Consider the following 124398-nt stretch of genomic DNA (forward strand, 5'->3'; position numbering starts at 1 on the left):
ATATTTTGTATTTTATATTATAATATATATTTTATATTAATAACTGATTTTTATAATTGATTTTAGTATACATTTAATATAATTGTTCCAAAACAGTATAATTCTATTTTTTTTATAAATTAGAACTCGAATATTTTTTATTTCAATAAAATTTTTATGCTTTTGAAAGTGTATCTTCTAGAACATATTACTCCACTATATAAACCCCTGATTGGTTGTGTATTTTAACACGAAAAAAAAAAAGAGAATGATTAACTTTGTATCCAGAGAGATGATCATTCAAGAGCCCTTCCAATATTATGTTGTGTTTCGTGGAAGAGTTCCAGGGATGTATAATTCATGGGAAGAAGCTAGTAACCAGGTGATTGAGTATCCTGGTTATTCATACAAAGGATTCAATAACTGGTTTGACGCTCATAATGAATGGATGAATCACTTAATTAGGAAAATACGTGAGAGACACCACCATGGAAGTCCTATTAGTGTGGTTGCTGTACCATCTATGCATCCCAATGGCGGTGGTAAGAAAAGGATTGTTTTGAAACTAGTACAAATGGAGTGTGAACTGTGTACGCTTGAGAAACAAAATGAAGCTCTTCACCAACTTGTTGATGGTCTCAGGGATTGTCTTGTGAAGCACAATTTAGCGTACAAGTTGGATGATTAGTAGTAGGAGGATGGTGGGGTTTAGTTTATGTCATTTATTTGTCTGTCTTTGTTTTTTCTTTTAATTTGAATTACTTTTCATGTTTTGTGTTTGTGATCTTGTTTTCTTGTCAAAAGTCTTGTCTTCTTAGTGAGTTTTGGGTCATTTATGTCATATCTCTTGTTTGAGTATTTGCATTTGATAATGAATTATTGAATTTAGATTTAGAAGAATTGACTCTCTAATAGTAATTTATAACAATTGATATGATAGTTATAAAATTGAGAGGATTTAAAAAATATAACTAAAAAAATTATATTATTTGACAATTTTTTAATTTAATAACATTGTTTATTATCATTTCATATTTTCACTCTTTTTCATTTTGTCTCATCTCTAATGAGATGAGATCTGCAACAATCTTCGTGACAACACTCTATTTTTATTTATGAGTATTTATGGATCAGATCATTTCAATTTATAAATTTGTAATATTTATCTGTATTCGATCTGTAATTTGCAGATATAATCCAATTCACATGATAATCAAATTTGATCCAATCGATACTCTAATAATATCAAATCGCGAATATCATAGTTGTATTTATAGATCAATTCTCAAATTTATGGATCAAATCATTTCAATTTGTAAATTTGCAGTATTTATCTGTATTCGATCTGTAATTCGCATATATAATCCAATTCACATGATAATCAGATTTGATTCAATTCACACTCTAATAATATCAAATTGCGAATATCACAGTTGTATTTATAAATCAATTCTCAAATTTGCACTTAATAAACAATATATATATATATATATATATATATATATATATATATATATATATATATATATATATAGTTTTACAAACATTAATTTCTCACTTCTTTTTCATACAATGAAGCCTTTCATTCTCATCCAAACAAAGTCATGCCACTCCTATCCTTGGATAAACATTGATGTTTAATTTTGGAGTGAATTATCAATTCAATCTGATCTCTGTTTATTTTTCAGATTGATAATCCGATTCCTCAAAATAAACGTTTTACTTTAGTCTCTATCCTTTATTCCGTGACACAACGCGGTCTATGTAGGTGTTTTTCCGTTAAGTCCTAACAGAAAATAATAATGTGTCAGGTTATATGGTTGAGCTATTACATCATACTTGCTCAGGTGGTCCTTATATGTCAAGGTGGACAATCAGAAATGAACAGAGACCTACTTGTCTCTAAATTTAAATTGGTTACCGATTTATTTGTCATTATTCTTTAAACAATATTTTTTTTCAAATTATTTTTATATTCGTTATATTAATATTCTTTTTTCAATAAATTATTCAAATTTAAAAATATCATTTATTATGAAACTAAATAAATAATTCTTAAATATAATTTTTAAATATATAAATAATAACATTAAAATACAGTTAATACATTAATAATAATAATCCTATGATATACTATTAGTATTATAATCTAGATAATTTTCACAATAAAATAGAAACTAATAATTACATTACTTGATATATAGTAAAAGTTTTTGGAGTAACAACAAACTTAACTTTTTATCTCTTTAAACTATATTAATAATTTCATTTGATATCTTTGCACTAAAATACATTATCAGCAGGCTACTATTACTAAATGAAATAAAACATAATAAATAGAGAGAGAAAGAGAGAGAGAGAATATTTATAAACTCAACAAATTCAAAGCATCAAATAATATTATTAATTTATTAATAATACATATTGTCATAAGGTTACAGATCTATGACGATTTATCAATATAAGAATAATGTAAATTAATTAAAATTTTGCGTATATTAAAACTCAATTACTTACATAGTATAACTAATAATTAAAATTATTTATTTAGTTTCATAATAAATGCTATTTTTTAATTTGAATATTTAGTTTGTACATATTATACCATATATTCAATAATTTATTAAAAAAAATTAATATAATGAATAAAAAATAATTAGCAAAAGATATTGTTTAAAGAATAAGGACGAATAAATTTCTAACTAATTTGAATTTAGAGACAATTAGGCGCCTACCCATTTTTTATTGTCCACGTTGGCACTTAAGGACTACCTCAGCAAGCATGGCGTGACAGCTCAACCATGTAACCTGACAAGTCATTGTTTTCTGTCAGGACTTAACGAAAAAATACTCACAGGGTCCGCGTTGTTTCACGAAAATAGAAAACAAGGGCCGAAGTGAAATGTTTTTATTTTAAAGGATCACGTTGTCATTCTGAAAAATGAACAGGATCGGATTGGTGGTTCACTCTTTAATTTTGTTTGAGGATTCTAATTTTGAGATTTTTTTTCCAATTTTATTGATTTATTTTTCATCATTTTTAATTTATTTTATTAATGTCAAAGTCGACTACCAATCCGATTCGATTCAAAAATTGTCAAATCGTATTGAATCCTAAGATAAAAAAAATCTCAATATCCGATCTGATCCGATTTGTAAACTTAAGTGCAGATCAAATTGCGAATTTACCTAAATCCAACCTAATTCAATCCATGAATACCCCTTCTTCCATTATAAACTTCATCTTCCTCTCATTTCAATGTGTATCAGTATACTCTACACATTTACACCTCCTTTACTCTACCACCACCACTGTCATCACCACCACCACCTTTTTCACCTCTACCTCCACTCTTCACCTTCACCGTCACCTTACTATACCACTATTCACTCTACTTCCATTATCTCATTGTCACGACCTACCTTAGCCTTTACCTCCATTTATGTCTTTGTAATTGCACGCCTTTGTCCTCATTATTGCTTAACTAATGGAGCATAATAAACAAGCAAGGCCTTCACCCTTTCCATATTTGGGGTTTGCCCATTTATGCATATTTCCTCCAAACTATGTCATTCATCTTCTCTTCCATTGTTATCGTTGGAGCCATCTCCCATTGAATCGAAATCCCGAGTCATTATTGTCGTTAGTGATGCAATGGCTAATGTGGCTGTAACTTTAACTATGGTTGTGGTTCTGGTTTGCAAGTTGGGTAATCGAATCAAATTTATTAGCTATGGTGGCAAAAGAGTGAAGGTCATGGGTTTGACAAATGTTGGATTTATTTTTTTATTTTTTTATGTGTATTTTATAAATATGAGGGAGTACATTATTGTAGAGATTGGTAAATTTGAGGATTGCAAAGGGAAGCAATGCAAACGATAGTGGTGATTGTAATTTTGGTTTTGTTATGGTTATGAATGATGGATTGTTATTAAGAGTGAGGGTGATGAGGAGAAAGTGGAAGTAGAGATGAAGCAGGGCCGAGTTGGGGCAAGAGTGGTTGTTGTGGACAGTGTATGCTCGTATCAAGATCCAACAAGGAGGTCCAAGGCCTTTTTCGTTGTTAAGGCTGCGTTTGTTTGTAAGTACAACATTGAAATAAGGATAAACATAAAATTGTGTTTAGTAGATGAGATGTGGATAGAAATATTATGTTCAGAAACATGAATTAGTATATTTTGTGTCTATTCTAACAAAAAAGACATAAAGACATTAACAAGAGACACAATTTATTTTTTATTTTTTATTAAAAATATGATAATAAATTAAAACTTTCATAATTTATTTTATTTTATTACGAAACAAAATACAAGACTACTAATTTTTTTATTTCTATCTTTTGTCTTATTTTCAGTATTTTGTCTTATCTTATTCGTATAATCAAATGCAACATAGGGTCTATTGCTTCTTTTAAGAGAATTCTGACATGGAGAGGCTCAATAAAAACCCGAGAGGTGTCTGGATGACTTAGACTCAGATAGTCCTAGTGGCCCAATCCACATGAACCAAGTATGCTCCTAAAGCTATTGTCCTATTACCTGACCCTATTTGAAAAGCATACTAGAGGCTGATAGGGTGGAACTCAGAGATAATAAGAAGAGGAAGAAATGTGGTATGCATTTATATTTAATTGAAGAAATTTACAAGTAATTGATAAGTGAAGAGCATATACGAGAGTCATGAGTAGAAATGAGAAATAAAAGAAATAGTGTCGCAGAATGATGCAAAAGGGTATAGTAACTCCTCAATTACTCCAAGCATACGCAGTACCTGAAGAATTGAAAAAAAACTATAGATGAGAAAGGGAACAGAGGGAAAAGAAAATTATACCAGCAATCACTGTTTCTCATAACCAACCAGCCTCTTGCTATTAATTCTCTCTCTAGTGCTCCTTCTTGGGCCCATATCATGCTGATTAAATGCCAACTGTCTTTCTACTGTAACAATATTTCTTTCTGAGGTTGCAAGTTTTTCAATTACATGCTCTTCCTCATTCATGTGCCTAACATTACTCTCCCCATCAAGAGCAAGCTTGTCCTCAAGGTTGAATTTGGGAAAGAGCTTGAGAAATTGATCAACATCTTCCCAACTCGTTTCTGTGACAGCACCGTATCCCCACTGAATTTTCCAATGCAAAGCTTCCTTGTCACCATGCAAGATAGAGTGTTGGGATAAAATCTGAGAAGGCTCTAAGATTGGTCCGAGCTTCGTTGTAGTTAAAGGCAGTGGTAGATACTGGGATTCATGGTCACCACGAAATTGCTGAAGTGCCGATATATGAAAAACATTATGGATACGGGTTTCTGGCGGTAATTTCAACGGATAGGCTACCTTACTGAGTTTTCTTCCAATTCTAAAAGGGCCAAAATAACGCAACCCAAGTTCTGATGCTTCCACAATTCCAGCGAATGTTGGCGATATGGCTGCAATTTGACTAGCACTAAATCATTGAAGCTACTAAGACAGGAGACTCTCTTTGCCAAGATTTCTAAGTGCCTCTTTGGAACTAATGAGGTGTATTACTTAGGCCACACGATTACAGGTGGTGGTGTTCTCATGGAATCGGCTAAGATGCAAGCAATTCAAGATTGGCTTGAACCTAGTAGTGTTAATCAACTTCGTGGCTTTTTAGACCTCACGGGATATTATCGCCGCTTCATCCTTTTCTGGTGGGGGATTTCGCTCCTTATCCTAATTTAATGCTGCTGCAACTCCAGTATTCAACACCTTAACCAACTCTTTCACCAATATTAGGCGGTCTTGAGATTTTTCATGTTAGCTGATGGTTCACCCTCTTGAGTAAGTGTAGCTTTCTCACTTGATTGAGTAAAGTCAAGACTAAATGATAGTGCTTCAAAATCATTCTTCAATGCAGTATTGGCAACCATCATTATTCCATCATTCACGGCTTGAGTGGGTGAATGACTGCATGGTGCATATAAAATAGTTTAAGAATACACAGAAAATATTGAAAAAGAAATTTATTAAGTAGAACTTACACATTAGGAGGAGCTACTTCCTCATGAGGTTCTTGTTGAAGTTGTTAAGGTTGTTCTTCGGTATATTCCTCTATGGGAGACTTTGCAGCAGGTTGTTGAGGTTGTGGAGGACTGCAGGATTACATAAAAAGAATTAAGTAGCGAAACTATTAGAAACGGAATTTAATTAATACAACCAAACTAAGTGACCCCAATTCACGTGAAATACACCAAAATACAAACTAAGTACACCGCTATTTATTTTTTGATTGCAACACGGAATGTCAGTTTAAAAAGACATGCAACTCAATAAAACATGCACAAAATGACACCAGAAGAACTACAACAAATTTCTATGGACTAGTTACAACAAATGTATGAACAAAGTCCCTCAAAATGGACAAAATCACTCAAATATACAAAAAAAAAAAAGAAAAACATCAGAAGCAATACAACAAAATTTTGTTGTCTAGTTACAATAAAAAGAGGACAATAACACCAAGTGCACCTCAAATTATATGAAATACACCGAAAGACAAACCAAATACCAAAACTATTAGAAAAGAAATTTAATTAATACTTATGCATTAATAGGTTCTTCTATATATTCCTCTGTGGGAGACTTTGCAGCAGTTTGTTGAGTTTGCAGAGGGCTTGAGACAGGTGTTTTCAAAGGAGGAGCAAATACTTAAAGTGGAACTCTACTGAAGACAAAAATAAAAAAATTAATATGGAGTATTTAGGTGCAAATGATTAACTCACTGATTATAACACTGAAAATGAATTGGAAAACTCATATGTCCAGTGGTTCAAATTGAGAATGAGTTTGCTTTCAAAGAACAATTATTTGCTCTTTAGGATTATTATCTATATTGCTTCCTGAACAGGGGTTAGTTCATTCAATGATTCTTCTAGTTCCTTGAATCTAAAATGCATCGAAATCAGGTCACCATTACATCTCAAGCATTTAATAAAAACAGAACTTCTTTTGTATTAAAAGTTAGGGTTAAGTACGATTTTGGTCCCTAAGGTAGGGGCTGAAAATTTTTTTCGTCTCTAACTTTCTTTTTTGCATACAAAATCATCTCTAAGGTTCAACTTGGTTTTAAAATCGTCCTTCGTACAATTATACCCTCACCCCTATCACAATTTCGTCATCTCCTCTCTTGCTCTGCTTCTTCATCCCTGCTCAATGATTTCCATAAACTTATTTTCATGGTAATTCCTCAGATTTCAAATTCATTTACAAAACTTGCATATTATAAAAAACAGACCAAGATACTTAAATAATAATCAACAAATTTAGCAGCATTCAATATTCCAGATTCAAGCCAAATAAACCAAACGCAGAAATTCACCCAATCAACAGAGCATGACATTGCAGCAACATCAACAAATCAAAATATTCATCAAGCAAAAAATTTAGATATTCATCAGACAACAATTTGGAAATAGATCCACAAGCAGAAAATTTCACAACAAATTTTGATTATGTAAGACAAACAAGAAATCTAGTTCACATAGCGGCCGGCGCTGAGGGTCGTGGAGCAGCAACGAGAATGCGGGGTGCAGTAATGAGCGGTGAGTAGGGAAAAACAACAGCGAGCAGTGAGGGACGAGGACCAGAAGTGGCGGCGAGGACCAGAAATACCAGCGGCAGTGGAGGACGCAAATCCCTCTTTCTCTCTCTCTTAGCAGTGGGCGACGGTGGCTCAACGGCGGCGACGAGCCCAAGATGACGGCAGCTCCTTCCCCCCCACCCTTTCCCCTCGTGATCCCTTCCCCTTTCTTCTTTCCCTTACCCCCCTCATGATCCCTTCCCCCATATGACCCTCTGTTTTCTTTCTTTCTTTTTTTTTTTATTTTATATTTTTATCAAGGGTAGTTTAGTAATAAAAAATAAATTTTGGTAAAAATGACGATTTTAAAATTAAGTTAAACCTTAGGGATGATTTTGTAAGCAAAAAAAGGTTGGGGATGAAAAAAAATTTCAGCTCCTACCTTAGTGACCAAAATCGTACTTAACCCTAAAAGTTACATAGGTGCAGTTTTTTCTTTCTTTTTTTTTGTTGTCTTTTTTTCTTTAATAAAATATTAAAGGGCTTTTTCTTCTAAAAAATATATAAAATCAGAAGCAAATTATGGTAGCATAAGAAATAAAGAAATTGTAAGAGAAATAGAAATTACATGTTATCACTTGGTTGATTTACAGAGCTCTAATAGCTTGTTTGTGTTTGAAACACATGATCATTTTCATTTGCCAAATTTACATGTAGCATTCTAAAGACAAAATAAACATAATAAAACTAGAGTAATTACATTAGGTTTTAGGAAATTTTAGTAAAGAAAGAATTTTAGATATTGAATTTTATGTTTGCGAAGAATCATAGTGAGTTTCTGTGGAATGGAGCCCACTTTTTGGAATATCAATGGTTTTTTTCTACATTCTGGGAAAGCAAACAATCATCAGGTAAAAAACACAATAAAAGAATATCATTTGTTTTCTTCAATCTTGCTTTTTTTTATTTCTTGCATTTCTTCACTTTTGACAATGCATGCAAAAAAATTCTGTTAATAAATAAAATTTTGATAAAAAAAAGAACATAACATTACAATGATAGTTTCTGAATCTTACTCATTATTAGATTTAGTTTCTTTTTGCAAAGATGAATCCTCAATAACATGCTTCTTTTTTTTGGATTCCATCCTGAAAAAGCAAACAATCATCAGATAAATAAACACAATAAAATTGATAAAATACACCGAAAAGTAATACTTACTTTTGTTGCAGGCTTGTGAATTTTTTCTTCAATCTTCTTTTTGTTATTTCCTCCATTTTTTAACTTCTGACAATACATACAAGAAATTCTGTTAATAAGTAAAATTTTGATGAAAAACAAAACATAGCATTATAATAATAGTTTCTGAATATTACTCATCATCATATTCAATTTTTTTTTTTGGAAGATGAATCTTCAATAATGTGGTTCCTTTTTTTGGATTCCATCCTGTAAAAGCAAACAATCATCAAGAAAATAAGCACAATATAATTGACAAAATACACCAAAAAATAATACTTATTTCTTTGTCTGATATTGTTTTCTTCTCTTGGGTGTCTCCTCCAAGTCATGTTTAGAATTAGATTCAGACACAGAAACACTTGCTTTCACTTTTCGAAGTTGAGTGAGATATAACAATCTTTTTTTTGGCTTCTTTTGTTCCTTATTTTCTTCGTTTCTTTTTCTCTTATTTTTGTCTTTTGATTGATCTCTCAAATGTGCTCTTCTCATGATGTCCTAAAACAGAAAAATATTAGTTTGCATAATATATTTAGAACAAATACACCGAAATTAAAGAAAAAACTCTGTTGAGTTATCATTTCATCCTTTATCTTAGTTTCTATTCTTTCAATCAATATCTCCCTAATCCAATGTTGCACTCATGGTGGTCCAGAAAGTGTATCCATTGACTTATTTTTGTGTGTGAATTCATGAAAACATATAATCATAAGAGCAAAGGGGGCAGCTATCAACTGCATATTTCTTTTCCAATGTGTGCTATCTGATACCCTTGATGAGAAAGTTGAGCACATGAACCACCCCAATTCCACTCTCGTATTGTATCTACATGAAGAATGGCCGACATGTGAATCGAAAAAAATTTGTTTATCGTTGTTAGCAACAAGAAGCACTTCTAAAGGTAGAGGATGAATGTCTTATTGAATTTCAACTAATTTTTTTTCTCTATCAACACTCATCTTTATCATAGAGTTTGTCAATTGCAACAAATCCAAGCCTTGGAAGTTTCTAATAAAAGCAGCAAAAATATTTCAACGATACATAAATAATTTGAAAAAACATCGAAATTTGATTTACAAAATAGATTACAAAATGAATTTTTACCAGATACATTAAAGTCAAGAGCATCTTGTATATTTTCTTAGGTGATGTCGATTACACTATATCGTGTGTGTAGTTTGTTATTGTACAGATCAAATGAATATGCCAATTCTTTCAAGAGCTTATACGACACATTCATGGCAGGGATATGCGTCATAGCACCTAATTCCAATTCTTCAATAATTGCTTTCTTCTCATTACTCATGTTGTGGAATATATCATGAATGGATCTTGTGAGCATCTCAAATCATGAGTTTTCTATAAATAAATGAGAATCATATAAATAAACTATATATGCTTACATTATATTTTGGTATTTTGGTGCTTTCTTTTTTGCGGTGCTCCTCCCAGTAATTTTTTTATTGTCTTTTTTTCTATAAGGAATAAAAAATAAGATTAATAAGTAACAAGAACACCAAATACACCTCAATTTAGACAAAATACACCTAAAGACAAACCAAATATACCGCTATTTCTTAATTACATCACATAATGTGAGTTTAAAAAGACATGCAACTCAATCAAACATGTATAAAATGACACCAGAAGCACTACAACAAAATTCTATGGGTTAGTTACAACAAAAGGAAGACAAAGTGCACCTTAATTCACATAAAATACACCGAAAGAGAAACTAAATACACCACTATTATTTTTTTTATTTTTGAAATACACCAAAAGACAAATCAAATACACCGCTATTATTTTTTTATTACATCAAACAATGTGAGTTCAAAAAGATATGCAACTCAATCAAACATGCATAAAATGACACTAGAAGCTACAACAAAATTCTATGACTAGTTACAACAAATTCATGAACAAAATTCCTGAAAAATGGACAAAAACACATGCAAATCACTCAAATATGTACAAAATAACACTAGAAGCACATGAACAATATTATGAATTTCTGATGTCTAGTTATAGCAAAAAAAGGACAACAACACCAAGGATATTTAAATTCAGACAAAATACACCAAAAGTTGTTACTAGTTGCTAAACACGAACTCAGTTCAAAATATGTAAATGCTCAAACATGTACAAATACACATTCAAATTCCTCAAACATATGTAAATATAGGTTAAACTATACGAGAAATACTGTGTAAGACTTTTACACCGACCTAACACAGTTATCACCAAATGAATAGTACAATGAGAATAATAATATGTACTTTAATGCAAGAACACAAAATGAATATACGAATTAAACAGAATTATGACTATCTAGTATTTTTGCGATCGAAATGAGAAAGACAAAAGTGAAAAATTGATTTCGGTGAGTGAGTAGTACCTTGAATAATCTTTCGCTTTTTGTTTCTGTGTTTCCTGGTGAAGATTTTGAACGTAGCTTTAAGATTTTCTTGAGTTTTCACGATGAATTTGAGAGATTTTTGAGAGATTTTGAGTATTGTTTGAATTTTGATCAAGAGAGAAGAAACGTTTTTCATTTTAAGTTCGCGCTGTATATTGATGAACGAGAGTGCATATAAATACGCACTCTAATCTAAAGTTGTTTTTTGTTGAGTTTGGATTAATTTAGTTGGACTTGATTCACAAAAAAAATTTGTATGTATAGCAGAATTATAAAACTAAATATGAGATCAAAATATAAATTTAAGATAAAAAATTCATTATTTAAAATTGTCCATTTATTTGATTTTAGTATTTAGTATTATTTTAATTTGTTGTAAAAAATAATACTTTTTTAAATTTATTTATGAAAATTTCCTTTTTCTTTATGTAGCAAGTAGCAACAAAGTTTAATAGTTAAAGGAAGAAATTTACTTGCAATATGTCTTTATATAAAATTAATATTTAAAATTAATTAAATAATTTAAAAAACTTAACTAAATAATAATCTAATAATTTTTAACTCTCAATGCACATGAGCCTTCACCTGAGTTAAAATTAAAATTAAGAATTATTAGATTCCATTCAAGAAAATAATAATGGAATGGAAAACTTCAAAATAATAACGCTTTGTCAGCCTAAGTTGTAAGGGTCATCCTATGGTGCTGAAAATAATTTTTTTCTGCTGGTGCTGAAATTGAGTGGCATAGTGTAGGAGGGGACGCGTGGTACTGATGCCTCTAAGGTACCGACAATTTCTGCGAAAAATTGATAGTGATGTATGCTAAAAGACGGGTTTAGAAGATAATTATCTTTTGTTAATGATATTAGTTATGTTATTGGGCCTATTTTTGAGGACCCAGTATTTAGTTGTTCTCATTTCTTTTGTTATGGTAATGGAACCAAAATAATGTAAACGTCGCCGTTTTTCAGCCACCGCACCTGCATTCCCTGGTCTTACTCAATCGCACATGCCCTAGGTACTCATCGATCTCCTCTCCGTCTCTCACACACATAGTCCAGGGAGGAGGGCTGCATGTCAAGTCTCGATCCCATCGAGCTCAATCTGAAGCCGTCGCCTGGTGCCGCCGCCGTCGCCGTTCCTCCCGACAGCCACCAGCCCATGGTCGCTCACTTTGCCTTCATCGCGTAGCAGTCGTCGCAGCATTGGAAGCATCCGTCGCCCAACCTACGAAGCCCTCACTGTGTAGGAGGCATCGCAACCTTCGAAGCCACCTTCCGTTGAAGTCGCTCACCATCGCAAGTTTCTGGAGCCAGCTTGGAGATTCGAGCACCCCTTTTCCTCGCGAACTCATTCGTGGAAATTGCAGCCACCGCCACCACTCCTTGCTGTCGTGGGTTGTGTTTCCGCCCCAGCCGCTGGCTCTGTCGCAGCCAGGTCTGCATTCTTCCCTCTCTCCCACTAATCGTAGGTATAAATGTAATTAGTTGTAATAATAATTGTTGGTGATAGACGTTGCTATTGGTTGTTTGAAGCATGAATCCGAGCAGGGACTGTGATAGCCGCAGATAATTGGACTGCAGAGTTGTTTGGTGGATCCTAGGAATCAGTATTTCTCTCTCCGGTATTGCTGTGGTAGACAACAATGTGGTAGTCTTTGCTAATCTGTTCAATGTAGATAAATTCAGTATATTTAAACCAATTTTGTTCAATAGCGTTGATTAATTCTTTGGTGCTGGTTAGAGATTAATTCTTTGCTGCTGATTGCTTAAAGCAATATTAACTATTAAGTGATGAAATGTTGAAACTGATTTCTTGAAGCATGATTAAATGATTAATTTATTGGTTCTGACTGCCTGAAGCATTGTTGAATGATTAATTATTGAATATGATTCCTTGAAGCATGATTAAATGTTATAGTAGTGGCTTAATATATATATATATATATATATATATATATATATATATATATATATATATATATATATATATATGTTCTTGTCTTGTACTTAGTAGAGGATGAGTTTGTTCTATCAGAGAAATGCATGCTTGGTGACCAATGATGGGGTATCCGTAAAAGTGGAAAAACATGCCTTTCATACAAGAAGTTGGTTTATGCATCTGAAACTATATATAATAATGTACTAATAGATATTTGTAAGTGATGAATTTTTTGGTACCGATTGCTTGAAGCATTGTTAAACGATTAATTGTTGAAGGTGATTGCTTGAAGCATTGGCCTAGTTCTTATGGTTTATTGTTGAAACACTGATAATTGATTAGTTGTTGGGAGCTAGAAGTTGCTGTTGAGTCGTTGATTAGTTGTTGGATTGTATTGTAATTGGATTTTACTTTAGAGTCATGCTCAGCATTCTTAGTTTGGCATTTGCAGTCATGGTTGGCTTTTTCCATGTCTTTTCGGAGCATCCGAATTTAATTAATTGCTGCTTTTTTACTCTTCATTTCTAAGAGGTTCATATCTTACACTGTCTTAACCTATTTAAAAAAAATAAAACTCAGTTTCTCGAAATTAATAAAGTGAAAAAAATATTCAATTTTCCAAAGACATTACCCTCTCTTTCAGTGAGTGGGACATTTTGCCCATGCTCTCCCTAAATACAATTTTGTGGAAAATTTGTCCCCAAAATTATAATTTTTCCTTTCGGGCCGAGGAATAAAATTAAAATTTTGTAGATAATAATAATAATAATAATAATAATAATAATAATAATAATAATAATAATAATAATAATAATAATAATAATAATAATAATAACTTGTTGGTTAATGGCAGATGAAACAAAGTGGGGTAAAAAGAAGCTAGAAGCAATCACACGTGCTGGGAGCTGATGGTTTTTTATATAGCCAAATATCTGGGGGGCAGTCTTAGGTTGACGGTTCCGGCGAGAACGTGAGAAGCTGCAAGGGAGTTCGCACCCTGGAAAGCACATTAGGCAATAATCGGTAAGTGTATAGGACAACAAAAGGATAGTTTGGTATGTATTTTTAAATTATTATAATTTTCTGGGGTAACATGGTGATATTTACTCTATTTTGGGGTGGTGAAAATGTACAAAAAGGCTAAAGGGGGAAGTTTGTTTCGAATTCGAAACATGTATAAATGAAGTCGTTAGCAGAGGGGAATCGGAGGTTATGAAAGATTAAAATCTGCTGGATTTGTTGAATTGTGTTGGTCGTATTTGTGCAAGATAGTCAAAAAATAAATCAAGGAAGTATAAAATTGTTAAACGTAGTTGTTTCTGGCTTTGTTTTTGTTATAGTGGTAGTGCTGATTTTAGTAATAATTACGCATGCATGATGTAGATGGTTTATTGTTCGTTGGGGAATGTTGTGTACGCAGTTAGTTTGGGTAGATGAGTCTGGTTAGTAGGATTGAAAATAAGGAAATTTAGCTTCTGCAAAGCAGTTTTTATGGGAGTTGGTAACCGAAAATATAGTTTGTTTGTTTGTTTTGTTTAATTTTTTTAAATTTCTTTAATTTCCAGTCATTGGAAACTTCACTATTCCTCTCTCTCACAATAGAGAGGTCAAGCTGCCATCACTATTCTTTAATTTCTTTAACCGTTGGATCCACGTGAAATTTGGAATGTAGATTCTTGATGTCTTGTTCTTTATTCTGAACAGTGAAGATTTTAATTGGAGATTCGTAGAGGGAGAAATTGCCTTCGACATCATCTTTCTTTTTTGGGTATATTTCATCTTCTTGCTTCTTATTTGTGAGCTTTGGTGCTTTCATGTTTTGGCTGCTTATATGCACATGTTTGTGCTTTGTTTGAGACTTTCTTGTACCTCATTTGATTATAGTGGAGCAATTTCATTGGTCTGGACGATCCGTGGTTTTGACCTCTCACATTGACGAGGTTTTCCACCTTAAAATTTTGTTGTGTTCTTGTTATTGCTTTACTTGCTATATTTGCTTCTTATAGTTGCTGCCATATTGTGTTGTGAGTACTTTCATATTGTTCTTGTGTTGGCTATTTGTGTTTTCGCTTTTAAGCTCTTCCAAAGACATGCCGAGACGCAAATTTTAAATCTTACATGAAACAGGGGCACACATATATATAAAATATAAAGTATTTTAAGATAAATTGTAATGATATTTTGATTCTTACTGATATTAAAATATAAATTAAATTTTTTACTTATTTTTAATGTCTTATTTCAATTATATGAAGTATTTAAAATAATTTTTGTTTTAATAAATAATAATATATATTATATCTAAACTTATTTTGAGAATACATGTTAACAATAAGATTGGACACGCTGACACGTGATGATATTTAGGTGTGTTCAGACGTGTCCGGAGAAGATTTTCTTTTTTAAATTATTAAGACACGGTTGGATACAGCAGATACGCATATCGAACGAGTATCGGTCATTATTGTGTCCGAAATGTGTCCGACACACGAACACGACAACTCAACAAAGTGTCCATGCTTCATAGATTATTACCCATCCCACCCAACCCAATTCACTAGCTTCACCATAACTATTACATTGCATTTCAAGAAGAACTTGAAATTGAGATATTAACTTTCTGTGATATGTTTGGTGTAAAATATAGTTATATCTTAGTTAATATTTTATTTAGTTCAAAATAAATATACATGTAAAATGAGAATACTTATTAAAATATTTTTAGTTATTAAAAAATTATTATTAAACTTTCAATTTTTTTCTCAAAAATTTTAACTGTTGTATCTTCATTTTTAAGAAATATTAAACTTATTACAATTTTATGTCTCAATTATAATTTTAGTTTTCCTCTCTAATCACTATATGTAATATTGACTTTAATCTCCCAAGTTCCAATCCCAATCTCTATCAATATACTTTTAATAGTACTTATGTCAATGCTTATGTTACTCTCCATGTTCGTTTTTTTTAGTGAATTGTCGTTTTTCTCCTCAATGTTGGGGTAAGTCCCAAACTTGTCTTTAACGTTTTATTCGTCCTACTTAATTTTCTAACGTTTAAAAATTGATTCAATGTTTTCCTGCCATTACAGATCCGTTAACATGTTTGACGGCGGGACGAAATTTAGACGATTTTAAAACGCTAGAGACTTTAGTAGAACGAAAACGTTGGGGACAACAACGATACATATAATTAAATTTTAAAAAAAGAGAGGACACCTCTGAAATTAAGGATTTAGGGTATAAAGGAAGAAAATGCTTTTTACTGATCCATGTCGTTGTAAAGTCCATGTTATTTACTTTTGGAGTTTTTTTTTTGGAAGGAAAAAAATTAATAACTTTATTTTTTAAAAAAAAATGAATATTTGTTTATATATTTAATTCTTTCAGTTTACTTATTTTTTATTTTGAAATGAAATAAATTAAAAATTTTAAGAAGTAGTATTTTGAGTTTAAACATAAATTGAAAAATATAAGTAGCAGTATTCACAAACTATTTACTCCTAAAACAAAGTAATCAATAATTCATTATTACTAAACTGAAAATTAAATAATATCCCATTTAAATATTAAACAAACGCTTTAATGCAAATATCAAAATTTAAAACTTAATAACTTGAATTATATCTACTTAAATAAATTCATAAAAAACATATTCTTAAAATATTCTTAATTTAAACATAGTTTTTCAATTTAACATAGACTTTCAATACTTATATTTAAATTCATAATACTACTATTAAAAATTTTCAATTTATTTAATTTAAAAATTAAATTTTATTTACCTTGAAAAAATAAATATCTAAATTAAATATTCTTTTTTCAGAAAAATAAAAGTTATTAACTTTCTTTATAACAAAATAACATGGACTTTGAACACCATAGAGCAGTAAGAAGTACCTTTTTTCTTTGTACCATAAATTTTTAACTTTAGAGCTGTCTTTTTTTTTTTTAATATTATAACTATTATTATTGTTATTATCTATTTTCTTGGGTTTTATATTTTATTTGTTTATTATTACCATAAGAGTCTTTTCATTATCCAATTTCAGTTGTCTGCCCAAAAATATTCTTCATGGTCCAAAACGTTAAACAAAAACGGATATTAATGTCAAATATTATGCTCACTTTTTTTGGCTTCAATAATACATAAAAAAAACAGCCACACTTAAAGGTGAAGTCCAAAAACTTCCTGGATCTCCAAAAAAAGGCCCATTAATTTAACTCCCATCATTATCATCTAACCAAAATTTGGGCAACCATCATCAACTGATCACCATCAGCTTTGGCGCAGCAACTGTCTGGCACTTTAGCGACAACAAAGGCACGTGTCCTCTATTATCAAGTGCCACATACTTTCAGCACCAGAAGAAAAAAAACTGTTTCAGCACCCTAGCAATGGCCAAGTTGTAAAGCTGTAATTCAATTTTGCTTTGTCCATCGTTGGCGGCGAGTGGCGAGCCACCACCTATAAAATAATAAGGCTTCTTACATTCAAAGAATCGAAGGAATCCTTCCTTATTGCTTCAATGGGAATTCCGTCGGAACTGAGAGACATGTGGGTGTCCCGCAGAGAATCCTTCCTTATTGCTTCTCCCGCCGAAGAAAGGAAGATTGTTAGGACTAAGAAATGCACCCATGGTATGATTTCTCTTTTCTTTTCTTTTTTTTCTTCATTATATTGTTTTTGAAGATCTCGAGGGGGCAAAAAATTGCTATTGAGTACTCAGATCAAATTTATGGCATCTTTGTTGATTATGTGATGAATTGTATTTGTGTTGAATCCAGATGTGTCTCTACCACTATGCCAACACCCTTGTTGGTTGTCACTGGTGATTTTGAAATTTGTTTAATTATTTTATTTTATTATGGGTAAGAACTTTTGTCCCCTCATTTCTTCTCTGGAAAAAATGCTTTCTTGTTATTGTATAGTCTACTTAGTTCTTTGCTAAAAAATTTCCAAACATAGCGGAGTAGGGGATTGCTATAATTGATGCACAATGCAATAACAGTTAAAATGCAGGCTGCATTTTGCTTGGTAAAATTGTTGTGAACAAGTTGCAAACTTTCTTTTGATTGAAAAAAAATTAGTAAATAACTGTTAAACTTGATCGGAGGTGCTTGAGGTAATTGATGTTTGCTTTGCCATACAACAAAAGAAATCTACGCAGCATTCCGCTGTCTTTGGGGCTTTTATCAACATAGTAACATTTTTATGATATCTTTCTAAATGTTGGTAGGGGCCATCGGAATTTGATAGCAGTTAACAATTTTCTGATATGCAGAGGGTGTAATTGCTGGATTCAAAGCAGCTTCCATTGCATGTGTTGCCAGTGCCGTGCCTACAGTATGTAATTTTCATTTTGTTCAGGACTTGCTGATAAAGTTATTATCCTACATCTTTCTTTTTAATAATAAAGAAAACTTTTCAGTTAAAACAGTACTTTTTCTTTTGATAAAAGCCTTGTATTTCTCTAGTTTGTAGGCATTTATGTTTGATTGTTTTCGTGAATTTGTGGAAAAGAAACATGTTCTAATGTCTATATAGTGCTCTCTACACCATTTAATACCCCACTAGTTGGCATTTGTTAATGTGTTCCATGACACCATGACTTAAAGGTCTTTATTGGTTTTCCTACCCTTACTGAGTGCATTGGCCTCGGCATGAATTGTGGTACCAGCCACTCAATGATAGGGGTTTATTCCACTAATTTATGAATGATAGGTTAGCCTACTAAAGTTTCTTTTGATTTAATGTTGCATTTTTTCAAATTGCAGCTGGCTGCAGTTCGCATGGTTCCATGGGCAAAGGCAAACCTCAATTATGTTGCGCAGGCACTTATCATATCTGCTGGTAGGTTCTCAACTCTCAAGTTACATTTAAAGTTAAAGCTTATGTAGGAACTTCTGTTGTGGAATATTAAGGGAGACATTTTATTATGTTTTGTACTAACGGAAAAGCTTTTCATTCTTCCTGCATGGTTATGTGTAACTGATTATTTTATCGTTAACTTATATATTTTGATATTCTTTGTGAAAATTTAACCTTAAAATTAATTGGCTGAAAGTAGTCTGTCAAGGGGTTGAATGTTTGGTCAAATTTTCGTCACCTAGGTGCCTATGCTATGTTGTTGTTAATTTCTTCAATAGTCTCCAAATCCAATTGATTTGGATGTTCCTTTCGAAGATGATTGTTAGCTTTCCCCTTTCGGAATTCAATGGTCTGCTAAATTCTTAGCACTGTAGTTGGAAGGATCCTCTATTTTCAATTGGGAGGTTGGACTTTTCTTTTGTCTTGGCTTTCTAGCATTCCTTATCTGTTCTACCTCTTTTTGTATTTCGGTCGTTGTTGCCCAAGATATTGAAAGAAATATGCAGAATGTTGGACTGCTGAGTACTGAGTATCCTTATAAGTAACATGACATGCTCAAAACTGCAGATTTGTAATTGCTTCCTCCCCTGATCTGTTTTGTTTGGATTTGTGATTCGTCTATTTCTATATTTCTGGATTATATTGTCCTAAGGTCTTCCATTAGTTTCTCCATGGTTCTTGTTAACTCCAGAAATTTTTGCTTTTGTAAACATGACAAGGTTCTGTATCAATGCGTTAGGATCCTAGATATTGATATTGATGCTAAGAATGTCATATCTCATTTTTTGTCAATCCCCTAATAATGTTAACTCCATGTGTGTGTGTGTGTGAGAGAGAGAGAGCAATTTAAAAAAATGGAGTGTTTTAGAGGGTTTAACTTCACAGGCTGATTCTCTTTGCCTTGGTTATGTTTTTCATCAATACACGACCTTGTTATTCTCTTTTACTACTCCATGGCCAGGGTTATTATACAATGCTCATTGTTTAGAAAGAAACTTAGCCTTATTACATCACTCAGTCAATGTGTTATCTATAACATAAAAACATTCCGTGAACGCACTTTTAAAATTCAGATAGCACTGCTGTTTTCAAAATTAAAAGTAGAAGGTAGAGAGCAGATCTTCTACATATTTGACTAACCCACCAAAAATACCCATGAAAGATTAATTCGCTGACAAGAGTAACCATAGAAGATCATAACAACCCAGATGTCCACAATTGTTGAGTTCCGTTTGTCAAATGTGACCAAACGTTAGAAGAGTTTGTTAACATGTTTTACGTATCCACGCCCATTCCAATGTGGCAAGAGGATTTTCTTAGGTGGAATATTTTATTTTTTTCATGGAAATTGTATTATTTACTTAATTAAAGGAAATTCCTTACTCCTTCAAATTCCAATTAAACAAAGAATAGGAAGTGTCACTCCCCACTATTGAGCGTGAAACTCAACCATGCACTAATAGAGGAGCTTTTGATCTTCTTCTCTAGCTTAACCTTATGCTTGTCTAACTGTCAAACTCATAACTAACGTTCCATACCTTTCAAAAGGGCAGTGAATGAACCATCTTTTAGAGTTGGCAACTGTCAAGATTCCAACACAGCATATTGACCACAGTGACATCTTTCATCCAGAAATTTCTCTTCCTTCATCTTTCAAGTTGAAGCTCCTGAAAAGCTGCAACTTTTGCTTGTAGTTATTTTTCTCCTTGACATTTTGCTAAGATTCTTCCAAAATTCTTCCAACTATATTAGTGTTGAGTAGCTGGGAATGATGGATGGCTGTGTTGGGAAGGGTTTCACTTTGTGAACATTGGGCTCCAACGAAGAGCGAAGAATTAGGGTTCATATTGTTCCCAATTGGTACTAAATACACGTCAGCTTAACAATACATGCCAATGTGAAAGAAAACTGCCCACATAAAGTACTTTGTGAAGGTTATATCATGTTTGGTTAGTTTTGTACACAGGATTAAATTTATTTGGGTATGCCATGGGTTATGATCTTCTATGGTTACTCTTGTTAGCGAATCAATCTTTTATGGGTACTTTTGATGGTTTAGTCACTTTTTTTATTTAGTTTGATTCTGTGATTGAATAAATTTGAAGTTTGACATTTGTCTCTGGTGTGGTTGGCGAACAGCCTCCATTGCGGCATACTTCATCACCGCTGACAAAACTATCTTGGAATGCGCAAGAAGAAATGCTCAGCTTGAAGATTCGTTAAGAAACACCAGACAATGACAATGCTACTTGCGATAAAGGATGAGCAGGCCTACTGCGAAGTTTCGAATCTACTGCTGTGCTTCTAATGTGTTGGAAGTTATATTTCTCAAATAAAGTTTAATGTATTGTGCAATAGACTGAATAGAGTAGTATAGCGGAATCGCATATCCCTTTCTTTGGCTTCAGAAACATACAATTTTTAAGAACGTAGAGTTGATGACTCATTTTGGTGGTAGCTTTGGTTGCCATTTCTACTCGGAAAAATGTTGTATTGTGTTTTACATAAAGAAAAATTCTTATTTCCTCTCTGGTATAAATCAATTTCTTATTTATATATGAAATAATGCCTCTTTCATTATTCCCACAACCATTATGGTGTATAATTTACCAGGAAACTATCGTATCGCCTTGAGTATCTAAAGAAACTTTGTTAGCGATGCATGTTTGTATCTCTATATATTTCCTAATTTTAGTGTAGTGAGTGCATGTAAGTTAAAGAATTAATTAATTGATTCTAGTGTAGTTGAGCTTTTCAATGCAATGCTTTCTTAGGAGAAAAAATTTAAAATTTCTATTAGTGGTAATCTTAACCGATATCCTAATAATACTTGTTACCAAAAACCTTAAATTAACAGGGATTTCAGTATCAATGAACAATCGCAATTACAATTACGATAAACTTAGAAAAGATAAATTAAATAGATACATTGATTGTGGCTAAACTTTTGATAATGGGTACATTCATAAAATTTGACAATAGTCTATATTGCCCTTAGGGCCTTTCACTACAAATTTCAACAATCCACCTAAATTATTTATCATGCCAAATGCATATAGCCCTAAACAAAACTCATCAATATGCTACAATTACAGCATGTGATTCCTTTCTTTAATAGATATTGTGAAAGAGAAAGCACAATTGACATGACATGCCTCTTGAGGCATAAAACCTTTGTTATACTCAAAGGAATGAATAGTTATAAAAAATTAAAAATTCTTCCAATGATTAATACAAATAAAATGGTACAATTTCTTCATCTCTAACCTTTTCCTTTTAATTGGTGACTATGTTGTAGACTCTTCTATTCTAGTATTGGTATAAAATGCCTAATACAGTTTCCAGCATCTCAGAATGCATACCGGTAGATAGCGTCTGCTACCCCATCTTCATCATTGCTGCAACCAATTATGTTGGCCACAGCTTTCGTCTTCTCTGCTCCATTGCTGAGTGCAATGCCTACGGAAGCTAACTCGAGCATCTCGACATCATTTTCTCCATCACCAATAGCCATTATCTACATTTGTATAATTTGGAGTTCAGAAAAGCTAAGATGAAGGTCAATATTGCCACATTGTAATCTATTAGAATTTAGAAATATAATAGTATTGACACCTCAAATCAGCAGTTGTACTATTTTGCCCCAAAAGTTATTAAACTCATAAATTTTTACGACAATTTTATGAGTAATCTTCTAGAGAACTATTGACTCCATGAGCATGATTCAAGTTCGCCAAAATTGTTCGACTTTAAGGGAAAGTCGAGTTTGACTACATTGATTGCCATGTTTACCAAACAGAAAAGTTAATAACTTCATAGTTTAGGGGGCTCCATACATGATACTTTATGTCCATAACGATGTTATGACCATCTTCTCTCCAAAGCACAATAAACTAATAAAAATAAAGAACGACAGTTATATGCAGCAGCATGTGCAGTGTGCAGAAATAAGTTTGATTAGCAAAACTGTAAGCATTGTCATTCAGCTGCCTATACTATATTAGTTCTGGACTTCTGATAGTATCACTAATATCATATGTCTTTGTCTCTCCTAAACAATGACAAGAATGCTTTTGACATATAGATATTTGTGGTACCTCCTTAGGAGTCACCCCAAGATGATCTAGCAAAATTTTCACCCCATTCCCTTTGGATGTTCCTAATGGAACAATCTCCAGCATATCTGGCACAGCTTGAACAACAGTTGCACGATCTTTTGTTGCCTCTGACCAGTATGGCCGTATAGTACTAGCCACACTCTTCGCAGTGTCCAAGAAAATCATTTTCTGTAGAAACAAAAATAAGCTTTAGCAACGTACAAATGCGTCTGCACGCTTCCATGCATGTGTGCTTGTGTGTGTCTGCAGGTGTATTAATGAATTACAAACTTTTCTATTCAGAATCCATGCACATGGTGATCAGACACTGAAACAAGGGAGTAGGGATGTATCCTAGTGGATACCTGTATGTCAGCGGAAGCCAGAAGATGTTCGATGGAAGGCATGATCTCAGCCTGCAAAGATTTTTTGCCTAAGACACAAAGTGATGGGAACATTTAATGAAAGGGATCATACAGGATTCTGAAAATGAGGTACCTTTGGTTCATGGTATGTTGTATGCAGTGAATCAACAAGTGGGTCATGAAAAAGGGTGAGGCAGCGGCCTTCACAGAATGCAATAAGTGGAATCTTATTCTCCAATGAGTAAAGACATGCCTGCAAGATAAAGGGGCCAATTATTTCATGCATACAACACCAAGAATTTTCCAGCAACGCAAATAAATATTTTAGCTAATTTTAGATTTGAAACTTGAAGCCATCAACTATAAAAAATCTTAAGTATCTTCAGGGTCCTAGAATAACATACATATGTAACATGCTTGATGCGGGTAACAAAAATACACATTCAAGTGGAAGATAAATTACCTCTCGACAAACGCTCAGATCTAAGTTGCTCCTAAATATTTCCTTCCCTTGTCTACCATAAACAAGCAACCCCTGGAATCATTGGTGCAAGGAATTTTAAGGAACAAAATATGCCCACAATTCAAGACAAACTACAATCTAAAATGAAGAAACTATGGAAGAATGAAAACCACATACAAACTAAAATTCAAACATTTCATACTGTTTGTCAGTTATTCAACTAAATATGAGGTTAAATTAATCAAATAATTGATTTGCATATTATATAGTTAACTACATAACCTTGTAGTTCCTGTCATGCTTGTAACACCTATAATAGAAGAAGAAAAAAAGAATCAATGATACACATTCGGTGGCTGAAACTTTTTCTCCACCAGATGCAGTGCATTATCATGACCATATGGGCTTTGTTAACATGTTCACCACTGGGTCGATGAAAACAGAGGGAATAGAATGAAAGGGGAAGGAAAGTGGACAGATTCCCACATTCAGATCTTTTTTCTTTTTTCAGAAAATATGGATGGAATGGAATTGAAGGGGCCAAAATAGATTCTTTCTCATGTTATATATCAAATTCTTTATAAATAATTTATTTATAAAACTCACTAGTTTATCTCTATGACTACACCTAAAATTGAATAACATTTAGGAGACCATAATTCTTGCACCTCTAATAACTAACATTTGGGAGAGAAGCCCTGAGTAGGGTTAGGTGCATTGTGTCTACTTGGTGAAAGGTGCGTTTTCTGAGGTGTATATCTATCAAAGATGTTGAGATTGGAAAGTATTTCTCTTTGGATGGTTTTTATTTTTCTAATCCTAATCTTTTGTATCAAGAATCTTTGGTCCACCATGCTTGCTGTAATATCCTCCTTGTTGATATAATATCTCTTTTATCGGGGAACAAAAAAGGGAATAAGAATACTATGTCATACAAGGGTAACAAAGAGGGTAAAGAAAATAGAAAAATAAAATAAAAAAATGAGTGGAGTCTAACTCAACCACAAAATCCAGTCCATTAAAAAGGGGTTTTCTAAGTACTTATAAAGGCAGCCATCACTCTAGCCAATCAGAACATCTGTGTCTCTACTGTTCTCATGCCTAACAATGAACTCTGTGAAATTTGTAAAAGTAGACATTTAATGGTGGCCAAATATAATGTGTAGCATAGTCTTTTATACTATCTCGGAGTTGAGTGAGACTTAAAACGAAACTAAACTAAACCCAAAAGTTACCTCTATGGAATAGGGCTGTCCATAGAAATTGACTGCAATGGAGTGACGATTTCTCTCTTATCCATCCTTGAATATCAAGTAAGATTGAATTATCATAACTATATACAGTTTCCACCAAAAAACATAAATAGGTAACTAGATACAGTAATAATATGCAGTAAACTTTGTCGGATTATTTTATGGCAGCTTTTACATGCCCTACTCCTGTATACAAAATTCTTACACACACAAGAGTTCAAAATACTGAATCATGCTTTCAACCACACATATGGACTTCCTTCCCAAACCAAGCAATATAATTATCAAAAGGGGATATAGAAGTAACCTGTAAGAAAACCCCAGGAGAAAATTCTGAAACAATCCCATCTTTTCCAGCTAAATCCACCATCTTAAAAACATCTATCACAGCTGGACGAGCCTATTTACCAAATGTCCCAAAATAATGATGAGAAGATTATTAAACCATCTCCATAACGTCTATATTAGAAAGTAAATCATTCTAACCCAATACCCTAAGAAACCATTGATCAATTTCATCTTACTTTTCCAGTAGCTATCACAATTTTCACACCCCTTGAAGTGGCCTCTCTCAAGGCCTGGGCAGTTGCAGGACTGATTTGACTTTTGCTGTTAAGCAGTGTTCCTTAATGTGAAATAGGAATATATTAAAGCCAAGAAAAATGATGAGAAATATGAAATAAGTATGTTTGCTTATGATCTTACCATCCATATCGCAGAAGATATAGCTGAACTTTGGTTTGTAAAATCTAAGACTGCCATCTTTCTTCCTGTCTTTTGACAGTTGATCTGTAAGATTATTTCCCCACATACTTTTATATATGCAAATGACACTTTTTTGGATTAGAGGGAAGCATATAAAACAAATAAATAAATAGAAGTTGAGAAATGCTGAAAGTACTATTAAGATAGTACAATTACCATCAGAACTGTGATGGTGAGAAGTTGAATTTATTTCAGCTTCATGTGTGCTCTTTATTAGCCCTTTTCCTTTCCATCCAAGACTCTTTAAAAGAAGCTCCTCCTCTTTCTCCATTTCTACTTCAGCCTCTTCACTTAATTCATGATCAAATCCCAAAAGATGTAACAAGCCATGAACCTGAAAAGTTATTTAATCACTATTCTCAAGTCACTGATCAGCTTATACACATCATACCAGCTTATTTAATTTCCTTTTTTTCCCTTTCAATTTCACTAAAAAATAAAAATGTAGACATCATGTTTGTCTTTTCCATTTTGATTTGATATGAAACTGAGCTGCCATTTCTGAAAATACTGAAAACCACAAATTCTCAGTTTTTGCATCTTACTTTTGACTGTTGCCATCTTTTAAATTCTAACCAAATCTCAAATGTTTTTTTTTCCCATGCTTTTTATTTATACCGATTTCCTTCTCGCTGTACAGCTAAAATAGTAGAACCCAGTTGTTGAAGAACACTGGGAACTTGGTCATGATTTTTTCTTGCTTGAATTTAAGACCAGGGAGGGTATGAATCAAATGAAAAAACATGGCAGAAACACAAATGGAAGAAAATTAAATGAGATATTTTTCATGAAACCAAGTAATATCATCAAACCAAACCAACCATGAGGATACGGATCTCATCAACAAGAGTGTGCCCTCTTTCCTCTGCTTGTCTTGCAGCTGTCTCAACAGAAATTACAATATCACCCAACATTAGCTGCAAATATCACAATTATCAAGCACTTAGCATTCCGGGTCAGTTGTACAACTTTTATTAATTGGCATCAACACTGTCACTATTTGTAATCAGCTAGAGAATGCAGTTCTTACAATTGGCAGCTTAAGACCAGGAATATGTTGCGACATTGATAGAACATCAGTAGCATGATCCTCATCTCTCCATTCCTTATTAAGTTTTCGAATAAACTCATCATTGCAAAGAAGCAATGATAATTCTACGCTTTCAAACCCGCCAACATCATCTATAGCAGCATCTCTAGTTTTATACCGTGAATCTTTCAAACCATCAAATGCAAGCTTCATTGCCATTGGAGCATTCAGACGAAGCAGTTCCGCAATGCTCTGCACTCAGATAAAACATTTGCACAGGATTTCAATCAACCACAGAAATAACTAACCTACTTCAAGGCATCACATTATTAATTTTTTTTCTTATCTTGTTTTTATATTTTTTCATGTCAATACTCTCTGCTCAACATCATACAATCTCCTTATTTCTTGGAATTGCAAAAGTAGAGTGCAACAATTTAGCTCATCAAAATAGAAACCCAAAAACTTACGTGTACCAGTCACATTAGTAGGTAACTTTCAGCAAGTGAAGTTGTAATTCATGAGGGACATGCAAATAGTTTTTATTTAGAGTTTGATTTCTATGCTATGTCAATTTAAAATTCTCTTCCATTGTCGTCCAATCAATGATGTCACTGAGACAAAAGCAGTCAAGTTTCCACAGCCAGCTATCTTAAAATTAAACCACTCTTATCTATGCTAACAACACTTGAATGGAGGCCAGTGTGCAAAGAAATTAAACTCATTTGCCTCATTTTTTTTTTCTTCAAGACACTGCCACTAAGAGTGTGTTTGATTCGAGCCAAAAGATCACATTTTTAAACAGAAAAGTAATTTTTCAATTCACAAAATTACATTTCCTTTTCAAACTCCAAAGCAATAGCACCCTAAATAAATAAATTTTCTGAAAAACATAAAAATTTGAGTATTCAGTACCAAGACTTCAGGATCATCAGGCAAATCTTCTTCGATGCAAATGTCAACGCAGAGTTCTAACTCCTTTGGTTTCGCTTTCGCCTTCGGCGCTCGCCTCCTCAGCTTCCGATACTCCCTCTGCCCCGCGCGAACCGCGCCAACCAATCCTAACCGCTTCTTCTTGGCTTCGTTTCTTTCGCACAGAGCGTGGAACCCACGAGCAAACAGCGAAGAGCATTTCGAAGGCAGAGAAAGGGAAGAACGCCGAGAGTTAGAGGGAGTAGCGAAACGGGAATAATGCGAAGAGGAAGAAGAGGTATAATGGCATTGGGTGGAGCACGTGATGGCACGTGGCATGATTCTTTGTAGATGAGATTGAGAGTGAGGGCGGAGAAGCAGTTGAGAGAAGCGGGGAAGCATGTCATGAACAAGGTAAGGTATGGTTCGTAGGTAACGTTGAGTACGTGACACTCACCCCGGACGCCAATATCCTTTTGATGACCTTCAGGGTACCTAGAGGAATTCAGAACAAGTTTGGGGGCGGGATTGTAAATATAAGTTTTTTGCATAAAACCCTAATTTACTCGTAGTCAGAGGTGATTTACAAAATGAGAAAGTATGAGGAGCCAATGAATTTAGTGTATAATGTGTACACTTTACAATAAGAGTAAAATTGAAATTAACATCAAATGATAAATAAATAATTAATTTTTAATAATTACCAATTTGAAATTCAAAATAAATAAGGCGCGTACGCATGACGTGCTGCAATTTATAAAAAATATTGGAAGCGATTTTTGGGCTGCTTTTGATCCAATTTTAAGTCCGAAAGTACTGATTAGAGGCTGCAGAGTAGAGTTAGAAGGAAAATTCAATGAATCATTCAATTTTCATTCATACAATTTTTTAGGTTTTAGATGTAGGTTTTTAGAGAGAGACCTCTCTCTCTAAGTTTTATGGTCTCTTTTAATTTTAATTCTTCTCAAATTCAGATTTCTACTTTGCTTTAATTTAGTTTTTCTTCTACTTTTATTTGTTCTAGTACTTTAGTTCATCTATTTTTCTTGTTGATTTCTCTATTTTTTCAATTTAGTTTATGAACTCTTCATGTTATATTCAATTTTCTTTTAATGCAATTTGAGGTATTTTATGTTTATTGCTCTTTCTTCATTTATTGCTATTGATTCCTTACAATTGTTGGTCTTAGATTTTACATTCTCTTATTACTTTTCAATACTTTTATTTTGTACCTTCCAAGTGTTTGATAAAATGTTTGGGTGGATTTTAAATTCGATTTTTGTATTCTTAGCTTGGATTAAGTATTTAGAGATTCTTGAGTTATCAAAAGTCTTTTGTTGAATGGTAATTGGAGATTGCCGATTAGCTTTAACTTCACGAAAGCTAGTCTCTCACTATGAATTGACTAGGACTTGTGAACTCAAGTTGATTGTATGCACTTGACATTCCTCCATTGGTTAGAGGTTAACTAAGTGGAGGCAATTTACATTTACCATCACAATTGACAACGATAATGAGGATAAGAATTCTAAGTTTCTTCCCTTGCTAAGAACTTACTTAGTTATTAGTTTATTTTTTTGTCATTTACATTCTTTGTTCAATATTTAAAAACCCCAAAAAATACTTTTTCATAACTAATAGTAACATACTTCTCTGCAATTCTTTGAGAGACGACCCGAGATTTGAATACTTCGGTTAATTTTATTGGGTTTGTATTTGTGATAAACAATCTAAACGTTGATTGAGGTTTAATTGTCGGTTTAGAATTACACTTGCAACGCGATATTTTTGTGAAAATATTTACCGACATTTTTCTTCCGTCAAATTTTTGACGTGCGCACCACCAGCACCGTTACGCACGTCGTTCCTACAGTCCCACATCGCGCTAGTCGTGCAGCCTCTCCCTCATGTCGGTGGTTTCTCCCTCTCAACGTCGTCATTTGCGACGTATAGGGGACACACAAGTGTGTTGTTTTCATACGTCCGTCACACCTCGCAAGATCGTAAATGAAGACTCTCCTTTCGCACACGTTGTGTCCGTCGCACAGCTTAAGACCGCCATGGCCGCCGCCGCCTTCAACGACATCGCCTCCCACTACATAGGTATAGGTCCAAGATCAACGTAAGATAGCACAACAATAATTGTGCAAGCAATTAATTTAGTTCATGATGCTCCCATTTTTTTACATGTAAACGTAGCACACTTCAAAAATGTCCTATTTTATGCGATCAATTTGACTTTTTTAGATTTCGCTTCCCTTACGTCTTCAAGGTATATATATCAACGGACGAATTTAGATGTTGGATGTTCAATTCACTATATATATAGATGGTTATTTTAATTTTTAATTGGATGGTTATTTTATTTGATTCAGTTTAAATATATACAATTAATAAATGTTGGATAATCATTTCACTAGGTAATCAAATAATTATTTTAATAATTACGTAAATGATTATTTGATGGCCGGTGAAAAAACTTCTAACAATGAAAAGGTAAGATGATTGAAGAGAATGAAATAACAAATATTAAAAAAGAAAATGTTTAATTAAATTCTATTGATAAATTAGAATTGAGATGGTTAATTTTTTAAATAACTGTTTGATTTTTTTATATTGAGCCAAATTTAAAATTCATTATACACATTATTCCTAGTGGAGTTCTTTACAAATTACATAGCACTTAACATAATTCGTTAGAGTATTTTAATGACCGGAACTAACTTATGTGGCATTCTGTGTGAGGTGACTGATGTGTTAGAGATATCATAAACGAAGAAGTTTATCATTGTAGGTCATCCGTTTGTCGATTTAATATCCAAGAAATAAAGTAGGGAGATTCTACTATGCTGAACCCATTTCCTTTCTTTACATGCTGATGACAAATGGAGAGGCTGCTGCGATGACACGCGTTGAGAGAGACTGCCCAGGAAAGCTAGCTTTCTGCTTTGCAACAGAATATGGGTCCCACACACTTTTATTTGTCGGTTACTTTTCAGGTGTTTATATTTCTAACGTTGGATTAAGTAAGGTGTTAATTTTTTTGTTATTAAGGTTGGTAGTTGTTGCAAAAATGTGATGGGTTATTTTACAAAAAAAGGTTTGGGTTTAGCCAAAAAAGGCCTTTGTCTTATTACTAATAATGGATTGTAAGACCACCAAAAAAGAGGATTGGATTAGATTGACCCCAAAAAAAAAGAGGTATATTTATCAGGAAAAAAAATTCGGTTTTTAATGTCTTAATGGAAAAAAGAAAAAACAGGTCTCAGGAACAACATAACTAGGAATATCATTATTCATTATTTCTGTTGTTCTTTCATAAATACAATAAAAAATTATATTCTAAAATTATAGACTGTTTGCAAAATTAAATTATTGAACAATAACATTTAATACCATAATTATTATTTCTGTTATAGGCCATACTATGTATATCAATAATTTTTATTGATTATTTAATTTTATGATTATTTATTTTCATAGCTTTCGTATTTTTATTTTAATTTATTTTTATAATATTTTTTTTTTACTTTTTTTTCCCCTCATATTTATGTTTCTTATTTTTATTTGAATTTTCATTCACTTATTTATGTTAATTGAAATTATTAACAACTTAGAAAAAATAAAAATTATAAATGTAGCGATAAGAAAATCGAGTAATAAAACAACTGGGAGTATCGTACTCTCTACGATACAAGTAAATAAAGGTGATTGTTATTGACAATTCATTTTTAAAAAATGATCTTTAATTTCATAAAAAATAAATTAACACTTCATTTTCAATTCAAAAATTATATTATCATTATCTTTTATCTTGCCAACAAATATGGTCACAACTTTAATTATTAAATTATACATTATTATAGGCTTTTTCTTATGATATTCTTATTTAAGACTTTTCAGCGAAACAAAATATTTTGTAACATGATAAACATACCTCTTTTTTTTTTTGGGTCAATCTAATCCAATCCTCTTTTTTGGTGGTCTTACAATCCATTATTAGTAATAAGACAAAGGCCTTTTTTGGCTAAACCCAAACCTTTTTTTGTAAAATAACCCATCACATTTTTGCAACAACTACCAACCTTAATAACAAAAAAATTAACACCTTACTTAATCCAACGTTAGAAACATAAACACCTGAAAAGTAACCGACAAATAAAAGTGTGTGGGACCCATATTCTGTTGCAAAGCAGAAAGCTAGCTTTCCTGGGCAGTCTCTCTCAACGCGTGTCATGGCAGCAGCCTCTCCATTTGTCATCAGCATGTAAAGAAAGGAAATGGGTTCAGCATAGTAGAATTTTCCAATAAAGTATAGTTAATTTGAAACAACTATTTATATTCATAAATTTTACAAATATTATGAATGCTGATAAAAATATTTATCAAATAAAAAATTAATGTTATATTTATAAAAAACAGCTTTTGTACATAAAAATATTCAATATTTATATTATAGTTATTTTTTATATATAATTTTAATATAAAACATAAATAAAAAATTTAGAATTGATAGATAATCAATATATAAAATTGATCCTTTTATATATTTTTTAATATATATAAATTATAGTTTATTGATATAGAATACAGATTATGTTCTATTATTTGAATCAGCTTGTGAGGATAAACTAGTTCGTGAGCTTTAGGTGAGTCAACCTTGATATTAAGAAATAGGTTCGATTGTTAATGAGTTGATTTATGAACCGAGCTCAATTTTCGTAAACCGAACTTAAACTTGATCTAGTTTGACTCACTCACTTCCAGCCTTTTATTCACACTCCCGCTTTGTGTCAGATATTATCAGCGTATTGAACAACAACAATAACACCTAGTCTAATTTTACGGTCTTCCACCTCATTTCATCACCTACTTAAAAATAATGTCTTCATCACCTTAGCATTACCTTTATTTTATTAGGTAAATGGTCAAATTTGTCTCTAAAAATTCACTTATTCTTCAAATTAGTCCCCAAAAGATTTTTTAATTAAATTTGTCCTTCAAAGATTTTAAATTAATGTATTAGTTCTTTTGTCATTTTCTTTGTTGACGACGCAAAAATTTATTAATGTCGCACGTTAAGTGATATTATAACACACACATAGGAGTCTTAATTGATTATTAGCATGATAAATTTATGAAATTAAATCAAATCAAAACTTGATTGAGGGGAGAACTTGAGGCATTGGAATGCCTTAAATTGGGATTGATTTGATATAATTTCATAAACTTATCATATTAGCCGTCAATTAAGATTACTAGGTATATATTATAGTGTCACTTAACGTGTTACATCTACTAATTTTGATGCCGTTAGCAATGGAAGTAACATAAGAACTAAAATGACTAACTTAAAATTGTTTTAAGGACAAATTTGATTAAAAAAGTCTTTTAAGGATTAATTTAAAAAATGAATAATCTTTTGGAGACTAATTTGACTATTTATTCTCATTTTATTCTTTGACAAATACTTGCTTGCACCAATGTATGACTAAGGTAAAACTGGGTTTGTTCTGATCCATATCCGACCCTAAACTTAATGAAACCTAAATATTTTTGGGCCATATTTATTCGGCTCCAAACCGAGTGAAAATCGGGTCTTTAAAACTTTAACAATAATTTATAACGAAACTTATTTATAAAGAAATTTATTTATGATGCACTTATTTATAAAGAAAAAACTTGTTACTAAAAAGTTGATATCCATATTTGAATTTGAATTTTTCCATAAATTCTAATTTGATGTTTCTTTGATCTATTTTCTAATTCAACAAGTATTATTAAAAATAAAACAATAAATTTATAATTAATATAACATAATATTAAAATTAATTTAAAACATATATACCTTTTTTAGTTTTCTTAAAGTGTACATGAATAGGGCGAAATCGAATTCATCTTGACTCAAATTCGGCCCAAAATAATGAGTGGGTCTATTTTTAAGACCCTTATTTGGTCCTATATTCAATAAAATCATATCAAATTAATCTCTAAAATATTTGGAATTTAGCCGAATCTTTGAGTCGAACCGGGCTATGTACACCCCTACTGTTTGTAACTCCATTTAAAACACAAATAATATCACAGTATACATGTATGTACATACAAAATTAGGTCTATCATGCGATAATACATGACAAACAGTAATTTATATCCTCTAGTTTTTTGGAGGATACCGAGCAACTACTGAAAAGTAACATATAATATTCAAATATAAAGTAAAAAAAAAAAAAAAAAGAGAAGAAGCATATATCATTAAGAATTGAAGTTAAAATGGACAACAACATTTGATTGAATATCTTAAGCTGCTTGAATTCAAACTATCCTTTATACATAAATGGCTTGTATTTTCTGAGAGATTCATTCAAACCATGAATGGCTGCACATGCTACAGCTATTGCCAGTAGCATAAATATAACATTCAAGGTTTGAAGTCCAATCCATTGAAATGTTCGTTTTTTCAATTTCTGTTTGGCAATGAACATCTCCACTGGAAAATAGATTCCCAAAGGCCAATATGCAGTTGCCCCTAGAAGTGCTAGAATTTCATTAAAGAAAGGCATTGCCATGGCTAGAATAGTCACTACCACAACAAATACTGTTCTCCAAACCAGCCTAAACAAATTAATATTCAACTTTACTTTTCCAATGCTCACTGAGAATTCTTCCATTATAAAAGTTGAGCTTGACCATTGTTGCTTAGCTAATGTTTCAACAACACCATAAATTGGTTGGCAAAGTACCTGCATGTTCATAATTTATAATTCACAAGTAGTCATTTTTAAATCATAAATTAATATTAGTATCACTATAAGTTAAGTGAATTCAAAATTATAATTTAATAATGGTTATCATTTTATTAAGAGAAATAAAGAATAATTAAATAAAAAATAACTGAAGAATCAATCTGTCTAACAAGAATAATTTTTGAAGACTTTAGAAAATAAAAACATAGATAGAAAATTGATGAGTACCTGGTATGCTCCAAGAAGGTGTATGACAATGAAGACATTTGCTATGTTAATAAGCCAAAATGGCTCCTTGAAGCCAGAGCTCATGAGGATGCTGCCAGGAGTGTCTGAGCCAAATGCAGCATAACCAGAGCAGGCACATAACAGAAATATAACTGTCATTGTAACTATAGCCATCTTATTTGCCATCTTCATTACTGCATTTTCTGCTCGCGATGATTTCAACGAGTCCTATTTTAATAAATGCCACCAAAATATATTAGTTCTAATAGTTCGGCTAGAAACACAGTAACGAGCAGAAAAAAGTTTAATTATTTTGTTAGTCTTTTAGTCTTTATAGTTTTATTAAATTTATATTTTTTTAATTAGATTTTTGTACTATTTTTAATTTTGTAATTAAATTTTTTGTGTGTCAAAAACGTTAAAATTAACAAAATATTTTTACCAAAAATCATGTAATAAAAAATGATTAGATTTTTAATTGTAGGTACTTTCAATTTATGAAAATATATTCTATTAATTCTAATATTTTTTACAATGGTAAGGACTTAATTATTAAACTAAAAGTAGTGTAAAGATCCAATTAAAAAAAACATAGAGATCTAATTATATTATAAATTCAATGAAACTATAAGGATTAACAGAATAACTAAACAAAAAAAACACATTCAAAATTTTAAAAATTACACACATAAAATTAAACATATATGCTAGTGGTTTAGGAAGAAAATTCACTATGTTGTCATAAGCAAGCATGATAGATAGTCCTCATCTTTCATAAAATTTTTACAAATTCAACAATTTAAAGGTTTGATGAAATACTTTTCATATGTTTGCAGGTTGCATAAAACTAAACTGTAGAAGAAGTTATTACAAGATCGTAAAAATTTGGAAAAACGTGAGGCCTTTTATAACAGCAAACAATAACAACAATAAAATCTTGTTTATTAGATCGGGTTGATTATATAAATTAAACAATGTTATTGAATTTTATTATATATCATATTTATAGAAAAATTATTTACATGTAAATCTCATTTGACCACCTCATGAATAATTTTTTATAAAAACTTTTATCTATAAATTAATTGAGATAGTATGTTATTTGAATGTATACAAAAAGTATAATATAATAAATAGATAGAATAGTCTACTTTCAAGTAGGAGTGGCATGCAGTTGGGCGGATAGAAGCGGATTTTCGTCCTATGTGATTCCATTTGCTTCTTCTTAACTTAAAGTCTTAAACATATTTGTCTCATTTTTATCCACAAATTCTAAATGATTATATCCTAATTCATTTTAACAGATACCCACCTTGCTTGGTTGCTTCTACTCATTCGTATAATAATATTTTAAAATTTATATATTTATATATAAATTAAAATAAAAATATAAGATTCACTTTATATATTTTTTAATTTATTAATTTTTATATATTTATATTATATTATTATTATTATATAATATATACTTTAAAATAGGTAGGGACAAATTAACTTCAAATTCAATTCTATTTGTTCCGCTCAAACACTCATCTCGAAAAAATTTCGACCCGCTCCAATTAGATTATTACCTATTCTGACAGAGTAGGTGCAGGTCGAGTATCCATAAATTTAGGTACTGGTGCAAAGTCTACTTTTAAGATGGGTATGATAAATTTGAAGGATTCATATGTTGGGAATAAGACACCATTCCCCCTTGAGAAAATACCTTTGACAAAAAAATAAAATAGACACAATCACAACACAAGAATTTAATGTGGAAACTCCAATTACCGGAGAAAAAACCACGGCCATTGTCAAATGACAACCAGAGAATATCACTATGTGAAAATTGTTACAACACATAGACTTCTTTCTCTCTAATACCGGCACCCTAGTACACCCACACTCTCTCAAAGCAAATATCTAACTACACCTCACAACACTCTCTAATCAAAGAGTATAGAGGAAAAGAAAAATCAGATACAAGCTTAAAGTGTTTCCGACTGGTGCAAAAACAAATGGAGAACTTAGCCTCATATTTATAGCCTAGGCCACCCACTTCATTTGCTATCCTAAGCAATGTGGGACTAATTCAACCAAATTCTAACAATCTCCACCTTGATTGAAATAGTCACACATCTTCAGCTTCCATTGTCAACACCGACAATTCTTTGCTGCCATTGTCTATACCGACAATCATAGTTCAGAGAACTATCATACTCCACCATGAAAGTATACTCACTTGGAATTAGACCACTCCAAGCATTTTGTCTTGGTACAGATCGAAACCTTGCTGAAAATTCATGGTGCAACTTCCAAATTGGCTTTTCCTGGAAGTTCTTCAGCCATCGACCTAACTCCGCCACACACCTTGCATCTCAACGCCAACCAATGCCCGTGTGCAATTGTGGACCCGATTGCCACAACTTATCCTTATTCATGGCAGTGCGACAATACCATGAGGATACTTCTTGTCTTCTAGAGAACATCATCTTCTCTCATAGAGAGAGCAATATTGCAAGTATCAGATTGAGAGTCTTTTTCTGAAACCGCATTACTTGGACAATTTCTCTTTACATGCCCAGACTTTTCACATTTCCAGCATGTTACACTCCTTCCACGATTTCCTTTTCCATAAGTGTCACTTCTAGCTACAAGCGCCAAATATGATGAAGTGCTACCCTCATTTTTCATTCTTCTTTCTTCAGCATGAGCTTACTGGCAACTTCTTCAAAATTCAGAGTTTCCTTCCCATACATTAAAATAGGTTTGATATACTCATAGGAAGAAGGAAGAGACAATATGAGCCTCAGTGCCTTATCTTCATCATCAATTTTCACTCCAATTGCCTCTAATTCAGAGACAATACCATTGATAGCACTAAGATGGTCGGAGATTTTCACATTGTCATCCATGCGTAGATTATGGAACTGCTCCTTCAATAACAACCGATTTGAGATGCCCTTTGCCTGATACAACCCTTCGAGTTTATCCCAAAGTTCCTTGACTGTTTTCATTCCTTGCACATTTGCAAGAACATTCTTAGCCAAACACAGGCGAATAGCACTTGCAGCTCTCAAATCTAGTTCCTCCCAATCTTCATCCTTCATACCAGAGATCCTCTCCTTCAACGCCTTGTGCAAACCTGATTGTATCAACACATCCTTGACTTGTATTTGCCACAAGCCAAAATTGATTCTTCCATCAAATTTCTCTATTTCAAGCTTCACAGCACTTGAATATCCTGACATTGTTGCAACCGTATATTAGAATAGTATAACTCAACTGTAGACCGTGCACTAGGAAAGGTCCCCAGGAAAGAGAGGTGGGTCACAATGGACACACTTAAATACCAGGTCTTTCCTTAGCCAGAACTTTTCCAAACTGCACTCTCACGGTGTCACACTGCCTTCCAGCAACAACAACAGCAACCAAAGATCAACCTCAAGCCACAGGACAAAATTCTTTTCTGATGTGGAAGGTCAAACTAGGCTGCAACCACAGAGCATACTAAGAATAAATCCCACCGAACCGAAGCTCTGATACCACTTGTTGGGAATAAGACACCATTCCCCCTTGAGAAAATACCTTTGACAAAGAAATAAAATAGACACAATCACAACACAAGAATTTAACGTGGAAACTCCAATTACCGGAGAAAAAACCATGGCCGTTGTCAAATGACAACCAGAGAATATCACTATGTGAAAATTGTTACAACACATAGACTTCTTTCTCTCTAATACCGGCACCCTAGTACACCCACTCTCTCTCAAAGCAAATATCTAACTACACCTCACAACACTCTCTAATCAAAGAGTATAGAGGAAAAGAAAAATCAGATACAAGCTTAAAGTGTTTCCGACTGGTGTAAAAACAAATGGAGAACTTAGCCTCATATTTATAGCCTAGGCCACCCACTCCATTTGCTATCCTAAGCAATGTGGGACTAATTCAACCAAATTCTAACATCATATAGTGTATGTAATTAGGGGTATGAATTTGGAGGAGTGTTATTTGATGAGAAAATGTGTGTAAACATAAAAAAATGTAAGTATAATACCCACACTATATTGACCCTAGGATCACTCACTCATATAAATGACGCTATCATATTTTTCATTTTTCAAACTCACTAACGCTCATAATACTAAGGAGAGAATTTCTAATATTTCAAAACATATTCAATTTCATTTATGGAACATACATACAATACACAAGGTATATGTGCCTTTGTATAGGCAATGCTTCCTACTAAAATAATAATTTATGAATCACAAATCAATTTTGTAATGACTACCATGCTATGAGTTGTCTTCATGAATCTTCCTTCAACTTATATTTATGTAGTTTCTATAATCTTCTAATTTAGGTTGCTTGGTCTTCAATTTCAATTCAATTTGATTTTGAATTTCTTCAATGTTGTAGAATGTTGTAATTGTACTATTCTCTTGAATGTTCTTCAAAAATCTTCAAGCTTCCAATATGTTAGCTTCTAGCAATATCTAGCAAATTGATGATTATTGTATTCAACTAAAACTTTGCTTCTTCTTTGACCATTTTGACTTCAAAAGCTCTTCATGAAAATTCTAGTGATGCAAGTTGATTTATAATGAATTAACATTGCCTCCCTTAAATCCAGCTTGCAGAATTAATCATTCCAAGCATCTTCTTCAATTTGTAAAATAACTCTATCTTCAATGGCTTTGTAAAGATATCTGGAACTTGTTCTTCTGTTGGACAGTACTCGATCACAACTTCTTTTTCATTCACCAACTCTCTGATTTTGTGAAATCGAATATCAATATGCTTCGATCTTCCATGAATACTGGATTTTTGCAAAGTGCAATAGCTGACTTGTTATCGCAAAATATTGTTGTTGGAGTATTTTGTTTCTCGTTCAATTCCTCAAGAATTCTTCTTAGCGAAACTACTTGTGTTGCACAACTTGCTGCTGCTATATATTCTACTTCTGCTGTAGATAGTGCTACTACTGGTTGTTTCTTTGACGACCATGAAATTGCACCAAAACCAAGATGAAATACAAACCCTGAAGTACTTTTTCTTGTTTCTATATCTCCGGCCCAATCACTATCAGTGTAGCCAACAAGGTTTACTTCATTAGTATTCTCATAATAAATTCCATCATTTAAAGTACCTTTGATATATCGAAGAATTCTCTTTGCCGCTTGCAAATGGTTGGTACAAGGCTCCTCCATAAATCTGCTAAGCAAACCAACTCCAAACACAATATCTGGTCTAGTCGCAGTTAAGTACCTTAGACTTCCAATCAAGCTTTTGTAATATGTATGATTTACTGCTCCTCCTTTATCTTCTCTCAGCAATTTGAACTTCTCTTCGACTGGAGTAGAAACTGGCTTTGAATGTTCCATTTGAAATTTCTTCAAAATATCATTTGCATATTTCTTCTGAGAAATGAAAATACCATCATCTCTTTGAACCACTTCAATGCCAAGAAAGTAAGACATCAAACCCATATCTGTCATTTCAAAGTGCTTTATCATAGCCTCCCTGAATTCTGTAATTATCTTCAAATTGTTGCCAGTAAAGATTAAATCATCAACATAAAGACACGATCAAGATATCTCCAGGTTCAACGAACTTGATATAAAGAGTATGTTCAAATGGACATCTTTTGAAAGCATTTTGAGTAAAATAAGAATCAATCTTCTTGTACCACGCTCTTGGTGCTTGCTTTAACCCGTACAAAGCTTTCTTCAATTTGTAAACTTTATTTTCTTTTCCAAAAACTTCATATCCTGCAGGTTGCTCAACATACACTTCTCGCCTTTGTCATCTAACTCCTTCCTTAATTGATCTGGTACGTGGGCATAAGCAATACACCCAAAGACTCTGAAATGATGAATGGAAGGCCGCTTTCCACTCCAAGCTTCCTCTGGTGTTTTATCACGAACACTCTTTGTTGGACATCTATTTAAAATATGAACTGCTGTTGCAACTGCTTATGCCCAAAACTCTTTAGGCATTTGTTTTGACTTGAGCATGCATCTGACCATATCCATGATAGTTCTATTCTTTCTTTTAGCAACTCCATTTTGTTGAGAAGTGTATCTAGTTGTTAGTTGGTGTTGAATTCCGTGTTGCTTAAAGTATTCTGAACACGCAAGATATTCTGTTCCTCTGTCTGTTTGAGAATTTTAATTTTATAGCCACTTTGTTTTTCGACAAATGCCTTGAATGTCTTAAAGACATCACATGCTTCTGATTTCTGCTTCAGAAAGTATACCCATGTATATCTACTAAAATCATCAATAAAAGTGATAAAGTACCTGCTACCACCATTACTTGAAACTTCTACAGAACAGAGATCTGAATGCACAATTTCAAGTAATCTTCTAGCTCTCCATGACTTTCCTGTAGGGAATGGATCTCTGTGCTTCTTTCCCAGTTGACAAATCTCACAAACACAATTGGGAATATGAATCCGTGGTAGGCCAGAAACAAGTCCTTTTCTTGACAGGTAGTTTAGGCCAGAAAAATGAAAATGTCCAAACCGCATATGCCACAACCAATTATCATCAAGTATCACAGAACTCATGCAAGAGGGATTAACATGTTGAATTTTTAATGAAAACATTCTATTTGAAGTCATCTTTGCTTTATCTATGAACCTTCTGTTGTTGTCAAATACAGTGCAATATCCATGATAAGTTATCATCTTATATCCCTTCTCAGATAATTGTCCCATACTCAGTAAATTGTAATCAAGTTCAGGAGCATAAAAAACATCAGAAATATAACTCAGAGAACCATCTTTCAATCTAACTGGTATGTTCCCTTTTCCTTCAATAGGGATCTTTGTACTATTACCAAACTTTAATAATAGTTTAATTGAATCATCTAATGAAGAAAATAACTCATTTCTACCAAACATATGATTACTGCAAGCATTATCCAAGTACCATATATTTTCATCTTCAGCACATGAATTACTTGTAAAAAATAAAGTCTGAGTACCCGGATTGTCATCAGTATTTTGATGCTGATTTTTTGTAACGTGTGCTTGATTATTATTCATCACTTTGAATATGCAATCTGCTGCTTTGTGTCCATACTTTCCACAATGAAAGCAATTGAAATTGGTTTTTTCTTGATAAAAATTACCTCAACCTCTTCCTCGATTGACAGACCTGAAATTCGTTCCACCTCTTCCTTGATTAGGTGCTGTAAAATTATTGTACCTTCCTTGGTTGTAATTGCCACGACCTCTACCTCTGAAACTTCCTCTTCCTCTACTTTGCAAATTAAAACCACGACCTCGTCCTTCTTGTGTACGGCTTGATTCTGCAACGTTGTTGAAATTCACTCGGCTTTTCAGGGCTTCTTCGATTGATTTTTCCGATTTCTCCAGTATTCTACTGATGTGGCTTTCCATGGTTCCTTGCAACTCTACAATCGTCATGGTACTCATATCATGGGACTCCAGTATCGTAGTCACCACATGGTCATACTTCATCGGCATGGTGCGAAGAATTTTCTCCACTACTTTGCTATCGGGCATATCTTCTCCATAGACTCTCATCTTATTGACAAGGTCTGTAACACGAGTAAAATATTGCTCAACAGTTTTTGAGCTAGACATCTCGTACCTTTCATATTCTCTTCTCAAAGACTGTAGCTTTGCTTTCTGAGCTTTATCTACGCCTTTGTATGACAGCTTCAACGTGTTCCATGCTTCTTTTGCACTTTTGGCATTTGCTATTTTGCCAAACACCGTATAATCTACTCCTTGATGAATTTGAGATAGCGCCAATTGATTTCTCCTTTGTTGGGCAGCATCTGCTCCTTCTTGCAAACTCGGTTCAATGAAGTTCCATAGGTTCTGCGCCTTCAAATGGGTAGACATCAAAGTCTCCCAATAACTATAATCAAGTTTTCCATCTAACTTGGGATCGGACCACACAATATTGAAAGTGTTTGCCATACTGACTCTATGAAAATACAACTATGTGAGAACTCTCTCACACCTCACAAACTCTCAAACACCAAATGCTGGATTAACCAGCTCTGATACCAAATGTAAGTATAATACCCACACTATATTGACCCTAGGATCACTCACTCATATAAATGACGCTATCATATTTTTCATCTTTCAAACTCACTAACGCTCATAATACTAAGGAGAGAATTTCTAATATTTCAAAACATATTCAATTTTATTTATGGAACACACGTACAATACACAAGGCATATGTGCCTTTATATAGGCAATGCTTCCTACTAAAATAATAATTTATGAATCACAAATCAATTTTGTAATGACTACCATGCTATGAGTTGTCTTCATGAATCTTCCTTCAACTTATATTTATATAGTTTCTATAATCTTCTAATTTAGGTTACTTGGTCTTCAATTTCAATTCAATTTGATTTTGAATTTCTTCAATGTTGTAGAATGTTGTAATTGTACTATTCTCTTGAATGTTCTTCAAAAATCTTCAAGCTTCCAATATGTTAGCTTCTAGCAATATCTAGCAAATTGATGATTATTGTATTCAACTAAAACTTTGCTTCTTCTTTGACCATTTTGACTTCAAAAACTCTTCATGAAAATTCTAGTGATACAAGTTGATTTTTAATGAATTAAAAAAAAATGTCCGAATTGATGTTTATTTCACAACTATTAAATTTGAAATGAAGTGTAATTATAAATTTGAAACAAGGTATATGCTTCAATTTATTCATACCTGGATATCTATTGCAATTTGACTATAGCTACTTGCAACGGTAATATTTCCCAATGCAACGAGCATATTCCAAATTTTGTCTGGGGTAAATTGTCCCTTGCTTGCAATTAAATAAGTGCTTCTTCCTTTTCCTGTTTTAATACAACATTTCTATTATACATTTTTGTAAACACTAATAGAAGCAATTTGGAGAGAGAAAAATAAACGAATAAACTCTCAAATTGGTTGTTAAAAAATTTCATATCAGATATTTTAGTTTATAATAAATTTTTATTCTTTAAAATTTTTAAAAAATTAATTTTATCAGATAAATTGGTTCTCTCATTATTTTAAAGTGGGAATAATTTGTTTCAGAGTAATATTTTTGGAACATAATTTTTTTATTGTAATATTTATTAAAATTTATTTATCAAATATATATATTAAAAATTTAATTAAAGATGATTAAAGGACTAATTCATCTAACAAAAACAACTCTCGAAGACTTTTAAAAAATAAAAAATCTTTAAAGACTAAAATGTTCAATCTTAAATTTTTTATGAATTAATTTGAGTATTTATTGAAAATAAATTTATAAGACTGAATTTAATGTATTACTTTTACTATTTGAGAACATTTCATAGATATCACGTATGAAAATATGGATAAAATTAAAGTATGTTTCAAACACATGTAAAATATGAATAAGAAATAGGAAAATATACCTTGTATTATTGTAGCAAGTGAAAGTCCTATGCCAATAAATGCATATCCAAAAGACATGATTGATGCTATGATTGAGAGCCAAGATATCTTGTGGAAATGTGGAATTTGGGACAGAAAGATTTCAACAATTCCTAAACCAATCATGTATGGATTATTTGAAAAACGACATTCATCAGATCCAACTCCTTTTTTATGGAAGCAGTTGATCTTTCGTATTGCCCTGTAGTAGTATTCCACATTTTAAAACAAGTTTGGTTAAAATAATGCAAATCATGATAACTAAAGTTTAAAAGTTTTAGAATTAGAGTCTAATTTTAATACACTTATAATTAAAATATTTTACATAATCATCTAATTACATCAATTTTTTAAATGACTATTCACACGATTAATATAAATGATAATTTTTATGCTAATGTGGTGTCACATCATTGAACGACTGTGTAAAACTATTTTATATTCATAGTGTATTAAAATTAAATTTTTAGAATAAAATTATACGATTATTATCTTTTTATGAGAAATATTAGAAACAATCACTTTTTATCAATATTAGTCAATATTTTGAGCTAGCACTTTATTTTTAAACTATTAGAATTTAAAATTTAAGATTTATATAATATCGTATATTTTGAAAATTATGTATAATATTGGTTAAGTATTGATTTAAAATGATAAATTTTGTTGGTGGTCATATAATATTACTCTAAATGATTTTTTTTCTTAATTTAACTAAATCTTATTTATTTATTTGCTAGTGCGCTATACAAATACAAATTATGGTGTAATTGGAAATAATGTAATAAAATAAAATAAAAAAAACTTACACTATACTTATGGATGTAGTTATTGTGTATCCAATAGCAGCTCCAGTAAGGTTGGTATATTGGACTATTCCACATATCAAGTGCATTCTACCACCTAAAAAATTGGTAAAAATAATTGAAATTAAAATAAAAGTGAAATAAAGTTACATGTAGTGTTATAATGAAAAATCAAATAATTTATAATTTAGTTACCTAAGTTAGCTTTTACAGCCTCCATATAAGTGGAATTTCTTTGTCCAGTAACTGAGTCTGGTGATCTATAACAATCAGTTAAAAGATTGGAGGTATAGAGAATAACAGAAGAACAAATTAAGAAAGATAATATGCCAATTATCCATCCTAATTGAGCCATGGCCCATGGTAATGACAAAACTCCAGCACCAATTACTGCTGTTATTATATGTGCAGTTGCAGTCCAAACTGTCCCTGCATGCATAAAAATATATTTGAGTAATGCTAGTGAGACAATAATTTAAAGTTATCTTATCTAATTTAATATATAATATTTATAATTTTATATTTATTATATCTAATATTATACATTTATTCTACTAGTAATTAATAAATTCAAACAAAAAGTAAAAAAATTATTGTTGTCTTTGACCCCCTAGTTACTATATATATTAATCCAAAGTAGGTGAATTCTTATTATTGTATATGGTAAAAATTAAAATACAGTTAACAAGTTGATAGCTAAAAATCGTTAAATAATTTGACAGGTTTGATTAAATTATTATTTAACGATTCTCAATTACAACTTCACATAAAGTTAACTGTATCTGAATTTTCACTTGTGTATATATATGTTTTAATTCTTTGAGTTTCGAGGGTTTGAACTTTATGGAAAACCAAGGGTAGTGTTAGTTTTGAACCTATTTCTATTTTTTTGTTGTTTTTAAGGTGCTTTAAATTTGTTTCCATTACCCATATTTGGGCTCTTTGTGAGACTCATGAAAGGGGAAAAGAGAGAATTAAATCAAAATACAACTCCTAGTTAATTTCATAGAAAATAAAGAATTAAAGAAAAACAAATAAATAGACAATAACTTTGATCATTGTGTAATAATGGAGTACACCATTGCCTCCTTTTGTTTTCCAATAATTAATGAAACTCTCAACCTTCAAAGATAAGAGAAGAGAGTACAAAAAGAAAAAAACTACATCCATTGAATTACTACATACAAGAAACAAAATACCATAAATAAACATACAACAACACTAGAGGGATTCAGGGAGTAAAACAAAGCTAATAGAAAGATACATTTATTATTGATGGAAAACATCATTGATAGAGTCATATAGAGATAATCATCTTACTCATTACTCATGCTAAGTCCCTCTATTTGAAACCGATTATGTTATATATATACTAAAATTAGTTATTAAAACCAATCACTAGTATAAAAATATATTAAAATACATATATATATATTAAAAATAAATTAAATCACACATATATTTATACATAAATATATTAGTAGCTGATTGTTGTAATTAATTTTAATGTACAAATAACATTTTTAATTTAAAAAAATATAAAAGATAGTGATTAACACTCCATTTAGATCTCAACAATAAAACATTTTCATGTCATAATTTTGTTGCAAAACATATATATATCAAATGTATTTAACTGGATATAAAATCTTTAAAATTCTATAAATCTCAACAAGTTATTGATAAAATAAGTTGCATTGCACATCTAAACATGTTCCAAGAACACTAATGGCCTCATATACTATATATGAGAATATTATACTATTTATTACTATCAATTCAGCCTTTTTTTGTCATTTACGATATTTTTGGTTAAAAATTAATTACAAATCGAAAATCTGTTTAATAATTTACTGCTAGCTAATAGATTGTTTCAGATACAATATGAAATTCAAATTTTTAACATTTATTTAAGTGAATTAGTAAATTAATCACTAAACCAACCCAAATTAATTCTATCTAGTTATTTTTAGTATCACAAACCTATTTCATATCATATATAGGGAGTTCTAGTTTTGCATGATCATAATTTTTTTTCTTCCAAACATGTGTCGCCATGTCTTTTCAAGCTTTGAGTTAATTGTGAACATATCAATTCATAACTTGGTAGTCAAACAAAAGATAAAGACAATAGTGCATTAATTATAAAAATCTTAATATTTTTATAAAACTTTCAGCATTTCATGTCAAACTCATCCATGTGAAACATGGATTAGTGCTTAATTACAACCGCATTAATAAAGTGTTAATGTATTTCCTTTAGTATAAGAAGGCATTGTAAAAATGCTAAGATGGTCACTATTATGTTAATCAATTTCATTCCTTTTTCAATAAATCAACAGGAAATAGGAAAATGTTGTTACAATGAAAAGTATTTATCAATGAAAAGTGAAACATCACTCTTTTCACAATAGAAAAAAAAATTATTAGTTATAATTTTTAAGTTTTATCTAATTTCATTCTTCACTAAATGAAAGTAAGTGATAATGCCCCATTATTATTATTATTATTTAAGCAGAGATCTAATAAATAAAAGTGCCAGAACAAGAAGAAACAAAAACTACAATATAACTGTCACACTCTGTGAAGAAAGAAAGTGACAAAACGTTAAGATAATGATGAGTGAAAAAATTAAAGAAAATTATACCGGTTCTTTTAGGTTTGCCATCATCATCTACAAGAATATCCTCATTTGCAGTAATGCTTACTGATTCAACCATCTTCTTCTTCTTTTGCTGCTGCTTTCTCTTTAATTAATTACCTTAAATAATACCTAATTTTAATACAATGAACCAAGACACTTTTCTAAATCTAAGTACATCTATGTAAACAAAGGTTTAACTATTTGAGTGAAGGAAAAGTAAAAAATCTAGTCACATAATTAAAGATAAATTACTAAGAAATTCTATATTGTGACACATGTTCTAATACAAATTTGACATTGTCTAATAACTTGAGTATTTATTGCACATGTTTAACACTTTGAAAAAATACTTTGTTGAGTGCGATGCTTTTTATATAATTTATTTAGTTTTTTGCATGAACAAAATATTATTCCAACACAATTGAATATATATTTGTGATGGAATAATTCCTTCTGTGTATTTTATATATTTCATTCACGTTTCTTTTATTCTTTTTTTTCTCTTGCCTTCTCTATTTTTAAGTAGTGGGTATTTATTTTAAATCATTTTAATCTTTTTATATTTTTTAATTTGATAAACTAAAAACTAATTAATTTGTTGTGGATGTGAATTCTATTTAAAGATTTGTCCAACAACCAAAATTCAACTAAGGATCATAGTTCACTAATTCTAGACTTCTAACACAAAATACCTTAAATCAATAATTCACCAAATTATTAGTTAATCAACAAGCACCAAACCAACCACGTTCATCAACTATAATATTCAACCATAATTCTCTCCAAATTAACATAACAACATTCACCATCCAAAATTAATAACTAATTATCCAATAAACTTCAACCAAATATATTCATCGACAAATTACTAAACATTAAACATACACCTGCATTCCAACTTATCCTATGGTCATCTAGCCTAAGTTTTCACAGAACATTATATATTAAATGCAAGAAACCTAAACCATACCTTGGCCGATTTCCACGTAACGACCAAAGCAAATTATTTAAAAGAGATTTAGATTTAAAGGTTATATGGTTTGATTTTGAGTTATTAAGAAAATGAGTATGTTATAAGTTTGAAGTTTGATTCTTAGAAAAGAATGAATTATGTTTTGAATTGGAACTATTGATGGATGGAATGGGAGGTGTGATAATGAAGGATAAGGATTGAATATATTTAATGTATGATGATGAATGAAATGCAATTGAGAATGATGTGGATGTTGATGAATTATAATTGAATTGTTTACATGGCTTATGAATTTGAATGATCTGAGATACGAGATTTCCTGGATAAAGTGTCGTGGCTTGCCACCACGTGTACCAGGTAGAAAACTCGATACTCTGTTGACCTTACGACGTAAGTGTGACCGGGCACTATATAAATTTCCGGGAATGTTACTCCCATTGAGAAATATTGATTATTTGAGATAAAGCTATGCAGAGACTCATGGGGATGCACGTCGGGGGACCGTCTAAGTATAATTCATACTTGTCGGGTTGGCTAGATAACCGACAGATGAGCCTCATCAGCCATAGGACAGGCATGCATCATATGCATATTACTCGAATTACTTGCGTGTGTATTAACTGGGTGTGCCTAAATGTACTTGCCATGTTAAATGTATATTTGTTACCTGCAGTACCCGTAACCTTCTTGTGCTTGCCTTTGTTTGTTTAATTGTCTGTGAAAATGCATGATGGAGTTGGAGATATGGAGGAATGGCAGAATGAGATTTAGATTTAAGGTTAAGTTAAGTTAGGTTTAAATATCCTTAGTAAACCACCTTTTATGGCTTCTGTTTAATACTTTAAGCTTTATAATCTGAGTGTCGGCGTTCTAGGATTGCCTCTGGCATTCCCAGGACCTTATATATTATGTGTGTGGCACCTTTACCATACTGAGAACCTCCGGTTCTCATTCCATACTATGTTGTTATTTTTCAGATGCAGGTCGAGAGGCATCTCGTTAGGCGTCTGGACCCTTGAAGCGGAGTGGTTACAGGATTATTTTATTATGCTATGATGTGTATATATGTACTTGGTTTTCTCTCCACATAACTGGTCCTTTTGATCCTCCTAGAGGTTTATGGAGAGGCAGTATTGTGTATATGTACTTTTGGGTTTCGGATATGTATGTATATATATGTAAATATTCTCCAGCCAGTCTTGACTTCGCAGGCTGAGTTAGAAGCTTGTTATTTTATATCTTTGGCACTCTATTCCTACTTCTGTTATCACATGTTTAATATTTATGGTTTCCTTAGCACGCAGGTTAACTCGTTCCTTGAGCGTTGTGCTTTTATTTTGCGATTTTTTTTGTTTCCTCTTTTCTTCAAAACTCCTAACATATTATAATTCTCCTGCTATTATATATACTCATTTTATTTTAGAGGTCGTAATAACACACCACATCTGTTTTACGACTTAAGTGTAAAGCTTAATGTGATAGGGTGTTACATAAGACTAATCATTAAATGCAATAATCAATTCAACTTATCCTATGGTTCCTCTAACCTAAATTTTCACGACACCGTAAATATTAAACGTGCGAAACTTAAACCATACCTTGGCCGATCACTTAGTTCACCCAAGGCAGCCTCACAACTCAAATTTACAGCCCCTCCAAGCTCAATCAAACAGCCCCAAAACAAGCCTTGGTCACCAACAAATCTCCAAGTAATCCCAATTCAATTCCAATGCATAAACACCCACTTAACCTACACCTAATACATATATATATGTTCCAATTCAGTTCTCCATTACCAAAACAAGATTGAGCTAGGGTTAGGGTATTCTTACTATACCCATATGCTCAATAGCTTGAGCCCACAAGTTCCGGAAGCTAACTTGAACCTAGAACACAAAAATTGGACAAGATTCACTATAGGTTTTCAAGTTTACCAAAAAAAGAAGGGTAGAGGTTCTGAACCTAATAGGAGGCTTACAAGTGAAATTGTTCGGATAGAAAGATAGAGCTCGACGCACTGAGCGCGTGGTCGCGAACGGTGTGGCGATCGGAGCCCGAACGGAAGAGTTATGGTGGATCAAAGGTTGTGAGGGTTGAGAGCTCCTCCTCCCTTCCCCAATTCTGTTTGTGTTCGCTGCATGCAATGGGGAAGAAGGAGAGCTGCTGTTTTGTTTAAATGTTTGGGTCCGGTTGGACCCACAGGTCCGGTTTGGGCTCCGGTTCAACCGGTTCGGTTCTTCCAGTCCAACTTTGGGCCAAATTATCGAAATTGATATCAAAATTCTCGTTTTGACGAGCTCTATCCTATTTTGATATCAGTTTTGTGTATTTAATTTTCCTAATTAAAATTTAATTTATTAACTAATTATTTACCGATTTTAGCGGGATTTACATCGCTGACCAATGAAATCTGCATATACAAAATATGATTTAAATTCAACTTTCAACTCTTACTTAAACTGACGAATAAATTGATCACTTGACCAACTTAAATTAGTTAAATCATTCTAATTATTATATATATATATATATATACACAACATAGTTTTTTATTGCGGATGGCGACTCATGGCGGTGAGCCAAAAATTCGCCATAAAGTTATAGCAAATGGCGTTGCGAAAAATGGCAGAAATGACAGATTATATAAAAAATACACATATATGTACAAAAAAACATGCAAAAAAATTATAAATATAATAACTATAAAATCTATCTATATAAGCAACTTTCTAGTAATAAAACATCCAATTAATATAGCAAATATAGTAGCAAATTTAACAAATAAACATACATCAAGTTCAAATCATAACTCAAAAGTCATAAGCAAGCCATAAAATAGAAGACATAAAACATAAAAACTATAAACCATCTATATTCTAGCTCTCATCAAATTCATCCAAATTAACACGATTATTATCGTGTCCCTCTGCTCTCATCATCCTCTGATTTGGTATCATTGAATTGAATCTCCTCTTCTTATTCTTCTTCATTTTCAGAATCCTCTTCATTTTCAAATTCTAGTTCTTCTTCCTCTTCCACAATTACTGCCTTTCTTTTTCCTTTTTTTGAAGCTTTAGACCCACTTAGTCCACCCTTTGCACCACCTCTTTTCTTTTTCTATTTTGTTGTTTTCTAGTATTTGTCGTAGGCTCATGTCCTCCCATTGCTTCAAACACAAGGTTCCAACTCAAAGTGTTGTCATCTTGATAAACTAAATCAACATCATCATCCACGTTATCATCATCTCAAAAGGTGGCAGACCCAATTTCTCCCACTAACTACTCATTACACTCATCAATGTCATTAAGTGCAATAGGGTCAACTTCATCTTTAAGGTTGTAACTCTTGATGAGTTGTTGGTTATACTTTATAAAGACCAAACTCTCCATCCTTTCATGATCAAGCCTATTTCTTTTCTTAGTATGAATATGCTCAAATATACTCCAATTGCGCTCACATGCCGAAGCACTACAAGTCAAGCTCTATACTTTATGAAGACTAAACTCTCCATCCTTTCATGATCAAGCCTATTTCTTTTCTTAGTATGAATATGCTCAAATATACTCCAATTGTGCTCACATTCTGAAACTCTACAAGTCAAGCTCAAGATCTTGATAGCAAGGTCTCGCATGTTTGGAGCTTCATGCCCATATATCCGCCACCAAAATGCTATAAAATTTAAATAAATTTGTCTAAGCTTTTAATCGAACTAAATTTATAAAGTTTTGTAAAATTTATAACAATCTTACCTGGTAAAATCTTTTTCCTTTGAGATTTTTCAAAATCTGATCCAAAAAGTCCATAGCCGGCCTTGTATAATGCTTGCTCCTCCAATATCTTCTGTTGCATAGCTTGACTTGGCACAAATCTAGTGATACACTCAAATCACCCTTTTGTAACTTCTAAATCCAGCTCAATCCGAGGGTTGTCATAAAACAAGTCAGAATTTAGAAAATGGCCAGCTACATGCAACGGACGAGATGAAGTTGGCAATTCCATCTGTTGTCAATAATTTTAAAAACATCATTGTACTTGCTCTCATCATTAAGAAATGTTTTCATGATGCATTCCTTTGCCTTCTCCATTGCTTCATAAATATATCTCATTGATGGCTTCTTCTCCCCATCAAAAAGTCTAAGCACCTGAACAAGAAGACCCATGATCTTAAGGGTGTACTTGGCATGATTCCAAAAGGAGGGCATGTTAACAATCTTTGTTGCCTCCCTCCCATTTGCCTCCTTTGACAATTTATTCTTTGCCCATTCATCCGAAGTGAACATTTTTCTCATATTTCCTTTCTCCTCATAAACCCTTTCCAAAGAGAGAAATGACGTGGCAAATCTGGTGACTGCATGCCTTACCAACTCCTTGTCATTTGTGAAGTGTCTCAACATAGCTAACATGCTAGAGTGACTATAAGTGAAGCTAACCAAAGAAATGGCCCTTTTATGATTTTTTGAAATAATGGTAACTTCCCAATATCCTCAAGCATCGAGTCCAAACAGTGGGCAACACAAGGGGTCCAAAATAAATTTGGTCTTTTCTCCATCAGCAACTTACCGGCAAGAACATAATTGCTCCCATTATCAGTTACAACTTGAACAACGTTGTGCTCACCAATTTTCTCCACAACATCATCAAGAAGCTCAAATAATTTCTCATCAGTCTTCACATAATCAGAAGTATCAATAGACTTCAAAGCCATTGTCCCAGTTGGAGAGTTTACAAGAAAATTAATAATGCTCATTTGCCTCTTATCCGTCCAAGCATCTGACATAATAGAGCAACCATATTTTTTTCATTGTTCTTTATAACCCTTCAACAATCCTTTGGTGTATTCCAACTCCTCATTAAGCAACGGAACTCTTAGAGCATAATAACTGGGAGCAGGTAAATTGGGACCAAAGATTCCAACAGCCCACAATATTTCTTGAAAACTCTTCAACTTTACTGGGTTCAATGGAATCCTAGCTTGGTAGAACCACCGTGCTATGTACCGATGAACTCTACGAACTGCTTTCTTATTACATGCTTCTTTGATGTTCTGCTGCCTCAATTTCTCTCTTTTGTTTCTTGCAATGGCAGTTTCAGGTCTTCTAACAAACAAGTCCATTGGACCTCTCATGCTAGTTGCACCCCTCTAGCACTACTTGCACCCCCTCTAGCTATTGCCATGGGAGCTGAATTATGAGATTCATCAATCCCTTGAGCATCTTGCTCCGATAATCCGAACCCTAAACTCTCTATGTCAAGTTCTCTAGCATTGACACTCTGTTCTTCGGTGCTTTCCGGTGTGGCACTTTGTCTTTCTCGATTCTTTTTCTGATTGTAATACTCCCATAATTCAGCAATAACATCTTTTGGGACCATTTTACATCCAGCAATGTTTCCAGACTTGGTCATTAAGTGCTCTTTTGCCCATAGGGCCGGTAGAAATGACTGACTGAAGATGGAAAGAGATAACCCCTAACAGAGTCCATTCTCGTACATTCTCCCCTACATGCGGGTTTCCAGACAGAAAGATTCCCCTTAGTCATACGGGGTGAGTTTTCCCTAAGGAATGAAAGGCTGATCGCTTGAGTCTATAGGCTACCTCTCCTATCCGCTTCTCTACAAGGTCTACTTTCTTCTTCCTTCAGACCGGGCCAAGCCTTTAGTTAAAGTGGGTTTGGGCTAGGTCGTAGCGCTCCTGCCGCGTCTTGGCAAAGTAGGCTGATGGGCAAGCCTCCTCCTGCCGTGATGCCCTCCTTTCATAATTTTTCCACAAAAATTACATACAGTATCATTGGTATTTCCTTCTTCTACAGTACTAATATATTTTCAGCCTGGGTCAACTCTAATAGAACGGATAGGAGCTGCGGAACCAACAGGGACAGTACCAACAGTAGGACCAACAGAGGTAGGGGTAGGAGCATTATAATCAAGGGCTTGTCTAGAAGTGGACATAGTGAACTGAACTCTGAATGGGAAAAAAATTGGAAGAAGAGAAGTTTAACACTGATTATTGATAAAGAAGGGGCAACAGGGAAGAGAAAAAAGAAAAAAATAGGACCCGAGAAGATGAAACATGTTGTACAAAGTAGCAGTGATGAGCAAGTGATGAGCAGCAGTGATGATCAGTGCCACCAGCAACGGCGGTGATGGGCGGCGCGACGAGCGGTAGTGATGGGTGGCGGCGTGGCTCAGAAATCAGCGTTGTAGAGATGAGAGAACAAAGACGAAGAGAGGTTTTTTTTTCAAAGAAGAGGCAGAGGAGGGAGTTTTTGAATGAGGGGCTGATTATTAGGGTTAGTGGTTAGTGGGATCTGACTTAGGTTTCTTAAGTTACCCAAACTACCCTCAGATTTTTTTGGAAAATCCAAAAAAACCCCGTTATTTCCACCATTCGAATCGCGTTCTGCCATGACGCCACCGCAATTGCGGCCGCCATGGCACCCCCCGTTACAACCCCAACGCGGCGCCCAGTATATGGTGGCAGGGTGAAAACCCGCCACGCTATACCGTTATAGCGCCGCCATAACCGCTATTTGAAAACTGATACACACACATTACTTATTTCAAGTTTTGATTTATAATTCCTTGTAACATTATTTTCAGGAAAATTATATTCTCATATCAAGTGAATAAAACTTAGCTTCTAAAAACACAATAGTCCATACCAAGTGTTATATTGGCTAATTTTATTGGATATGAAACTTAAATGCCTATAACGCTGTGTTATGGATGTTATGAGATTATATACTATTGTAACGGCAGTGAACTGAAGAAAAAGAAATCGGACAGTCTGATTTCTTTACGGAGAGAGAGGAACACAAATCAAACCGTCTAATTTGTCTGCGATAAAAATATTCTGGGTATGAAAATCGAATCCACCGATTTCATGCATGCAAAATTTGTTACGTTGATAGAACTTTAATCGGACGGTTCGATTTAAGTTCTCCAAAAATTTGAAATGATAAAAAGGCGGTTGGACAGTTCGATTTCAATGTTTATATATACCCAAACATAACCGAACTCTCCACTTCATCTTCTTCTTCTCTCAATCTTTAGATCTTCTGAAACTCCTCTCCTCTCCTCTTCTTCTTCCTCTCCGGTGTTTCAAAAAAAAATACCAAAGTTGAGAGTGTTCAATGTGAGTATATTATGATAGATGATAGAGTTATGTTAAAAGTATATTATCATGGACAGATTTTATTACAAACATCTGAAGGAGTGAAATTTGTATGTGAAAATCCATTAGATATTATTATTCCATTCACACTGTCATTTGAAGAACTAAAAGATGTAATTTGTGAGAAGATGGATTCTCAAATATCTAGGAGAGTGTCGTGTATTTTGTATAGATATCCTATATCTATGTTTGGTGGGTTCGTTCAATTTCAAACCAAATATGTAACTGATGAAGCGAGCATGCAAGAAATATTTTCAGTATATATTGAAAGTCGGTTCCGAATATCGTTCATCGAGCTGTATATTGAGTTCAAACAATCTGCAGCAGACCGAGATATTGAATTGGAAGATTATAATAGTGATAGCAAGGAAGAGTTTGAAAGTAACTATGAGGTCGTTGATCAAGTTGACGACACTATGGAGGCAGATGTGGCGGATATGGAAAATGCACTAGCAAACCAGCATCCGTTTGAGGAGTCGACTTTCATGCGGTCGTTGGATTTGGAGGCCATGCATACACCAGAGTTTCTTCAATATGTAAATGTAGGTATGTAATAATTATAATTTATGATTTATACATAGATTTTGACCTCTGAGACAAATATTTAATAGTTATTTAAATAGGTAAAATATAGCATATAATTACCTGTTTAATGTTTATTTATTAAGTATTATGTATGTTGAGAAATTTATTATTTCGTAGTTTTGTATAGTTATTAATTATTAAATAGCATTTGATGACTTAATTTTACTAAGTTATTAAATAACATTTGATGGCTATACTTAATTTATTAATTAATTAATTTTTGAATAATTTATACTTGATTTATGAATCATAGATAGATTTTTATTATTAAGACACGTATTTAATAATTATTTATCAAAATATAAATTTTGTGGTGTGATTGCAAGAGAGCTTCCTGTTATGACGGATGGTGAATTCACCGTGGAAATGGAATTCAGTTCTAGCAGGGAGGTAGTGATTAAGGTGATGAAAGATTATACCATCCGTAGAGGTATAGATTATTAAGTGTATGAGTCGGAACCAATAACATTCTATGCTAAATGTACTTAATATGGCACATGTTGTGATTGACTAATCAGAGTTAACAAAATGTGAAAGAAGTACTGCTGGGAGATAAGAAGGTACAATGGTAGTCACACCTATACTAGGGCCACCATTTCTCAAGATCATTCAAAACTAGATTCCAACACAATTGCAAAAGCAATAAAGCCGTTAGTAGAAGTTAGCCCATCTATAAAGGTGAAATCAGTGATTGCGGAAGTATAATTGAAGTTTAATTACACCATAAGTTATCACAAAGCAAAAGGCAGTAGAGTCAATTTTTGGAGGTTAGGAAGCTTTGTACGAAGCTTTGCCCATATGGTTTGAGGCCAAGTGTCACAAGGAGCCATCAGCAGTCGTTCATTTTAAAACAATGGCTGCATACCAGCGGGATGACTTGGTTCCTAGTATCCATGTACTACATCGAGTCTTCTGGAGTTATTATCCTTGTATTAAAGCATTCAAACATTGCAAGCCAGTAATGCAGGTAGACGGGACTCATTTATATGAAAAATATAAGGGTTGTTTGTTAGTTGCAGTTTCACAGAATGACAATAACAATATCGTGCCTATTGAATTTGCGATAGTGGAATGAAAGACATCCGAGGCGTGACACTTTTTTCTTAGTAACTTGCGACAACATGTGGTGACACGTGATGGTGTGGGCCTTATCTCCGATCGGCACGAATCCATCAGGTCAGCTATTGCTTGTAGTAACGGAGCTTGGTCTCCTCCTAGAGCTTTCCAGCCACATGTTTTGTATCAGGCACATAGAGTCCAACTTCTTGAGAAAGTTCAAGGCTCCGTACCTGCAGAAGTTTATCGTCAACATCGATAAATTTGCATAAAACAAAATTTGTTATTGCTATAGTTACTATTATAATGAATTTTGTTTATAGTTGGCCTTTTTTTATCACATGATATTCAAAGACAGTTCGCGAGTATAAGATGCGTTATCAGCTATTACGCGAGTGGGGTGAGACTTATACCAACTGGCTGAATCGGATCCCACATGAACAATATATTTTGGCATTTGATGGTGGATACCGATGGAGTCATATGACCACCAATCTAGTGGAATCCATCAACTTGGTCTTGAAAGGGACGCGCAATCTCCTAGTCACTGCATTTGTTAAGGCAATGTTTTACAGGCTTAATGAATTGTTCATTCGAAAAAGAGCCGAGGCTGAGGCTCATATTAATGCTGGACATGTGTTCTCTGAGCTTGTGACCTCCAAATTGCATGTGAATTAGCGGACATCGGAGAATATCCAGGTTAGTTGCTTTGACAGGCAGAATGAAGTATTCAAAATATGTGAGATGCCAGTGGTGCGGAGTATGCAGTTGACCTACATCGATAACATTGTGACTGTGGTGAATTTCAGGTAGACCGACTTTCGTGTCGACATGTATTTGCTTGTTGTGCAAATTAGTGGCTGGATTGACAACTGTATGTTCATGATGTTTACAAGATGGACCAAGTTCGAACAGTATACAGAGCTAGGTTTAGGCCACTAGGGAATCCCACAACATGGCCTGTTTATCATGGACCTCGATTCATAGGTAATCCGTTCCTCAGATGGATAGCGAAAGGTCGGCCAAGGATGACCTGTTTCTTGAATGAGATGAACACTCAGATGTTGCATGGTCTTAGGCGATGTAAGCAATATGGGGTCGAGGGACACAACCATAGCAGATGTCGTCAATGTAGTGGTGCAAGTGCAAGTCCGGCCACCCAATAGAGCTACTATTGTTGTTGCATTTTGTTTGTCATGTTATTGTATGACTTTGGCATTTTTATATATTGAATCGAAGTAGTTCTTAGTCGGATTATAAAGTAAATTCACATAGTTAATGATATAAAGTGAATTAACATAGTTAACGACATATCGTCCAACAAACAACAAACACATTCTAACTAAAATAGTTAACAAAAATAAACACATTATTTTCTCATCGTCTACTTTATATTTTTGTATAATTTTTTGCACTTCTTTACAACCCTGTTAAAAGCGGACAAGATAAATCAATTAGCACTCCGATGTGGATGATCAGCTCTAAAATTATAGTCTTTTTCTTTTTTACTTGTGATTGTACCTATCAAAATACAACACATTTAATATCCAACTAATTAAACCAATTTAATATCCAACTAATTAAACCAAAAAAATTATCAGACAGTATTCTATCAAAATAACTATATCTAAAAAATTACTTTACCTACACTAGACGCTGGATTATCCAACTGTCTTCATCATCTTGGCCAGCCGACTCATTATCATCATCGACATGGTCATTCTTATCCTCGTCCTCATTCTATTTCTCTGCCTCTTCAGCTAATTGATATATCAAGCTTTTAATTGCTTCATCCGTACCTTGTTATGTCATCAGTGATAAAAGCTCAAAGTTAAGTATTTTCTTTGTGAACGGATGGAGTGAGGTGAATCAGTGAAAGGGTAAGTGGTTATAAAAAAAATAAATTAAAATTAATATCAATTAAAGAATATTATTATGATTAGTCTTTATAGTAATAATATATACAAAAACTAAATTATATTAGATATCATTAATATTAGATATGTTACATCTTAATAATTAAGAATATATTAAGATTAACATGCGGAAAGAATGAAATTTATGTGATAATTTGTGTGACAAGTGAGTGTGATAAAAATTTAATATGTATAATGATAATATAAATAAATTCAATTTTAAAAATTATAACTGATTATGGCTAAAATATTTTGGTTCTAATATTTTTCATTTTATAAAATATCATAAAATTTAATAACGCTATCATATTAAAATTAGAACTGCACATATCCGTATATCCACAGTAATTATTCACATCATATTTGAATTTTGTGGATATTATCCGATCTGCAGAGTCATCGGATCGATCCGCACTGTGATAGGATCGGATTGTGGATTCGGCAGTGATATCCGCGGATCCGATCTGTAAATTCGCATATCCGCACATCACATATAAATAACATAATTTAAGAAAATAAACTCTAATATGATATGAATTTTAGTGTGTTATTTTATGAATTTTATGATATTTTGTTTTTAATTTTTTATGTTGTACTTCGACTTAGAATAATTAAACTTAAATCTTGAGTTATTATTTTGTTTTTATTTTTGTTATTGAAGAAAACTATTGTTGATAATATCTTAGGAGTAGATAGGCTTAAACAGATAAAAATAATTTTTTTGAATATTTTTTGTAAAAACAACCAAACAAAATCTTAAAATAGTTTTTTTAATTATGCGGATATACCCAATATCTAATCGGATCGGATCGAATCGGGACTAATATCGTATCTGATCCCAATCTACCGAGTGCAATGCAGAATTTTAGGTTATGTCCGATCCGATTCGATCCTATTCGTGTGCGGTCCTAATTAAAATTTAGTAAATATCTTTAAAAAAAAAAGATAGCCGATGTCCGATGATGCTAATACCCTGAATTTCTGGTGTGGTTAGATTAGAAGCAGTGACTTTCGAAACACTCGTCACTTTATAGTACTTTGCAGCGTTACTTAATTGGGAGAAGAAAAGTAGAAAACCCCAACAAACCTGTCTTTCCCCTTCTATTCTTTCTTTCTTTGTTTGTTTCTTTTCCTTGCCCTTCAAAATTTAACATTGCAACTTCTAAACACCTCTCTACTACCAACACCACATCAAATCCAGATGCAAATCTCTTCAACTTCGGATAGCTATTCCCATTGAGTGAAAATTAAAAAACAAAAAATAAGAAAAATGGGTAAATGGGATCACCGTCGCCCGCGTAGGTTCTTTCGCCGCCAAAGATCTCCGCTCCATCCCTCCGTCTTCTACGACATCAATGCTCCGCTTCCTGGTAACCTCTTACCTTACCACTTTTTTTTTTTTTTAAATTTTCTTGTGCGACCTTCATATTCTGGTCTCAATTGTTTTCCTTCTTTTATGTTATTTGTTTTTAATTTTAAAAAATTGTTGCGCTGGTAACAGCAGGATTTATTTTAGTGTATTATAGGGAATTAGGGTCAAATTTTCGTTTTCAAATTACTGTTTTATTACTGATAATCACTTCTGCTTGTTGTAATCTTTTCATAACTAAAGAATTCTCAATTGTGATAACATTTAGTGAAAATGACAAAATTTTTCCCCTTCAGACTCTTCCTTGAAACTTAATACACCCTATTTCTGCATAGATTCTGTGACTGTGAGCATAGGGTTTTGTTCTGGCAGATTCTTAATCATCAAAAGGTTGCTTCGGAAATTGGAAGTTAAATAAGTTAGATTTGATTGGAAATAAGTTAGTTTTTTTATTGTCTATTTCGGATGTTGTTGTTTACATGTCACTGAATATGCTCACTCCGTTTTTCTTTCTGTTGCATTCCTTTGAGTTTTGTTCTGTTAAATTATTTTGTAAATATCCTCTTCCTTCAAACATAAAAAAAAAAGAACAGCCCGGTGCAGAAGCATCCTGCGTTAACACAGGATCCAGGAAAGGGCCGTAATGCACGTGGCCTAACTTATAATTACATCAAACATAAAGGGAAAAATAAAAAAGTAAAATAAACTCTGTAATAAACTGGATGCTGCATTTCATGAATGTTGCATAGGTTGTTTGATTCAGTGGATTCCAAGGTAGCCTAGAGTTAGATAAGACTTCTAAATTCAGTATTGATACTGAATTTAGTGGTCTTAAGTAACTCTATTATTTAATGGTCTATTTCAGCGATTTTCCAGAGCTAACTTTCACTGGCTGGACATACTAACATGATGGAGGGCATTGATTCTTTATCTGCATTATGTTACGTCTGAGGAAGAATTTACTATGATGATATTTATTATAACTCTGCCAGTGTAACTTAAATAGTTCATCTACTGATTATGTTGTTTTCGATCATTTTAGACTTTTCGCAAGACGGTGTACCTTTATGGGAGAAGAAATACTGCACTTTGATAGGATCAGTGCCATGGCAGAAGATAGTTGATTCAAAGTATAGTATCAACTGTCATGGTAATGTGCTCAATTGGAATGATTCAGCTGCTGAAGAAGCATTCCACAATGCCAAAAACCTTTACCGGGCAAGGATGAACAACCTCCCCAGCGATATTTCTCTGCCTGATCCTAATATGTACGTTGATCAAATAGATTGGAACCCGTACATTGATCCCAAACTGATCAAGGAAGTGGATAGTACTTACTTTCCTGTGCCTGGCGACGAAAAAGAGAGTTCTAACAAAATCAAACAAACAAAAATTTCACTGGATGATGAAAATGCTTGGGATTGTGCTGGTGATACTTCTCCTAGCAGAGCTTTTGAAAATAGAGTGCAAGACAGCCAGGAGGATTATGATGTTGATGATCCTGGAAATGTGGATAACACCGAAAATCCTTGGGAGAGGAGCATTCCTCAACGAAATGGAGGGTTAAATAACAATGCATGGGAAGGTGGCTGCATTAATTCTTCAAGTTGGAACGAAAGAAGGGACCCTAACATTCACTCTGAGGTTTGGAAATCTGGATATTCTGCTTGGGGGAATGACTGTAAGGGCTTTCTTTCACAGAAAGATAAAGGATGGGATAATGTTAGGGATAATTCATGGTGTCAACAGAAATCGGATAATTTGGTTGTCGGCAGCAACACTTGGAATTGTAAATCGAGTCAGCAGAATGCAACTTCTGGGAGCACAGGATGGGGTAATGTTAGGGACAGTTCGTGGTGTCAACAGAAGTCAAATAATTTGTTTAACAGCGGCAAACCTTGGAATTGTAAATCTAGTAAGCAGAACACAACTCCAGGGAGCACAAGATGGTGTGATGATAGAGACAGTTCATGGTGTCAACAGCATTCAAATAATTTGGTTAACAAAGGAAACCCTGGTAGAAACAACAATGCAAATATGCAAGGATGGGAGCAATGGGAAAATTCTCTTGTTACAAGTAATTCACAATTTAGACGAAACAATGGAGGTATGACACCCTGGAATCAGAGGTTTCAAAGGAAGGAAGGCTATGATCAACAAACTTTTGATCATAACGGCTCTCAGTTTCAGAGAGATGATCGCCAAACAGGTCAATACTGGAGGAGGGAAAATAGTAAAAAGAGGAATTTTGCATATCACTAGGGATTTTAGAACATACTGTGCCTTGTATTTTTTGTGAGAAACACATTTTTTGTTACACTTATAATATTTTGATGCACTGGAATGGCACTGCTTCTGGATTTTGGTGGGAAGCTGGAGTTGCTGAGTTGTACAACAGTAAAGGATCATATATGTCAAGGATAAGAGAAATAATTACATCTCAATTTGGGGGGAATTGTCTTATTCTTGATGCATAATCTCTATTTCACTGCTATGTATAATTTTTTGCTTTTCTAGCAGTACCCTATATATGGTATGGCAAATTTTGGGCTCATTCTATGCACTTGTCATTCAAAATACTTGAATTACTTGGCTGACATTTTAAAATAATTTTACACAGTCTTTGTGTACAATTACTAGTTAAACTTTATTTTTCATGGGGGAATCAATTGGTTTGACCAAATATCGGTTATCAGTTATCAGATTGATAACCGGTTCAGGATAAAAAACGGTTATTAGTGAACCTGTAGAAAATTGGAAGAAATAGTAAATCAAGTGAATCGGCCCGATTATTTAGTGGTTAGCATATTTAAAATAGTAAAACACAAACAATTTTATTTTTTTTAAAGAAAATAGTTTTTCTATTAAAAGATATATATTTTTTTATTATATTTGGTTAAATTTCGATTAAATTTTAGTTGAATCTTTAAAATTCTAATTTTACTGATTTGATTATCAGTTCGGTTTTTAGAACTTTGTTGTTTTGTTTGTATTGTATCTCAACGATTTCAGAGGGTTTGGAGCACTAGTGCCCTAAATTTTTCTTTGATTTGGAGCATTTTAAAAGCAGTTTGCTCAGATGAATGTCATTTTAAGCTGGAGGCCGTCTGAATCTTTGAGCAATGCCTCGGTGAATTTATCCTTCTCAGTCTATAGTTGGAGCAAGTCATGACCTGTTTTTCAGAGTTAACACATCTTGAGGTAATAGGATTATGGGAAGGCTTATTCGGCTAACATTTGATTATATTTGTGCCTTAAAAATAAATGATGTTGGTCCAAAATTTAATTATAGCATGCATGCTTGCATACTAGTTCCCTCATTCCATATTTCCTTTTACCAATACTTGTGCCTGGGGGAGTTAAGAACACACCACAATGGTGCATTACACAATCAGCTCTGAGCTCTCCATGAAATGGCATCCTTAGTTTTTGTTTTGTTGGTTTAACTTTAAAAAATTAATTTTAAGAAAAATTATTTTAACTTTTTTAACAAATTGATAGTGGCCAAACTAGCCTTTGATCACCAATTCACCATATATAAGAATATGTATAGGCACATACTTATTGTTCGGAACCTTCTAAGGATTTGCTCTTATCACAAGAAAAAAGCAATGATCAAATTATTTTATTAATGTTATCGTGTAGAATTAAACCTATATGGCTATATATACACACACCTCTTTCTCATCAAGCCTTCTGAATAATAATATTTTACCTCTAAATCTGTAGAAAAACATTTTACATGATTAATACTTTACAAGTAGGAAAACCATGGCAAGATACATAAACTAAGATAATCATTGCAACAACAAACAAAAAGCAAAAGCTTGAAGAAAGACGCTTCTTCTCTTTCCCTCCTCATTCTGATGTCTGATAATCTATCTACTGCAACAAGATCAACCTGAAAAAATTGTAATTCAAAGGGTTGAAAAACTAAGCTTCCCTTATAGGCCTGTTGCGAGAACGCGGAAGGGCAGGTTCTTGTTGTACAGGAGTTTCTGCATCATCATCATCATCATTATCATCATCATCATAATCTTCATCTTCGTAATCATCATCGTCATCTTCATCAGCTTGCATGATAGCTTCATTCATTGCCATCTGGTATTTGAAAACAAAAGGATAAAATACTGTTTTAGTCCTAACATTTGACCTAATTCCTAATCCAACAAAATTACAGGGTGAAGCATCTTTATTGCCTAATACCAATTTCTTTATGACAATTATAGTTAGCTTCCAATAAAGCATAATAGCTAAGAGTTGATTAGAAACTAAGAATTGCATGCAGAGGATCAATGAACTCATGGAAATTAAGACCAGAGTTTAGATTCTAATCTGAAATCTTGCAGTTTTGACCGAAAGACCTTGTTCAAAATCGCATTACCACAACAACAAATTAGGGCAGCAAAAGTAGTGTTTTGACAGCACCAAAAATCTTCATAAACTTGTTCTAACAACTTAACCTTCAAATTATCCCGAAGGAAGGAGGGGAAATAAGCATAATTGATCATTTAATCCGCAAAATTTTATGCATTCTTCATTTGAATCTCCAGATTTTTCTTGAAACTCTTTTAGTCCTAGAGTTACTAAAATGACATCCTTTTATCATTAATCATTATGATTATTATTATTGGTGGTTACCTCCTCAAAAAATTGTTGGTCGAGTTTATTGGCAATTCGAAGGGAGGTGAGGACGGTGACAGCGAGGAGAGAGAGAGGGAGGCCGATGGCAAAGGCGATGCTACTTGAGCTGGGGCCCGCACGAGCTGGGGCCACCGTGGAAGGCCTATGTTTCCGGCGAAGCGGCGGAGGAATGCGGAAGAAAGGAAGCGGGGAAGAGAGTGACTTGGAGAGGTGAAAGAATGTCGCCATGTTTGGGTTGAGGATAAGAGTAAAGTACTTTTGTTTGGGTTTTTTAACAAAAATAAATTAATTAAATTTAATATTTACATAATAAAAATTCAGGTGTAATCAACTTCATATAAAATTGAAAATTGAGAGCCGTTAAATAAAAGTTTAGTCAAATTAATTAAATTATTTAATAGTTCTCAACTATTAACTTCACGTGAAAAAGTTAAGGCTGAGTTTGACACTGAAACAGGGACACTGAAGCACAACATCGTGTTTGGCAGAAGAGACATGGACAGAGACAATGTGTCCAGAGACACTGAATTAGTATATTTTGTATCTATCCTGACAGGAAGGACACAGAGACACTAACAAGAGACACAACTTATTTTTGTTTTTTTATTATTCTTGTTAATTTTTCATAATTATATTTTTTATTGTTATATTTTTTATCTCAAATTTTTTGAATGAAAAAAATAAGAATAAATTGAATTTTTATAATTTGTTCTAATTTATCACCAAATAAAATATAATAACACAATTTTGTATCTCTATCCATCAGTATTTTATCCTGTCCTATTCTTAGAAACAAACGCAACGAGTAAAGTTGACTACATTTAAATTTTTACCCATTTATACATATATCTACATTTTGTGTTATTTATATTTTTTCACCCTGTTACTTATTTTATTTATACTAAATGCAAGATAATTATATACATATTTCTCTTATAAAAATAATAAAATGAGATTTAGATTATTTATTTAAAAATAATATTATAATAAACAAAATTTTGATGTTTAAATTATAAATAGATTACTTCATCTAAAACTACACATTAATTTCTCTCATTTTTCTCTATTTTTTATAAATGGTTGATGAAGAATATATTTGTAAATGTATATTCAAATGCAAACATGAGGGATGGTGAATTGGTGACGGAGTCTCATTTGAATGTGTTTATCTTACATTGATGTCAGCGTAGAGCTTGAAGAGAATTTTTATGGGTCAATAAAAAATTTTAACATAAAATTGTATAATGACATATATATTAAAATATATTTTTTAAAAATTGTCAGATATATGAGAAAAAAAAATAATTTTATAAATAAAAATAATTTTAAAATAACATTTTCTGAATGTTAAGTGATTTAATATTTTTAATAATTAAATTAAAATAAAGAATTTTAGTATTTTTTAATATAAATAATCAAATTATCATTTAAAAAAAATCATCTTTTAAATTAACTTTAAAATAATTAATTTATTGTTGTTTTTATGGAGATCTTTAGTTTTTTTTTTGGTAGAGAGTAGGGGTGCACAGATCCGGCCCGGTCCCGAACACTTTAGGGGCTAGTTTGGTGTGATTTCATTGGATTTAGGGTCGGATAAGGATCTCAAAAATAGATCCGGTCATTATTTCGGGTCGGGTCCGGGCCATAGCTCAGGTCACCCGAAGTCGGCCTGGTGGCTCGGTCATCATACACAATTAATATTTTGTGTTATTAGTGATGGATCATGACTATTCTTATGTGGAATTTAAGTATTGTAAACCTTAATATTTTGTGTTATTAGTCATTATAAGACTATAAGTTAATGTTTTATGTTTAGAATGCATAAGATTTTAGACTAATGCATAATATTATGTTATTTGTATTGATTTAAATATTTGGTATTATTAGACAATATTAGTATTGATTGTGGTTTTGCTTTAGTATTGATTGTGGTTATGCTTTAATTTTAAAGAATGGTTGGTTCTTGTTATATTTTTCTAAGTGAATTTTATCATGTTAAATAATGGTTGGAGTCTTGAAAATTTAGATATTTTTACATGCTAGCTTACAAGAAGGTATCAACGTAATGTAATGTTAACGGCTCGGTTTTCACCCGGTTTTCACCCGGTATAATTATGACCCGAAAGTGTATTGGTTTCATCGGGTCTAGGGTCGGGTTCGGGTCTAATAAATAGACCCGGTGTATATTTCGGGTCGAGTCTGGGTCCATCAAATCCGGCTTCACCCGATCCATGTGTACCCCTAATAGAGAGTGATATTGAGAATGTGTAAAGATTTTGTTAGTTTTCAATTAATTTGTTATTGTTATTTATTTGAAAGAAATTAGAAATGCTGGGTACAGGTTCCTTCAAAAATCAATGATTTTGATATCAGATTTTTTGGCTTGAAGTTGAAAACCATGAGTATGTTTGGATGGTGCTTGACTGTCAAAAAAAAATCTGATCCAACAAATGATGGAGATATTAAGAGGTGTATTAGGCCTTATAACTCTAGTAAGCAAGTTCCATTTGAAAACAATGATAAGAGGTTCAGCACCGTCAGAACCACCTCCCCTCCAATACCTTACTCTAATCAATCACATAGACAATGAGTGCGTAGTTTAGACTGATGCACCAAACAATAGATACGATGAGTCTGAGTTCGTGTCTGATACCTTAATTATTTCTACAAGAACCAACTTTTATGACTCATCCCAATTCTTTCAATGGTCTCTCAAATTATTACAGCACAGATGAAGATTTCAAGTTTCATTTGAAGCATAAGTTTAGGAATAGAGAAATCATGCGTATAGGATTGAAAAATGATAATATTTAAAGAGGTGTCGAATAAGGTCATAGAGTCCAACCAATTGAAATATCATTGTAAGTCTTCATGTTTTATAGTAGAGGAAAGCTTCACATATACCAGTGTACTTGATTGGTATACTAGTATTCTTTGATTTTGAACAATTCAAATATTGAATAAAATATGTTAAAGGCTCAGATATTGTAGAGTAATTTTGAGGTGATGATGTGAATGTGCAGACTGAAGAACATAGTGAGGAGATCACAAGTTGTCCCCTTAACCGAAAAATGAAGCTTGGAAATTCTGGGAGCACGCATGCCCTTAGAGCATACGACACACATCACGACTGCGGCTAAGCGGCTCTCTCCAAGCAGCAGCTGTGTTATGGAGTGCCAGGCCTGTCCCCGTGCGGCTTAGGTGTGGGTTTAATGGACCACATATAGTAGGGATGTTTGCGATACGGTTTGGATTGGTTTTGAGTCAAAAACTCATCCGATTCGAACACTAATTTACTTGCGGTGCGGTTTGGATTGGATAATGTTTAAAAAAAATTCAATCCGATCCGATCCAATTTTAAACGGTTTGGATTGGATTGAATTTGCGGTTTTGTAAATTAAAAAAATTAATACATATAACAAGTCTCAACATCAAATTTTAAATAATTAACAATAACGTAATAAGTCTTAATAATATTTTAAAAAGTCAACGATAACATAACAATAAAAATAAAATTTTAGATTAATTAAAATAAACAAATAAATAATATTTTGAATATAAAATATTTATTAAATAATAATAATACATGAATAATATAAAAATGTATAACAAATTGAACATATTATAAGCATAATTGTAAATATAATAATAAAATAATAATATTATAGTACATTGTGTAGTTTGGATTGAATTGGATCGGTTATGAAAAATAGATTCGAAATTCGATCTGATTCAATAATTTACAAAAAATAGAATCTAAATTCGAATTAGTACGATTTTAATCAATTTCAGTTTAAATTAAATTGAATGAGTGGTTTAATTTAGATAGATTTAGATTTGAAGCCCCCTAATATATAGTGGTTGAGCCTTTGACTATATAATGTCAATGTCATGCTATTATTAGTAAATCTCTTCATGCAATGTTTCTTTTTATTTTCTGTGGCGGTCATTCTCATGTCTAGTGCCTTGTTTATCTTTTGAGTGGATATCATTAACTTTTTAATTTGTCTTAGGTGAATTCTAATTTCTATGACGGTAGAAAGAAAATTTTTTTTATGTGTGTATGTTTATGTTGTCAAAAGGGTAGTATGATAAGTATTTAAAAAAGGAGTAGTTAAAGAGACAAGATTTAATATATTGTATGTGAAATGTAGTGTATTTTATTTTATATAATATGTGAATAATGTATTGATTAAATAGTATGGTTTTGAAAACCGGACCGGACCGGCCGGTTCAACCGGAAAAACCGGGAACCGGTTAGTTAACCGGTCCGAGTAAGCTCAAAAATCGGCTAGCAAAAAACCGGTAAAAACCGGTCGAACTGGCCAATTAACCGGTAAACCGATCAAACCGGCCGGTTTTTTAACGGTTTTTTAACGGTTTTTTATTAAATTAATATATTTAAAATTATTTTTAGGTTTTTTAATAATTTTATTTAATATTTAATTAAATCGGTTGAACTCCGGTTGAATCTCGGTCGAACCATTGAACCATTGAACCAGTAACCTTACCGGTTCATTGACCGGTCCGGTTCTCGCAACCTTGTTAAATAGACTAATTATATTTATATTAATTAGTTATTAAAGATAATGTTAAATTTGGTATGATTTTTTTGTTTTTGAACTTTTTGAATGTACATTCTCTCTTCCCATATCACAGTAACAACTGAAAAAAAATTTTTGAACCAATAAATCTAAATTAAAGTTAATATAAAAAGAAATCTAAGTTAATAATTGTTCTTCCAACGTATATTACTTGGAAAAGAAAATTTAATTAATTATTTTTTTACATAATAAATATTGTCTAAAAATTTAATTTTTACACACAAAAAACTTATTAATATTTATTTTAAATTAAATTAATGAATGGATAATATATATTAAAAAAATTTCATCATTCTTCAACACACTTCTATCGTCTCAAAAAAAAAACTAATTATATAATTTTGTTAAATCTGTTTAGACATACTTTTTTCGTTTAATAAAATAACAAATATTAAATATCCACTCAATAATATAGTATATTCATTGTAAAAAATTAATAATTTAATTATAAATAATAGGTTGCATCTAAAATGCTCAATAATAACTTGAAGTATTTAACTTTTTTTTGGACAAATTTTTTTTTGGAATATCAATTATTAAATTTTTTTTCTTTTTTTAGTATTTGAAATTTTCTTTTAATTATTTTTTTTAAACAACTGTAAATAGATATTTTAATGCAAACAAAATAATAAGATAGTGTCTACATAATACCGAAAAAATGATCATGTTTTATAATATTTTTCTTGGTGTCTACCATGTTTTCCTATATGCCTGATATTATACAAATTTTGGTGCACATATTTTTAGTGAGTTTAATTTTGATGTATTGACGGTGTTTTACACAGTCGTGTAATTATATTTGGTAGGGGTGCACATGGGTCGGGTGAAGCCGGGTTTGATGTGACCCAGACCCGGCCCGAAATATACACCGGGTCTATTTATTAGACCCGAACCCGGCCCTAGACCCGATGAAACCAATACACTTTCGGGCCACAATTATACCGGGTGAAAACCGGGCCGTTAACATTACATTACGTTGATACCTTCTTGTAAACTAGCATGTAAAAATATCCAAATTTCCAAGGCTCCAACCAATAGTTAACATGGTAAAATTCACTTAGAAAAATATAACAAGAACCAACCATTCTTCAAAATTAAAGCATAACCACAATCAATATTAAAGCATAACCACAATCAATACTAATATTGTCTAATAATACCAAATATTTAAATCAATACAAATAACACAATCTTATGTATTAGTCTAAAATCTTATGCATTCTAAACATAAACATTAACTTATAGTCTTATAATGACTAATAACACAAAATATTAAGGTTTACAATACTTAAATTCCACGTAAGAATAGTCATGATCCATCACTAATAACACAAAATATTAATTGTGTATGATGACCGAGCCACCGGGCCGACTTCGGGCCGAGCTATGGCCCGGACCCAACCCGAAATAATGACCGGGTCTATTTTTGAGACCCGTACCCGACCCTAAACCCGATGAAATCACTCCAAATTAGTTCCTAAAGTGTTCGGGACCGGGCCGGGCCGGGTCTGTGCACCCCTAATATTTGGTATTTTGGATGACAATTCACACCATTAATATAAAAAGTAATTATTTTTGTTAATGTAGTGTTACGTCATTAGATGTAAATATAAAATTATTTTATACTAACACTGCATTAAAATTAAATTTATTTTTAATTTTCCTTTATAACAAAAAGTAAAGTCTCTTGTTACAATTTTCATTCTTAAAAAAAAATCAACTTTCCCAAAACATATATTCTCTCTTTCTACACCATAAAAATGGCAGTATTACAAATGTTGTTTGGCATCAATAATATTTTTTAAACAATTAAATATATTTTTTTTGTTTTATTAATTAAAAAATAATTTAAATATATAAATAATTAATAACAAACTATTTTTATAAGATGTCAAGAATACGTGGTGTTTGAATAATATTTTTTTTATAAATATCTTTATGTATCCAGAATAATATTGACAGATATATTGATATAATATTTAAATTAAATATATATAAATATTATCGTAATTTAAATGTATGTAAATACGTAAAGTTATATATTTTTTGTTGGTTAAAATATGCAGATACATTTTTATATTTGTGAAACTGAATATATCTAAGTCATCAAAAAAGAAAAAAAAAGGTATATATTAAAATAAATAAATATTAATAAATTTTTGTGTGTAAAGTTAATATTTTTGGAGAAAGAAAGAGTGTACATTCAAAAATTTCAAAAATAAAAAAATTATACAAGACCCAATATTATTTTTAATAATTAATTAACATAAATATAATTAGCCTATTTAATCAATATATCATTTACATGTTACATAAGACAAAATGCATTATATTTCACCTATAACATGTTAAATCTTGTTTCTTCAATTACTCTTTTTTTAAATATTTGTCACACTACCCTTTTGACAACACAAATATACGGCTCATTAATTTAAATATGGAAAATATTTTGGTGTATTGTGTGAAAATAGAGTAACTGTGTGTATTACAAATAGATGGACGTGTCAGATGAAGGGGTAACACGCAGGGGGCGTGGTGCCATCAACACGTGGGGGGCGTGGAGGCTAGGTGGCATGCTGTGGTTGAGCCACCTTAGCAGCACGCAGGGGGCGTGCTGACGTGGCAGAATTTGGTTGGCCAGGAGGTGCAGCACGTGGGGGCGTGATGAGTCAGCACGTGGGGGGCGTGCTGACGTGGCGAGGAGTGATTGGTCCAAGTATGCAACACGTGGGGGGCGTGATGACTTAGCACGCAGGGGTGTTCTGACACGTGTCAAAGCGTGATTGGTTGAAGCAGCCAGCACGTGGGGGGTGTGTTAAGTGCACTGCTCTATATAAGGTAGAGCTCGAGAGTATTTTCCATATTGAGTGAGATTTGAGTGTGTTGTGAGGATTCTCTGAGGCTATTGTTGGTGTAATGGAGGGCACCGTAAATTTGGTGGTGTATCGCAACGGTGAGATAATACGTAATACTCATGAGAGAGTGATGTTTGTGTCCCAGAATCCGTTTTCGTTTGTGGTTCCATGCACGATGACGTTAATGGAGCTGTAGAACGGCCTCTGTCAAAGCATGAAGAATGATACATTAATGAGAGTGAGCAGAATTCTATACCGAAATCCGGTTGTGATTTTTGGTGGTCTAATACAGTTTAATGTCATGTCGATCACTGATGAAGCGAGTATGCAGAAGATGTTTCAAATTCACCGGCAGACTCAGATGCGACACCCACAGATTGAGGTGTATGTTGATTTTGAAACTGTAGAGGCAGTGGCGGTTCAGAATGATATAGATATACATGATGATAGAGCTGTAGTGTACCAAGGAATGAATAGTGACAGCGAAGATGACTCGAAGCCACTTATGAGGCCGGCGACGAAGATGAGGATGGTAATGTGGGAGTTGACGCAGCAGCAGAGAATGTAGTGGTGGGTCCGTCGAGCAGTCAACCGATGGACGTTCCACCTTTTATGCGTGAGTTGGATCTTGAGACCATGCATGCCCCCGAGTTTCTGGAATATACAAACATAGGTACGTGATGACTAAATAATAATTTTTTGTTAGTTTATACGTTCGATTGAGTAATAGGTAGTGTTGTCTTAACCGGACTGGACCGGACCAGCCAGTTCGACCAAAAAACTGGTGAACCAAATATTAAAGCGGTTCGGTCCGTTAATTAAACCGAATAAGAAAACGAACCAGTATGAATCGGTAAAACCGGAAATGAACCAATAAAAACCGATCAAACTCGGTAAACCGGTCTAACCGAACTGCTAAAAATTAAAATAGTTGAATATTCTTAAAATGTTAGTAAAGATATGTATTTTAAATTTTAACTTTAAATTTTTTTACTATTTTTTAATTTTGTTGACATAGGCGTTGCCAATACTGAGGACGGGGAGTTCGGATTGGAATGGAATATAGTTCTAGAAAGTCAGTCGTCGCAGCAATTAGAAGCTTCACTATTGCTAAAGGAGTTGACTATGAGGTGTATGAGTCTGAGCCACAGACGTTCTATGCAAAATGCAAGATGTACGGACGTGGATGTGACTGGCTTATCCGAGCTAGCTTGATACTGAAAAAAGGTTGTTGGGAGATACGAAGATACAACGGTAGGCACACGTGCACGATCGGAACGATTTCACAAGATCATTCCAAGTTGGACTCAGATACAGTTGCTGATGCTATAAGGCAATTGGTCGAGACGGACCCGTCCATCAAGGTGAAATCTATAATTGCGGAAGTCCAGTCATGGTTCAACTATACCATTAGTTACCGAAAGGCTTGGTTGGCAAAGCAGAAGTCCATAGCCAACATTTTCGGTGGTTGGGAGGATTCTTACCAAGCCTTGCCATGGTAGCTCTCGGTCATGGTGCAGAAGATGCCTGGTTCAGTTGTCCAAATAGAAACACGACCACTGTACAACGGGAATGAGGAGGCGCAAGGTGTAAAAATACTTCATCGTGTATTTTGGAGTTTCAATCCATGCATTAGGGCATTCAGGCATTGCAAGCCCTTGGTTCAGGTTGACGGCACACACCTATACGGAAAATACAAAGGTACACTTTTAGTTGTTGTTGCACAAGATGTGAACCAGAACATTGTGCCTATCGCCTTTGCCTTGGTGGAAGGGGAGACAACTGATGCGTGGCACTTCTTTCTCAGGAATCTACGAATGTATGTTGTTAGAAAAGATGGCGTAGGTATGATCTCAGACCGACATGAGTCAATACGGGCAGCAGTAAATCGTTCCGGTGGTGACTGGCAACCTCCAAGAGCATGGTGGATGTTTTGTATAAGACACATCGGCAGTAACTTCTTAAGGGCATTCAAAGTCCTTCACTTGCAAAAGCTCGTTGTCAACATAGGGTATTCAAGAACGGTAGAGGAGTACAATATCAACTATAAGAGGTTGGAAGAGCGAGGCGAGACATATGCCAGGTGGTGCGATGCCATTGGACTCAGACATTGGGTATTGGCATTCGACGAGGGACATCGATGGGGCCATATGACAACGAACCTTGTCGAGTGCATTAACTCAGTGTTGAAGGGTGCCCGTAATCTATCTGTGTTGGCGCTGGTCCGAGCAACATATTATAGGTTAAATGAACTTTTTACGTGGAAGAGTGCCGAGACTCATGAACGCAGCGTGCTAGATATACGTACTCCGCATTTGCGCAACAGCGGATAGAAGCAAGAATGCAACAGGCTGGGAATATAGTTGTGCACCGCTTTGATAGATGAAATGAGGTGTTTGAGGTACGCAAAATGACTACTGGAAAGGTGCTAGTTGTTGATCTTGCGCGACAGACGTGTGACTGTGGGCACTTTCAGGTTGAACGAATACCATGTCGCCATGTTATTGCTTGCTGTGCTAACCAGCGTCTCGATTGGCAGTTGTATGTGCATGATGTGTACAAGATGACAGAGGTTCGTAAAGTATATAGGTTTGAGTTCACACCATTAGGTGATCCCGATACATGGCCTGCTTATGAGAGACCCACATTGGTCGCTAATCCCGCACAGAGGCGAACGTCTAAAGGCAGGCCCAAACTGACCCGATACTTGAATGAAATGGACTCACGCGACATGCGTGGTCCTCGAATATGCCGTCTATGTGGTGCTTAGGGTCATAGTCAAAGTAGGTGTCCTCAGCGTGCTGGACCGAATGGTGCTGGTTCGTAGTTTAATATTGTCATGTTTGTATTTTTTAATTTGTATTTTGTTAGTAGATGCTTTTGAAATTAGATGTGTTTGTATTTTTCAATTGAAGTCTATCCATTGATATTAAAATGGTCGCTTAACATTGTCATTAACTAATTACATAAGTTAACAAAATAAACATTAAACACGATTTAAATATGTTAATAAAACAAACATTAAACACGATATAAATATGTTAACAAAACAAACATTAACTGATTACATAAGTTAATAAAACAAACATTAAACACGATTTACATAAGTTAACAAACCAAACATTAAACACGATTTACATTAAGTTAACAACCGAAGCTCACTTCTTTCCAACAAACCAGTGCAGTCCCTTACGCATAATGCCCGTCTCTAACCGCGATGGAGTATACCTATCAGGTGGATTTTGCTCTGTCCGTAGGTCATATGGGTGACCTCGAACTGAGTCATCCACCCCCGAAGCTCCCGAACCGCCTGCCTCTGTAGGAGCGGCTGACCCACCTGCATCTGTCGGAGCGGCCGACCCGCCTGCCTCAACTGGAGCGGATGGACCGGGGTTGAACGTGTCAACAACTGCGTATGCCCGCTGACGCTGGATAAAATCACTATCACATGACGCACTCTCTGACGTGTGGTCGGAAGTACGACCCTGCAAACCATGTCCCATATCTACTGATGCCCTACGTGAATCAGCCGGCACTGACGGTGAAGTGATACCACTAAAATCTGACCAGCCACCCAAACCAGCGTCAGTCCAATACTGTAGTTGCTGATCTCTGGGTCCGTCGCTGGAGAAGTCAAACCAATCATGACTGGAAGGAATGGTAAGTATGGGATCATGATGCTGAGAGTGGTGGCTATGCTGGGACTGCTGAGAGTGGTGGCTGTACTGAGACTGCTTAGAGTGGTGGCTGCCCTAAGTGTGATGGCTACCATGACTGTAGGCCGGTGGCTGTGGTATATAATAAGGAAACGGCTCAAACATTGCATGCTGAGGTGGCTGAAGGGGAGGTGGCTGTGGTATATAATAAGGAAACGGCTCAAACACTGCATGCTGAGGTGGCTGAGGGGGAGGTGGCTGTGGGGCAGGTGGCTGTGGATGATGAGGAACGTACCCCGTCATTCTCAACAGATGTCCGTAGGAGCGCATGTACCAATCCCGGTACTCAGCCGTCGGTAAAAAATCTCAGGTCGGAAGGGGGTGCAGGTCTCGCAGTCGGCTGTGTCGCCTGTTGGCCCACTCCACTATCCATGGCCCATGCAAAACTGTCCAGTCATGAAGCTGCACTCCGCGTAGAACGATGCAATGCTGGTCAATTGGAATATCCCTTGGTACCCCTGGAAGAGGTTGTACATATCCAAACTGACGCATCACTCGATCCGCAGGGTGCCACTCGACACACTCGAACGACAACAACGGAGCAACGATGTCACACACCTCAAGATGGGGATGCAAGTTGTCGGGGACGATCAACCCGTCATACAGCCGCCACTCAAACTGCCACAGTATTATTGGTATATTAAAACCCTAACAATAATGGTTGAAGAAACGAATCAGAAGAAACATAACTATTTACCTTCTGCATGTAATCTATATCATGCTTGAATGTCTCTACGGTCTTCGATGACCACGCTGTGGTCCGTTCTGAATGACTCCATCTGCAACATTGTTAATTGAAAAAATTTAAATAACTCATCATATGTCAAACATCCATCATGAATATAACACATAACTAAAATAAGACTTATTACCTCCTGGCAACTGGTATCTCGGCCGGTGGAAGCGTTTGTCTCGGTACGGGAGCAAGACACGGCATTCGCTCCCATGCCCAAACAAACAACAGATTCAGAGGGCCATCCATCTCCTTCGTATCATATCGTAATGCACGGCATAGTGCTCTGTAAAGATGTGTCAGACATGCTGACCTCCAACTATAAGTACGGATCCGCTCGAAATCGAGAAGCAATGGTAGATATTTCGCATGGGCATATGCGGTCAACTTGTCCGTGAATAAAGTCGATCCTAAGAAACAGAAGATCTGACATCTGACGTATCGCCTGATGGACTCCTCAGTGTCCAACAGCTCTGCGTCTCTAATACGTCGAACCCAACCCAGCTTTATATAGGACTTCGCATTCTGACTGACTGATGGCACACGACCGAATATCGCTATGCCCTGATTTTGAACAAAGTCATTACTACTATCTGTCCATCCACTGACAGGCTCTCCATCAATGGGTAGGCCGAATATATTAGCGACATCCTCTAATGTCACTGTAACCTCACCGATCGGCAATACAAAGGTGTGGGTCTTAGGCCTCCACCTTTCAACCAGAGCAGCTAACATGGGGTGAAATCCTCTTATGACTCCAATTTTAGAGATGTGGTAGAATCCCATGGCGCGTAAGTAGTTCTCCACCATCGGATTCTACGTCTGTGGTGGATCCAGTTTACGCACCAACAAATTCCTGTTAGGCTGCATCAATAAAGATATCTGTTACATTAATTAAATAATAATCCTTATAAATATATTAATAAACATTCACATATTTATTTTAATATCTTATTTATTAAAATATTCAACTTAGTTTATCTATTTATTTATTTATTTATTAAAAATTTAAATTCCTTATTTATTATAATATTTATTTATTAATATACGTATTTATTTAATATTCATAACAACAAAAATTAAAAAAAATTATTAAAAAATTACATATTATAAAAATTATTATAATATTATTAAATATTTATAAAATATTACGAAGGAAGGAGGAGTAGTATTAAGGTTTATTTCATAAAAATTATTATAATGTTATTAAATATTTATAAAATATTTATAAAATACACACAATAATAATATTCTCATTACAAAATATATATACATTAAAAAATAGAAATACATAAAAAATAAATAAACTTTAAACACAGAAAAAAAATTAAAATCTACCAACTTACATAAATGAGATGATCTAAATAGTTGATAATATGAGTCACCAAAAAAAAAATAGTTGATAATATGCTTTTCAGGCGCTAAAAAATTATGTACCATTTTTTTAAATTCTTAAACTAAAATTTTTTTCTTTTCACCGTATAAACTTAGCTCACTAATACTCACTACTACTCCTCAATACTGATCACTATCACTCACACTCTCCTATATGGATACACTTCTTTCTTACCTTTTCTCTTATATTCTGTTTTCTGTGTGAGCCATGGGAGAAGAAGAGTGAATATATATGCATAGAGGAGGACACTTGTACTGATTCCTGAAGGAGAGGGTTGTCCCCTGCATGCAGGCAGGCCTGCACCACGCCTCCCATGTGCTGAGTCAGCAGCATTGGAACTCTGCGGTGTTTACGGGCTTCCAGGCACCTCGCCCCTCCCCTCTCCCCTCCGGTGGTGACTCACCACGTTCCTGACGTGTTGAATGGGCGCACGCCACGTCGCTCTCCAGCTAAGTCACCACGCCCCCGGCGTGTTGAGGGTGACCTCCACCTTCCAGAAATTTTCCTCCTTAGCCAATATCCGGCCAAACCCATATAACCATAATAAAAATAATTTCTGTAAATACACATAAAATTTTTTTTTCTATATTATAAAATTCACCTTTGCGTTATTGTATATTGCATAATTGGTGGATTTTCTGGTGAAGAAAAGGATCTAGCTTCTACACATATAAAAAATAGGTGGCAAGTTAATATAATGGCAAGTGTCCATTTCAGGAGACAAAATATGAGAAATGAACAAGTTGGGTGCAGGATGGACAGTGATGCTGCCACTGTTCACACATGTGGTATAAAAATGTAATGGGATTAAAAAGGTTGATTAGCCTGTATTACGGGATTTGTTATCGTAGTTAATAATGGACTTTCTGAAATGAATTTTTTTGTTCTAGACTGTTTGTAAGAGCAAGAAAAAAAAATGGATTCAGATAGCTTCCATGAAAATACAAGAAGGATGTTTTTAGATAAATGAAAATTTGTATATGTTAATAGTTAAATTTGTCTCTAAAAAATTATCCATTTTTTAAATTAGTTCTCAAGATTTTTTTAGTCATATTAATCCTTGAAAGATAAAACGTAAGTCAAATTAGTCATTCTGTTAGTTAGATGAATTAGATGATGATGTGTCACATTAAAGTGCTACGTGGCATGATGACATAGTAAGTTAATGTCACATGTCACAACATGATTAGTTGACGTGTCAGGTCAGTAACACTTAACATACTACGTGTCACTTGACGTGTAAAAAAATTATTTATAATCAAAATAGTCACTGAAAATCTAGAAATAAGTAATTTTTATTTCTAAAATTTTAAAAATTAATTAAATTAGTCCTTATATATATATTTTTTATTTTTTTTATAATATTATATTTGAAATATTTTTTATAGTACTAATTTTAATATTATTTTTTAGACCTTAATAAATAAAATTTTTTTTACATAAAATAATAAAAATAATAAAATTATTATAAAATTTTTTGTCATTTGTATTTTAAATTTTATATTTTCAAATTGTAATTTTTTTATGGTGAATTTTTTTTATTTAAACGAATTTATCAAATTATTATTGATTATATATTTAAAAATTTAATATTTTAAATCTTACTACATAATATAATATTTATTTTAAAATTTTAATCTTTTAAATTTTTTTAAAATTATAATTTTTATTATTATATAATATATATAGTAGAACTCAATAATTAAAAAACTGATTTGTGAGATCACTTGTTGAATTTTAATATTTTAATATATTTTTTAAAATAACTACTATATTTATTTAGTGAGATATAAAAAATTAAAATATTTAAAATAATTACTATATTTATTTAATAAAATCTAAAATATAGTTTTAATATTTTGGATTTCACTAAATAAATATAGTAGTTATTTTAAATATTTTAATCTTTTATATCTCACTAAATAAATATAGTAATTATTTTAAAATATTAAAAAAATTAGAGTTTTAATATTTTAAATTTCAATAAATAAATATAGTAGTTATTTTAAATATTTTAATCTTTTATATCTCACTAAATAAATATAGTAGTTATTTTTAAATATATAATAAATAATAATTTAATAAATTCGTTTAAATAAAAAATTTCACTATAAAAAATTACAATTTGAAAATATAAAATTTAAAATACAAATAAAAAAATAACTTTATAATAATTTAATTATTTTTATTATTTTATGTAAAAAAATTTATTTATTAAGGTCTAAAAATAATATTAAAATTAGTACTATTAAAAATACTTCAAATTTAAAATTATAAAAAAAAATAAAAAATATATATAAAAACTAATTTGATTAATTTTTAAAATTTTAGGAATAAAAATGACTTACTTCTAGACTTTCAGAGACTATTTTGATTATGAATAACATTTTTACACGTCAAGTGACACGTGACATGCTAGATGTCATTGACCTGACACGGTAACCAATCATGTTGTGACACGTGGCATTAACCTATTACGTCATTATGCCACGTGACACATCATCATCTAATTAACGGAAGGATTGGACTAATTTGACTTACATTTTATTTTTTTATGGATTAATATGACTAAAAATATCTATTGAAAACTAATTTAAAAAATGAATAATTTTTTAGAGACGAATTTGACTATTAACCCATAAAAATTTTTATTTATCTAAAAGCATCCCTTCTTGTGTTTTCATGGAAGCTATATGAAGCCATTTTTTTCTTGCTCTTACAAACAGTCTAGAACAAAAAAAATTCATTCCAAAAAGCTCATTATTAGCTAGGATAACCAATCCCGTAATACAAACTAATCAACATCTTTAATCCCATTACATTTTTATATCACATGTGTGAATAGTCGTGGTATCACTGTGTGCACCCAGTCGGATCACTTCTCATATTTTGTTTTCTGAAATGGACACTTATCACTATATTAACTTGTCGCCTATTTTTTATATGTGTAGAAACTAGATCCTTTTCTACGCAGAGAATCCAACTGCATAATTTCTTAAGTTATTCGATTTTAATTTTTAATATACCTTTCAATTTTCAATAACTATGTATATTTTTTGGCAGCTATCATCGCTCATTATATATATATATATATATATATATATATATATATATATATATATATATATATATAGGTGAGTTCTACCCAACCCCCCTCTATTTCAACATGTAAATTACCCCTCGTAACGTCACATGTTTTAATTGGATGCTTAGTTTTAGTTTGAGTTAATTTAACTCAATAAGAGTTAATATGTTAACTAAAATAGGGTAATTTTGTAATTAAATATTTTTATAAGAGGGATAAATATATAATTTCTATAAACATTAAAAAATAAAGTTATATTTTTATTATTGTGTAGAAATTCAATTTACCCCGGTCTCATTTCTCTCTGAAATTGAAAGAAAAAATCAACTCATTGGGTGTTCCATATTTTGATAAACCAGGAAATAAGTATTTAGAGAAAATAACTAATTAAATGGCTAGGAAAAAAAGAGTTGAGTCTGTCAGAACACCGTGAGACCATCTCGATCACAAGGTTGTAGCGCGAACAATCCTCCACCGTTCAGATGGCATGCGCTTTGGAACAATTAATCACACTCTGACCTTACGGTCATAGTTCATCCGCCAGACTTTGGTTCCTGTCTTCTTAGAACTCAAGGATACAGATGTACGAGCCTATAGAACAGATCCTGTTCAAGTAAGGTCGTGTTCTGTGTTTTGTGTTCTTTGTGTTTAGTTATAAAAACTGCTTTTGTTTTGTGAACCTAGGCCAGGTGAGACTAAGTTTACGTTTGCGAAATTCGGAAAATCTTAAAATTTAAGAACGTGAAATCGATTATGATGACTTTTTATGATGATAGTGTAGAAGGGGAAGACGAAAAAGAAGATAAAAATAATGATGATGATGATAATGATAGTGATGGTGATGATGATATGGGATTTCTGGATGGCATTGAAATTAAATTTGGAGGTATTTAATTACATAATCACCCACTTTGGGCTATAATTTAATTACTAATAATTTAATCATAGTTAACATAGCAACCAATTAAAAGATGACATGTCACAGAGGATAAATTATATGTTATTATAGGAAGGGTAGGTTAGAATTTACCATATATATATATATATATATATATATATATATACACAAAAATATTTTTCACTATTATTAATAATAAAACATCGTCAAAGTATTTTAAAATATGACAAAACTACACAACGTTAAATGTATACTCAAAAAATATTTTAGAAGTTAAATTTTGATTCGATTTTTTACAAATATGATTAGAAAAAGAATTTTTTTATTCTTAAAATTTTAAAATTTTATATTTAGTAGATTTTTTGTGATTAATATTTGTGATAAAAATTTTAGAGATCAATTTTTTCTCTCTATATATATCATAGCTATCTAAATAATTTTACAAAATTTTAGATTGAATGTATAAGCAGTTTGTCAAATACAAAAATCATTTGTCACTTGTAATAAAAATAATTATTTTCGTATTTTATAATATTTTAAAAATATTTTTATCTTTATCAAAAGTGAAGAATATTTTTATTAGCATTTTAAAAAATAAAAGACCGTTTTAATAATTTATCCCTAATAATTTATATAAAAATTTTATTTTAAATTATTCATATATATCCGTGATATGATTTATTAATTTAAAATTTCACTGCAATATATACTAAATTGAAGAAGTTTTTCACATTCATTATTTGATCATATTATAATCACACTTTAAATTAATGACGGTGTCACATATATTTAGGAGACCAGAAAAATATTATATACTCTCATGGCTCATCATTTTTCTAAGATAATTTACATTAATATTATACACACAGTTCATTCTTTAGAATCATATTCTATTTCAGATTTGATAAAATAGAATGAATTAAAACAATATTTTATAAATATATAATTACCTTAAATATATTAACTATTTTTTTACTTTCTGATCGTCTGAAAAGAACAAAAGAAACATCTTGTTTTTTGTTCAGCAGTTTTTGATTTCTAATAGACCTTTCAGTAAAATTCGAATCCAAATGCAGTTCTGACCATCTGTCAAAGAAAAAAGAACAATTAGCTCGTGCAAAGGTTTTCTCGGGTCAGGGAGAGATTGGCCAGAGAGAGAGAGAGAGAGAGTTACAACAGTTGAGTATCTGCAGTATACATATATGATTGAGCACATTGTCAGGTGGCACTTTGAGAACCATAATCTTCTAATAAACTAATTCTATTAGACTACAATCACAACTAATACACTATCATAATCTCTATGTTTAAATCTTCTTAGGTGCTTCAGATTCTTCTGACTTTGTATAAAAAGGGAGCTACAACTTGAAACACTGTCATGGTCCCTGATTGTCAGTTTCTTCATTAATCTCTCTACTCTTCTGCCCTTTGACATCCTCATCCGATCCGTGTCTTCTAAGTCTGGTATAACTACGTAGATAATCAACCATCAGCTTCTCTCTAAAGTGCAAAAAGGCAGCCCTAGGCAGAACTTTGATTAAGATGTCCGCGACCTGAACTGTTCCGAGTGATCCTTTTTGTCACAAAGTCACATGAAGTGAAGATCGGTTTCAAAGTGTTTAGATTTTGAGTGCAAAATGGGATTGGCTACTAGGAGTACAACACTAAAATTATCACAATATATAGAGGGAGAAGTTGGAAGTTCTATTTGCAACTCATTAGTCATCCAGTTCTTAATCTAGATTAATTCAGCTACCAAATCTGTCATAGCCTGATACTCAGTCTCGGTGCTTGACCTAACCACTGCCCCTTGCTTCTTGGAGAACCATGACACCAGGTTCTTCCCAAGAAACACACAAAAACTCCTTGAAGACTTTCAATCATCCAAATCGCCTCTCCAATCAGAGTCACTGTATGCTACCACAGTGGTGATATTTGTTGGTTGCAACAGCAAACCAAAGGTAAATGTACCACAGACATAATGCAAAATGCATTTCAAAAGTCTCCAGTGTTCATTGAGTGGATGGTGCATAAATTGTGAGATTTTACTCACACAATAGGCTAACTCAGTCCTGGTCACTGTAAGGTATTACAAATTACCCACAACGGATCGATAGAGCTTGGGGTTGTTGAAGGCAGATCCTCCAAAAGCAGAGAACTTAATTGATGATGGTAGGGGAGTGACGCATGGCCTGTAGTCTTGCATCTCAACTTTCTTCAATAAGTCGTTAATATACCTCTCTTGGGACAAGAAAATACCACCACTGTCTGTCCTGGTCACCTGAATATCAAGAAAGTAGTTTAAGGCACCCATGTCCTTTAATGCAAACTTGGTGTTGAGCTGTTGAATGATTTCACCAATAATTTATCCGAGCTGCCTATGATGATAATGTCATCGACATACACGAGCACCACTGCGGTTAAGTCGTGCCTGGACCGAGTAAAGACTGACATATCAGACTTAATAGCAATGAATCCAAGATGCTGGAATGTTGTAGACAGTTTGTAATACCAAGCCCTTGGTGCTTGTTTGAGGCCATACAAGGCTTTGGTGAGCTTGCATACTAAACTGCCATCTCCAATTTCATAACCCTAAGACTGCTTCATGTTCACATCTTCAACCAAATCTCCATGAAGGAAGGCATTATTAACATCAAGCTACTTGATGATCCATGCCTTTGATAACGCAATAGTGAGCACAACCCTTATCAAAGTAAGCTTTACTACGGGATTGTAGGTCTCAGTAAAATCAAACCCTGGTTGTTGTGAGAAGCCCTGAGCCACCAACCTCACTTTATACTTTGGTAGGGTGCCATCTGAATTGTATTTAACCCAAAAAACCTACTTGCTACCGATATCTTCCCGTCTTTGAGGTAGGGGAACCAATTTCTAGGTCTGGTTTCACATGAGAGCATGGTATTCTGCATCCATAGCCAATTTCCATTACGGACTTTGCAGTGCATCCCTTACTGATCTCGGTTCAATTGCTGGCAAAAAGGGTCGTGGTCTTACACTGCCAGCTTTGCCCTGGATAATCATGGGATGTATGTTTAAAGTAGGTGGTTGGGTTTGTGAAAAATCAGGTAAGACAATTTTTAGATAAAAAATGGGAATAGAAATAGGTGTGTTTAAGGGTGAAAATGGAGAAAAGGATGGTGTGGGAGGTAAAGAAGATGGCTGTTGTGAGAAAGCAGGAGGAAGAGAGGGCAACAATGTGGGTACAGAAGGGAGAGCTTGGGAATTTGACAATTGATGTAAGTAAGAAGAAGTTGGCTGGGAAGGCAACACGAAAGGGGGAGTGATCTTCTGAGGATAGGGATGATTGGAGTACTAGCTGGAATGGTTAGGCGTCAGATCAGATTGTTCGCTAAGGGAGGTAGCAAAATTGTTGTCTTTGAATGCAAACAGGTGCTCATTAAAGACAATATTTCTTGAGATTATCTATTTTTCTGCTCAGTAAGACACTTATAACCTTTATGGGAGCTGTTGTATCCCAAAAAGACACAAGAGAAAGACCGAAATTCCAATTTATGCTTGTTATAGAGCTGCAAGTGTGGGAAACATAAGCAGTCGAAAGCCCAAAGACTAGTGTAATCAGCCTTTTTGCCAAACAGTTTCTCATACAGTGACTGGTTAGCAAGCATAGGCATGGGTAACATGTTGATTAGATGCATTGCAGTGCTGAACGCTTTCCCCCAATACTTGACTAGCATACCAGCTCCTGCTAACATGGTCGGTCCCTTTTCCACAACATTCCAATGCTTTTGCTCAGCAATGCCATTTTGCTGGTGTTTGTGTGGACATGAAAAGTGATAAATAATCTCCTGCATCTGTAAATATTTTGACAAACACACATATTCAAAAGCATTATCAGATTGCACCATTTTTATTTTCACATTAAATTGTAACTCAACTATTTGTTGAAAACATATAAAGACTGATTTGAGTTGTGAACGTGTTCTAACAAGTAAAGCCAAGTAAATTTGCTACAAGCATTAATAAAATTTATGAAATAAAAATTTTTATAGGAATCAACTATTGGGACAGGTGTGTAAACTAATGTCAGGGGTGTAGTGTAAACTATATTAGAGATTGAAAATAATAGTTGATGAGATTTTCCTAGACAACAGACAGTACAAATAGATTTATTGGGGGTAAACTATAATGTCATAGGATTTTAGAACATTAACTACTACACTATAAGAAACATGACCTAGTCTATTATGCCACAAAAGAAAACTATCAGTAATGGACATAGTTGAGACATAGGCTGCTACATTAGTTGAGACATAGGCTGCTGCTGCATTATAAGAAATTGTAAAATTTTAAATTTTGTTAGTTTAAAAATTATTAAATTTAAAATGATATGTTGAATTTTTAAACAAATTTTTAAAAAATTAAAATATAAGTTTGCCATAAGATTTATTGAGGGAAAAATTTGACGGTAACAAGTTTTAGAATTTTACAATTAAAAGTTTATATCTGCCACTAAATTCGCCGGTAATTAGTGGCAGATAAAAAAATCTGTTGGTAAACAATTAATGAAAAGATTTATACTGTCGGATTTATTCCGACGCTAAATTTAACGATAAACAGATCACTGACGAATTTTTTTGATAAATCCATCAATAAATTCGACGATATTCAACAACTTTTTTTGTAGTATTGGCATGAAGAAGTAAGCTAAAGTTTTGAGTATGTTATTTAGTTTTTTTTTATGACCGTATTTTATTTAGAATCAGTCTGGATTGATTTAAAAAAAATGTATTTTTTTAAGTTTTTTGAAAAGATATTTTTTAATAGATAAAAATTATTTTTTATTTAGATATATTTTTGAAAAGAATTTTCAAGTATTAAAAACGTTTTTTATTTTTTATAAATAAGGTATTGTAAAAAATTAATTTATTTTTTAATAAAAATATTTTTTAAAATATGTATCTAAATAAATTTAAAATAAAATAAAAATATTTTATTTTTTAAAAAATATATTTTTTTACTCAAAAAATCAATCCAAACCAATATTTAGTTTGATTCAACTGAATAATATCTGATTTATCTTTTACGAACAATTATCAATCCGTTTTTCTTTTTTCATCTTGATTTAGCCGAATAAAATATTTTCGGTTATTAAATTGACTACACCTCACATATCAATATTTGAGCTTGCATTTTTATGTAAAGATAACTTCCAACAACATCAATAGTTCACCATTTTATAATTGGCAAGTAGTTTTACTTTTACATAAATCGGTTATTTATTTGAGATTTGTATTTTATATATCCACTAAAGAACCTTCTTCCGTAACGGATAAATAGTTGTACACGAAAGATTTATTTATTTAACATCTGTGCAAACATTATTGAGATGAGATTTACAACGTAACAAATTAACAATGTAAAATTTGCCAATTCATACTCACAAATTATTGTTAACTAAATTTACAAATATCTCTTACTACTTAATATCCTTTCAACTTTGAAGGATTATCTCCATTTTCTTTCTCTCTTTTTTACAAACTTTTTCAAATCCACCTTTATCCTTCTCTCAATGGAAACAGAAGCTTTGCTCACAAAAACGCTCACAATGTTTTCTCCCATTGTAATAATTTCTCTTATGATAGTTAGTTATTTCTTAGCTAGCTTGATTCTACGTAGTTACCATTGTTTCATGGCGAAGATAAAAGCCATAGACGAAGAAAGCCATGGATTTTTACGATCGGAAGATAATTATTGTTATGGCAAACCATCAAATGCCACATGTTTTCTGATCAATAAGGTTTTCAACACTAAGCAGATTATTGCAAGATTAAAATGTTCAATATGTTCATGTGATTTGGGTCGTACGGAGAAAGCAACAAAACTTTGGGTTACAATTTTGCCAAATTGTTATCATGTTTGCCACAAAGAGTGTATGTCAAAAAGGTTAGAATCGGAGAGAAAAGGAGGATGGCGACCATTATTTGAGTCAAAGAAATATAATTGTCCATGTTGTAATGGCAATGTTGATTTGAAGGAGTTGAAAGAGATAATGATTACTAGTAGACCATACAATAACAACAACATAAAGTAAATCATGGCTTGATTATTTTATTCATCAATGCCTCTTGTATATATGTAAATATTTTTTTTTTATTTATTGTGGATAATTTATGTCACTAGGGAATTATTCAAATCCAGCATGTTGATTTTCAATAGAAATGTATATTTGTGCCACTTTTTTTTATATATCTTAATGTAAATTTTCCTTTTTTTAGATACAAAGATAAATCTAATGATAAGAAAAAAATGTGCATATTTTTAGAGAAAAAATATACTTTATAGAACTAATAAGAGTTTATTTGGTGAACTTAAAAAGAAATTTTTTTTAGTTATCTTTTAAAAAAAATAAAAAATAAAAATAATTTTATATTTAGATATTTTATGTAAAAATATGTTTTTATTTATTAATTATGTTTAAATACAATAATATAAAAATACTTTTTTATTTATTTTTTATGTGAAAAACATCATTTTTTTAAATAATTTTTTAAAAAAATGTAAATTATAAATTCTAAAAAATGGTTTTTTTTTTATTTTTTTAGTAATTTTATTTTTACTATTAAAAACTTACTAAATACACTAAAAAAATATATCTTTTTCAACAACATAATGGTACCAGAACAATTTACAAAATTAAAGAGTAAATGATAAAACAGTTTCTCAAATTTTACCTATTAGTTAATTAGTTCTTCGTATTTTCAGCCAATCAAATTTGTCATCCAAACTAGCCAATATAAATATGTGAGTACTTAATCTAATTTTTGCCTTCAAACCGTTAGTCAACTGTTAATCAATTAGTTAAGTCTAGCATATCCAAATTCCAAACTACCAAATTATCTAAACATCTAATTACAAGATTGGTGTTGTTACATGAATAAGTGTTTTATAACCAACTCTAATCAAGTTGGTACAAGCTGAGCGAAAAGAAAATGCGCATACGATCATCATTTGCATTTTTACAATACAATTTTTTGTTAAAAAAGCACATAAATTTTTACACATATCATATACATTTTTGTTTGCAAATGTATTTTGTTAGTTGAGTAAATAAATATTTTGAATATGTAGTCTTCTAAAAATTTGTATTGCACACTAAAATTTTTGTACTATAAACTAAAATTTATGTATCGTGCATATTTTGTTGGTTTGGTATCAATATTTTAGATATATGATCTTTAAAAAAATTTTGGTGTCAAGAAGAAAAGGACGAAGATGACGATGATAATAATAAAAGAGGATAAGGAAGAAAAAAAAAGAAGAGAAAAAATTAAACAACAACAACACGACAGTAATATGGCGACAACCATGACAACGACATCACGAGAAAAACGACGATGGAGAAAGAAGAAAAAAAAGAGAGAAAGGAGAGGAAGAAGAGCGGGCACCTGCATACATACAAAGGCACCTGCATACATACAAAGGCGAAGAAGCGAGCAAAACTTGGTTTAAAAAATACTTAGACCCCACCATTATTGTTACAAAATTATTTTATTGTCATCACTAACACTATATCCATTTTTGCCATCATTACCACCACCGCCACCACCCAAACCAAAACCACCACCCTACCACCCAAACCAAAGCCACCACCAGACCAACTCCAACCCTGATCAACACCCCAATCTTTATGACAAGCGTTTGGTAGTAAAAATAAGAAAAAGAAAAGAAATTCAGATATAGAGATCAAAATTTTGATTGTTTTTGTACTATATTTGGTAGTAGCACGGGACAGAACACCAAATAGATATGACTACGTCGGAAAGTTTATCCGCTGCCAAAAAAGTCACCAAGGTTGATGGTCAAAAAGTGAGTCCTACTTCTCAGTATAATACAGCCATTGGAAAATGCAGAAAAAAAAAAAAAGAAATCCAAATGCAATTAACCAAATTTACATTATTAACTCACAAACTTTTGGTTCAATTTACTGAGTGACGACATAAACACCATTGGAGAAAGGGAAAGCCAAGAACCTGTTGCACCTGAAAAGAATAATTCTTACCAATAGGTTGGTCCAAGTAGTAAGTAGCTCGGATTTGCTTAAGCAGGTCTCGAACTATATTCAGCTATCCCCACTGAGACTCATCCACCATAGCCAGGTGCGCGGTCCGGGTGGGGTCCAGATTAGTCTGGGTGAAGCTCCGGATACAGGCAGGCAACCAAAAAAAAAAGAAAGAAAAGAAATTTTTTTAACAAATCAGACTAGTTAAATACTTGATGGAACTCCATCTCAGTAGTCTCCCAAGAAAAAATAATCAATAGAGTTTAGCTACATTTATTTCATGTTTTAGTAACCAAAAGGACTATTGTCTATACGTGAAAACTTTGTATTTATGGAGATCCTGGCTGATTCCATGAACTGAACCAACTACAGCAGTCACCGTAACTATGAAACACATGAAGCTTAGAAGTTGAAGCATGCACCACTTCAATGTCCGTTTCTTTATCTGTCTTTGTCTGATGTGCATTTGTATTGGGAAGAAGACGACGAGAGGCCAGAACCCGATTGCTCCAAGAAGGGAAAGAATTTCATTGAAAAATGGCATTGCCATGGCAAGAATTGTGGACAATATCACAAATATTGTTCTCCAAATCAGCCTAAACAGGTTGAAATTGAATCTTATATTGCCCAACTTGGTTGGATACTCTTTGTTTATGAAATCTGATTCTGGCCATACCATGTTAGCACCCATTTCAACTATTCTATAGAATGGTTGTGCCATCACCTGTAACAAAATGTAGATTTCCCACATATATTAAGCATCATGGTCTAACGAAAATATCATCGAAGAACAATGTTAGTACTAAGTGTTAAATTTGTGTTTAATTTCTATGCTTCAAGAGTATAATGCAATTTTTCTATCAGTTAATAAATAAGCATAAAAGAAACTTTATACTATTAGATCAGTTTTATTGTTGTGCACTTTGTCATACACTGTCTGTCTATCACTCAATCGAATGCTTGTGTCTGTAAAACTTTTAAAGAGTGTGAGCAATTTTTGTCAAACACTTCGACCAACGTGACAATACATAATTGAATTCATAAATTGAAATTTAAAAAATTGAGCCAACCTGGTATGCTCCAACCATGTGGATCACGACGAACGTGTTCCCAAGGGCAACCAACCAAAAAGGTTCATAAAATCCGGTTAAGATGTTCCCCGGTGTGTGATCACCAAAAGCCGCATAGCCAAAGCCACTGCATAGCAAGAACAGTATTGTCATTGCTGTGACCCCCATCACATTAGCTTTTTTCATCTGTTTATTTTCTGGCGGATCTGATTTTAATGTGTCCTAAACAAATCACCAAATAATCAGATTCAATCAAATTTGCTATAGCAACTGCATCTCCTTCATTGATTTCAGTTTCTTCAAAAAGAAACCAGAGTAAGTGAATTGTATTTTACCATTATATCAAAAATAACAGTGGAATAATTCGCAGCAAGTGCTATGTTTCCCAGTGAACTGAAAACCCTCCAAACTTTATCTTCTGCAGATAATTCCGGCCCTATTCTTGTTCCGGTTATACTAGTTGGCTGTCCTTTTCCTGCATAATTGGAAGAAAGCTTTCAGACAAATATCATCCATTACTATAATAGAAAAAAGTAAATATCATTTTCAGTCCTGATCATTTTGATAGGAGGACAAAGCAATCATCCACAATTCAAAAATCACTATTCAGTCTCCAACCATCTAAGTAACTGGTCTAATTGGCTCATGTTTTTGGCCTAAGCAGCTTCTAACATGTCACCAAGTCACCGTTTACAAGGCTGCTTAGACCAGTTATTTGAATAACAATTTTCATATTTAGTTATCCAAATCCAAAAGGACATTTCATGAGTTGAGCTAGCAAATGCATTGAAGAGTGTTGACCAATAATTTATGTTAGATGAAAGGTCAAAGCATATGATTTTATAGAAAGATAACAGCTACACCAACAATTAAAATTTGCAATTCATGTTGAAAGATTTTGTATCAAATAATAGGTAAATACCTGAGATGACAACCGAGAGGGAAAGCCCACTTGCAATAAAAGCATAACCAAAGGAGGTTATAGCAGCAATGGTTGAAAGCCATGTTAGTTCATGGAAGTTTGGGATTTGGGACAAGAAGATTTGCAAGGTCCCAAAACCAATCATGAAAGGATTATTAGAAAACTTGCAATAAGCTTGATGTCCCTCTTTGTGGAAGCAAATTGCTTTCTTAATTGCTCTGCCACAATCAAAACATCATCAATAATCAGAAAAGGATAAAAGCTTAAAAAAATCATTTGAAGATTCTTATAAATTGGAAAATTCAAATTGTCTTTATATTTTAAAAGCTGCTTGTTAGGTTTATATGACTAGTCATTGTTTCTGTTGTGTTGGCCTCACATCGATGAGAAATTCAATGGTTAATATAGATTATTAGGATCGATTGCATTTTCTCATCAAATGTTGAAAATTCTTCCTTTTTCCATTAGAAACCTTTGCAATTGGAGAGCCAGATTGAAAATTTTGATGACAGTAATCACAGGAACAAAATTCAAAACTTCTTAAGTCATAGGAATCCAATCATAAGAACATTTTAGGCCTCCTTGAAAATTGTTAGATAATTAAAGCAATAATAATGGCACTCAATCATATCATCTGTACATATTAAACATATAAATTCAATATGACATAACCATAAGTCTTAAAGGAAAAACATACACTAAGCTTGTGGCAGAGGTTATTGTGTAGCCCACAGTGATTCCAGCAAGCTTTGTATATTGGACCAATCCACAAAACACATACATGGTTCCCCCTATTATGAAACAGTAATAAAGAACTAGTTAAAATAGGTCATGAACTTATTCAGATGCATGAACTGGAAGAGTTGTTACAAGGTCTTCATCAACTATGTACTGTCAGTGTATTACACGTGTATCCAATCACATAATAACGCATCAACATAAATAACTACTTTTTACATTAACTGCGTGAATGGTTATTGGAAAGAAAAATGTGATCGAACGACTCTGTGTAAAACATTTTACGCATCAAAATACTTAAAGAATCTCGCTGATTAAATGATACAAGGGTAGAATACCTAAGTATGCCTTGACAGCTTGCATGTAAGTGTAATTTCTCTTGCCAGTAATGGGGTCTGGAAATCTATAGCAATCTGCTACAAGATTGTAAGTGAAAGTGGAGATGACTGCGAAGGCTATCATAGTCGCTATACCAGCAATCCACCCTAACTGCGCCATGGCATACGCTAGAGCCAGAACCCCAGCCCCAATCACCACAGTTATTATGTGCGTCGTAGCCGTCAAAGAATTCCCTGCGACGCAGAATAGCACATGTTATGTTCAGCTTATTGATTTCTGGTAAAGATTGCTAGTATGCAAATTCATTAAGCAAGTTCAACTTATCCAAAGTACTAAAGAAGGTTCAATTACTTCATTCATCAATCACAATCTGTTATGGAGGACGAGAATATCACAAACAGTTATGCCTCCGTGAAATCAGTTATACCGATATGTATCTAGAAGTTTCTAATGTTCAGAAAGTTTGTTAAGTTAGTTAGGAGATGATCCTAGCTGGCACTTAGTTCCCATCCACAGTTGGTTTAGTTAGTTACTCATTTGCATCTACTTTCAAAATCAGATTCAAAGGAAGTTAGAGGAGTAACTAACCGGTTCTTTTGGCTCTGCCATCATCGTCGACTTCTCCTTCCATAAGGGCTCTGGTGATGACCATTAAGAAACGTGGATCCCCCAATAAGTTTCACAATTTTGAGGAATCTAATATGTGGAAGTTGAGTTGTGTGCTAGTAACTGACTCTTAAGCCGTGTGTCAGTAAAATAGATATAAACTTTTAAAATTATAATTCGAATGAATTAGTTATTGTCTAAAATTCCAACTTACCTTACACATAATAACTCTTAAATAAAATTATTAATAAATTATAATCCAGAAGACATAATTTTTTTATATTTATTCAAAAATTACAAATTTAAATTTAATTTTTATTTTTAATTAAAAAAATCCTTAAAATAAAATTACAATCGAAATAAATTAGTCATTGTCTCATACAAAAAAAATACCAGGGAAAAAAAAAAGAGGGTAGGCGTGACCGCATGAGAGTGGGGACGGTGGATGGATGAAGCCAAAACCAAGACGCCACACAACACAAACTCTCTCATCCTTTTCAATTTCAATATAAAATTTAAATGCTGACCAGCTATCAATCACATGCTTCCCCAAAAATCAATTAACAATTGGGGATGAATTATTATTTATTTTGATTTGATTTGATTTGATGATCATAGTCTCAATTGAACGACGAATGTGGGACCGCACAGGACAACACAACTTGTTTACTGTAAGATTTGTGGATTTCTTTTTTGAAAAAGACTTCTTGATATTTTTTAGTTGAGACTTTAGACTGATAATTAAATTAATAAATCAGAGTTATAAAATAACTAAATAAATAAATAAGGAAGAGGTAACAAATATAAAATAAAAAATATAAAAAGAGAAAGAAGTATTACAACATAAAAGAGAGCGAGAGAGTATTTTATTCTTTGTTGTTGTGTAAAAAGCTTCAGCCTATATTCCTATTTATACATGTGCAAGGCTTTACTTTTTCAAACTATATTAAATACAATTATCCTTGAGAATGGCCATCTACATAAGATGTGATAAAGTATTCTTATCACAACACTCCCCCTTGGATGACCATTTAGGATTATTGCCTCATTAAAACCTTAATAAAGAAAAACCCAGTGGGAAAAAACCTTAGTGAAGGAAAAAGAGTACAATATCCTTTGGTGATGGGGACCGCCTCATTAAAAACCTTGTCAAGAAAAACCTAATGGAAAAAAAACTTGACCAAGGAAAAAAGAGTACAGTCTCCCCCTCTTGCCGACATCATTTAATGTCTCGAAATCGGCGCATCCCAATCTCATGTACCAATCTTTCAAAGGAGGATTTTGGGAGTGACTTTGTGAACAAATCTACCAGATTGTCACTTGAGCGGATCTGTTGGATATCAATTGTCCCTTGATTTTGAAGATCATGAATAAAGAAGAATTTGAGAGAAATATGCTTTGTTCTATCACCTTTGATATATCCGCCTTTAAGTTGAGCAATACATGCTGTATTATCTTCAAACAGGACAGTTGGAGCCATCTTATGATCAGTCAGTCCACATGATAACAGAATATATTGAATCAGGCTCCTCAACCAAAAACACTCGCGACTAGCTTCATGAATTGCTAGTATTTCAGCATGATTAGAGGAGGTTGCTGCTATCGTCTATTTCGTGAACCTCCATGATATAGATGTACCACCATATGTAAACAGATATCCTGTTTGAGATCTCCCAACATGTGGATCAGACAAGTATCCGGCATCTGCATAGCCAACTAGTTGTGACTTGGATCCATAGGGATAAAACAACCCCATATCAACTGTTCCATGAAGATATCGAAAGATCTGTTTGATTCCACTCCAATGTCTTCTAGTTGGAGAGGAACTATATCTTGCTAGTAAATTCACCGCGAATGATATGTCAGGTCACGTATTATTAGCAAGATACATTAGCACTCCAATGGCACTAAGATATGGTACTTCAGGACCAAGGATATCCTCATTTTCTTCCTTAGGACGGAATTGATCATTTTCCACATCTTAAGATCTTACGATCATTGGGGTACTCAAAGGATGTGATTTATCTATATAAAATCTTTTCAAGATCTTCTCTATGTATGTCGCTTGATGAATAAAGATCCCATTTTTTGTATACTCGATCTGCAGGTCGAGACAAAATTTAGTTCTTCCAAGATCTTTCTTCTCAAACTCTTCTTTTAGAGTTTTTTATAATTGTTGAAATTTCTTCAGGAGTTCCAATGATATTTAAATCATCAACATACGCAGCAATTATAATGAACCCAGATGCAGATTTCTTTATGAAAACGCATGGACAGATATCATCATTCTTGAATCCATTTTTGGCCAGATACTCAGTAAGACAATTATACCACATTCGTCCAGATTTCTTTAGACCATATAAAGATCTTTGCAATTTGACTGAGTATAACCCTTGCGAATATTCATTGGATGGTTTAGATATCTTCAGTCCTTCAAGGACTTTTATATAGATATCCTGATCTAATGAGCCGTATAAATAGGCTGTTACCACATCCATTAAATGCATATGTAGTTTATGATATGCAGATAAACTGACCAAATAACGCAATGTTATCGCATCCACTACAGGGAAATACGTTTCTTCATAATCTATATCGGGCCTTTCTGAAAAACCTTGTGCCACAAGTCGGGCTTTATAGCGCACAACTTCATTTTTCTCATTTCGTTTTCTCACAAATACCCATCGGTATCCAACAAGTTTTACATCTTCATGTGTACGGACTACAGGTCCAAAGATTTCACGTTTTGCAAGTGAGTCTAATTCAGCTTTCATGGCTTCTTTTTATTTTGGCCAATCATTTCTTTGTCGACATTCTTCGACTGATCTTGGTTCAAGATCCTTACTTTCATGCATGATATTTAATGCCACATTATATGCAAATATTTCATTGACAATTGTCTTATTTCGGTCTCATTTCTCTCCTGTAAAGACATAATTTATCGAGATCTCGTTATTTTCACAATTTTCAGGTACCTGAATGTCTTCTGGCGTTATAACTATATCAGAATTTTGGACAACTGCAGGTGTCTCTACTATGTCTTTTTTAACAGGAATAGTTTTTACCTCTTTTTCTCTTTCGAGGATTTTTGTCTTTGGAATCGACAGGCCTGCCACGCTTCTGGCGTGTATTTGCTTCAGTGGCTATTTGTCCTACTGGGACATCAATTCGAATTGGAGCATTTTCTGCCATGCTTTTGGCGTGAATTTGCTTCAGTGGCTACTTGTCCTACTGGGACATCAATTCGAATTGGGGCATTTTCCGCTGGTATATAAGATTTAGTTATCCTCTTTGTATCAGAAAATGCATCAGGCAATTCATTTGCTATTCTCTGCAAATGTATAATCTTTTGAACTTCTAGTTCACATTGCCCTGATCGAGGATCTAAATGTATCAACAATGATGCATTCCAATTAAGTTCCTTTTAAGGAAGCTTATTCTCTCCCCCTAATGTTGGAAATTTTGATTCATCAAAATGACAATCCGCAAACCGGGTTTTAAATACATCTCCCGTTTGTATCTCAAGATACCTCACTATAGAGGGAGAATCATATCCAACATATATCCCCAATTTTCTTTGGGGTTCCATTTTGGTGCGATTAGGTGGTGTAATGGGAATATATATCACACACCCAAATATTCTTAAATGGAAAATATTTGGCTGCTGGCCAAAAGCTAATTGCATAGGAGAGAACTGATGGTAACTCGTTGGCCTCAAATGAATAAGTGCTGCGACATGTAAAATAACATGCCTCTAAACCGAGGTTGGGAGATTTGTTCTCATAAGCAAGGGTCTAGCAATCAATTGGAGGCGTTTAATAAGTGATTCTGCTAACCCATTTTGTGTGTGAACATAAGCTACTGGATGTTCAACACTTATTCCATTAGCCATACAATAAGCATCAAAAGCTTGGGAAGTAAATTCACCAGCATTATCAAGACGAATTGCTTTGATTGGATTTTCTGAAAATTGTGCTTTTAATCGAATAATTTGAGCCAGTAATCTCGCAAACGCCAGGTTGCGAGAAGATAATAAGCACACATGTGACCATCTCGAAGATGCGTCTATTAGAACCATAAAATATCTAAAAGATCCACACGGTGGATGAATAGGTCCACATATATCACCTTGAATCCTTTCTAGGAATTCAGAGGACTCAAATTCAATCTTTACTGGTGATGGCCTTAAAATTAACTTTCCTTGAGAACATGCAGCACAACAAAATTCACTAGTTTTAAGAATCTTCTGGTTCTTTAGTGAATGTCCATGAGATTTTTCAATAATTCTCCTCATCATGGTTGTTCCCGGATGACCCAATCTATCATGCCAAGTTATGAATTCATTTGGGCTAGTAAACTTCTGGTTTACAATGGCATGTGATTCAATTGCACTAATCTTGGTATAATATAACCCAGATGAAAGTGAGGGTAACTTTTCTAATATAACCTTTTTATTTAAATCATGAGTTGTGATACATAAATACTCATGATTTCTCTCATTCATTGTTTCAATATGATATCTATTTCAGCGAATATCTTTGAAACTCAACAAGTTTCTCAGAGACTTGGTAAATAATAGTGCATTATTTATTACAAATTTTGTTCCTTCGGGAAATAAAATTATAGCTCTTCCAGAGCCTTCTATCACATTGCCCGAGCCAATAATAGTTAACATACTCTTCTTTTGGCACAAGATGGGTAAAATATATAGTACTTTTAAGAATAGTGTGCGAACTTGCACTATCCGCAAGGCAAATATCTTCAGGATATGTCCTTACCATTTTTCTTCAAAACAAATGATAATAATAATAAAATGAGTAGAAGTACATACACAGTAAAATTATTCACATGAATACTTAACAAACACATACATATATCAAACTATTCCATCATTGATCAAATAGCCAATATTTCCTTCAGAATCCTTAAAGAAATTAGATACGTCATAATGAGTGGTGGAATTTTCATCATTTGAAACAAAATTTGTTTCCTTTTCTTTGTCATCCCTTTTCAAGGATGTTTGATAAAGATCAGCTAGGTGCCTTGGGGTACAACAGGTAGGTGACCAATGGCCCTTTCCACCACAACGAAATCATTTATCCTCAATTGATATACTTTGCCTATTATTTCTTTCTTTATCCCACTTCTGGTGAGATCTTTCTTATGGACATAATTTCTTTTCCTTCCATAATTTTTCTTGTTATCAAAATCTTACCATTTACCTCTTCTGGGGTTAATTGCCGCATTTACTTTTGGAAATGGGGCGGCGCCAACTGGACGCGCTTTATGAATCCTTAAAAGTAACTCATTGTTGTGTTCAGCAACAAGAAAACAAGAAATTAACTCAGAATATTTTTAAATTTTTTTTCTCGATACTGCTGCTGCAGGAGCACATTCGAGACATGGAAGGTCAAGAAAGTTTTCTCTAACATATCGGGTTTGAGAAAATATCACATGATTGTACCTTTTTTGAAAGTCTTTCCACAGATCTGCAAGATCTTTTAATGTTGGATATTCATTTTTCAATCATACTTCAAGATGACGACGAAGGAAAAATATGGCTTTATCTTTATCCTTCTGGGATATATTATTTTCAGCCTCAATGGTATCTTCAAGATCCATTGAATCAAGATAGATTTCAGCATCTAATATCTATGGTAAATAATTATTTTTAGATATATCAAAAGCATTATATTCAAGATGAAAGAGATTCGACATAATAAAAATTTGTTACCTGAAGTCTTCCTAAAACTTCGTTAGAGTTTCGTGCTGATAACGTTTTATAAAATAACTAAATAAATAAATAAGGAAGAGGTAACAAATATAAAATAAAGAAATATAAAGAGAGAGAAAGAAGTATTGCAACGTAAAAGAGAGAGCAAGAAAGTATTTTATTCCTTGTTGTTGTGTAAAAAGTCTTAACCTATACCCCTATTTATATATGTACAAGACTTTACTTTTTCAAACTATATTAAATACAATCATCCTTGAGAATGGATATCTACATAAGATGTGATAAAGCATTCTTATCACAACAACCTGATTTTATTAATCAATTCGCTAATTTTGAGCCAATTTTGTAATACAATCTCGTGTGAAGTGCGTTTTGAAGCAAAAAAAAGTTACAAAACATATGGTGTGAAGTTGGGACTTCGGAGAGATGGATAGGGTTAACATTTTTCACTTTTTTTCCTCAAAAATATTTGGTGGAGAGATAGAAATTGAAAAACTGAGACTAAGAGACAGATACTAAAAGTAATTAGAGATTGAAATAAATTTTAGTTTGTTTGATATAAAGTGAGAGACAGAAATTGAAATAAGAAAAAAATTTTAATTTAATTTGTATAAATAGTAAAATTAAAATTAATTAATAAAAATGAGGGTATTTTAGATATAAAATATTATTAAAGTTTCTGTTTCCGTTTCCAAAATTTTTAGTATCCTCACTTTTTAAAGGTACCGAAGTACTGAAATTTTGGAAAATAGAGACAAAATTTTTAATATTAATTTATGAGTCAATAAAAATGATATTGAGTGTCTCAATTTCTATCCAAGTACCTCAAAACAAACGCTACTTTAAAGTTGTAGGTGCCAGACTGCCAAGTAATGATTTATTTTCCAATAAAATAACGGTACAATTATATTTATACATAATTACATATATAATAAAGAATTAATAACAGAAAGTAGTCATTTTAAATAAATTTTAATAATATATAAAATGATCATTATTTAATTAGCTACTATAGTATTATAGTTATTTAACATTGTTATTAATACAACAACAACAAAGCCTTATCCCACTAAGTGGGGTTGGCTACATGAATCAAACGACGCCATTGTGCTATGTCATGTATCATGTCTACAGTGAGACCGTTTACATGTAGATCTCGTTTGACCACCTCATGGATGGTCTTCTTAGGTCTTCCTCTGCCTTTCGCCATTTGTCCATCTTCCATCTCATCCACCCTCCTGACTGGATGTTCTATCGGTCTTCTTCTGACATGTCCAAACTACCTAAGACGCGATTCAACCATCTTTTCCACAATGGGTGCTACTCCAACTCTCTCCCTTATATCTTCATTCCTTATTTTATCCAATTGCGTATGACCACTCATCCATCTCAACATCTTCATCTCTGCCACACTCAGCTTATGTTCGTGCTCCCCTTTAGCCGCCCAACACTCCGTACCATACAGCATAGCCGGTCTTATAGCGGTGCGATAGAATTTACCTTTAAGTTTTAAAGGCACTTTTTTGTCGCATATAAAACCAGATGCACTCCGCCATTTTGAAGGCACTTTTTTTTTCATGATTATTAATGTAATGACTTTTATTTAGTTTTAATATTTCATCACATAATATCAAATAATTTAAATTGTTATAAAAATATTTAAGTTAATACTTTTCATATATTTAATGAATATTATTTCAATAAATTTTATTTACTTTTAATATTTTATCATTAATCAAGAGTTATATTAAAATTTTAAATTTTTTGTAACCAGTTAAAATATTTTGTATTATGTGATAAAATACTGAAAATAAATAAAATTTCTTATTATTGTTGTTATCAATTAAATAATAATTATTAATTTATATATATGTATATATATATATAATGATTATTGATTAGTATTTTGGTAAAATAATAAAAAATATATATTATTATAATTTTTCAATGAAAATAAATAAATATTTTGTAATTAAAAAGGAAAAAAATTTCATTTAGATATCTGATATTTAGATATATGATACAATGGGAAGTATATACATATATATATATACTTCGGACTTATGTTATTTCCTTTCTTAAATTATTTATATCAACTCTCTCTTCATAATCATAAACTAATAGTTATATATATATATATATATATACTTCGGACTTATGTTATTTCCTTTCTTAAATTATTTATATCAACTCTCTCTTCATAATCATAAACTAATAGTTTTTAACTAATCCGTGCATGTGGTGTGATCCACAAGTTGTTAAATATTTTATATTTTATTATAATATAAGCATGTGTTTTGAAATTTAGTATGAACTATCTTGTCGCAAGTGTCTCTTTTTAATATTCTATCAAACAATCAGGGTTATATACCTAACTGATTGGCCTAATAATTAATTCCAAAAATAAGTATTATTTTAATTCTTAAAAATTAAAATTAAATTTATCTTTATCTTTATTTTTAATTTAAAATTATTCTTAACGTTTTTTTAGTATTGAAATCATCATTTTAAATAAAATATTTTTTAAATAATGAAAATATCCCCTAATCTTCTTTTGTTCTTTCTTATTCAATGAAATAAATCTTTTACTTTTTCTTTTTCTTCTTCTTCTTCTTTTTTTTTTCTTCTTCTTCATAATCGAACCATCCTGTGAATCCTTTCACTTCTTCTTCTTCTTCTTCTTAAGACTTGTTTGGGTGAGTTTCTAAGAAAAGATCTTTTTTCGAGTTGTCTTTTTTTAAAAGATCTTATGGAAAAGTAAAAGTAATTTTATGTTTGGATATCTCATACAAAAAGATCTTTTTATCTATCAATTATGTTTGGGTATAATAATATAAAAGTATTTTTATGTTTATTTATTACATGAAAAATATCTTTTTTTTAAAGAAAAAAGATCTTTTAAAAAAAGATATAAATTACAGCTTCTCAAAAAAAATATTTTTTTATTTTTTTAGTGCTTTTACTTTTACTACTAAAAATTTTCCAAACACGCTAAAAAATAAAAAAAGATATTTTTCATTGAAAAAGACCTTTTTTTAACAGAATAATAGCGTCTAAATAAGCACTTAATTAAACCATCCTTTGAATCCACTCATAATTTCCTTTTCTTCTTCCTGAGTATTATCCACTTTGAAATCCTCATTCTAATTTAGGTGCTCTTCAAAACAGTATCATTGTTGTTGTTGTTGAATGTGTTGAAAGGAAGAAACAACTATGGAAGAGATCCACTTCGACCGCGCCATCGAAGACTCTTCTGTCATTGTCGAGATTGACAGTCGCCTTTGCTTTGTCTCATCCTCGCCTCGCCTCGCTATCGAAGGACATTCTCTCCGTCATTAATGCCCTCCTCTTCGGCGTCGGTCGCGGCGTTCCCACCGTCGTCACCATGTACCTTGACGGCTGTCAATGGCCTTCTCTGACGACAACCGTGGCAGAGTAAGCCGACAATCTTGCTGTCTCTATTTCGTTTTGTATCTCATTTGTTTTGTTTTGTAATTGATGAAATTTTTCATTTTTTAAAAAAAAAAGCTGAATAATTTGTTGTTGTTGTGGTTGGATTTGAAGGATTTTGAAGCATTGGTGGCGTTGGTGAACATTGAGACTGAGCTTTTCTACTTCTCTGTTCACATTTGTAGGAATTTTCTTGGTTCTAGAACTCATTTTTCTTTCTTCTTTGTTGTTGATAATAAATTTTTAAATTTAAATATTATGTTATGTTGTTGTTGATGGATTGAAATGAATAGATATGAGAAGAGGAATAGCTAGTAATTGGTGGGAATAAGGGTGGTGATAGTGGTGGTAAACGGTGGAATTAAAGTAAAAAAAAAAAATATAAAGGTATTTTTGTCTAAAAGAAGTCAAAAGGACTATTTTAGCACCAAATAAAATATTGAGAACGATTTTAAATTAAAAAATAAGATCAGGGACAAATTTGATTTTGACCCTGAATCTTAGAGACCAAAATAATACTTATTTCTTAATTTAATGATCTATTTAAATAAATATCGGAGGTTCAAATTACATTTTATATATATAATAATTAATTGGCCAACAAACCTTTAAACAAAGTTTCGATCTACAAACTTATTGTTAGAGGAACTTTATTTCCGTTTAGTTTAATATACACGTGGATAAGAAAACAATGATTTGGTACCCTCATTATTTTGGATAACGACTAAGGTGGAAATTAACAATATTTTTAAGAATAATGTTATATGTACAAAATTTTTTTTTGAACCAAATCTAATCAAATTGAATACTAAAATTTATGTGAGTGGGTTAGTAAGAGTGATGAGAATAATTTGTTAATATTAAACTAATTTAATTAAAATTGGCTGACAAAAAAATTTGTACATCTAGTATTTTTATTTTTTTAAATAAAAAAAATTATTATTAAAAAATGAGGTGTCCTTATTTGGCTATAAATTAATCAAATCTTAATTTTATCACATTGTCCAAAAAAATACTAATGAGGAGTTAGAAGTTGAAGCCATGTTTAAGTCTAAGGATTGATCCTCTCTTCCAGTAAAGGATTGCTCTTTCAATCCTCATATTTATAGATGGCTTTAATCTCTAACTCTCATTGGCATATCTATGAACAATATGGTAAAATTAGAATTTGATCAATTTAAGATTAAATAAGAACGCTCTAGTTTTTAATAATAATTTTATTATTAAAAAAATTTGCTAATTTTCACCTGAGTTACTCAAAATAATGATAAAAAATACTACAATTACCGGATTTTTTAGCCACGTGTATACTAAACTAAACAAAAATAAAACTCCTTTAATAACAGATTAGTTTTGTTCATTATTAATCATTTTGGTGTATATATTAAAATTTTAAGGTGGCTACTTTAATAAAGATTTAATAATTGTCATCATGTAAAAATATATTATTTTGACTATTAGATGATAGATTGTAGGGCTTGATTTTATTTGAAGTAAAAGTGTTATTTTTATTTAAAGTGTTGTAAAATAAATAAATTACATTTTTTAAATAAAGATCATCATGAAAAGATGTTTTTAACATCTTCATAAAAGTAGCGGCCAAATTTTAGTTCTATCATGTATATTTTTATGATTTTAAAAATCTTTCACGTGTATTTTTATTCATTAATAATTCTTAATTTTATTATTTGCAAGTGATGAATAACTATAATTATTATAGTATAAATCACTAATACTAATTAAAAATATAATTACTTCTCTTTTTAATCAAAGATAGGTATTATTTCATTGAAAATAAAAAGTTGGTCCATATTTAGACAACACATATATCAGATGGAGTCTCTCAAACAAAACAAAGAAACAAGCTCATTCAAGAAATGTCTAAGAAAGAAAGAAGGAAGCAGAAGAAACGAAAACTTCTCAGTTCTCAAAATGGATAATGAGAGCAATTCATTAACTCTATAGCCAAACTACCCGCCTGAGCCAGAATTTTTTCAAGGGTTAAACATTTACTCTCAAACAATTGCAGATTTTGAGCTAACCATATCTCCCAAAGCGTGAAAGTAAACTGAGTTAGCAGTCGATTATTGTGCGACTTCGATTTGATAAAGGTGAAGCTTAATTTAAGCCATTTTTATAGAGGTTGATTTTGCGAGTTCATTGAGATGAGTTGTTGTCCAAACTTAAGATAAAGGTTTTAGATTTTATAATAGAAAAGAAACTAAATTGAACATATAAATTAAATTTGGACCTAATTTGATCAAATTAAAATTGTATTCAATCCGTCAAGGACGAATTTCGATTCACAATTTTTAATTTCAGAATTAATTTAGTTATTTACGAAAGTTACAATATTATTCAATATGCACAAAAAAAAATTCAAAGACTAAATTTATTATTACCTCTATTTTAAAAAATTAATTAGATTTAACTAACATGTATTCTAAATACACACGATAGTGAAAGATCTTAAATTTTTCTTTTAATAAATATAAAACAAATACATCAAAAATTTAAATTTTTTGTATTTTTAATAAAAATGTTCTTAATTTATAATATTAACATATGCTCTTAGAAGAGATAAGTATTATTTTGATTTTTAAGATTTAGAGTCAAAATTAAAATCGTCTTTAACGTTTTTTTTATTTAAAATGGTCTCTAATATTATATTTAATATTAAAATCATCCTTTTTAATACAATACTTTTTTAAATGATATAAATACTCCTTTGTCATAACTACCACACTATTGTCTTTCTCTCCATAGTCACCCGTCACTACACCTACGGACGGATCTAGAAATATTATCATGGGGCCAATAATATATATAATATTAAAAAAATACGTAAATAAATTATAATGTAAGATGCATTACAAAAATATATTGATAGAGAATATATATTTAAAGTACAAAAAAATATGTGTACTTTTTACTAACGAAGTGGTACCCGTTGATTCTTCATATCATAAAATTCATCGATAATAGAATCCATGTCAAATCTTTCAGCAATCTTCTTCTCAATGTAAATTAAAAGACAATTAGTAAGAAATTCATCTTTCATTTTGTTTCTAAGTCTATTCTATACAATATTCGTAGCTGAAAAATATCTCTTAATTGTAGCAGTTGAAACGGGAAGAGTTAATACCAAACGAATCAAACGATCAATTAAAGGATATGTTAAAGACTTTCCTATCTTCGTTAATCTTTGACATAACTCCAAAATTGTGTACAAGTTAGTTAATTCAACATGATTAGGAACATCAAGTTCATAATGTTGAGCTTGCATTCTAATGTGAAATTTCTCTTAGTCACTGAAGTCATCTGGATAAAACCGTTCTACTAATTCACATATTTTGTTGATACTGAAGAACTTATAATTATCTCTGAGATCTAAAGTTGAACTTAAAGTAAGCAATTCTATCATATTATCATTGAATCTTCCATTAAACTCTTACAATTGTGTATCAATTACAACTAGAAATAAATTAACATGGTAATAATGATGCTCCACTGAAAATTGGTCAACAATTTTGCAAGTTCGGCCTCTTCTAGGAATATGCAATGCATTCATATCAAGAACTTCAACTTCATGTTTCTCACAAAATAATATAACTTCTTTTATGAAAGCCTCCTAACTTGATTCTCTCATTCTTTGGATTAAAGTCTTGGTAGTAAAAATCAGAGTTAAAGCATTCAATATGTCTTGATTTTTTCGTTGCAAAATTTGACAAAAATCATGACTAACTTCCAAAATATTTCTCATCAAATGCAAAATAAAGACAAATTCAAAGCATGTGATAGCATTATAAGCAGCACTAGTATCACCACGAGTGAAAAAATTACCTTCTTCAGTACTTTTTTCAAGAACTTCACAAGTAGTATCAAACATGTATAGCAAGCTACGTACAAAATTTAAATGAGACACTAGTATATTCAATTCTTTGCAAAGTACCAATTTGATTAAGTCCACTATCTGTCACAATTTGATCATTGGCAATTAAGTTTGCAACATTATTTGCTTGAGTAACCCTTAACTGATCATGATGTTTAGGAGAAACAGTCACAACATTCACAATTAATGTAAGTTTTGAAAAGAATTGATGAACATAGTAAACTTCTTTGACTACATAAACAAGTGCTAATTGTAACCGATGAGCAAGACAATGAATATAATAAGTAAAAGGGCAATCTTTCAAAAATAGAGCTTGCAATCCATTCCATTCACCACTTATATTACTAGCTCCATTATACCCTTGTCCCCAAAGATTTTGAACATCAAGATTATGACGAGAAAGAACTGATGAAATTTTTATTTTCAATGTCAAAGAACACGTATCAGAAACATGTATAAGATCAAAAAATCTTTCTTAAACACAACTGTGTTTGTCTACAAATCTCAAAACCACAGACATTTGTTCTCGCTTTGACTCATTCCTTACTTCATCAATAATTATACAAAATTTAGAAACACCAATTTCTTCTCGAATTATTGCACGCACTTTTCTAGCAAAGATATGCAATATATATCTTTTTGAACATCGGAAGATATATATTGAGCTTTTTCAGGAGCATTTTCAAAGACAACATTATTAACATTCTGATTACAGGAAGGTAAAAGCTTAATTAACTCAATAAAACTTCTCCTATTCAAAGATCCAGAACTTTCATCGTTGCCTCTAAATGCACATGCTTAAAATGTAAGCCATTGAATAGCATCAATAGATGTCTTCAACCTTAAGTGGTTATTTGCAATAGTTTCATCACTATGCCTATCAAGAACTTTGTCTATATGTTTAGATTGAGCCATTAAATCATCACAAGATTTCGCACATAAATTATGGGAAGAATTAGAAATAGAACCCTTGTAACATACAAATGCATAATTCACTCTATTGTTTACTTTCTTCTAATTACTAAATTCTAACTCTTAAAATGCAATTTTTTCTCATTGGAGCACCATAATGTTTATCAAACAAGTAGTAAGGCAAACAATAAGCAGCATCTTTTTCTGGTGAATATTCTAACCAACTTGAAAAGTTTTCAAACCAAGAAGATTGAAAATATCGACGGTGTGATTGTTATTACCAAAAGCTGGATAGCTAATATTTGTTAGTTGGTATGACCCAACTATTATGTATATTTTACAAATCTTATCACATTCATTAACTTTATATTGTCAAATTGGACGTCGCTTTCCTGGATCCCTTTCTAGTAAAGAGATATCAACATCTCTTTCTAATCTTGAAACTTTGGTTTCATGTTGATGTGTATTTTGAGTAAGATTAGAGAGCTCACTTAGTTGAACTTCTTGTGAAATAAGATTAGAGGGTTGATTTGTTTAAACTCCAACATTATCAGTAACTTTACTTTCTCATCATAAAATGTTCTAGTTTCGTTTTACTTGAAAAGAAAGAGAATTTAAATAATTATATACTCATATGAATAAACAAAGTCTAAATATTTTTTATTAATTAAATATCAATAACAATATTTTTCATTAAGTCATAATCAATTTTACTTAAAAGAAAGAATAAATCTTAAAGATGGATAAGCCATTTATCTATGTGAACACAACAAAAATAAAATTATATTATTTTACAGTAAAAAATATGATTTGTTAATTAATAATTCTATACAATTATATAAAAGAAATAAAAAATAGAGTAAGTAGTAAGTATCTTTGTTTTAATTGATATAATAATATGATTGAAGACTTGTGACAAAGTGAAGGTGTGCTATGGCTCCAAAAGAAGACCAAGCATCAAAAGGAACAAAAATATGAAGAAAGTGTTTTTAGGGATTTAAAAAATTTTTAAAAATCATTATATTTTATTTGAGTTAGGCTTCTTAATTCTGATTACAATTTTTTTTTAAAAGTTGGGGTCTAGCCTCCACTTGTCTCCATGTATCCATCCCTGCCACCACCAATAATACTACACTTTAAATCCTTTAAATTCAACAACAACAATAATAAAAGATAAAGATAGTCTAACTTCAAAAATCATTAAACCCTAATTTGAAATTATTGAAAATCCTAATTTAAAATTGTTAAACTCTAACTTCAAAAATTAGGAACTTGAATCTTAATTTGCCTGTGATGGCGGTGATGGTAAGTTGCATGGTGGTGATGGCTAGAGATGACAATGGGGCGGGTAGTTAGGGGCAGATTTTTACTCTACTCGACCCCGTCTTACTCTAAACTCGCATAGAATTCGCTCGCATTCCTACCTATGGATAGTAAAAAGTTGAACCCTATCCCGCTCCTGCAGGTATCCGTCCAGCCCCTACAATTATTAAAATCTGTAAAATAAAATTAAATTTCAAAATTTATATAACAATAATCACATACATAATATAAATTAAAATAAAAACATAAATATGATACAATACAATTAATTATTTTACTAATTATTTTACATATATTACATATATTATATATTAAAATTATATATATTATATATATATGGGAGCAGGTATTACCTAAATCCGACCTCGCTCATCCCACCCAAGATCTTGCCTCTGCTAAAAACCTGCACTGCACCGGAGCAGGTAATTACTTGCTCCGAACAGATAGGCAGAAGGTATTCATGGGTTCGAGTAGTATATATATATATATATATATATATATATATATATATATATATATATATTGTCATCCCTAGTGGTGGCAGTGAAGATAGACAGTGGCAACGGCAGTAAATATGGACAACGATGGTTGTAACGGTCCACATTTTTTAAAATCTAAATATAAATAAGTTATAATTTATTTTATTAATTGGAGTTCCTTATTTTTAAAAATTATTTTATTAAAAATAACTAAATTAATTTTATAAATATTTGAGTTCAATTAAATTCATATTCTTATATATATTTTTATTATGATAAAATATTTTACATAATTAAAAGTATAATTTTAGTAATTTATAAATAATAAAAATTATATATACATTTTCATTAAAGTAATTGATATTTTTAATTTAAAAAATAAAGTTTAGTTAATAATATTATTATCGAGCTAGATATCCGCCAATATGAGTAAATATCAGTACTTTTCGGTAAACTTAGCTTTATTAATACTTCATTATATATCTTTTATCGTTATGTTACTAATATCATTTATATTAATTAGTAACTCATATATATTATTACTTGTGTTTTGATATATCCAATTTTTATAGTTGTCCGTTTAAAATATTTATAACTTGAACCGCTAACTCAACAGCTTTATAACCTGAGACGTGGCTCTTGCATGACACCCACCTCCCATGTGTCACCAAACCAACTAAATCATTATTATTACCATTAACATGCACGCCTGATTTGAAATGAAAATGATGATGATTAATGGTAATAATAATGATTTAGTTGGTTTGGTGACACATGGGAGGTGGGTGTCATGCAAGAGCTACGTCTCAGGTTGTTGAGTTAGCGATTCAAGTTATAAATATTTTAAACGGACAACTATAAAAATTGGATATATCAAAACACAAGTAATAATATATATGAGTTACTAATATAAGATAGCATTTGTTTTGAGGTACTGAGACAGAGAGTGAGAGACTAAGATTTAGTATCGTGTTTGTTAGTTCAGAGACTGGTACTAAAATTTCTGTCTCTGTCTCTAAAATTTCAGTATTTTAGTACTTCCAAAAAGTAGGGACACAAGAGACTGAAATTTTTAGAGATAGAGACTGAAACTTTAATAACATTTTATACTTAAAATAATTTTATTTCAATTAATTAATTCTAATTTTACCCTTTGTGCAAATTAAATTAGAGTTTCATTCTTGTTTCAATTCCTGTCTCCCATTTTGTACCAAACAAAATACTGAGATTTATTTCAATCCTGTCTCTTAGTCTCTGTCTCTCAGTCTCAGTCTTTCCGTCTCTGTCTCTCCACCAAACGCTATCTAAATAACATTAGTAATCCAGTAAAAGTGTTCGTATCTTCCTCCTCTACACATTGGTATCACTTTTGTTCGGTAGAAGTCGACGGTGACGTAGCTCCCCTTTCCCTTGAGTTCGGTCAATTGGAGTTCTAGGAGGTACATGCGATTTCTGATGTTTTCTTCTTCAGCAGCTCGGTCAGAAAGCTTCTCCAGAGTTTTCTTTGTTTTGATTTCATATGGAGGTAGGGTTCGGTAACTTTATAATAATTAAATGTGAATTTGATAAGTGAATGTTGATTTGGTTGATTATTGTTTGAGTTTGAATGAGTTTATGTTGAATTATTGTTGTTGTTTGTGATTTATAGGTTTGGCTATGAGGAACAACTCAACTGGGATTATTTTGATGATTTTGGGACTGTCGTGATGTGGTATTTTGAGGAAATTGAAGAGATTTGGTAGTTGAAAGATTAAATTAAAAGCTGTGAAAAATCAGTAACCGGAAAACTCGAAAACAAATTAAAATACAAGTAATATTTTGAAAGGAAAAGGTTAAGGATTTCAGTTTTAGTATAAAAGAAAGATTAGTAATTACATTTTATTTTTAAATGTTTATATTATATTCATAATAAAAATTATTTAAAAATCCTAATGAATTTTAAACTCAAAGTATCATAAAAACTTAATTTAATTACTTTTAAGAGAATTAGTTTTTTTAAAATAAAATAATAAATCATGAATAACTCATTATTTAATTTTTCAAAAATTCGGGGTATATGTTATATCCCACGCACCTTATAAAAATTTTTCCCTTAAAAATTGTTATATTGGAACAAATATAAACTCAAACTAAAGAAAATAAGGTCCGCGAAGAGAAGTACAAGAATAACAAAGATAATGTTTGGAAGAGGTCAGGTAGGCAATTAGATTTACAAGCCAACAGAGGTACACAGGAACGATAAGGTTTGGTTGAAAAAAATAATCAAATCAAAATTTAAGAAAATCTAAAGCAAGAATTCCAATGAAGATAATGAAAGAAGAGATGGCACGAGTTCATCTAGCACGAATAAAGAGTATATGTCAAAACAAATCCTTAAAATATAACTTCTAATGTTCTCAAACCCCGTGATTCGCATAACCTATTATTTTTATCTTGTCTATGATAATCCATTAGTATTTTCGTGCACATAAATCATCATTATTAAGCTGGCCAGGCCTAATATCATGAGAAACGCAACGGTCGACGAACAGCATTAATCAATAGACAATCATGCATTTGAAACTCAAATTTTTGTTACTAGGACAAGTTCTACTGCATGATAGATACCAGAGTATGCAGTGAAGCACAGTCAGTCTATTCACAAAGCTCTAACACAATGACGGATTGACGAGGGGCCTAAGGTGGCCATGGTCTCCCCCAAAATTTTTCAAAAAAATTAGTAAATAGTAATAATTAATAATATTAAATATCTTTTATATATAATATTAGAAAAAAAATATAAATTACAGAATTTTATAAATTAAAGTAACTAAAAACTGCACTATGTATTGGATATTTGGATTATTGTTGCTCTTATTAACAAATAGTCCATTCTAACAATTAATAAAAGTGGTTCTGTTATACTAGCTCAATAGACAGTATCCCATATTATTAATTAAAGTAACACTAGTACATCTTTCAAATTCAGCGCCACTTTTCTCTCTCTTTTAGTGGCTCTCATTTGTGCATACTTTTGGCCTTCTACTCTTCTCATTCTAATTTTCTTTCCATACTAAAACAAGACATATGAAGAAAAATCATTGAAAATTTGAAGTGAACAGCGAAATATTAATCATTGAATGCACAACAAAGATTCAAAGAGGTATATCTCATTTTTTTTAAGTTAATAACAATGTTAAGTATTATTTACATTATTTATTTAAAATAATTAATTTATTTTTTTATAATGGACAGTGTTCAAAGATTGAAGTGAGGGCAAAATTCAATAGAGTTATTTTTGGGTGAGACTTGGAACAAAAAATAATCAGGTAAATCAATAACTTTATTTTTGGTTATTATATATTTGTGTTTCTAAAATTAGTTGTTATTGCTCAATAGATTTAATATTTTTTTTTAAAAAAATAACATATATGCAATTATTTTTTTTTTGTTAGATAGTTCAAGTTAATTTAAAAATGTCAAAGATGAAAACAATTCACTCATTTTTCAAGAGAAAAGAGAGAATATATGATGAACAAAATTCAGCTTCAGATTCTTTGACTAATGTTCAAAATATTATTGAACAACCTAAGATACACCCTGTGACACAACTTGTTGAGCAAGATATTCAACCCCCTGCTTCCAAAATAACAAGGACTGAAATAGATCAAGTTAATATTGATACATTGATGTGTGATCCCGGAAAGCGTCCGCAAATTTGGAATTATCCTATCAATCAACAAGATGAAATCCGTAGAGCATACATAAAGTTTAGACTATATCAATTTATTATGGATGAGTACCCTCTTTCTGGTCTAGAAAGTCATCCTCGTCGTTTCAAAGCTCATTGGTTTAAGAGTTTTTCTTGGCTAGAATATTCGCCAGAAGTGGATGCTGCATTTTGTCTTCCATGTTATTTATTTTCTAGAAAATCAAGTCCATTCATATCAGGAGGATTTTGCAATTGGAAAAAAAGTGAATAATGGAAAGGATTATGCATTTTTATGTTATGTGGGTAAATCTCTTAATTCTCCTCATAATATTGCTATTAAGTCTTGTAAAGATTTGCTTAATCAATTATGTCACACTGACAAAGTATTGACTAAGCAAAGCTCACAACAAGTTTTAAGCAATAGATTGCGTCTTAAAGCCTCTATTGATACTGTCAGACGGTTAACGTTTCAAGCTTGTGCTTTTAGGGAGCATGACGAGAGTCATGAGTCTCAGAATCGATAAAATTTTCTTGAAATGTTAAAATTATTAGCTTCTTACAATAAAGAAGTAGATGCAGTTGTCTTGGAGAATGCTCCTCAAAATGCAATATACACATCACCTTCTATTCAAAAAGAAATTCTACATGTTTTTGCTAGAAAGGTGCAAAATGAAGTTCGCAATGAGATTGGTAATGCAAAGTTTTGTTTGATTGTTGATGAAGCTAGAGATGAATCTAAAAGAGAACAAATGGCACTTGTTGTTAGATTTGTTGACAAGCATGAATTTGTCAAAGAAAGGCTAATAGATGTTGTTCATGTCAAAGATACTACTTCTACTACTCTAAAACAAGAGATTTGTTCTGCATTATCTCATCATAATCTCAACATTCAAAATGTTTGAGGTCAAGGGTATGACGGGGCTAGTAATATGTAACACCCTACTACACAAAGTATTACACCTAGGATGTAACACAGAGGTGGTGAGGCGCTACGACCTCTAAAATAAAATGTGTACATATAATAGCAGAAGGAATATAATAAACTAGGAGCCTTGGAAAATGGGTAAAACAAAAATCACGAAATAAAATCGCAACGCTCAAGGAACGAGTTAACTTGCGTGCTAAGAAACCATAACTATTAAACATAAGATAACAAAAGTAAGAATAGAGTGCCAAAGATACAAAATAACAAGCTCCTAACTCAGCCCGCGAAGTCAAGGCTGGCCGGAGAATATTTACATATATATATACATATCCAAAACTCAAATGTACATAAACAAATCATGTCTCTCCATAAACCTCTAAGAGGATCAAAAAGAACAAGTTATGTGGAGAGTAAGCTAAGTACATACATATACATCACTGTACAACAAAAATAACCCGGTAATCACTTCGCTCCAGGAGCTCAGACGCCTAACAAGACGCCTCTCAACTTGCATCTGAAAAACAACAACATAGTATGGAATGAGAACCAGAGGTTCTCAGTATGGTAAAGGTGTCACACACATAATAGTTAAGGTCCTGGGAATGCCAGAGGCAATTCTAGAATACCGACACTTGGATTATAGAGCTTAAAGTATTAAACAGAAGGCATAAAAGGTGGTTTTCTAAGAGTACCTAAACTTGACTTAACTTAACCTTAAATCTAAGTCTCATACCGGCATTCCTCCATACCTCCAACTCTATCATGCATTTTCACCGACAGATAGACAGATAAAGGCAAACACAAGAAGGTTACAATTACTGCAGGTAACAAATACACATTTAACATGGCAAGTACATATAGGCACACCCAATTAAAGCACAAAGTAATATGCATATGATGCATGCCTGTCCTATGGCTGATGAGACTCATCTGTCGGTTATCCAGCCAACCCGACAAGTCTAAATTGAACTTAGATTGTCCCTCGACGTGCATCCCCAAGAGTCTATGCATAAATTTTTCTCAAATAATCGATATTGCTCAATGGGGGTAACATTCCCGGGAATTTATATAGTGCCCGGTCACACTTACGTCGTAGGATCAACAGAGTATCGAGTTTTCAACCTGGTACACGTGGTGGCAAGCCACGACACTTTATCCAGAGAATCTCGTATCTCAAATCATTAAATCATTCAAGCCAATTTCATACATAATCTTTCATCAGAACATCCAGTCAAGTATCATATATGACTTATCCATAACCTCTCATAATCAATTCATCACTTTTCAACTTTACTTCATCTTCAAGTTATCCTCATTTCCTAGCTTCATCAGATCATCAAGTTTAACACTATTATTTATGACCAATGGAATGAAAAATAGAGGTTTTGTAATTTGAAATAGGTTTTAAAAACTTTAAAATCATGTTTGATGGAAAAGGTGCCACGCGTACGCGTGGAATTATAAAAACGCAGCTCGCGCGCGCGTCCCTCGTCATGCGTACGCGTAGGTGAAATCTTCATGTCACGCGTACGTGTGGGTGTACATCTTTAAAAAAAATATAATCAGCACAAGCTGCAGAATTGTTTCATAAACTAGTTTTGAGTTCAATTCTTCCAACAATCATAACTTCTTTGATTTAAAATATTTCTCACCCGTTCTTCGAATGGCATAAACATCACAAACCCAATTTTCATTTCAAAACAAGTTAGGAGCAAATTGAGGATTCGAAAGCCAAGTTATGCCTCGCCAAAGTTCGGCCAAAAACCAACTTTTGTAACTTACAATACCTCTTTTTCATTCAAAATAAATTCTCATTTTACCAATACCATAACTTGTACATGCTAGCACCAAAAGGTCCTTCTTCCTCGACACCATAACCACCATAACAATCACACTCTACACCAACAATAAATACATATACATATGCCAAATCCACCATAAAAAACTACATACTTACATGCCAAAACCCACAACCAACCATAGTTCATAAATTACTTACTTGTATTCTCTAAACAATGATTAACAACATCCTCAAAACAGTGATTAATAACATTTCAGTCCTTCAATTAATCAGCATCACATCAATCCATGTTTAACGACAAAACACTAAATCATAATATACATATACGTTCCAACTTATCCTACGGTCATCTAGCCTAAGTTTTCAGAGAACCTTACATATTAAATGCAAGAAACCTAAACCATACCTTGGCAGATTCTCACGCAACGACCAAATCAATTTATTTAAAACCAATGCAGCTCCTCAAAATTCAACAAACTCTAAGCTCAGCTTCCTCCAAGTTCCAATATTCACAATTTCAAGCTCCAATTATTTATTCTCAACCTAATACACATTTATAACACATATATACCTAATTTAATACTCAAAGCTCAAATTTAATGAAATTAAAATAGAATTATCATATCCTCACCTTACCCAAGCTTCACATAAGTAAGGGTGAACGTTTTCCTCAAGCTAATTGGATCCTAAAATATTAGAAGTTAAAGAAATTCAACTTCCCTTCCTATATTTCGAAAATTGGGGGAAAAGAGTGGCTGAGAATATTTAAGGGCTTACCTATATGAAATTGTTCTGGTAGAAATGTAAAGCTCAACGCGGTGGACGCGTGGTCACAAACGATGCGGCGATCGGAGCTCAAATCGGGAAGTTACGGCACCTTGAACTTGGAACGAGGGTTCGGGCCCTTTTCTTCTTTTCCCTGGACGCAAGGCTTCAGCGTTCTGCTGAAAATGAAGAAGAGAAGAACGTGGGGTTTATTTTAAATGGCTGGCCCAGTTGGGCCCACGGCCCGGTTTGGGTCTGGTTCAACTGGTTCGACCCATTCGATCCAATCTTGGACCATTTTCTTCGAAATTAGTGTCAAAATTCTCGTTTCGATGAGCTCTATCCTAATTTAATATTATTTTTGTACTTCTAATCTTCTTTATTAAAACTAATTTATCAACTAATTATTTACTATTTTAACGGAGTTTACATAATATGCGTAGAGAGTGGAAATGGTTACAAGCTTTAATTATTCAAGAATGTCCTTATGCATATTATGTTCATTGCTTTTCTCATCAATTACAGCTAGCTCTTGTTGCTGCGGCTAAAGAAGTTGTTGATGTTCATGCTTTTTTCCAAAGTTTGAGTAATGTTATCAATGTTGTGTGCTCTTCTTGCAAACGCAGTGATGAATTACGATTTGCTTATGCAACTGAAATTTCTCATTTAGTTGCAACTAATCAAATTGAAACAAAAAAGGGAGCAAATCAAATTGGCACATTAAAAAGATCAGGAGATACCAAGTGGAGCTCTCACTTCAACTCAATTTGTAGCCTTTTACGTATGTTTGGAGCAACAACTTCAGTTCTGGAAGATTTGGTTACTAATGGATCTACATATTATCAACGTGGTGATGCTACTTATGCTCTGAAATCTTTATTATCATTTGGTTTTGTTTTTATTTTGCATATGATGAAAGAAATTATGGGAATCACTGATAAATTTTGTCAAGCATTGCAACAAAAATCTCAAGACACTTTGAATGCTATGCATCTAGTTTCTAGTACAAAGTCAATGATTCAACAGTTAAGAGATAGTAGTTGGGGAGCACTTTTGGAGAAAGTTAGTTCTTTCTGCAATGATCATGCTATTCAGATACCTGATATGGGAGCTTTTTTTAGTGACATAATTTGGTCTCGTCGTAAAAAGGATGTTGTCACTGTTGAACACCACTACCGTGTTGACATTTTTACTAGCGTGATAGATTTTTAATTGAAAGAGCTAAATAGTAGATTTAGTGAGTAAGCAACTGAGCTCCTCATATTGAGTACATCAGTGTTTGCAACATATGCAATCTTACAAAAATTTTCTATTCTTTAGATTTTTCTGAGCAAGAAAAGATTCAATTGGATTATGAGTTACAACATTATGAACTTGATATGGTTAAAGCTCCAGATTTTTAGGATTTGTCTACTCTTGCTGAATTGTGTCAAAAATTGACAGAGACAGGAAAATCAAATATATATCCTTTAATTGATAGATTAATTCGTCTTGTTTGGACTCTTCCTGTGATAACAGCAACAACTGAACGGGCCTTTTTAGCTATGAAGATTATTAAAACAAGGCTTCAAAACAAGATAGAAGATGAATTTTTAGCAGATTATATGATTGTATATATTGAAAAGGAGATTGCTTCAAAATTCACTTCATAGATGATAATTGATGATTTTAGTTCCATGAAGCATCATCGAGCAAGTTTAAAAATACCAAAATCTTAAAATATGTAGTTGAATATTGACTTTTATATAATATAATTACTCCTTTGATATATATGCTACAAATCATATTTTGTTAATTTTTTGTTATATTTTATATTTAATTGGCCACCCTCTTATGAAATTTCTGGTTCCGCCACTGCTCTAACAAGAAAGACTGCTCTGATACCTTAATGTAACACCTTAACTTTTAGCATCTCATGATCGTACCAAAAGTTCAGGCGTTACTTACCTCTAAACATTTTTATTACATACCATCTTTATTTAATATTGAGCCTTTGCGAATACGAACCAAAACTTTAATTAAGAAGACGAAAGGAGACTTTATTTTCAATCACTTAATCACAAAAGTATTTATATATTCACATAGCATTACATACATAGACTTATTCAAATGATCTCAATTACAAGTCCTACCCGTCTAAAAACCAAAATAATAGCCGACGAGGGGAAAATAAATTTTAAAAACTCAACTCGTGAATATAATCTTCTATGCTCTTGTAGTTCCGGACTAAACCTTCGTGCCTGTAGCTGAAAGGGGGTGGAAATAAGGGGTAAAAAATGAGGAGTTCTTAGTAGGATCGGGGTTAGAACTTAGAAGTTTAGTTCATTTTATATATACTTGATCAGTAATAACAGTCAATAAGGGACAATCCAATTCAACAATTATAGAACACAGAATTCAAACAGTCATTTAGCATACCTACAATCACAGAAAATATAGTCCACAAACAAATATGCGCATACAAGTATGATGCATGTCTATCCTTAGTGCAAGTAATGAGCTCATCTGTTGGTTTTGACCTGCTCCCAAAGCAACTCAGCAACCTTTGTCTGGGTTTAGTTTCCAGTGCCATAACCTCTGTAAGCAACCTCAGTCTTACAGGTGAGGCTCTCTCTGGCCAATGAATGTATCGATAACCTCTGTAAGAAACCTCTGTCTTACAGGTGCGACCATCCCCTGGATTGGCCAATGTATCTCTGGAAGTAAATTTTGGTGGATTCACCACCATATCTCTGCTTATTTTCAGCAGGTACACAATCATCTCAGCTCATTCTCAATGCCAAATAATACTTCTGCTTATCTCCTTTTTGTTTCGTTCTTTCTTTCGTTTCTTTTATTCCTGCTCTCTGTTCTTCTGTGGTAGAGGTTCTTTAGATTCTTTTAATCTTTGCTCTCTGCTCTCCTGTGGCAGAGGTTCTTTAATATTTTTCTTTTCTTTCTTATCATTCCATAATATAATTTATCTTCGCATTACTCCCTCGCCTTTCCCTAAGTGTCTTATGAAAAAGAATTATATAGTACTTTAATTAAGTCTGCATTCTCTAAAGCTTTTAAGATTACTTTGCTTGCTTGCTTTCTCATTAATATTACACATTATAATATTCTTACAAAATAATATTTGTGATAAATACTAACTATAATAATGATTTATTTTAATATAAATGAGTAATTTTAAAGGAGTACTTAAAATAATATTTATAATCTTCTTTTAAAACTTAGTTTATAAAATCTTATTTTTAAACTTTTATTAATTACTTTCTAAATCATAAACTTTTTAATATTCTATTTTCAACCTCAATATTTTATAAAATTATATTTGAACCCTCACTTATTTTCTCATAACTTATTATTTCTATCTCGTCTATGATAATCTATTAGTGTTTTTATATACATAAATAATTAGTATTAAGTTGACCAGACCTAATACCATGAGGAATGCAATGGTTGACTAACAACATTAATCAATAGACAGTCATGCATCTGAAACTCAAACTCTTGTCATTAGGATAAGTCCTACTGCATGACAGACACTCAGAGTATACAGTGAAGCATAGTCAGTCCATTCTCAAGGCTCTAACAGGAACAAACTGCTCTGATACCATAATGTAACGACTCACATTTTTAAAAGTCTAAATATAAATAAGTTATAATTTATTTTATTAATTGGAGTTCCTTATTTTTAGAAATTATTTTATTAAAAGTAATTAAATTAATTTTATAAATATTTGAGTTCAATTAAATTCATATTCTTTTATATATATATATATATATATATATATATATATATATATATATATATATATTATGATGAAATATTTTACATAATTAAAAGTATAATTTAGTAATTTATTAAACAATGAAAATTATATATATTTTATAATTGATATTTTTAATTTAAAAAATAAAGTTTAGTTAATAATATTATTATCGAGCTAGATATCCGCCGACATGAGTAAATATTAGTACTCTTCGATAAACTTAGCTTTACTAATGCTTCACCGTATATTTTTTATCGTTATGTTACTAATCTCATTTATATTAGTAACTCACATATATATATATATATTATTACTTGTGTTTTAATATATCTAATTTTTATAATTATTCGTTTAAGATATTTATAACTTGAACTGCTGACTCAACAGCTTTATAACCTGAGATGTGGCTCATGCATGATACGCAACTCCCCATGTGTCACCAAACCAACTAAATCATTATTATTACCATTAATTATCGTCATTCTCATTTCAAATCAGCTAAGCATGCTTCATTTTTGTTGAAAGAAAAGAAAAAATGGCCGTGAGAGAGAGATCGAGAAACCATGAAACTTCCGACTTTTGGCGTTTGATTTCTTGAAATCCATAATTTCAATAAAAAATCTAATCTGATGAAAGTATTCGTATCTTCCTCATCTTCACGTTGACGCTACTTATGTTCGGGAAAAATTAATAATGAAGCTGTTGTAAACTCCGATTAAATTAGTAAATAATTAGTTAATAAATTAATTTTTAATAAGGAGGATTATAAATGCGAATATTATATCAAATTAGGATAGAGCTCATTGAAACAAGAATTTTGATATTAATTTCAAAGAATTCGACTCAAGATTGGACCGAACGGACCGAACCGGTTAAATCGGACCCAAACCGGACCCATAGGCCCAACTGGTCCCACCTTTAAAAGAGCCGAAGCTCATTTTTCCCCTAAAATGCAACAGAAGCTGCATCGAACAGCAAGGGGAAAGGAGGAACGAAAGCTTCCCCAACCCTCACGTTAATTTCAAACCCACGTATCTCCTCTGTCTGAGCTCCAATCGCCGCACCGTTTGCGGCTACGCGTTCACCGTGTCGAGCTCTACGTTTCTATCGGAACAATTTTATAGGTAACTTATTTAATCACTTTCAGACTTCTCTTTCCCCAATTTTCAAATTTTAAGTGAGAATGTTGAATTTCTTTGATTTCTGATGTTTTAGGATCCAATTAGCTTGAGGAAAACGTTTACTCTTGTTTATGTGAAGCTTGGGTATGGTGAGAATACAATAATTTTATTTTAATTTCATTGAATTTGAGCTTTGAGTATTAAATTGGATATATATGTGTTATGAATGTGTATTAGGTTGTGAATAAATAATTGGAGTTTGAAATTGTGAATATTGGAAGTTGGAGGAAGCTGATTACTTAATTTTGAAGGGGCTGCCTTGGTTTTAAATAATTTGCTTTGGTCGTTACGTGGAAATCGGCCAAGGTATGGTTTAGGTTTCTTGCATTTAATATATAATGTTTTGTGAAAACTTAGGCTAGATGACTATAGGATAAGTTGGATTGCATGTGTATATTTAATACTTAGTATCCTGTTGATGAACATGGTTGGTTTGGTGCTTGTTAATTAACTGGTGATTTAGTGAATTATTGAAATGAGGTATTTTGTGTTAAGAGCCTAGGATTTGTGAACTATGATTCTTGATTAAATTTTGGTTGTTGGATTTGAATACTGTGTAAGTATAATTGTTGATCTGAGGTAGATTTGTTGTGGTGATTGTTATGATGATGAGGAAGGGTATGTTGAGGTTAAAAGAATGCAGGTTTAGACCTGAAAAGGGTGGCAAAGTCCGAGTTTTAGAGGAGATGCTGCCGAAATTTTATAAAAGTTAGAGATTTTGTTTATATGATTATTTAAAAGAGATTTAGATTTAAAGGTTATATGGTTTGATTTTAAGTTATTAAGAAAATGAGTATGTTTTAAGTTTGAAGTTTGATTCTTAGAAAAGAATGAATTATATTTTGAATTGGAACTATTAATGGACGGAATGGGAAGTGTGATAATGAAGGATAAGGATTGAATATGTTTAATGTATGATGATGAATGAGATGCAATTGAGAATGATGTGGATATTAATGAATTATAATTGAATTATTTATATGGCTTATGAATTTGAATGATCCGAGATACGAGATTCCCTGAATTAAGTGCCGTGACTTGCCACCACGTGTACTAGGTTGAAAACTCGATACTCTGTTGACCCTACGACGTAAGTGTGATCAGGCACTATATAAATTCCCGGGAATGTTACCCCCATTGAGCAATATTGATTATTTGAGATAAAGCTATGCATAGACTCTTGAGGATGCACGTCGGGGGACAGTCTAAGTACAATTCAGACTTGTCGGGTTGGCTGGATAACCGACAGATGAGCCTCATCAGCCATAGGACAGGCATGCATCATATGCATATTACTTGAATTACTTGCTTGTGCTTTAATTGGGTGTGTCTAAATGTACTTGCCATGTTAAATGTGTATTTGTTACCTGCAGTATTTGTAACCTTCTTGTGCTTGCCTTTATCTGTTTAAATGTCTGTGAAATGCATGATGGAGTTGGAGGTATGGAGGAATGGTAGCATGAGATTTAGATGTAAAATTAAGCTAGTTAGGCTTAGATACTCTTAGAAAACCACCTTTTATGGCTTTTGTTTAATATTTTAAGTTCTGTAATCTGAGTATCGGCGTTCTAGGATTGCCTCTGGCATTCCCAAGATCTTTTATCTTGTATGTGTGGCACCTTTACCATACTGAGAACCTCCGGTTCTCATTCCATACTATGTTGTTATTTTTCTGATGCAGGTCGAGAGGCATCTCGTTAGGCGTCTGGACTCTTGAAGCGGAGTGGTTACTGGGTTATTTTGTTATACTATGATGTATATATATGTACTTAGCTTTCTCTCCACATAACTTATCGTTTTTGATCCTCCTAGAGGTGTATGGAGAGGCATGATTTTGTTTATGTACATCTGGGTTTTGGATATGTATATATATGTATATATGTGTGTATATTCTTCGGCCAGTCTTGACTTCGCAGGCTGAGTCAAGAGCTTGTTATTTTGTACTTTTGGCACTCTATTCCTACTTCTGTTATCTTATATTTAATAGTTATGGTTTTCTTAGCACGTAAGTTAACTCGTTCCTTGAGCGTTGCGCTTTTA

General features: G+C 32.5%; 13 protein-coding genes and 1 pseudogene across 16 annotated transcripts; 5 read left to right on the top strand and 9 right to left on the bottom strand.

Annotated features, from left to right (window-relative positions):
- The first annotated feature begins 12111 nt into the window (after positions 1–12111).
- Positions 12112–21526, top strand: LOC112755559 (early nodulin-93). 3 transcript variants are annotated; one of them, XM_072197573.1, is made up of 8 exons: positions 12112–12612; positions 12688–12825; positions 13970–14139; positions 14821–14884; positions 17410–17756; positions 18401–18462; positions 18894–18969; positions 21127–21526. In XM_072197573.1, exons 5-8 carry the CDS (start codon positions 17645–17647, stop codon positions 21225–21227), a joined length of 351 nt encoding a protein of 116 aa, XP_072053674.1. In that variant the 5' UTR covers positions 12112–12612; positions 12688–12825; positions 13970–14139; positions 14821–14884; positions 17410–17644; the 3' UTR covers positions 21228–21526. The 3 variants fall into 3 exon arrangements, with proteins under 3 accessions (XP_072053674.1, XP_072053675.1, XP_025659516.1); XM_072197574.1 differs by having other exon boundaries at positions 12113–12799; XM_025803731.2 differs by having other exon boundaries at positions 12118–12825.
- Positions 21527–21920: 394 nt separating this feature from the next.
- On the bottom strand, positions 21921–28374 carry LOC112755558 (endoribonuclease YBEY, chloroplastic). Of its 2 annotated transcripts, none has more exons than XM_025803729.3 (12): positions 27876–28374; positions 26961–27212; positions 26752–26847; positions 26087–26264; positions 25871–25939; positions 25690–25790; positions 25473–25565; positions 23913–23984; positions 23583–23702; positions 23450–23500; positions 23085–23273; positions 21921–22504 (listed from the first exon to the last, which is right to left on the bottom strand). In XM_025803729.3, the coding sequence occupies exons 1-12, from the start codon at positions 28272–28274 to the stop codon at positions 22337–22339; spliced, it is 1788 nt and encodes a 595-aa protein (XP_025659514.1). In that variant the 5' UTR covers positions 28275–28374; the 3' UTR covers positions 21921–22336. The 2 variants fall into 2 exon arrangements, with proteins under 2 accessions (XP_025659514.1, XP_025659513.1); XM_025803728.3 differs by having other exon boundaries at positions 25871–25954.
- A 5716-nt stretch (positions 28375–34090) lies between these two features.
- Positions 34091–35057, bottom strand: LOC112755560 (amino acid permease 1-like). Its single transcript, XM_025803732.3, has 2 exons — positions 34847–35057; positions 34091–34615 (listed from the first exon to the last, which is right to left on the bottom strand). The coding sequence occupies exons 1-2, from the start codon at positions 35036–35038 to the stop codon at positions 34193–34195; spliced, it is 615 nt and encodes a 204-aa protein (XP_025659517.3). The 5' UTR covers positions 35039–35057; the 3' UTR covers positions 34091–34192.
- A 4540-nt stretch (positions 35058–39597) lies between these two features.
- On the bottom strand, positions 39598–41744 carry LOC140173754 (uncharacterized). Its single transcript, XM_072198327.1, has 3 exons — positions 41140–41744; positions 40675–40780; positions 39598–40377 (listed from the first exon to the last, which is right to left on the bottom strand). The coding sequence occupies exons 1-3, from the start codon at positions 41742–41744 to the stop codon at positions 39598–39600; spliced, it is 1491 nt and encodes a 496-aa protein (XP_072054428.1).
- Positions 41745–41975: 231 nt separating this feature from the next.
- On the bottom strand, positions 41976–42794 carry LOC140173755 (uncharacterized). The gene has a single exon (XM_072198328.1). The coding sequence runs from the start codon at positions 42792–42794 to the stop codon at positions 41976–41978; it is 819 nt and encodes a 272-aa protein (XP_072054429.1).
- A 9387-nt stretch (positions 42795–52181) lies between these two features.
- LOC112757759 (uncharacterized) lies at positions 52182–53411 on the bottom strand. The gene is made up of 4 exons (XM_025806317.1): positions 53267–53411; positions 52739–53102; positions 52456–52574; positions 52182–52375 (listed from the first exon to the last, which is right to left on the bottom strand). Exons 1-4 carry the CDS (start codon positions 53409–53411, stop codon positions 52182–52184), a joined length of 822 nt encoding a protein of 273 aa, XP_025662102.1.
- A 6989-nt stretch (positions 53412–60400) lies between these two features.
- LOC112755561 (uncharacterized) lies at positions 60401–63357 on the top strand. The gene is made up of 2 exons (XM_025803733.3): positions 60401–60804; positions 61846–63357. The coding sequence occupies exons 1-2, from the start codon at positions 60705–60707 to the stop codon at positions 63063–63065; spliced, it is 1320 nt and encodes a 439-aa protein (XP_025659518.1). The 5' UTR covers positions 60401–60704; the 3' UTR covers positions 63066–63357.
- A 1038-nt stretch (positions 63358–64395) lies between these two features.
- On the bottom strand, positions 64396–65755 carry LOC112755562 (uncharacterized). Its single transcript, XM_025803734.2, has 2 exons — positions 65445–65755; positions 64396–64904 (listed from the first exon to the last, which is right to left on the bottom strand). Exons 1-2 carry the CDS (start codon positions 65673–65675, stop codon positions 64737–64739), a joined length of 399 nt encoding a protein of 132 aa, XP_025659519.1. The 5' UTR covers positions 65676–65755; the 3' UTR covers positions 64396–64736.
- An 8662-nt stretch (positions 65756–74417) lies between these two features.
- On the top strand, positions 74418–75239 carry LOC112757761 (uncharacterized). Its single transcript, XM_025806318.1, has one exon. It carries the CDS (start codon positions 74418–74420, stop codon positions 75237–75239), a length of 822 nt encoding a protein of 273 aa, XP_025662103.1.
- Positions 75240–75316: 77 nt separating this feature from the next.
- LOC114925525 (uncharacterized) lies at positions 75317–75676 on the top strand. Its single transcript, XM_029293897.1, has one exon. It carries the CDS (start codon positions 75317–75319, stop codon positions 75674–75676), a length of 360 nt encoding a protein of 119 aa, XP_029149730.1.
- A 1252-nt stretch (positions 75677–76928) lies between these two features.
- LOC140173756 (serine/threonine-protein phosphatase 7 long form homolog) lies at positions 76929–78165 on the bottom strand. Its single transcript, XM_072198329.1, has 3 exons — positions 77495–78165; positions 77320–77401; positions 76929–77240 (listed from the first exon to the last, which is right to left on the bottom strand). The coding sequence occupies exons 1-3, from the start codon at positions 78163–78165 to the stop codon at positions 76929–76931; spliced, it is 1065 nt and encodes a 354-aa protein (XP_072054430.1).
- A 4084-nt stretch (positions 78166–82249) lies between these two features.
- On the bottom strand, positions 82250–82459 carry LOC112762082 (small nucleolar RNA U3; annotated as a pseudogene).
- Positions 82460–90646: 8187 nt separating this feature from the next.
- Positions 90647–95044, bottom strand: LOC112755563 (amino acid permease 8). Its single transcript, XM_025803735.3, has 7 exons — positions 94430–95044; positions 93841–94074; positions 93462–93555; positions 92765–92982; positions 92178–92317; positions 91843–92064; positions 90647–91496 (listed from the first exon to the last, which is right to left on the bottom strand). The coding sequence occupies exons 1-7, from the start codon at positions 94491–94493 to the stop codon at positions 91074–91076; spliced, it is 1395 nt and encodes a 464-aa protein (XP_025659520.1). The 5' UTR covers positions 94494–95044; the 3' UTR covers positions 90647–91073.
- A 19420-nt stretch (positions 95045–114464) lies between these two features.
- LOC112757762 (uncharacterized) lies at positions 114465–118631 on the top strand. The gene is made up of 2 exons (XM_025806319.1): positions 114465–114824; positions 117945–118631. Exons 1-2 carry the CDS (start codon positions 114465–114467, stop codon positions 118629–118631), a joined length of 1047 nt encoding a protein of 348 aa, XP_025662104.1.
- Positions 118632–124398: the final 5767 nt, after the last annotated feature.

Source organism: Arachis hypogaea, chromosome 6 (genome assembly GCF_003086295.3).
Source record: "Arachis hypogaea cultivar Tifrunner chromosome 6, arahy.Tifrunner.gnm2.J5K5, whole genome shotgun sequence".
NCBI lineage: Eukaryota > Viridiplantae > Streptophyta > Magnoliopsida > Fabales > Fabaceae > Arachis > Arachis hypogaea.

Coding starts and splice junctions, on each gene's coding strand:
- LOC112755559 (XM_072197573.1), top strand. CDS start 17,645: ATGGGAATTCCGTCGGAACTGAGAGACATGTGGGTGTCCCGCAGAGAA. Junction 17,757..18,400: donor GACTAAGAAATGCACCCATG/GTATGATTTCTC, acceptor TCTGATATGCAG/AGGGTGTAATTGCTGGATTC. Junction 18,463..18,893: donor TTGCCAGTGCCGTGCCTACA/GTATGTAATTTT, acceptor TTCAAATTGCAG/CTGGCTGCAGTTCGCATGGT.
- LOC112755558 (XM_025803728.3), bottom strand. CDS start 28,274: ATGCTTCCCCGCTTCTCTCAACTGCTTCTCCGCCCTCACTCTCAATCT. Junction 25,955..26,086: donor TCACCATCACAGTTCTGATG/GTAATTGTACTA, acceptor ATAATCTTACAG/ATCAACTGTCAAAAGACAGG. Junction 25,566..25,689: donor TTGTGATAGCTACTGGAAAA/GTAAGATGAAAT, acceptor TTTGGTAAATAG/GCTCGTCCAGCTGTGATAGA.
- LOC112755560 (XM_025803732.3), bottom strand. CDS start 35,038: ATGAAGATGGCAAATAAGATGGCTATAGTTACAATGACAGTTATATTT. Junction 34,616..34,846: donor ACCTTCTTGGAGCATACCAG/GTACTCATCAAT, acceptor ATGAACATGCAG/GTACTTTGCCAACCAATTTA.
- LOC140173754 (XM_072198327.1), bottom strand. CDS start 41,744: ATGTTTGGTAGAAATGAGTTATTTTCTTCATTAGATGATTCAATTAAA. Junction 40,781..41,139: donor TCAAGTAATGGTGGTAGCAG/GTACTTTATCAC, acceptor TATTTTAAATAG/ATGTCCAACAAAGAGTGTTC. Junction 40,378..40,674: donor GGTGTATTGCTTATGCCCAC/GTACCAGATCAA, acceptor AACAATTTGAAG/ATAATTACAGAATTCAGGGA.
- LOC140173755 (XM_072198328.1), bottom strand. CDS start 42,794: ATGGCAAACACTTTCAATATTGTGTGGTCCGATCCCAAGTTAGATGGA.
- LOC112757759 (XM_025806317.1), bottom strand. CDS start 53,411: ATGGCTTTGAAGTCTATTGATACTTCTGATTATGTGAAGACTGATGAG. Junction 52,575..52,738: donor TTTCTTAATGATGAGAGCAA/GTACAATGATGT, acceptor GTGTATCACTAG/ATTTGTGCCAAGTCAAGCTA. Junction 52,376..52,455: donor AAGGAAAAAGATTTTACCAG/GTAAGATTGTTA, acceptor TAAATTTTATAG/CATTTTGGTGGCGGATATAT.
- LOC112755561 (XM_025803733.3), top strand. CDS start 60,705: ATGGGTAAATGGGATCACCGTCGCCCGCGTAGGTTCTTTCGCCGCCAA. Junction 60,805..61,845: donor CATCAATGCTCCGCTTCCTG/GTAACCTCTTAC, acceptor CGATCATTTTAG/ACTTTTCGCAAGACGGTGTA.
- LOC112755562 (XM_025803734.2), bottom strand. CDS start 65,675: ATGGCGACATTCTTTCACCTCTCCAAGTCACTCTCTTCCCCGCTTCCT. Junction 64,905..65,444: donor ACCAACAATTTTTTGAGGAG/GTAACCACCAAT, acceptor TTCAAATACCAG/ATGGCAATGAATGAAGCTAT.
- LOC112757761 (XM_025806318.1), top strand. CDS start 74,418: ATGGTGCAGAAGATGCCTGGTTCAGTTGTCCAAATAGAAACACGACCA.
- LOC114925525 (XM_029293897.1), top strand. CDS start 75,317: ATGACTACTGGAAAGGTGCTAGTTGTTGATCTTGCGCGACAGACGTGT.
- LOC140173756 (XM_072198329.1), bottom strand. CDS start 78,165: ATGGTGGAGAACTACTTACGCGCCATGGGATTCTACCACATCTCTAAA. Junction 77,402..77,494: donor GAGATACCAGTTGCCAGGAG/GTAATAAGTCTT, acceptor ACAATGTTGCAG/ATGGAGTCATTCAGAACGGA. Junction 77,241..77,319: donor ATATAGATTACATGCAGAAG/GTAAATAGTTAT, acceptor ATACTGTGGCAG/TTTGAGTGGCGGCTGTATGA.
- LOC112755563 (XM_025803735.3), bottom strand. CDS start 94,493: ATGGTCATCACCAGAGCCCTTATGGAAGGAGAAGTCGACGATGATGGC. Junction 94,075..94,429: donor TGGCAGAGCCAAAAGAACCG/GTTAGTTACTCC, acceptor TCTGCGTCGCAG/GGAATTCTTTGACGGCTACG. Junction 91,497..91,842: donor ACATGGTTGGAGCATACCAG/GTTGGCTCAATT, acceptor ATTTTGTTACAG/GTGATGGCACAACCATTCTA.
- LOC112757762 (XM_025806319.1), top strand. CDS start 114,465: ATGTTAAAATTATTAGCTTCTTACAATAAAGAAGTAGATGCAGTTGTC. Junction 114,825..117,944: donor ATAATCTCAACATTCAAAAT/GTTTGAGGTCAA, acceptor CATCAATTACAG/CTAGCTCTTGTTGCTGCGGC.